Source organism: Hemitrygon akajei, chromosome 8 (genome assembly GCF_048418815.1).
Source record: "Hemitrygon akajei chromosome 8, sHemAka1.3, whole genome shotgun sequence".
In the NCBI taxonomy this organism is placed as follows: Eukaryota; Metazoa; Chordata; class Chondrichthyes; order Myliobatiformes; family Dasyatidae; genus Hemitrygon; species Hemitrygon akajei.
In genome coordinates, this window is record NC_133131.1 from 55,564,448 (window position 1) to 55,708,626 (window position 144,179).

Sequence of the window (144,179 nt, forward strand, 5' to 3'; positions counted from 1 at the left end):
GAAATATTACCCAGCATTTAGAGCTTATACTATATCAGTTTGTGCAGATTTAGTATGTAATCTAAATCTTTGATAATGTTCTTTAGATCTATAGTGGAAAATAGCCTGACTGGTCTGGTTTAGAAACACCAATGCCCTTGAATGCAATAGCAATTGAAAAGTTCTGAATGCAGCCAGTCCATCAACGGTAAAGCCGATCTCACCACTGAACACATCTACAAGGAGACATGTTACAGGAATGCAGCATCCATCACCAAGGACCCCATTATCCAGGTGATGCAGTCTTCTCCATGCTACCATCAAGAAGGAGTTACTGGAGCCTCAGGTCCCACATTACCAAGTTCAGGAATAGCTATTACCCCTCAACGATCAGGGTTTGGAAGCAGAGGGGATAGTGTCACTGAGCATAACAATGAACTCACATTCAGGAACTCCACAGCTCATGTTTCTGATAGTTGCTGATTTTTTTTGTTTATTACACAAAATTATTCTCTTTATTGTCTTTTCTACATTGGTATCTTGTGCAGATAGGTGGAGCAAGATAAGTCTTTTCTCTTTGACAGGAAGCAGGATGAGAGGGGACTTGATGGAAGTATACAAAATGGTAGGAGGCATCAGATGAGTGGACATCCAGAGAATGTTTCCCAAAGGGGAAGTCACTAAAACAAGGACGCATAATTCTAAGGTGATTGGAGAAAAGTGGAGGGGGAGTGGATGTCTGAGGATAACTTTTAAAAACAGAAAATGTGCGGAGTTTACTTCTTGGGATGGTGGTAAAGGCAGATGCATTAGGGCACTTAATAGACCTTGCACTGGGGCATGACCCTTGCAATTGATGAATTTCAGAAGGAGACCATTTTGATAACAGTCATCCTCAAAGATTGGCATAATCTTGGGAGAATGTACCAAACTAAGGCCAAGTTAATGATCACTTCCCACCTTGTACTTCATCCTCTCCTTCCACCACCTTCTTATCCTGACCTCTCATTTCTTTTTTCCAGTCTTGTTCAAGGGCCTCTGCCAGAAATGTTGACTGTTTACTCTTTTCCATAGATGCTGAGTTCCTGTTGAGTTCCTCCAGCATTTTGTGTGTGTTGCAAGCTTATTATAAATATGTTAGGTAGGAGCTGGGTAGAACAGAGACCGGGAGCAGCTGTAACTGACACCTGACCTGTGAGAGTTATTTAAAGCTGAGTGGTTCAAAATTCAAATGGTTTATATGAGGGGGAAAGACAAGAATCCAGATCTAAAAAATTTGCATGATCAGAGATGTTGTAAATGCAGTCAAAAAGGATAAGGAATGATAAGGAATGTTTACAAAGTGGAAATTAGACAATGCCCTTGATGGAAATGCAGCAATATGCAAATTCAAAAGATAATCTGCAGTGTTGCAAGATGGTAAGGGACAGGGAATGATTTTGTTGAGCAAGCCAGGAGAGAATACGTTGTACATACCTTAAAAACAAAAAGGGCACTGCAGAGAATGCAGGAATGTAGCTAGCTCAGTGGTGGAGCAGTGAAAGTATGTCTGGAGCTGGAATAAGTGACCAAATCACTAAATGAATATTTCACGTCAGTATTCCCCAAACAGAAAGTAAACGGGAGAAAAATAACATCAGGAAGGATACGTTGATATTCCACACACATTGCTAACACATTGCTGGAACATTGCTGGTGCCTAGATTACAAGGATTGGATAGAACTCATTCCAGGCAAGATTGCAGATGGCAGGGGTTTTCACAGAGATATTTGTGTCTAATTTGAATTACACACGTTGTTATAGAGGACTGCAGATGAACCAATAATGTTTGCCGTTTTACAAGGGCTATAGTGACCAACGAGCAAACTGCATAATTGAAACAAAGATTTGGTGCCGTTGTGGTTATTGAGGAAGGTTGCAGAACACAGACCGGCTGGAAATGTCGGCAGAGGAATGGCATATCAGGTGCTGTACCCTAGGACGTGAAATTTTAGAGTATTTTTTTTTTCTGAATCTCTCTCCCTGTCGGAGTAGCAAGAATGGCAGTTACACCAGTGACATGCTCTGCCTCAGGATGTGGGAGATCAGGGAGTTGGTCAGTGTCCCCTATAAATAAACACGAGGGACATGCACCACCTGCAACTCCTGACGGACCGTGCGAAGTAAATGGAGCTGCAGATCGACAGACCTGAGCTCACATAGAACAGTGAGACCAAAACCCTTAGTGAGGTGGTCACACCTGAGGTGAAGGATGGTGATAAGTTTAGTTTCCACCAGGAGAGACAAGAGAAGGAGTGGGACAGTGCAAGGTCCCCCAGTGGCTGATCCCCTCACAACACGTACACATTTTGAATACTGACGGGGGAATGCCCTCTCAGAGCACACCAGCAGCAGCCAGGCTGCTGGGACTGACAGTGTCTCAGATGCCCAGTAGCGGAGGATGGGATCAGGTGGGACAGTATTTGAATGAAGACTCAAGGTTCTGTGGCTGTAACAGAGATAGCAGGATTGTGTGTTGCCTCTTGAGTACAAGGGCCAGGAACGAATCAGAGCAGCTGTAGAAAATTCTCAAGTGCTCGTGTTGCATATAACTTGGGAAAAAGAGGGTTGAGCTTGTACACAGTGAATAGAGGGAATTAGGAAAGAACTTTAAAAGCACAACTTCAAAAATAGTAATCTCTGGATTACACCCTGTGACAAATATTTGTGAGGATATAAATAGAATGATGATTCAGATGAATATGTGATTGACAGGCTGATGCAGGGGGCAAGATTGACGTACTTGGATTACTGCAATTTCTTGTGTGGTCGGGAGACTTGCGCACAAGAGATGGATTGCTCCTGAACTGGAGGTTCCCAATATCCTGTAGATTTGCGAGTGATGCTCAGAATGGTGTTGATGGGAATGGCGGTCAGTGTGGCCCTGAGCAGGGGATAATACTTTTGCTAATGAGAGAAAATTTAGTCAACTGGATAGACAAGAGCACAGACAAAGGAGAGGAAAGACAATTGGTTTAAACTGCATTTCTTCAGTGTAAGGTGCTTGACAGGTCAGGTGGATGATCTCAGGTGTGCCTGACTCTGGGGACGGCAGAATCACTTCTTTTTACGTGTAGGTCAGTGATTTGGGTGACAGAATTAATGGCTCTGTGGTGAATTTGCAGACAGTTCGAAGACAGGTGGAGGACAGATAGTGTTGGGGAAGCAGGGAATCTGCTGAAGGGCAGACAGATTGGGAGAGTGGGCAAAGAAATGGAAGACAGAATATCGTGCAGGGTATGAACTGTATGGTAATGATTATAAACAGTAATAGTGTAGACTTTTCTAAGTAGGTTATAAAAATTTAAAAAAAAGATAGTTGGAAAGAGACTTGGGAGTCCTCTTGTAGGAAGTGTAACTTGCAGTATGACTCAGTGATCAGGAAGGCAAATCAAACGTCAGCATTCATTTCAAGAGTACAAGCATACCAAAGCAAAATGTGACATTAAGGTTTTCAAGGCATTGGTCAGACCGCACTTGGAGTACTAGAGCAGTTGTGTGCCCCTTATCTAGAAAATGATTTCCTCGCATTGGAGAGGGTCCAAATGAAATTTCTGAGTTTGACTGGGAAAATTATATGGTTAATGTTTGAGGAGTGATTAGTGGCTCTAGAACTGTCCTCGGTGGAGTTCATAAGAATTCGGTGGATCTCATGGAAACCTATTGAATATTGAAAGGCTTATACAGAGTCGATATGGAGAGTATGTTTCCTATAGTGGCGGTGTCGAGGACCAGAGTGCACAGTTACAGAATAGAGAGCTATCCATCTGGAACAGAAAAGAAAAGGAATTGCTGGCAAAGTGGGTAGTGAAACTGGAATTTCTTGCCTCAGAAAGGTGTGGAGGCCAAGTCATTCAGTATAACACTAAGGTTGATAGGTTTTGATTAGTCGGTGCATCAATCAGTTGAGGGGAAAAGGCAAGAGAATGGAGTAAAGATGAATAAAAGAATCAGCAAGCATGGAATGATGGAGCAGAGTGGATTTGGCTGAATGGCCGAATTCTGTCCCTATTTCTTATGGTCCTATCACAGCCACAACAGAAACATAGCTGATGGAAGGGAAGAATGGATATGTAAATGTTACAGGATATAAAGATGCAGGTAAGAAGGGAGAACGGGAAAGATTATGCCAAGTAGGAGTCCTTTAAAAGTGTGAGGTCAGGTGTTCAGAACCTGCATGACTCTTTTAGGGTAAAGGAAAAGGCTGGCTGGTTTCAGCAACCCTGGTTGAGAGATACTGATGCCGTGGTTGAGGAAGTGGAAACAGCCTGCTTACATTTCATTTTGAGCCAAAGGAGATAGCTTCACTCGCCTTCACTTGCCCTGTCATTGAAACCTTCTCACAACAAGTGAACTCACATTCAACGACACCTCATCTCATATTCTCAAAGTGTATTGCTTGTGTAATTATTGTTCCTTCTTTTTGCATTTGCACAGTTTGTAGTCTTCTTCACTCCGGTTGAACGCGCCAGTTGGCCGGTATTGCTTTGATTCTGTTATAGTTAGTATCTATCGAATAGATGACATTTATTATTCTACAGATTTGTTGAGTAGACTAGAAAATTAATCTCAGGGTTGTATATGGTGACATATATGTGTAACTCTCGCTTCGGCTCGTGGCTTAATATAGGGGGAGATCGCCCCCGACCCGGCCAAATTTAAGAAGTATTGTTCGGGTGGATGCTGCATGATGTGCCCCCTTTTACAAATCAGGACTGATGGTAGAATATAGTATTAATGGTAAGACTCTTGGCAGTGTGGGGATCAGAGAGGTCTTGAGTCCGAGTCCATAGGACACTCAAAACTGCTCTGCAGGTTGACTCTGTTTTAAGAAGGCATACAGTGCATTGGCCTTCATCAATCTTAGTATTGAATTTAAGAGCTGAGAGGTAATGTTGCAGCTATATATGATCCTGGTCAGACCCCACTTGGAATACTGTGCTCAATTCCCGTCCCCTCACTACAGGAAGGACGTGGAAACCAGAGAAAGGGTGCAGAGAAGATATAAAAGGATGTTGCCTGGATTGGGTTGAGTGAGCTCGGACTTTTCTCCTTGGAGCGACGGAGGATGAGAGGTGAATTGATAGAGATGTATAAGATAGTGAGAGGCATTGATCATGTGGATAGTCAGAGGTTTTTCCCCAGGGCTGAAATGGTTAGCACGAGAGGGCAGTTTTTAGGTGCTTAGAGGTTGGTGCAGAGGAGAAGTCAGGGGTAAGTTTTTTATGCAGAGAGTGAGAGCACATTGAATGGGTTGCTGGCAGCGGTGGTGGAGTTGGAAATGATAGAGTCTTTTGAGAGACTCCTGGATGGCTACATGGAGCTAAGAAAAAATAGAGGGCTACGGGTAAGACCTAGGTAGTTGTTAACTTATGTAGGGACATTTTCGGCACAGCTTTGTGGTCCGAAGGGCCTGAAATGTGCTGTATGTTTTCAATGTTTCTAGTACCCCGAAATAACAAACAGTACACAATATGCGATTAAATTTTTAAGCTTTATAATTCTTTCTTTGACTATATTGTTAGTAAAGAAAATGAGAAAAAGAAAAAAAAGGCCCAATCTTATGAAAGTCTGTTGCGCATTGCTAGAAATAAGCCGGTCTTCTACCATCGACCTCCTCCGATCGTCACAGCCGTTCAGACCCTTGCTCCAATACCACCCCGTCCGGTGGTCTACCAACTCTATCCATTCTCGTCTTCTCTCCACATCTCTCCCCGGCCAAAGACAGCGAAAATCTCTCTTTGCAACTCACAAGAAAGAACAACAACATTCCAAACCCCATTATCTTTAGTTTGCTTTCAACACTGTGTGTCAGACAGAGTGGTCAGCAGCACTGGGGCTCAACAGGGGACTGTCCTGTCTCCCTTTCTCTTCACCATCTACACCTCGGACGTCAATTACTGCACAGTGTCTTGCCATCTTCAGAAGTTTTCTGATGACTCTGCCATAGTTGCATGCATCAGCAAGGGAGATGAGGCTGAATACAGGGCTATGGTGGGAAACTTTGTCACATGGTGCGAGCAGAATCATCTGCAGCTTAATGTGAAAAAGACTAAGGAGTTGGTGGTGGACCTGAGGAGGGCTAAGGCACTGGTGACCCCTGTTTCCATCCAAGGGGTCAGTGTGGACATGGTGGAGGATTACAAATAGCTGGGGATACGAATGGGCAATAAACTGGACTGGTCAAAGAACACTGAGGGTGTCTACTGGAAGGGTCAGAGCCGTCTCTATTTCCTGAGGAGACTGAGGTCCTTTAACATCTGCCGGACGATGCTGAGGACGTTCTACAAGTCTGTGGTGGCCAGTGCTATCATGTTTGCAGGAAATATGTTCCAGATGCTGGGAGAGTCCAGTACCAGAGGGCATGGTTTAAGAACAAGGGGTAGGTCATTTAGGACAGAGTTAAGGAAAAACTTCTTCTCCCAGAGAGTTGTGGGGGTGTGGAATGCACTGCCTCAGAAGACAGTGGAGGCCAGTTCTCTGGATGCTTTCAAGAAGGAGCTAGATAGGTATCTTATGGATAGGGGAATCAAGGAATATGGGGACAAGGCAGGAACGGGTATTGATAGTAGATGATCAGCCATGATCTCAGAATGGCGGTGCAGGCTCGAAGGGCCGAATGGACTACTTCTGCACCTATTGTCTATTGTCTATTGTGTGCTGGGGCAGCAGGCTGAGGGTAGCAGACACCAACAGAATCAACAAACTCATTTGTAAGGCCAGTGATGTTGTTGGGGTGGAACTGGACTGTCTGACGTTGGTGTCTGAAAAGAGGATGCTGTCCAAGTTGCATGTCATCTTGAACAATGACTCCCATCCACTCCTTAATGTACTGGTTAGGCACAGGAGTACATTCAGCCAGAGACTCATTCCACCGAGATGTAACAGTGAACGTCATAGGAAGTCATTCCTACCTGTGGCCATCAAACTTTACAACACCTCCCTCGGAGTGTCAGACACCCTGAGCCAATACGCTGGTCCTGGACTTATTTCCACTTGGCATGATGAACTTATTATTATTTAATTATTTATGGATTTATTTTGCTATATATCTACACTATTCTTGGTTGGTGTGGCTGTAATGAAAGCCAATTTCCCTCGGGATCAATAAAGTATGCCTATCTGTCTGTATATCCCAAATGTTGCTGCTACAGAGAAACAATTACATTATCAATGAAATCTTACAGCATGTTACACAGCAGTGAAGCCTTTCAGCATGTTACATATAGACATTTAAGTCCTGTCTACAGCCTTCAACTCTTTCTTGATTTTGTAAAGATTATCGTTATTTATCACATTTACGTTGAAATGCACTGAAAGGCATCTTATCCATTTCTTTCTAAATCCTGTCTATTGCCTTGATCGCAGGACAATATATCACTGGAATCGTCAATTCTGTGAAAAGGTAATTGTAAAGCGCAAGTCAAGAGATGGATACAAAAATATTTTAAAGTCACTGAACATCGCTTGAAATTCAGTTAAATCAATCATCAAAAAATTTAAGGAACAAGGCACAGCTGTAAAACATAGAGATCGTGCAAGAAGCGGACGAGTGATGGAGGCCACCAAAAGACCTGTGATAACTCAGAAGGGGTTACAAGGTTCAGTGCCGAGATGGGAGAGACAGCACATACAACAACTTCAGCAATTGTCTTGCTTTTCAATAACCTTTTTTACGGAGTTGCTCTTTTGTCTTCATGGCATAGTATTTGTCAAGACACTGACTCAGCAGCAATTGGTCCTGGTGTATTTTTACTACAGTCAATTGAAAGATCCTGACTCTACACAGTGATCTCCATTTAACTAATCATATGAATTCTAAGACCAAGTGGCTGCACCGGTGATTATTTGGTGTGTCATATTAAAGGGGGTGAATAATCATACAAATGATTATTTTTTTTATTGATTTTTTTATGCATTTTCTACAACACTACAAAAAAACCCCAAAACAAAATAGGAAATTAGTACAGTGCAGGATAAACATATAATACAAAATATAATAATTGAAAAAGCACCCAAATTGAAATCGTTTAGTTAGTGTCCACTCCCACCCCCACAGAAAGAAAACTCCAGACCAACCAAAGCAAAATGTAGAAAATATAAATCAGAACAGTCAAACCCCCAGGACTGTAAATATAATTAAAAACAGAAGATAATAATGCCTACTACCAAAAAAAAGCTGAAAGCAAGGGACTGAAAAAGAAACTTAATTAAAAGGAAAGTTATGAAAATACTCAATAAAAGGTCCCCAGAACTTATGAAACTTTATATCCGAATTAAGAATTGAGTAATTATTTTTTTCAAGGTCGAAACAGGACATAATATCGTTAAGTCATTGAGCGTGCGTGGGTGGGGCAACTTCTCTCCATCTAAGAAGAATTAGATGTCTAGCCAGGAGAGAAGCAAAAGATAATAGTCGACATTTAGTCGAACTCAGGCGTATATCTGTTTTACTCAAGAAACCAAAAAGAGCAATTAAAGGGTTAGGTTCTAAGTGGTGATTCAGATTACAGGATAAAATTAAAAAAACATCTCTCCAAAATTTCTCTAGGCTAGGACAGGTCCAATACATATGAATGAGAGAAGCCTCGCCACTTTTGCATTTATCACAAAGAGGACTAATATTGGGATAAAATCGAGATCATTTAGATTTGGACATATGGGCCCTATGAACAATCTTAAACTGTAAAAGACAGTGGCGAGCACAAAGAGAAGTTGAGTTCACTGACTTGAAAATCGAGTCCCAAACCTCATCAGATGAAGGGATATGTAAGTCATGCTCCCAAGCCATTCTGATTTTATCCAAAGGGGCACGCAGTAAGGATACAAGTTTATCATGAATAAAAGATATTAAGCCTTTACTCAATGGATTAATAGAAAGAAACTAGTCCATAGCATTTTTTCTTGGGCATTTCAGGGAAGTTCGATAATAAAGGATTGATGAAATGTCTAATTTGGAGATATCTAAAGAAATGGGCATTAGGTCGATTAAACTTAGCAGAGAACTGTTAAAAAGATGCGAAGCGATTATCAATGAAAAGATCTTCAAAATATCTAATGCCCTTTCTATACCAATCATAAATTGTTGAATCATACTTAGTAGGTAGAAAAAGATGATTATGTAAAATAGGACTAGAAAGGGAAAAACCATAAAAACCATAAACTTTCCTAAACTGGGCTCATATTCACAAAGTATGTCTAACAAGAGGATTAACAATTAGTCTAGACAAACTACTAGGGAGTGCAGATCCAAGAAGTGCAGAGATAGATAAATCCTTAGTGGAATTCAGCTCCATTGCTACCCAATTAGGGCGGTCAGACTGGCTGTGAAAAAAAGACCAGAAGATAAGACAACGAATGTTAGCTGCCCAGTAGTATAGAGGAAAATTAGGTAAGGCCATGCCACCCTCTTTTTTTAGATTTTTGAAGGTAAGCTTTGTTAATTCTAGAACGCTTACTCTTCCACAGATAGGACAAAATAATAGAGTCTAGGGAATCACAAAAGGTTTTAGAAATGAAAATTGGAATAGATTGAAATAAGTGTAAACATTTAGGGAGAACATACATTTTAATAGATTAACACGACCTACCAAGGACATAGATAGAGGTGATCATTGTGACAAACTCTGTTTTGTAGAGTACAAAAGATTGGCAAAATTTTCACGAAAAAGATCCTTAAAATTCCTTGTAACTATAATACCAAGATAGGTAACTTGATTATCAACTACTTTAAAGGGGAGGTCGCGAAATACTAATAGTGTGCTTCTTTATTAATTAGAGAAAGTTTACTCTTATGTAAATTAAGTTTATAGCCAGAGAACAGGCTAAATTGATCAAGAAGTGAAAACATTGGAGGCAAGGATGTGGACGGATTTGAAAGAAAAAGTAATAGATTATCAGCATAAAGAGAAACTTTATGCTCAACACTCACCCTCCAGATCCCCGTCAATTCAGGACAGCTTCGAAATGCAATCGCCAGAGGCTCTACAGCCAAATCAAAAAAGAAAGGGACTTAAGGGGCATCGTTGACGGGTGCCACGTTTAAGGTTAATCAACTGGGATTGCAGAGAATTAGTCAAAACAGAGGCGGTGGGACATAAATATAGCAATTTGATCCAGGAGATAAAACTTTGACCGAGGTCAAATTTTTCTAAAACCACAAAGAGGTAGTTCCACTCTATACGATCAAATGCTTTCTCCACATCGAGAGAGATAACGCATGCAGGAGTCCCAGTTGAAGGTGAGTATAAAATATTGAATAAACGACTTATATTAAAAAAAGGAAGACGATTTTTAATACAACCAGTTTGATCATCAGAAATAATAGGGGGTATAACAGTTTCTAATCTATGAGCCAAAACTTTGGCCAAAATTTTAACATCAACATTAAGCAAAGAAATCGGCCTGTAAGAGGAACACTCTATTGGATCTTTGCCCTTTTATGAGGGTGGCAATTTACCATAGTTAAACGAGTCTGATAGTACTGAAAGTTACTGAAGTGAAAGAAGTGAAGAGAATGATTTATAAAATTCTATGGGGAACCCATCAGGTCCAGGAGATTTGCCTGAAGACAGTGCAGAGATTGCAAAAGATAGTTCTTCTAACGTTATAGGCTCATACGTTTTACATTAGAATCAGATGAAAGCAAAGGGATATTCAAACTACTTAAAAAAAGATCAACAGAAATATTCTCATTCAGAGATTCAGAGGAATAAAGCTGAGAATAAAAATTCTTAAATACGTCATTGAGTTCTGAGTGAACGTCTCAACTGATTAACTAGAAATCTACCGGATTTGTCACCATGAATATAAAAGCGACTCTTACTTTCAGGAAGTTGACGTTCAACTCGTTGAGTAGAGAGAAGGTCAAATTTAGTTTGAAGTTCTACACGCTTCTTATATAATTCGGGGTTTTTAGTCTGAGCATATAATTGATCTAATTCTTTAATCTGATTAATTAAGTCTAATCGCTCTATACGGGACTTTCTATTAAGATTCACTGTATCTGAAATTATTTGACCCTTCAAATATGCTTTCATAGCATCCCAGACAATCTGTGATGAAGTTTCAGATGACGTATTAGTGTTTAAAAAAAGTTATCTGATCCTTAATAAATTTTAGAAAATTATCATTAGATAACAAAGTCGGGTTAAAACGCCAATGTTTATTCCTCTGAGGGAGACCAGGAAAATTTAGAGGCAAAGTGACTGGGGCATGATCGGAGATCAATATACTCTGATAGTCATAAGAATGAACAAATGAAATAAGTTGATTATCAATTAAGAAATAGTCAATTCTAGTAAAGGTATGATTAACATGTGAAAAAAAGCAATAATCTCTCTCAGTAGGATGAAGGAAACGCCATATATCAGAGATACTATTGTTAGAAAGAAAAGAGTGAATAGCTAAAGCAGATTTAGTAGGTAATCTAGTAACAGGGGACGATCGATCCAAATTTGGGTCGAACCAGCAGTTAAAGTCGCCACCCAATATAAGAGAAAATAGATTCCGATCTGGTAATGAGGAAAAAAAGCGTTCAAAAAAGTTAACATCGTCAAATTTGGGAGCATGTTTGATTTCTTTTTTTTTTGAACAGAGATACATTCGTTATATTTCCTTACATTTCAAGATGTTGTTCTGCTTTCTTCTTCCCGTAAGACCTCATTTTCTTGCTGCGTCATTTTCAATTGTTTATGCGTGAAAACAATCAACAACACGAATCGCTGTTTGCTTTCTTTTATTATACTGTAGTACTCTGCTCTACGATTTAAACCTTTTTTAAAAATCGCAGTGGTTCTTTTTTTGCTAATTTTTGGATCATTTTTGTCGTATATTTCTCAGATTATGGGTAGCATTATCAACTTTTATTTCTTGGGCTGCTATCAGGAGAGATGGGTGTAGATTCAGCTTTAGTTTACCTCTTGGCCAATCTCTGGCTTTTTTCTGGGTCTTTTTGGGTTGGGGGAGTGGGTCACTTACTTTTTAGATTAGAATTTTTTAACTAGGCTAATTCGAAACTACTAAAGTTTCTGAATTGTTGTTACTTCCGGTTCCTCTTTCAACCTTTTTTTCCTTTTCCGAGTTCATGAGTATGCATTCTGGTTAACCCTTTACATACCATATTACTGGTGTTACTATGATGGATAAGATTATCAATTTTGTTTCGTGGAATACAAACAGTTTAAATCATCTGATTAAATAAGAAAAAAAAAGGTATTCCGCAGACTGAATGCTCATATAATTTTTATACAAGAAACGAATGTGAGGAAAGAGGATGATCAGCTTCTTTTTAGATTTTGGAAGGGTCAGAAGTACCATTTGAATTCCCAAGCTAAAGTGAGAGGAGTTTCTATTTTTATAGATTTATTTATTTCATTTGTTCATTATGATACAATTTCGGATCCGAATGGTAGATTTTTCTTAATTACTGGCCTACTCTGTAATAAAAAAGTGGTCAATGTTTATGCTCCGAATATTGACTACCCTGAATTTTTCAAACATCTGTTCACATACCTTCCCAATTTAAAAGATTATATGTTGATAATGAGAGGGGATTTTAATTGCTGTTTAAATCCTTCAATGGATAGATCTAAGTCTAATCAGACACTTCCAAATAAATTGGCTACCTTTATTAATTTTGTTATGTTTGTGGAATTATAGAAATTTAGAAATATAGAAATTTTTACATCCAAAGCAAAAAGAGTTTTCATTTTTTCCCATGTTTACCATAGTTATTCTAGAATTGACTTTTTTATTGACTCTTATTTAATTCCATCTGTTACTGACTGTAACTATGATTCCATTGTCATCTCTGACCATCCACCCCTGAAACATCCATCAGACTAATGGATACGCCTTCTCGTTTTGGACATTGACAATTCAGTTCTGTATTACTACAAGATTCAGACTTTGTGAATTTCATTAAGGAACAGATTGATTTTTTTTGAACAACCTCTACGGATGAAATTTCCAGCGGTGTTTTATGGGATACTTTTAAAGTATACATCCGTGGTCAGATTATCTCATATTCTGCTGGAATGATAAAACGAATTAATAAAGAGATTGGTATGTGGGTTGATAAGATTAAAGCAATTGACAAGATATACTCTATGGCTCCTAGTCAGTAGCTTTATAAAAAAAATGGTTGAACTTCAAATGGAGCATAGTTTACATTTAAGGTCATCGATTGAAAATCAATTAATTAAGACTAGGAGTCGATTTTAGAGAATGGTGATAAACCTGGTAAACTATTAGCTAGCCAATTGGAATCTGCTTCGGTTAAACGTCAGGTTATCAAAATTCGTAAACGAGATGGAACTATGACGGTTGATCATGAGATGAACAAATCTTTTCAAGAATTTTATACCTCCTTATACCAGTCAGAATCTGCTGATGACTCCACTATAATGCATGAATTTTTAAGGAAATTTAATGTTCCGAAACTATCACCTAATGAACGATTAGTACTTGATGCTCCTATTATGGAACAAGAAATACAAGATGTTATTTCCTCATTGAATTCAGATAAAGCACCTGGCTCACATGGTTTTATAGTAGAATTTTTCAAATCCTTTTCCACTCTACTTTCTCTCTGGTTATGTAAATTCTTTAGGGATGCCCTATTTATAGGTAAATTACCAAATTATTTCTATGGTATCTGTATTTCTTTAATTCTTAAAAAAGATAAAGATCCTACATGATATGCTTCATAAAGGCCTATATCCTTATTGAATACAGACTCTAAAAATTTTTTTTCGAAAATAGTGGCTACTAGATTGGAGAAGTTATTACCTTGAATTATCTCAGTCGATCAGACCGGATTTATTAAAAACCACTACTCATCCTTTAATATTAGGAGACTGATGTATATTGTTTATACTCCCTATCTAGAATTCCAGAATGTGTCATTCATTAGATGCCAAGAAAGCATTTGATAGATTTGAATGGTTATACTTATTTACCAGGCCTGAGAAATTTAATTTTAGTTTGAAATTTATATATTGGGTTAAATTGATATATTATGCCCCTATGGCTTCGGTACTTATCAATAATATAAGATCTCCTTTTTTTTAGTTATTTCGTGGTACTAGGCAAGGTTGTCCTCTTAGCCCACTGTTATTTGATATTGCCCTGGAACCTTTAGCTATTGCTATTCGTAACTCACCTTCTATATTTGGCATCTCGCGTGGGAATGTGATAGAAAAGTTATCATTATATGCAGATGATTCCTTACTATATATTTCGAATCCTGAGAAATCCATTCCGGCTATTTTATCCTTGCTCGCTCAGTTTAGTAACTTTTCTGGTTACAAACTGAATCTTAATAAGAGTGAACTTTTCCCCTTAAATATGCCAGTTCCAATCTGTAGACGTTTACCATTTAGTTTAGTTACGGATTCTTTTACTTATCTAGGAGTTAAGATTACTAAAAAAAACATAAGAATTTATTTAATGTTAATTTTTTACCCTTAATTGATCAGGTCAAACAATCACTTATTCTCTATGTCATTGATTAGCCGAATTAATCCTATAAAAATGATTAGTTCACCTTAATTTTTATATCTTTCCCAAGCGGTGCCAATCTTTATTCCTAAATCCTTTTTTGATACTATTGACTCTAAAATTTTGTCTTGTATATGGCAGAATAAAAGTCCTAAGGTAAGTAAATCCAAAAAGAATGGTGGATTGGCTTTGCCGAATTTAAGATTTAATTAATGGGCAATTAATATTCGATATTTAATATTTTGGACACATGAAGTGGATTTGAATGTCAGTCCACAATCTTGAACGCAATTCAGCACAAGCACTTTCATTGGCTTCCATCTTAGGAACTTCGCTACCCTTGCTTCCCTCTATATTGAATAAACAAATGGTTAATCCTATAATTAAACATACATTACGAATATGGTTTCAGTTTTGTAAATTCTTTGGCTTGAATAAATTTATTTTATCAAGCCCTATTATATCGATTTTTTTTTCTTTCAACCCTCTGTCATGGATCAAGACTTTATGGTTTGGAAAATGAAGGGTATGATATGTTTTCGTGATTTATTTCTGTATAACGGTTTCATGTCTTTTGAACAGTTTTCTAATAAATATGGTTTGCACAAATCCCATTTTTTTAGATATTTACAGATTAGAGATTTTTTAAATACAATGTTCCCGACCTTTCTGATTTCATATCCAACTGATAGCGTGGAAAAAATTCTAGACTTAAATCCTTATCAAAAGGGTTTAATAGCAATCATTTATGGTGTGATTATGAATATGCAACCAGATATATCTGATAAAATTAAAAACGAATGGGAGAAAGAACTTCAACTCTCTGTACCTATAGAGAAATGGGAGAAAATCTTACAATTAGTTAATTTTTCTTCGATTTGTGCTAAACATACATTGATTCAATTTAAAGTGGTACACAGGGAACATATGCCCAAATATAAGTTAGCTCGATTTTATTCTCATATAAATCCAATCTGTGATAGACGTCATTCTGAGGTAGCCTCACTGGCTTATATGTTTTGGTCTTGTCCCCTCTCGGAAAAAATTTGGAAATATATTTTTGATATATTCTCTATAATTTTACATACGGATTTACAATCTTATCCAATTACTGCAATTTTTGGCTTACCAATGATTGATTTGCCCAGTGCAGTTCGGCGGATGATTGCATTTGCTACCTTAATGGCTAGAAAATCCATTCTATTTAACTGGAAAGAGATCAATCGTCTAACCACATCTCAATGTTTTTCATTAATCATATGTTGTTTAAATTTAGAAAAAACATAGAAGTGGTACATTTTACCTCTTGGTTAAATTTGAAGAAACTTGGAGGCCTTTTATTCAACACTTTCATAGAACGTAATTTGACCTTTTCCGATTCCTTTATATCATTCATTGATTTGAGTAGAGGAGCGGAGTTGACGACATTAATGATTTTATTTGATGAAATTGAATAGCCCAGCTTTGTTCTGTTTAGTTTTTGTTTGGTTTAGTTTAGTTTTCATTTTGATTTCAATTAGGGTTTTTTTTTTCCATTTTTAATTTTTTTTCTCTATTTTGGCTATATTAAAGGTTTGGGAGGTCAATTATATTGGTGCTATTTAAAGTTTTTTTCATATGTTAACTGTCAACAATGTAATCACACTCCCTTTATACTACTATAAACATTGTGTATTTGCTTTTGAAAAACTTAATACAAAGATTGTAAAAGAATGAGAGATATAAAGGCTCCGGTCAAAAAAAAAGAACATACACTGGGTTTAGGAGGTCAGAATCGAGCAAATCACTTGATAAGAATAAAAATTATTAAGAATACTCTTAAGAGGGAAACCAAGAGGACAGACCAATGTTATGTAATTGATCAGGCAGGTCAGGAAAATGCCAAGAGTTTCTATAGCTATATTAAGAGTAAAAGTGTGGCGAGGGAGAGCGAGGCCAAATAGAGATTAACAGGGCCCCGTGTCGAGCCATAGGGAATGAGTGGGATCATGAGTTAATTAAAGAATATTTCTTCTTTGTATTTACTGAGTACAATATCATGGTTGCTCAACAGATAATGCAAACTAGTGGATTTGCTTTGGAGGACATTCATATTACCAGCGAGCAGTTATTTGCAGGCTTACAGTGCATTAAGGTGGATGAATCCTCAGGGCCTGACCAACTGCTTTGTGGAAGGAGAGAGAAAATTGTGGAGGGCCTTCTGAAAATATTTCCATCATCATTGACCACTGAGGGTTGCCTCAAAGACTGAAGGAGTTGGGCAGGCCCTGAAGATTCATCCACCTTAACCGACTGTAAGGCTGCTACTAACTGGAATGTAGAAAGCTGAGCGTTGAGCATATAGAGGTCTATAACTCCTGAGGGGCATGTTGATAACATGAATGGCTGCAGTCTTTTTCACAACAAAGGCCATCTAAAAATAGATGGAGTAGATTTGTGGTGAGACGAGAATGATTTAAAGGACAGGTAGGGAGAACTTTTTGCACAAATTTGGTCGGTCCATGGAATGAGCTGTCAGTGGGAAGTGTAGATGTGAGTATATGTAGAATGCATAAACTCTTCTCGGGCTTCCAGCTGTGTCCAGGTGTCAATTTCAACTAATGTTTCGACGACAAACTACACCATCTTCATCAGGTACTCGGCTAGAAGGTCAAGATGAGATTATGCATCATATGCACAGGAAAAGCATCAAGTTCTTTTATTTTTATAATGTTGACAATATATTTGAAAAGGTACTGAACAGGAAAGGCTGCGGGGGATATGAATCTAATTCAAGATGATGGGACCAGTTGAGATCAACTGCTTGGTCAGCGTGGATGCAGTGGTGATTGGAATGCTCATCCAGATGCTCTGCAACTACCTGGTCACATCATCCCCTCAGACAGAGTGTTCCAAATTGTAACCTTCTTCTGGGTGAAAGAGGAAAGTCTTCCTCAGCTCCCCTTAAACCACACGCTCCTCTCCTTTAACCTCATGTTATACATTCTTCTGCCTGAAGTCAGAGAAAAAATCCCTTCATTGCAACTGGTCCATGCTGACCTCAGCTAGTCTCGTTTGCCTTATTTTGGCCCATATCCCTCTGAACAAGTCCTATCCACGAACCTATTGGAATGTCTTTAATCGAGTATTTGAACCCACCTCTGTCTGTTTCTTTGGTAGCTTTTTCCACATAAACATCAACATGTGTTGTCCCTCAGGTCTCCTTAACACCTTCATTCTCTGCCTTACTCTCTCTATTCTGCTTAATTCCCTCCCCACTCTTCAGTGTTCTTTCCCTACCTCATGCTTCTTATTGTTTCAGTGAAACACTCACTGCCCCTTTACGTATATGAATCCCTGAATCTGCCTACCTTGCCCTTCTCCCTGATAGCAATATGGTAAACCGGAACTCTTAGTACTTCAGTCTGAAATGACTCCTATATCCAAAATGTAGATTCACCTGCCGGTAACATCTTCACATCCACACTTGCCAGATCCTGCCGGTGGTCATGAAATGTGCGTTAATTAACAGGCAATTCTTAACTTTCTGTCCCTTTCCAGCCTAATGACATTCTTACTGTAAATGTGTGACAGAACTGTGCACAACACTTTCTGGTCTCAACAAGGACTTATATATTTTCAACGTGAAGTCCATGTCCCAGACTGATTTGAAACATCTTAAATTCTGTGCTGACCCGTTTCAAACTCATTGTCCACTGATACTTCATCCAACTCCCTACCCTATATCAAGCAGGACTATCAATGTACTGGCATAAAAAAAGCTCACCTGGATGCAGTTCACAAATTCCACTTCATCGTTTTACTCAAAGTTGATTCCATTAATTTTGTTGAAATGCTCGATTGCTGTAACGCTGTTCCCGTGACATCTCTATGATTTATCAATTGATCTGTTCCTCAATCTCCCACCAACTAATGGGATATTTGCAGTATAATTCCAACAACATGATTGTTATTTTATTTGTTTCTAAACTCTACTCACATGGCCTCATATGAGTAATCTTCTGAGCTATATTACCTCAGAGATGGTGTCTTTGATCAATAATGCCAAATTCCTCTTCCCATCTTTTACATACCTCCCAGTCACATGTGAACGATCTACACCTGGAGTGAGAAGTCTCAAGTGCAGTCCATCTTTCACTCAGTTACAGAGTTGCATAAGACAAAAACGTGGCCACACTGACCAGTGTGTTTACCCTCTTGTCCTATTTACCTGTGTTTGGTGCATATCCCTCTACTTCTCCCCTAACCATGTACCTGTCCGAAAGTCTGCTAAACATTGCCATTGTATCTCTTCTGCAGATTCCTCTCTCAGCTTCTACCATATGCCCAACACCATCTGTGTGGAAGAAGGTGCCCGAGTGTCCCTTTTGATCTTTCCCCTTTCATATTACCAAAGCATTTTGCCCTTTCCTGGCTTAGTGATTTTCATCCTGTAAGTGAGACACCATAGCTGCACATAATTTATTGGGGTCTCACTAATGACCTGTACTGCCAGAAAATGAAGTCCCATGACCTGTACTCCAAACTCTAATTGATGAATGCCTTCTTCTCCACCCTATCTACACTTACAGAGAATTATCTATTTGTAATCCTTGGTCTGTCTATTCTCCAACACTCTTGAGGATCTGACTAGCTGCCACAAATACACCAGTCGGTGTCCTCATTTAGGTCGTTTTCAGTCTCTGTCAGCAGCCGAGTCCCATTTGCACTGAGGAGGGGGGAGGAGCCAGAGGACTGAAGTCCAAGCATAGCCTTCAAAGCGTCGTAGAAACGCTTAGTGTCGTGACTGTCTGCGTAGCCCTGGATCTCTTCGGCCTTATTGCTGAACCAGACATCCTGCATCTCATGGAGTTTCTTCTGCACTTTCCGTCTTGCACTAGCAAAGGCATCTATCTTTGCTTGTGATGTGGGATCGTTCTGGTGCCCTCTGAACAGTTGGTGTTTCTCTGACAGCAGTGCCTGTATCTCCCCGTCGTTCTCATCGAAACAGTCTTTTTGTCTACGGATTGCTGGTCCGAGGTGTTCGAGAGCTGTAGAGTAGACTGCATCTCTGAAAGCTGTCCACTGCTCTTCAATGCTGGTGTGGTCATTCTGGGGTGTGTCAAGCAGCCTGCTATCTAGGTCTTCACGAAATTGCCAAAGCCAATGCTGCCTTTTGGAGACTCCGTGAGAATGTATGGGAGCAGAGAGGACTCAGCCTTACCACCAAGCTGAAGGTCTACCGAGCAGTGGTTCTCACCACCCTCCTCTATGACAGCGAGACCTGGACTGTCTACAGCAGACACGATAAACAACTCAACCACTTCCACTTGAGCTGCCTCCGCAGACTTCTCCATGTACGATGGCAGGACAAAGTCCCAGATACGGAGGTCCTGGAGCGGGCTAGCACCCACAGCGTCTACACTCTCCTACGGAAAAGCCAAGACAGATGGGCTTGCCATGTCGTCAGGATGTCTGACAGTCGACTACCAAAACAGCTGCTGTATGGAGAGCTGAGCCAGGGCAGGCGCTCAGTTAGAGGGCAGAAGAAACGTTTCAAAGACTGCCTCAAAGTGTCCCTCAAAGACCTCAACATCAATCCCAGTAGCTGGGAATCGCTTGCTCTGGACCGCCCAACCTGGTGGAGCAGGACCACTAAAGGAGCGTATGCAACAGAAATCAGACGCACCACAGAGGCTCAGAGGAAACGCGCCACGCGCAAGGCTCGAGCTACCTCCACTTCCACTGCAGCACCTACCCTCATGTGTCCCACATGTGGGCGATCTTTCAGGGCCCGGATTGGCCTCACCAGTCACCTTCGGACCCACAGTCACAAACCCTCCACCTGACGGAAGTCATGGTCATCTTCGACTCCGAAGGACGAACCACAACAATTTTCTGTCACTGAAGCTCACTCAGTATATTGAACAGTACAGTATAGGAACAGATCCTTCTTCCCACGATGTCTGTGTGGGAAGAATGTCACATCAAACCAAATCTCTTCTCTCCCTTCAATGTCACTATCATATCTGATTCCATCACTCCCCATGGCAGCCTGTACCAGGCCCCACCACTCTGTAAATAAAACTGATCTACTACTTGCCCTGTTCACCATCTTTAAATTATCACCCTGTCACTGTAAAGGCAGCCAACTTGAATTTGACATTTCCACCTTGGGAAAATGACTCCGACTGTTTACCTTATTTACAACTCTCGTAGTTTTGTAAACTCCTGACACGTCTCTCCCGAGCCTCCTTCATTCAAGTGAAAACAGTCCCTGTGAGTCTGATCTTGTAACACAAGCCCCCATTCCAGGCAAAATTCCTGTGAATTTTTTCTTCACCTTTCCAGTTTAATCACTTCCTTCCTTGTTGTGATGACTAGAACTAGTGGGCGGGGGGTGTTGCATTATTGGTCAAGGATAGTATCACGGCTACAGAAAGGGAGGATGCTGCAGAGGGAGTGTCCACTGAGTCGTTCTGGGTGGAAGTCAGAAATAGGAAGGGATCAATCACTGTGCTGGGAGTAGTCTATAGGCCCCCAAATAGCCCTCGGGACACCAAGGAGCAGATAAGTAGGCAGATTTTAGAACGGTGCACAAAATACAGAGTAGTAGTTATGGGTGATTTCAACTTCCCTCATATTGACTGGCATCTCCGGAGTGCGAGGGGGATAGATGTGGTTGAATTTGCCAGGAGTGTTCAAGAAGGATTCCTGCACAGTATCTGGACCGGCCGACGAGAGCAGAGGCTAGACTGGATCTAGCTCTGGGTAATGAACCAGGCAAGGTGGCAGACCCCTTGGTGTGGGAGCATTTTGGTGAGAGTGAGCACAACTCCCTTAGGCTCAGCATAGCTATGCAAAAGGATCAAGGCAGACAAAATGGGAAAGTGTTTAACTGGGGAAGGGCTAACTATGAAGGGATGAGGCAGCAACTAACGAGAGTAAATTGGAAACAGATGTTCAAGGGTGAAAGCACAGAAGTAATGTGGAGGAAGTTCAAGGACCACTTGTGCTGGGTTCAGGATCGGTTTCTCCCGCTGAGGCAAGGAAGAATGGTAGGAAAGGGGAACCGTGACTGACGAAAGCATATGTTAGATATAAGAAGCAAGAAGCAGGAGGGGCTCATGAGAAATATAGGGTAGCCAGTGAGGAGCATAAGACATTTTCTTCGGCAGTTTAATGGCGGCACGACTGCGCAAGCGCGTGTAAGTCGGACCATGAAGCAGCGGGAGAATTTAAAGGGAGCAGTTCGACGGAGCGGGCGACGCTGCAGCGGGCGACAGAGTAGTGGGAGATAGAGTAGGAAGGCTTTGTCTCCAGAGACTTCGACGAGCGGAGGCTGAGGACGAGTGTCACTCCAAGTGAGGTAAGGCCGGGTAAGTTCCTTTAAAAGGAGAACGTTTCAAATGTTGAGGCAACGTATTGGGTAGGTCATGACAGCTGAGATCGGCCCCATGGTTTGTTCATCTTGTAGCATGTGGGAAATCAGGGATACTTCCTGTGTCCCTGACGACTATGTGTGCAGGAAGTGTGTCCAGCTGCAGCTTCTGGCAGACCGCATTAAACGGCTGGAGCTGCAATTGGATTCATACTGGAGCATCCGCGATGCCGAGAAAGTCGTGAATAGCACGTTCAGTGAGTTGGCCACACCGCAGGTAAAGGCTACGCAGGCAGAAAGGGTGGCCACTAGACAGCGTAGCAGTAGGCAGGTAGTGCAGGAGTCCCCTGAGGTCATCTGCTTCCTAAACAGATATACTGTTTTGGACACTGTTGGGGGAGATGTCCCATCAGGGGAAGGCAGCAGCAGCCGAGTTCATGGCACTATGGGTGGCTCTGTGGCACAGGAGGGAAGGAAAAAGAGTGGGAGAGCTTTAGTGATAGGGGATTCGATTGTAAGGGGAATAGATAGGCGTTTCTGTGGCCGCAAACGAGAGTCCAGGATGGTATGTTGCCTCCCTGGTGCAAGGGTCAAGGATGTCTCTGAGTGGCTGCAGGACATTCTGGAATGGGAGGATGAACAGCCAATGGTTGTGGTGCACATAGGTACCAACATAAAGGTGAAAAAAAAACGGGATGAGGTCCCACAAGGTGAATTTAGGGAGTTAGGAGATAAACTAAAAAGTAGGACCACAAAGGTAATAATCTCTGGATTACTATCAGTGCCACGTGGTAATGAGAGTAGAAATAGGAGGATATTTCAGATGGATACATGGCTTGAAAAATGGTGCAAGGGGGAGGGATTCAAATTTCTGGGGATTGGAACCAGTTCTGGAGAAGGTGGGACCGGTACAAACAGGATGGTCTGCACCTGGGCTTGACTGGAACCAATGTCCTAGGGGGAGCGTTTGCTACTGCTGTTCAGGAGGATTTAAACTAATGTGGTAGGGGGATGGGAACAAGTGCAGAGAGACAGAGGGGTGTAAAATAAGGGTAGAAGCAAAAAGTAGTAAGATCAAAAGTAGAAGTGGCAGGCAGGCAAATCCAGGGCAAAAATCAAAAAGGAACGCTTTTCAACATAATTGTATAAGGGCTAAGAGTGTTGTAAAAACAAGCCTGAAGGCTTTGTGTGTCAATACGAGGAGCATTCGTAACAAGGTGGATGAATTGAATGTGCAGATAGTTATTAATGAATATGATATAGTCGGGGTCACAGAGACATGGCTTCAGGGTGACCAAGGATGGGATCTCAACATCCAGGGATATTCAATATTCAGGAGGGATAGACAGGAAAGAAAAGGAGGTGGGGTAGCGTTGCTGGATAGAGAGGATATTAACGCAATAGAAAGGAAGGACATTAGCCTGGAGAATGTGGAATCGATATGAGTAGAGCTGCATAACACCAAGAGGCAGAAAACGCTGGTGGGAGTTGTGTACAGGCCACCTAACAGTAGTAGTGAGGTTGGGGATGGCATTAAACAGGAAATTAGAAATGCGTGCAATAAAGGAACAGCAGTTATAATGGGTGACTTCAATCTACATATAGATTGGGTGAACCAAATTGGTAAGGGTGCTGAGGAAGAGGATTTCTTGGAATGTATACGGAATGGTTTTCTGAACCAACATGTTGAGGAATCAACTAGAGAGCAGGCCATTCTAGACTGGGTATTGAGCAATGAGGAAGGGTTAGTTAGCAATCTTGTCATGCGAGGCCCCTTACGTAAGTGTGACCATAATATGGTGGAATTCTTCATTAAGATGGAGAGTGACATAGTTAATTCAGAAACAAAGTTTCTGAACTTGAAGAAGGGTAACTTTGAAGGTATGAGACGTGAATTAGCTGAGATAGACCGGCAAATTATTTGAATGGTTGACTGTGGATATGCAATGGCAAGCATTTAAAGATCACATGGATGAACTACAACAAGTGTTCATACCAGTTTGGCAAAAGAATAAACCAGGGAAGGTAGTGCACGCGTGGCTGACAAGGGAAATTAGGGATAGTATCAAATCCAAGGAAGAAGCTTACAAATTAGCCAGAAAAAGCGGCACACCTAAGGACTGAGAGAAACTCAGAGTCCAGCAGAAGAGGACAAAGGGCTTAATTAGGAAAGGGAAAAAAGATTATGAGAGAAAGCTTGCAGGGAACATAAAAACTGACTGTAAAAGCTTTTACAGATACGTGAAAAGAAAAAGATTGGTTAAGACAAATGTAGGTCCCTTACAGTCAGAAACAGGTGAATTGATCATGCGGAAAAAGGACATGGCAGACCAATTGAATAACTACTTTGGTTCAGTCTTCACTAAGGAGGACATAAATAATCTTTCGGAAATATTAGGGGACCGAGGGTCTAGTGAGATGGAGGAACTGAGGGAAATCCATGTTAGTAGGGAAGTGGTGTTAGGTCAATTGAAAGGAGTAAAGGCAGATAAATCCCCAGGGCCAGATGGTCTGCATCCCAGAGTGCTTAAGGAAGTAGCTCAAGAAATAGTGGATGCATTAGTGATAATTTTTCAAAACTCCTCAGATTCTGGATTAGTTCCTGAAGATTGGAGGGTGGCTAATGTAACCCCACTTTTTAAAAAAGTAGGGACAGAGAAACCGGGGAATTATAGACCGGTTAGCCTGACATTGGTGGTGGGAAAATTGATAGACTCAGTTATCAAAATGAGATAACAGCACATTTGGAACGAGGTGAAATCATCGGACAAAGTCAGCATGGATTTGTGAAAGGAAAAACATGTCTCACGAATCTTATAGAATTTTTTGAGGATATAACTAGTAGAGTGGACGGGGAGAACCAGTGGATGTGGTATATTTGGATATTCAAAAGGCTTTTGACAAGGTCCCACACAGGAGATTAGTGTGCAAACTTAAAGCACGCGGTATTGGTGGCATGGTAATGATGTGGATAGAGAATTTGTTGGCGGACAGGAAGCAAACAGTGGGAATAAACGGGACATTTTCAGATTGGCAGGTGATGACTAGTGGGGTACCGCAAGGCTCAGTGCCGGGACCTCAGTTGTTTACAATGTATATTAATGATTTAGACGAGGGTATTAAATGCAGCATTTCCAAGTTTGTGGATGACACGAAGCTGGGCGGCGGTGTTAGCTGTGAGGAGGATGCTAAGAGGATTCAGGCTGACGGATAGGTTAGGTGAGTGAGCAAATTCATGGCAGATGCAATTTAATGTGGATAAATGGGAGGTTATCCACTTTGGTTGCAAGAACAGGAAAACAGATTATTATCTGAATGGTGGCCAATTAGGAAAAGGGGAGGTGCAACGAGACCTGGGTGTCATTGTACATCAGTCATTGAAATTGGGCATGCAGGTACAGCAGGCGGTGAAAAAGGAAAATGGTATGTTGGCATTCATAGCAAGAGGATTCGAGTACAGGAGCAGGGAGGTTCTACTGCTGTTGTACAAGGCCTTGGTGAGTCCACACCCGGAGTGTTGTGTGCAATTTTAGTCCCCTAATCTGAGGAAAGACATTCTTGCCATAGAGGGAGTACAAAGAAGGTTCACCAGATTGATTCCTGGGATGGCAGGACTTTCATATGAAGGAAGACTGGATCGACTTGGCTTATACTCGCTGGAATTTAGAAGATTGAGGGGGGATCTTATTGAAACATATACAATTCTGAAGGGATTGGACAGGCTAGATGCAGGAAGATTGTTTCCGATGTTGGGGGTGTCCAGAACGAGGGGTCACAGTTTAAGGATATAGGGGAAGCCTTTTAGGACTGAGATGCGGAAAAGCTTCACACAGAGAGAGGTGAATCTGTGGAATTCTGTGCCACAGGAAACAGTTGAGGCCAGTTCATTGGCTATATTTAAGAAGGATTTAGATATGGCCCTTGTGGCTAAAGGGATCTAGGAGTATGGACAGAAAGCAGGTACAGTGTTCTGAAAACACAAAATGCTGGCAGAACTCAGCAGGCCAGGCAGCATCTATGGGAGGAGGTAGTTACGACGTTTTGGGTCGAAATCCTTCATCAGGAATCTGAGGTTCTGACTTGGATGATCAGCCATGATCATACTGAATGGTGGTGTAGGCTCGAAGGGCCGAATGGTCTACTCCTGCACCTATTTTCTATGTTTCTTTAGGACTTAGGAGAGCCCGAAGGGGCAAGAGCTGGCCTTGGCATGTAAGATTAGGGAGAACTCCAGGGCCTTCTATGCGTATGTGAAGAACAGAAGGATGACGAGAATGAAGTTGGGGCCGCTGAAGGTTAAAGAAGGTAACATTTGCCTGGAGGCGGAGGAGGCTGCGGAGGTCCTAAGTGAATACTTTGCTTCAGTATTCACAAGTGAAAAGGACCTTGATCAGGCTGAGTTTGAAATAGAACAGGCCTGTGTGCTGGACAATGTGGAGATTGAGAAAGAAGAAATGTTGGATATTCTTAAAAAAACATCAAGATTGATAAGTCCCCAGGGCCGGACATGATATACCCCAGGTTGCTGAAGGAAGTAAGAGAAGAGATCGCTGGAGTAGTAGCTATGAGCTTTGAATCCTCCGGGAAGTGCTGGAGGATTGGAGAATGGCAAATGTAGTTCCCTTGTTTAAAAAGGTAATAGGGAGAATCCTGGGAACTATAGACCGGTGAGTCTTACGTCGGTGGTCTGCAAATTATTGGAAAGGATTCTTAAGAATAAGATCTACGAGCACTTACAGAAGAACAGTCTACCTCAGATATAGTCAACATGACTTTGTTACGAGAAGGTCGTGCCTCACAAGTCTAATAGAGTTTTTTAACAAAATAAATTGATGAGGGCAGGGCGGTAGATGTGGTCTACATGGATTTTAGCAAGGCATTTGACAACGTTCCCCATGAGAGACTCATTCAGTAAGTCATGAGGCATGGGATCAGTGCAACCTTGGCTGTTTGGATAAAAAATTGACTTGAAGCAAGAAAGCAGAGGGTAGTTGTGGAAGGAAAGTTTTCTGCCTGGAGGTCGGTGATAGTGGAGTGCCGCAAGGATCTGTCCTGGGACCCCATCTCTTTGTGATTTTTATAAATGACCTGGATGAAGAGGCGGAAGGATTGGTGAGTAAGTTTGCGGATAATACGAAGGTAGGAGGAGTTGTGGATGGAGCTGTAGTTTGTCGATGAATACAAGAGCATGCTGAGTTGGGCAGAAAAGTGGCAGATGGAGTTCAATCCGGATAAGAGTGAGTTGATGCATTTTGGAAGGATAATCCAGAAGGCTGAGTACAGGGTTAAAGGTCGGTTACTTAAGAGTGTGGATGAACGGAGGGCCCTTGGGGTTCAAATCCATACATCCCTCAAGGTCGCTGCAAAGGCTGAAAGGATAGTTAGGAAGGATGCCAGGCTTTATTAATAGGGGGATTGAGTTCAAGAGTAGAGAGCCCATGTTACAACTCTACAGATCTCTGATGAGACCACACTTGTGGAAGCTATTGAGAGGGTGCAGATGAGATTTTCCAGGATGTTGCCTAGATTGGAAAACATGTCTTAAGAGACAAGGTTAGCAGAGCTGGGAATTTTCACTTTGGAGCATAGACGGAAAGAGTGGAATTCATAGAGATCTACAAGATTATGAGAGGCATTGATATGGTGGATAGCCAGTACCTGTCCCAGGGTACGAACAGCAAACAACAGATGGCATATGTACAAAGTTAAGGGAGGAAGTTTATGGGAGACATTGGGGTAAGTGTTTTACACAGATGATTGTGGGTGACTTGCCAGGGATGGTGGTGGAGGCTAAAACATTAGGGATATTTAAGAGCCTCTTGGACAGGCACATGCATGAAAGAATAATAGAGGTTACGGGGTCGTGTGGGTTTAGTACGATTTTTTAAGGAATATATAGGTCGGCACAACGTCGAGGGCCGCAAGGCTGTAGTATATTGTTTCTAGTCTCTAGGGTACTAGAAGACTAGTTTGTTTATTAATATTGATTTAATACTTAATGATTTATTTAATTAAGAAATAATTTAATTACCCCCACCACATTCTCTGTTATTGACAGACAGCCTTGGACCCCTCACACTCTGCCCCATTGCCCGGTGTTTAATATCGATTGTGAATAGCTGACGGCCCACAACTTACCCCTGCTCCCTTAGACAACCATTACCACCCCAAGATCCGCCCTCTCCTCCATGACTTTATTATTGATAGCATATCATTGACGGTGCAGAACTGATCGAAAGGAAATTCCAGTGGTTACATTCTCCCATCCTGAAACAAACCTGTTAATTGAGTTTCTGTCTTCTATGTGAAAACCAGCCTTTTATCATTGAGAACTCGTATTGTGATTTCTAGTGTCGTGAACGGTCTTTTATGTGGCACCTTGTTAAATGCCAGCTGAAAATATAAATCTGCGACATCTACAGGTTCCCTTCTAACATCTAGAAATACTTTTTTCATGTTAATCAAATATGAGTTGCCTTTCACTCAGTGAGATGACAGGGTCTGAAATAGGGTCAAATTTAGACATGTTGGTAATGAAACCTTATAGCTCACTGGCCTTCATCAGTCAATACCCTGAGCATAGAGGTTGGGGTGTTGTATAAGATGTGAGATCACATTGAAATATCGTGTTTAGTTTTGGTCACACTGTTACACGAAAGATGCCAGTAAGCTGGAAATAAGGCCGGGGAAGTTTAAAAGGTCACTGCTGGGCACAAAGCAGTTTTGGATGGCTTTCCTTGGAATGTGGGAGAATGAGGGGCATTATTATAGATGCGTATGAAACAAGGAAGGTTGCAGATAGTGTGAATTCACAGAGACTTTTTAACAGGAATGTGGGATCAGGATCTAGAGGGTACCAGATGGTGAGAGGGCAGAGATTGAATAGGAATCTGTTGTTCTATGTCTTTCAGTCAGACGGTAGTCCAGTGGTCAGTTTCGCACATAACGCCCACTGGGGCGCAGACCACTGACCCGAGTTCTTTGTGCTGTGCCAGTCTTTCAAGCTCTCCCCAGGTGCAGCCAGTCTTCGTGGTGGATGCATCCTTTCTCAAGGATGAGGCCTTTTGAGCTTCTGTAGCTCTGGGTTTCTCTGGGATAGGGTTGCAAGGGTTAGGATGTCCAACTCTACTCTATTTGTACCCAGGCTTCGGACAGTGCTGGAACATCAAATATGTTCGATTACTGAGGTCCCTATCCTGGTCAGCCTGCAATCATCTCCCTTCAATAACAGTAGGATCAAACACATTTCTCAGAATACAATGCATTCATTCACCCTATCTATAACCTTCATATGTATCTCTGTCAAATCTCTCCTCATTCTCATACGCTCCAGGGAATAAGGGTAAAATGCCTTGAGATTATTCTTGATCCTGCTCACCAAGTATGTTTATATCTCCTCTTTGCCTTTTCTAATTACCTTTTTGAGCATTTTTCTGGTATCTTTGTATTTAATAAGGCTGCAGTCCGATTTAGCTTCCTGAATCCCTTCAGTTGTGCTGTAGAAGGTTCCAGTAGCACAGATCTGCTTGTATATGCAGCTACTTCCTGTGACCATATTTAATTTCTCCTCACAATCTGGTTTTACACTGCTACCAACTGTACCGTCGGCCTCTAACTGCTGTGTCTGAGGAGGGCGTGCTGCACTGTTCTTGGTCCCGGGGAAGGACTCATATCACTTTCACCAACTCCTCGTGTTTGTTTGTAGAGTGGAAAATAATTCCTTATAATTCTGGAGCAGTGCTGTGAACAGTAAAAACAGGGAATTTTTCAGTATGGACCCGGTGTGTGAGATAGTTTGTTTGGAGTGCTGTCTTTCAGTTCTGTTGTGTGTATAACATTGGAAATTAGTGTAGGTGTTAAATGCAGGTAGAGCTTGAAGGATGAGCGGCCGCTCTCTGCAGTCCGTTACACTGACTCCGTCTCATCCTCTTCCCAGGTCTGTCTCTCTGCACCTTCCTCGGGCAGGTCGAGGTGCTGTGTATAAAAGGAGACAGCAGCAGTCAGTTTGTCACTGAGCAGCCATCTGAGTGAAGCAGGGTCATATTTCGTGGAGTTAAAAAAGGCATAGGAAAAGGTCGAGCAGGCACCTTTAATTGCTCTGTCCTTACATCCAGTGAAACATCAAACCAGCCATTTGCCCATTACTCCTACTGGCACATTTCAGGTTGCTGGAGTACATGCTGAGGGACACACTGCGGCTTGGTGCAGGCATGGCAAGGACTTACTGCTGAAGGACCACAGGGCTGTGTTGTTCTGCTATTGGAGAATGAGGGGCTGGCTTGGGTGAGGAATACCCTTAATTATTGCAGTGGCGGCAGTGCTAATGATTTCAGTGTAGTAATGTAATAGAACACAACTCAAAGCATTGTCTTTCAATGGAAAGAATGAAAAGGCTATGCATAGTCTATTCTTGTAGCTTTTATTGTGAATAAAGATTGTTTTGTTAATGATCTGCACCCGACTGTGTACCTGTAGAATGATGTGAGTATAGATGTGCGTAGTCCCGCTCTCTTCAGCCTCATCAGAAAGTGCATATCTGTATTGTAATCCATTTGCCACTCTGTGGCTTTCCTCCTCAAATGACCTGGGTCTCCCTGTAATCCCTGTTCTACATTTTAATTTTGTCCCTTTCTGCTCAAATTCCCTTAGCAGATACTCTTTCCTCATTCTACTGATTGCCCCGATACCCACATGCACCACCACAACAGGACCTTTCCACTCCCACTGCAAGTTCCTCCACAGGGCAGATAAGACGTCCCGAACCCAGGCACCAGGCAGGCAAAACAGTTAGTCTGTGACTGTGCTACAAGTTCTTCCATCATATCCAGAAGAATTCTGTAAGCAGCTGCTAAAGCATGCTCAGATGCAAGCTGTAGCCTAGTGGTGGGAAGGACCGCCTTACATCTACTTTATTTGGTCTGTCTGCACAAAAATCATTCCAGACATTGTTCAGTGGAGTAGTGGATAAAGAAACTAAATATGAAAAGTGGTGCAGCTTGTATTCAGTGATGCAGACAATGGAACACAGAGGGGAACATAAAAATATCGGGTCTACATCACTTACAGCATTACATAGATGCTTTTTTTTCTGATCTCGTATACTGCCAAGAGCATAATAAATGTAATTGTTAAAATATCCCACATGGAGGTAAAGATACGTAAAACGTAGTTACACACTCAAACATACTGTGAAGAATGCTGCAAATAAACGGTCAGGTTTATATTGTTCCAAGCGGGTTGTGCACAACAAAGAGAATTATTGCGCATCGCAAATCAGATTAACCACAGTTAGAAATTGATGTAGTTAACCCGTTGTAGTTCAGCACCTGCAGAAATATGGGATACGCCACATGTTGGTGCAAAATGAAAATAGGACACTTTATTGTTAAAGGATTTGCAACAAATGTAATCGTCGTTACAATATGAGTAAACATTTTCATGAAGATTTCTCGGCATATGCGGAAGGATGTGAAACACAAACTTGATGATTCTTCCCACCATCTCCACTAGTCACACTCAGACGCTTCTCTCTGACCTCCTGGAGAACTGTATGGGAACTGCAGAACAGTTGACACGAACAGACACATTCAGTGTAATGCTGGTACGTCAGAATGTTTATGGGCTCTTGTATTCAAAATGTAGAATGGTCTGCACTTTCAAAACACGTCACTGGACTTCCGGTAAGATGGCGATTGTTTAGCTGCTCCGAACTTTTGTTCCGTTACTGTCGCTACCTTTGCACTAAATGTCTCCATTTTTTAAACCTTAGTGAGGAATTATTTCGGTATCTCTTACTTGCCTGTGAATATATCTAACTTACAATGTCCAGCAAGAGTTCTAAATCCGGGAGAAAAGAAGCCATGACCGCGTCGGACGAGACGATGGTTGCGCTGGGAAAGCTGCGAGACGAAATCTTAAAGGAATTTAAAACCGCTTTCAAACAGTTAGAAGACAAACTGGATCGGATCAACGATAAAGTGGACAAACATGCTGAACACTTATCTCGCATCGATTCGACTTCTGAAGATTTAGAAAGTAGTTTTCGATACTTGGAGACTCTCTGTTCCAGCTTAGAGGAAAAGTCTAATAAACTTCTTCCCAAAATGGTGGATCTCGAAAATCGTAGCAGACGCTGCAACATCAGAATTCTGGGATTACCAGAGGCGACTGAAAAGGGACCAACCGTGAAGTTTTTCGCCGAGTTTCTCTGTGAGTTATTCGGGAGAGATTTGCTTCCGAAGCCGCCCGAGCTCGAACGGGCACACAGAGTTTACGTTCCCCCCGAAATTCTGGGCTCCCGTCCGCGACCAGTAGTCTTGTGTTTCCATCAATACCAGGTAAAACACAGTCTGATTGTGGAGGCACGTCGCAGAGGCTCTTTTTCTTTCCAGGATACAACCATTCGCTTTGTGGAAGATTTTGCACCCCAGACCTTAAAGATGCAATTTAAAGGCGCAATGAAAGTGCTTTTGGATCGTGGTTTCAAACCTTCACTTCGTAACCCTGCTGAGCTACGAATGAAGCTTAATACCGGGGAATTCAAGTGGTTCAAATCAGCAAAGGAAGCTGAAGCGTTTGTGGCAAGTCTTCCGACTATCCAGCCATCTTCGGAATCTGATCGGACCTCCTAAAATGGTGGATAAGTACTCCTCGTAGTAAAATTTCTTTCTCTGGACTCAGAACTCACTTGAATCACTCAGACATTATTCATTGAAACTTTAAGGGCTGTTGACAATCTCTCCCGGGATTTGGTGTGTGTGTGTAACCTATCTTTATTCTTGTATAACTTTACCTACAGAGTTCTACAACTAATTCTAACTTGTTTTGGAGTTCGAAGTCTTTAGTGAAGGCCTCCCTTTTTGTCGGTTCACAGCTCAACTGCTGATTTATTTTTCCTTTGCTTTAAATATTTATTTATTTTATCTTTTTCTTCTCTTCACCCCTTTTTTCTAATCTCTGAATTTTTCTCTCCCTTCTCTGTAAATGGTTGATAAATACTCGTCTTGAATTTATAATTTTCCCCTTCCCCTTCTTTTCTCTTTTTCCTTTTTACCTTTTTTTCCCTTTCTCTTACTTTATTCTTCTATAATTTTTCGCGGGTAGGTTAGTTTTGGTTTTCTTCCGATTTTCTCTGTATTAAGTTGTATATTTCTGCAGAAGGTGTTCTAATCTGTAGTTATGTTTTCTAGTGCATAAACTAGTTATTATTTGCTATAGTATTTATACGGAACTGTTGTTAATGACACAGATCTGGAAGTTGTATTTGGGTTATTTTTTTTGGTAGAGCTAGCTACTTGTTTTGGTAGCCGTCTAGTTTTGGGTTGTGCGGGTGGGGTGGATTTTCCAGTTCCAACATCTCTCTATTGCTTAGGACATGTTTATATTTTGACCTTACGAATCTACGTTTACATCTCTGCTCCCAGACTGCTATTGTACTGCTTGATTTTTTATATGCCTGCTGCCTTTTATGCATTAGTAATTGATAATGGCTAGTGCACTTAAATTCGTGAGCTGGAATGTAAAGGGACTGAACCACCCTGTTAAAAGGAGGAAGGTATTCGCACATATTAAACAACTCAAAGCTGACATTGCTTTCCTCCAAGAAACTCATATTCGTTGTTTTGATAACTCCCGGCTTCTGTCAAAGTGGGCGGGTCAGCATTTTCATTCATCCTTTGCCGCTAAAGCCAGGGGAGTTTCCATTCTTATTAACTCAAATATTCCTTTTGAACTCCATAATAAAATATCTGATACAAATGGCCGTTTTATTATTGTTTCTGGTAAACTATATAACACTAAAGTTGCACTAGCAAACCTGTATGCCCCCAACTTTGATGATGTTAACTTTTTTGAACGGCTTTTTCCTCACTACCAGACTTAAACTCATACTTTCTTATATTGGGTGGTGACTTCAACTGTTGGTTGGATCCTAAACTGGACCGATCGTCCTCTGTTACCAGATCACCTACTAAATCGGCCTTAGCTATTCAATCGTTTCTCTCTAATTTTGGTATCTCTGATATATGGCGTTTCCTCCATCCTACGGAGAGAGATTATTCTTTTTTCTCACATGTTCACCATACCTTCACTAGAATTGACTATTTCTTACTCGATAACCAACTTATCCCATTTGCCCACTCTTGTGACTATCAGAATATACTGATCTCTGACCATGCCCCAATTACCCTCTCTCTGAACTTTCCTGGTCTCCCTCAGAGGAACAAACACTGGCGGTTCGATTCAACTTTACTATCGGATGATGATTTCGTAAAATTTATTAAGGACCAGATAACCTTTTATTTTAACACTAATACATCACCTGAAGTGCCATCCCAGATTGTCTGGGATGCCATGAAAGCATATCTGAGGGGTCAAATAATCTCTTACACAGCAAATCTCAATAGAAGATCCCGTGCAGATCGAGCAGACCTCATTAACCAGATTAAAGATTTGGATCAAATAATTGCCAAACTAAGAACCCTGAATTATACAAGAAGTGCGTTGAACTCCAAACTAAATTTAACCTTCTGTCCACTCAACCTGTCGAACGCCAACTTCTCGAAAGCAAGAGCCGCTTTTACATTCATGGGGATAAGTCTGGTAAATTCCTAGCCAATCAGCTGAGGCGTTCCAAAGCCAAACAACATATTACAAAGATCCGGAAGGAGAACGGAGACTTTTCATCGGATCATTTAGAAATTAATGACGCATTTAAAAACTTTTATTCTCGGCTTTATTCCTCTGAATCCCTGAATGACAATATCTCTGTGGGTCAATTTTTACAGAATCTGAATATCCCCTCACTTTCATCTGATTTCTAAGCCAAACTCAATGCGCCTATATCACCAGAGGAAATATCTTTTGCAATTTCTGCACTGTCCTCAGGGAAATCTCCTGGACCTGATGGGTTCCCTGTGGAATTTTATAAATCATTCTCCTCACTTCTTTCTCCTCAGTTACTTTCAGTATTATCTGACTCATTTAATTACGGCAAATTGCCACCCTCTTTCAATGAGGCATCTATTATTCTTCTTTTAAAAAAGGGCAAAGACCCAACTGAGTGTTCCTAGTACAGGCCGATCTCTATGCTCAATGTTGAAGTAAAGATCTTAGCTAAAGTGTTGGCTCATAGATTAGAAACCGTTATTCCCTCCATTATCTCTGATGACCAAACAGGCTTTATTAAAAACCGTCTCCCTTTTTTTAACATTCGGCGTCTATTTAATATTTTATACACAGTTCCAACTGGGACTCCTGAATGTGTTATCTCCCTTGATGTGGAGAAAGCATTTGACCGTATAGAGTGGAACTACCTTTTTGCAGTCTTAGAAAAATTTGACCTCGGCCAAAGTTTCATCTCTTGGATCCAATTGCTGTACCTGTGTCCTACTGCTTCTGTTCTAACTAATTTTCAGAAATTCCAAGTGTTCAATCTCAAACGTGGCACCCGTCAGGGATGCCCCTTAAGTCCCTTTCTCTTTGATTTGGCTATAGAACCTCTGGCGATAGCATTTCGAAATTGTCCTGAATTGACCGGGATTTGGAGAGGGGGTGTTGAGCATAAAAGTTTCTCTCTATGCTGATGACTTATTACTCTTTCTCTCAAATCCGTCTACATCCTTACCTCTAATGTTTTCACTTCTTGACCAGTTTAGCCAGATCTCTGGCTATAAACTCAACTTACATAAGAGTGAACTTTTCCCAATTAATAAAGAAGCACAAGAACTAATATTTCGTGATCTCCCTTTTAAAGTAGTCCATAATCAATTTACTTATCTTGGAATTACAGTCACAAGGAAGTTTAAAGATCTCTTTCGTGAAAACTTTGTCAATCTTTCATATGCTATAAAAGAGAGTCTGGTACAATGGTCACCTCTATCTATGTCCTTGGTAGGTCGTATTAATGTTGTTAAAATGTATGTTCTTCCCAAACTTTTATACTTATTTCAATCTATCCCAATTTTTATTCCTAAATCTTTTTTTGATTCCTTAGACTCTATTATTTTGTCATATCTGTGGCAGAATAAGCGCTCTAGAATTAATAAAATCCACCTCCAAAAATCTAAAAAAGAGGGTGGCATGGCTTTACCTAACTTTCGCTTATATTACTGGGCAGCTAACATACGTTGTGCTGCCTTCTGGTCTTTCTTCCACGGTCAACCCGAGTGCCCTAACTGGGTGGCAATGGAGTTGAGCTCCACTAAAGAATTATCTATATCTGCACTTCTTGGCTCTGCACTCCCTAGCAGTCTGCCCAGATCAACAGCTAATCCTCTGGTCAGACACACTTTGCGTATATGGGCTCAGTTCAGGAAATGCTATGGTTTCCAGGGGTTTTCCGTTTCTAGCCGTGTCGCACATAATCACCTTTTTTTTACCTACTACGTACGATTCAGCATTCCATGTTTGGTACAGGAAGGGCATTAGACATTTTGAAGATCTCTTCATTAACAATCGCTTCGCTTCTTTTCAGCAGCTCTCCGTTAAGTTCAACCTGCCTAACGCTCACTTTTTCAGATACCTCCAAATCCGACACTTTACTGCTCCTTTAATTCCTAACTTTCCTGAAATGCCTACGAAAAATGCTATGGACCTATTTCTTTCCATTAATCCACTAGGTAAAGGTTTAATTTCAATTATCCAAGATAAACTAGCAGCCTTACGACGGGCCCCTGTGGATAAATTAAAATGGCCTGGGAGCAGGACTTAAATATCTCCTTATCCGAGGAGAGCTGGGACTCAGTTCTCAAATCGATCAACTCAACCTCCCTTTGTGCTCGCCATTGCCTCTTACAGTTTAAGATTGTTCATAGAGCCCATATGTCTAAATCTAAACTATCTCGATTCTACCCTGGCATTAGTCCGCTTTGTGATAAATGCAAGAGGGGCGTGGCCTCTCTCATCCACATGTACTGGATCTGTCCTAGCTTGGAGAAATTTTGGAAAGATGTCTTCATTACATTATCGGGTATTCTGAATCAGCACCTAGAACCTAACCCCTTAATTGCTCTGTTCGGTTTTTGGGGCGAGACAGATTTATGTCTGGGTCCGACCAAATGCCGAATACTATCCTTTGCCTCTCTCCTGGCGAGACGCTTGATCCTCCTCAGATGGAGAGATGTTGCCCCGCCCACTCATGCGCAATGGCTTAACGTCATTATGGCCTGCTTGGACCTCGAAAAAATTCATTATTCAGTTCTTAATTCGGATCTAAAGTTCCATAAGGTCTGGGGACCTTTTATCGAGTACTTTCATAACCTTCCTCTTGACTAGGGTGTTTTTTTTTCTTTTTTTTTCTTCTTTTCGGTCCCTTGCTTTCAGTTCCCTTTTTCTTTTTTTTCTGGTAGTAGGCATTATTATCCTCTGTTACTAAGTGTATTTACAGTCTGGGAGTTTGACTGTCCTGACTTATACTCTCTATATTGTGTGGTGGTTGGTCTGGAGTTGTTGTTGTTTTTTTCTTGTGTTGTGGGGATTGGGGAGGACACTAAGCTCACTTGTCTTTAATTTAGGTGCTTTTTTGTTAAATTCTCTTCGTTTGTAGCATATTGTTATTGTATGCTTAATATTGCACTGTATTAATGCTCCCCACTGGGATTTGGGGCTTTTAATTTTGTAAAATGTTTTCAAAAACTAATTTAAAAAAAACAAAAAAACACGTCACTGACCACTCTAATGTTGTCATTGCTTCTCTGGATCTCAGCTCACTGAACAGAGATGAAGATGGCATTGAAGGTCATGCTGCCAACGTCATTACTTTTTCACGCCCACCGTTGACCATGTACGATAATGTTGTTTGTGGAGACTTAACACTGACCACAGTGATAATATTACAGCATGTCCTGGACTTAAAAACATTAAGTTTGATAAATCCCTGGGGTCGGATATGATACTGCCCATGTTGTCGTGGGAATTGAGAGAAGAGATCGCAGGAACATTAGCTATCATCTTTGAATCCTCTTTGGCTGCAGGGGAAGTGCCGGAGGACTGGAGAATAGCAAATGTAGTTCCCTTGTTTAAAAAACGTAATAGGGAGAAACCTGGGAACTATTGACCAGTGAGTCTTACGTTGATGGTATGCAAACTACTGGAAAGGATTCTTAAGTATAGGATATACGAGCACTTGGAGAAGTACAGTCTACTCATGGATAATCAACATGGCTTTGTGAAGGGAAGATCGTGCCTTATGAGCCTGATTGAGGTTTTTGAAGAGGTAACAAGAAATTGATGAGAGTAGGGCAGTGGATGTGGTCTACATGGACTTTAGCAAAGCATTTGACAAGGTCCCTCATGAGAGACTCATCCAGAAATCATGAGGCATGGGATGTGGAACCTTGGCTGTTTGGATTTTAAAAAAAGGCTTAAAGGAAGAAAGCAGAGGGTAGCTGTGGAAGGGAAGTATTCTGCCTGGAGGTCGGTGACTAGTGGAGTGCTGCAGGGATCTGTCCTGGGACCCCTGCTATTTGTGATTTTTATAAATGACCTGGATGTAGAGGTGGAAGGATGGGTGAGTAAGTTTGCGGATGACACAAAGACTGGAAGAGTTGTGGATGGAGCTGTAGGTTGTTGAAGGTTACAAGAAGATATCGACAGGCTGCAGAGTTGGGCAGAAATATGGCAGGTGGAGTTCAATCCGGACAAGTGTGAGATGATGCATTTTGGAAGGACAAACCAGAAGACTGAGTACAGGATTAATGGTCAGTTACTTAAGAGTGTGGATGAACAAGAGGACCTTGGGGTTCAAATCCATACATCCCTCAAGGTCGCTGCACAGGTTGATAGGGTAGTTAAGAAGGGCTATGGGAGGCTAGGCTCAATAACAGGGGGACTGAGTTCAAGAGTAGAGAGGTCATGTTGCAAATCTACAAATCTCTGGTGAGACCGCACTTAGAGTATTGTGTTCAATTCTGGTCACCTCATTATAGGAAGGATGTGGAAGCTATGGAGAGGGTGCTGAGGACATTTACCAGGATGTTGCCCAGTTTGGAGAACAATCATATGAAGCAAGGTTAGCAGAGCTGGGACTTATCTCTTTGGAGCGTAGTAGAATGAGAGGGGACTTGATAGAGGTCTACAAGATTATGAGAAGCATAGATAGGGTGGGTAGTTAGTACCTGTTTCCCAGGGCACCAATAGCAAACATCAGAGGGCATATGTACAAAATTAAGGGATAGAAGTTTAAGGGAGACATCAGGGTTAAGTTTTTTTTACAGAAGGTTGGTGAGTGCCTGGAATGACTTGCCAGGGATGCTGGTGGAGGCTAATACATTAAGGGTATTTAAGAGCCTCTTGAACAGGCACATGGATGAAAGAGAAATGGAGGGATATATGGTGGTGTGGGTTTAACACTATTTTAAGGATTATTTGGGTCGGCACAACATGGAGGGCTGAAGGGCCTGCACTGTGCTGTAGTGTACTTTAGTTCTATGGTTCATTCCTCTTTTCTGTGCAGAATTTAATTTGACAATTATCAAGTTAGAGTTCCCTGCAATCAGCTGATAATGGTTACCTAGCTCAAAGGCACCTATAAATGGTGTACATTATTGCACCATCTGATTTCGTAATTAACAACCCAGGAGGAGAATTAGTCCAGATGCTATTGTCCTGCCACTTCATCGCTAACTTCAGATACAGGATCACCGCCTACCACGTACATCAGCTTTTATCTTAAATGTGCAACCAATGCGTCATTGTTCTAATGCTAATAGACTGCAATTTGTTAAAATGCATCTCTTCTGGATTCTATGTAGATATTTCACTGCACACCTGATTGCAAATTATATGAATCTTCCACAGGGTTCAGTGCTGGGTCTATTATATGTCATCTCTATCAATGATCTCAATGATAATGTGGTAAATTGGATCCGCAAATTTGCTGATGATACAAGGATTGGATGTATAGTGGACAGTGAGGAAGGTTTTCAAAGCTTGCAGAAGGATTTGGACTAGCTGGAAAAATGGGCTGGAAAATGGTAGATGGAGTTTAATACAGACAAGTGTGAGGTTTGCACTTTGGAAGGAAAAAGCGAGGTAGAACATACAAGGTAAATGGTAGGACACTGAGGAGTGCAGTAGAACAGAAGGATCTGGGAATATAGATACAAAATTCCCTAAAAATAACGTCACAGGTCGACAGGGTCGTAAAGAGAGTTTTTGGTACATTGGTCTTTATAAATCAAAGTATTGAGTATATGAGTTGGAATGTTATGGTGAGGTTATATAAGGCATTGGTGAGACCGAATTTGGAGTATTGTGTGCAGTCTTGGTCACCAAATTACAGAAAGAGTATTAATAATGTTGAAAGAGTGCACAGATGGTTTACAAGCATGTTGCTGGGACTTTAGAAGCTGAGTTACAAAGAAAGGTTGTATAGCTTAGGACTTTATTCCCTGGAGCGTAGAAGAATAAGGGGACATTTGATAGAGGTGTATAAAATTCTGATGGGTATAGATAGAGTGAATGTATGCAGGCTTTTTCTACTGATGCTATGGGAGAAAAATCAACAGAGGATATGGGTTAAGTTTGAAGGGGGAAAAGTTTAAAAGGAACTTTAGGGGTGTTTCGTCACACAGAGAGTGGCGGGAGTGTGGAATGAGCTGCCAGATGAAGTGTTAAGTGCGGGCTGACTTTTAACATTGACGAAAAACTTTGATAGGTACATGGACGAGAGGTGTATGGGGGGATATGGTCCAGGTGCAGGTCAGTGGGACTCAGCAGAAAAATGATTCGGCACAGCCAAGAAAGGTTCAAAAGGCCTGTTTCTGTGCTATAATGTTCTATGTTCCAATGGTTCTATAGTTATGTGGCGACCCACTTCCCAGCGCACTGGAACCGGCTCACAGAGTGGCGCGTGCCGGCATTGAGGCCGGGCTCAAAGAGGGCGCCAAGCCTGCTTCACCAGCAAGGGGAAAAGCCCGCGCGTGGGACGGGACTGTGAATACGCTCCCCCTACAGCATTCCCGCCCGGGGAGGGCGGTAACAGGAAGGCGTTAAAGCGAGGCGGCGAAGTTTGAATAAATCTCTTTTGCAATTGCAGCTCACCGACTCCGTGTCATTATTTCAGCGCTGCGTGTAGCACACCGCTACAGTTGGTGACCCCGACGGCCCAAACGATGGTTGGACCGGAGATGAACGACGCCGCATCTGTTCATGCAGTGTCTTTAAAACTGCCAAGCTTCTGGACGCTGCGACCTCACCTATGGTTCCAACAAGCAGAAGCCCAATTCCACATTCGGCAGATAACCTCGGAGGCCACACGTTACTACTACTTGGTGAGCTCCCTCGACCAGGAGACAGCCGCCCAGGTTGAGGAGTTCCTACAGTCGCCCCCGGAGGACGGCAAATACACAGAATTCAAAGCCTTGCTCATAAGGACTTCCGGACTCTCACGGCGCGAGCGAGCTGCCCGCTTACTGCACCTGGATGGTTTGGGAGACAGACCGCCATCGGCTTTGATGAACGAAATGCTGTCCCTGGCCTAAGGACACAAGTCCTGCCTCAGGTTTGAGCAGGCGTTCCTGGAGCAGCTACCTGAGGACATACGCTTGCTGCTGTCCGACGCGGATTTCAGCGACCCCCGGAAGGTGGCGACCCGGGCAGACGTCCTGTGGAAAGCCAAGGAGAGTGGGGCGTCCGTCGCACAGGCCACGCTCGCAGCAGCAAACCAGACCATGCCCGGCCGCAGAGCCCGCTAACCCCAGAGGCAGGGGTGAGGAGACCAACGAACAATGGTGCTTCTACCACTAGCGGTGGTGCGCAGAAGCCCGCCGCTGTAGCCCGCCCTGCAAGTTCCCGGAAAACGCCAGGGCCAGCCGCCGCTGATGGCTACGGTGGCTGGCCATCGGAATAGCCTCCTGTATATCTGGGACAAGCAGTCGGGAAGCCGCTTTTTGGTCGACACCGGAGCCGAGATCAGCGTCTTACCTCCGACGAGTTACGATACCCACAACAGAGAACCGGTTCCCACCCTGAGGGCCACGAACGGCAGCACAGTAAGGACCTACGGCACCCGTACGGTGTGGCTACAGTTCGGCTCCAGCCAGTTCACGTGGGACTTCACACTGGCCGCCGTAGCCCAACCGCTCATGGGTGCGGATTTTTTGCGAGCTCACAGCCTACTGGTCGACCTGTCAAGGAAGAGACTGGTCTACGCCGAGACCTTTCAAACATTCTTCCCGGGTGAAGCCCAGTTGCCGGCCCCACATCTAGACTCCATCACGCTGCCCGACAACGACTTCACCAGAGTCCTGGCGGATTTCCAATCGGTTCTGGCGCCGCAGTTCACGGCAGCGATGCCCAGACACGGCGTGCAGCACCACATCCCGACCCAGGGACCGCACCTCCACGCCCGTGCTCGAAGACTTTCCCCGGACAAGCTCCGACTGGCGAAGGAGGAGTTCAAGAGGATGGAGGAATTGGGGATCATACGGCGGTCCGACAGCCCATGGGCCTCCCACCTGCACATGGCGCCCAAAGCAACATGGGGCTGGAGATCATGCGGCGTCTACCGCAGGCTGAACGAGGATACAACACCGGACCGCTTCCCTGTGCCGCACATTCAGGACTTTGCAGCAAACCTGCACGGCGCACGGATCTTCTCCAAGGTACACCTCGTCCGGAGATACCATCAAATCCTGATGCATCCGGACGACGTCCCCAAAACGGCACTCATCACCCCGTTCGGCCTTTTCGAGTTCCTCCGCATGCCTTTTGGCCTAAAGAATGCCGCACAGACATTTCAGCGGTTAATGGACGCGGTGGGACGCAACCTGGACTTCGCTTTCATCTATTTGGACGACATCCTCATAGTCAGCAGTAGTCGTCAGGAGGATCTGTCCCACTTCCGTCAACTCTACGCCCGACTGAGTGTATACGGCCTAACAATCAACCCGGCCAAATGCCAGTTCGGGCTCGACACCATCGACTTCCTGGGCCACAGGATTACTAAGGACGGGGCAACCCCTCTGCCCGCCAAGGTAGACGCGGTCCTTCGCAAAGCCTTGGCAAACGCCGCGATGCTAGTGCACCCCAGAGCGGACGTCCCTACCGCCCTCACAGTGGACGCATCCAACACGGCAGTCGGTGGAGTGCTGGAACATCTCATCGAGGGTCGCTGGCAACCCCTGGCGTTTTTCAGCAAACACCTACGACCACCCGAGCTCAAATAAAGTGCTTTCGACCGGGAACTGTTGGCGCTATACCTGGCAATCCGGCATTTCAGGTACTTCTTAGAAGGTAGGCCCTTCACCGCGTTCACGGACCACAAACCGCTCACCTTTGCGTTCATGAATGCATCCGACCCCTGGTCGTCCCGCCAGCAGCGACATCTGTCCTACATCTCCGAATACACGACGGATGTCCGGCATGTCTCGGGTAAGGACAATATCGTGGCAGACGCCCTTTCCCGCCCTAACATCCAAGCCCTTTTCCAGGGGGTAGACAATGAAACGCTGGCGGAGGCGCAGCAGGCAGACGAGGAGATCCCTAGTTACAAGACTACGGTCTCCGGTTTGCAGCTCCAGGACCTCCCCGTAGGCCCAGATGAGAGGACCCTACTCTGTGAAGTCATCGCCTGCCAACCCCCGCCCCGTCGTCCCGGCAGCCTGGCGGCGGCGCGTTTTCGACTCCATTCACAACTTAGCGCACCCCTCCATCAAGGCAACCGTCCGGATGGTAGCCAACAGGTTCGCTTGGCACGGACTCCGGAAGCAGGTTAGTGAATGGGCCAGAACGTGCATGCACTGCCAAACAGCCAAGGTGCACCGGCAAATCAAAGCCCTGCCGCAGCAGTTCCACCCCACCCGCCGGCGTTTCGACCACATTCATGTGGAAATCGTGGGCCCCCTGCAGGTGTCGCGAGGAGCGCGGCACCTCCTGACTATCGTGGACCGGTTCACAAGATGGCCAGAGGCGGTCCCACTCACCGACACCACCTCCGAATCTTGCGCCCGAGCACTGAATGCAACCTGGGTATCTCGCTTTGTTGTACTGGTCCACATTACCTCCAACAGAGGCGCCCAGTTCACCTCCAGCCTGTGGTCAGCTATGGCCAGCCTTTTGGGGACACAGCTGCACCACACAACTGCCTACCACCCACAATCGAACGGACTAGTGGAGCGTTTCCACCGTCACCTGAAGTCGGCTCTCATGGCACGCCTCAAAGGGCCTAACTGGGTGGACGAGTTTCCCTGGGTCTGCTCGGAATCCGCATGGCGCCCAAAGAGGATCTGCACACCTCGTTGGCCGGGTTGGTGTACGGCGCACCCCTGGTCGTCCCAGGTGAGTTCATACCAGCCCCAAGGGGGCAAGAGGAAGAACCCGCAGCAGTCCTGGGCAGACTACGCGACAGGCTCGGTAACCTGGCCCACATACACACTTCACAGTATGGACAGAACCTGACCTGCGTACCCAAAGACCTGCGGCACTGTAAGTTTGTTTTTGTACGACGGGGCGGACATCGGGCACCGCTACAGCGGCCCTACGAGGAGCCGTTTACGGTGATCAGAAACAACGGGTCCACATTCGAGCTAGACATTGGGGGGGGGGGGGGAAGAGAAGGTTTTCACAGTGGGCCGACTCAAACCGGCCCATGTGGACTTGGCGCAGCCGGTCGAGATTCAGGCACCGCGGCGCAGAGGCAGACCTCTCAAACAGAGTCCGACCCAGACTGAGGACATTGGGGGGTGTATCGCCGGTTCTGGGGGGGGGGGGGGGGTGGGGTTATATGGCGAACCACTTCCCAGCGCACTCGAACCGGCTCACAAAGTGGTGCGCGCCGGCATTGAGGCCGGTCCCAAAGAGGGGGCCAAGGCTGCTTCACCAACAAGGGGAAAAGCCCGCGCGCGAGACGGGACTGTGAATACGCGCCCCCTACAGTATTCCCGCCCGGGGAGGGCGGGAACAGGAAGGCTTTAAAGCGAGGCCGCGAAGTTTGAATAAACCTCTGTAGCAGGTACACCGCTACAGTTCTATGAAATGAACATCAACAGAAATAAATTGATACTTTGTTTCTCAGACTGGAGGTTACGTTTTGTGATATGAGACAGGATTCAGTTCAGGGACACAAGTTGTTGGAAAGGATATGGCTCAGCTGTAAATCTGCCAAGAGCAGTCTGTCCTCAATAAGTGAGAGATCGTGCAAGAAGGGGACTAGTGATAGAGGTCACCAAGAGACGTCTGACAACTCGGGAGCAGTTACATGGTTCAGTGGCTGAGGTGGGACAGACTGCACAGACAATAACTGTTGCCCTTGAGCTTCACCAGTTTTCTTGTTTTTCAATAACTTTTTTCACGGAACTGCTTGGAGTGTTCTTTTGATTTCATGGTGTAGCTTTTGCGAGGGCACTAACACACCAGCAGTTGGACTTGCCAAATACATGGAAGCCAGGAACGGTAGAGCAGACTCATAGGACATAGAACATAGAAATGTACAGCCCTTGGACCCACAATGGTGTGCGAACCATGTAACCTACTCCAGAGGCTGCCTAGAATTTTCTTAGCGCATAGCCCTCCATTTTTCTTCGATGCATGCAACTATCTAAGAGCTCTTGAAAGACTCTATTTATATCCACTTCCATCACTGTCGCCAGCAGTGCATTTCACGCACCCACCACTCTCTGTGTGAAAAACTTACCCCTGACGTTCCCTCAATGCCTATTTCCAAGCACCTTAAAATTATGCCCCCTTGTGTTAGCCCTGGGACAAAGCCTCTGGCTATCTCCATGATCAATGCCCCTCATCATCTTATACACCTGTCGGATTGCCTCTCATCCTCCGTTGCTCCAAGGAGTAAAGGCCAAGTACACTCAACATACTCTCATAAGTATGCCCACCAATCAATGAAACATCCTTGTAAATCTCCTCTGCACTCTATAGTATCCACATCTTTCTTATACTGAAAGACTGTTTTACCTCCTCCCTGCGAATTCATATGTGGTCCAAAACATCACCACTCATTACCTGCATTTACTTTACTTCCTTCAGTTTATACGCAATAAAAAATAAAGAAAAAATAAGTAATGATTCATTAAAGATCTTTCTATTTCCTTTGTTCCACACACAGGTGGCCATAATGATTTTTAACTGCATCTAGTATTCCTCAACGTCCCTTTATCTGTTCATATAGCCATTGAATCTTCTGGACATTTGTTTCATCTTGCATTTCACGTCCTTCTCATATCTATCTTTTACCGTCTTAACTTTAATACCTTTGTACGGTTGTAGAGATTATCTGTTTCAAAATCATTTATACGCAGTGTAAGACTTCCAATTTATTAATCCAGGCCTCAGTATCTCTCAAACCTGACAGCCTTCTCTTTTACCCTAAAAGGATCATGCAGGTCCTGAACTCCTGACATCACACTGTTAAATGCCTCCTACATGGCAGATGCATCTTTCCTGTAAACACACTTGCCCAGTTAACCACTGTAAGATCCCACTTAATGGCTCCGAACTTTGCTCTGGTCCTGTTCAGGAACTTAACTTGTTAATGGATAGCATTATTCACCAAAACTATTTAAAGGCTATGTGAATTCTGGTTATTGCAGCCAAAGTGCTCACCCACAGAAAATTCTGTCACTTACCCTACATCATTTCTCAGAAGGATGCTCAATGTTGTATCCTCTCAAGCAGAGCCCTCTATACCTTGATGAAGTCAGCTTTCTTAGGCACGTTTCAATATTTTAATTTCATGCCTTTTACACTATGATTGGCCCAAGGAATATTACGGTGAAAATCTGTTACTAGTACTGCCTTATTATGTTTGCAATAACTGCAGTCCCTCTGCATATATTTGAATCCACTTCCTTCTGACTGTTGGGGTTTCTATAATACCATATTCTTATGTCTAAGTGGTATCGATATGGCCTCACCAGATGATTCAGGTAAGAATGATTCCCTCACTACAGATCATTATTATGTTCATTGTCCTTTGGAGGTTAACTCCTCCTCCCCTCTTGCCTGCATATTTGTATCCTGGAACACTGAACTGCCCATTCTGCCCTTCCCTCAGACATGTTTCTGTTATGATTATGTTCGGACCATCAGACAAAGGGGCAGAATTAGGCCATTCAGCCAAATCCAGTCTGCTCCACCATTCCGCAATGGATGATTTTTTTCTAATCTCTTTTAACATCATTCTCTAACCTGTTCCTCACAACCCTTCGATACACTAATTAATCAAAACACAAAAATCTTCCTTTTATTCTTAATGACGTGGCCTCTACAATTATCTGTGGCAATGAATTCCGGATTCACTACCCACTTCCTGAAGAAATTCTTCATTTCATATCTGGATGGATGTTGTTCTATTCTAAGACTGTTCACACAGGTCCCAGACGCCTGCACTACAGGAAACACCCTGCTGAACTTTCTGTTCCTCTCCCTTATTGGTTATTGGGAATCCTACCATATAATCCCATCACAATGATTGTACCTATCTTTGTCACAACCACAGATTCAGCATCGCAACAGCTATGGCAAATGCGCTCCTGAATATGCACGTGTCAGCTGATTATTATTTCATTGTGAGAGTATTTAACGCCATTCATACCGTCATAGTATTTATGAAGTCTTGGACACAGCAATGCTTCGCTGCCTGCTTACATTCCGCGTTGCCTAAGGAATTGGACTGTAGAATCAAATGACTCTGAAGACTAGCGGCATCCATTTTGTTCTTAGTTGCTCTTTTCAGCCGCAATATAGGCTTCGTTTTCCATTTTTGAATTTTAGTTAACCGCCCTGCTTCGCCTAGCGTTTATTGTCTTCTTTTCCTTTTAACACGTTTCACATTAATGTCTGTGATCTATCGACCTGCTTCAGTGTCTCTCACTCCGCTCATGGGCTATAACCGCACCGGGTGAAATTCGTATTCCTGAGTTCTGCCCACGTTCTTACTGGATGAGTCTCCGGGATGATCTCAACCTTGTGACATTCTGCCTGATCAGCAGTGGAGCTCCCCAGCCTCTTTTAGTTCCCTCTGTACTGTCTGAATCATCTGAATCCTGGAATGTTTAGATACCAGTCCTGCCCTTCTCTCAACCAGGTCTCTAATCACTGAATCACCGTGCCATGTACTAATCTGGGCTTAAAGTACATCTGCATGAACTGTTCTACACCCAGCTCTGACATAAACTCACTTCTACCCTTCGGTGCCACTGCGCTCACTAAGGTGGCCTAATCTTTATTCCTTTTGGGGCTATGTGACCGTATCTCTAACTTCCACTCAACGCTACTTGCTGACCTGTAGCTCTGAATCCCTACACCCCCTCTACATACCACATGATAGAAATCATCAGGGTGTCTCTGCAAGTTTCCCTGTGAGAATATTAGCTCCCTTTCAATGTAACCCATCCTCCTTACACCAGTCCGACTTATCCTGGAAAAGAGCCCAATAATCTGTGTTCCTGATGCCCTCTCCCCTGTCCCAGATTATTAGCTTGCCGTTAGTTCATCAAATCCCTCCAAGATTGTGTCCATTTTTGGGGATGACTTATCAAAACGAATTTCATCAGTTGCAAGGCTCATGACCCAGTGCAAAGTCTCTTGTGTGTCCCTATTGCATCTGCCTGAACTGCCATCCCTAGCAGCAAATTCCACACATTTTCTGTTTTTAAAAAATAATCTCAAACATCAGCCCCCAATAATTCTTTCCAATCACCTTAAAATTATGGCTCCTTGTTTTACCCACTTCCATCTTGCGAAAAATTCTTTGGACGTCCACTCCAGAACATTGAATGATATGTGCTTCAATTTCCAACGTTTATTGAAATGCCACCGACAGAAAGATAAACAAAAATATAGGCAGGTTATGGAAAGTTGTAAAATCAAAAGACTTAGTCAGGGACTGACTAAGATTTCTGAATGGACATTGAACCCATTATCACTACCGCACTGCTCTTTGTTTTCTCTTTTTGCTTTACTTATTTATTTTCACTTTTTAATGTATATGTATCTACCCTAATTTATACATTTTTATTACTATGTATTGTCATGTACTGCTGCCGTCTAACAATAAATTTCACAACATATGCCGGTGATATTAAAACTGATTCTGACTCTGGCACACTGGCCTTCGTGGGTCCGTGCACTGGGTACAGATGTTGGGATGTTGTGTTACTGTTGTACAATATGTTGCTGAAGCCACATTGAAATATTATGTTTAGTTTTGCTCACTGTGCTCCAAGAAAGATTCAATAAACCGGAAAGAATGCATGGGAGATCTATATGGATCTTGCAAGGACTTGAATGGCTGAGTTATGAAGAGAGGTTGAGCAGGTTAGGACTGTTTTTCTTGGAATTCAGGAGAATGAAGTGCAATATTATAGATGTGTGTGAAATAATGAGTGTCATAGATTGGGTGAATGCACAGATACTTTTTAACAGGGATGTGGAATGAAGAATTAGTGGGTACTAGATGGCGAGAGGACAGAGATCAAATAGAAACACGATGGGCTATTTCTTTCATCCAGGTGGTGTCAGGATATGGAGACAGCTGCCAGAGAAAGTTATTGAGGCAGGGACATCAACAAGATTGAAAAGCTATTGGACAGGGCCGTGGATAGAGAAGGTTCACACCGATATGGGTGCAACCTGGATGAGAGCTTTTCTTGTCCTGGACCAGATGGGTCTAAAATCCCATTTTCCAGGCAGTGTGATGCTACAAATCTGAACCACGTTCACCTGGTTTGCACCGTGCCCTTAAATTCAATGGCATAATTTTGACACCTCTCTCTGATTTCTCAGTATCTCTGTCTCCATCTCAGGAGACAGACTGTCTAGTGATATCATTCTCTAAACATACTGACTCTCACAGCTATCTTGACTATTACCCTTCCCACTCCGTCTACTGTACAAATGACGTCTGTTCCCAGGGTGAAGCATTCCTTGCCAGAATTTCAGCAGTGTTTTCCTTCTTTAAAGAACGGAGTTTCCCTTCCTCTCTCTTTGCTGCTGTTCTTGCCTTCATATACCCCCTCCATTTCTCAGACGTTGGACCTTGCCCAATCTTCTCACTGCCATAACACAGTCACTGTTCCCCTTGTCCTTACCTACTACCCCATGAATGTCCGTATTCAGCATAACATTCTATGTAAAGTCCACCATCTTCAAAGGGATTCTAGCACTAAACAGATACATCCCCCCTCCACACTCTCCATTTCAGCAGGGATCACTCTCTCTGTCATTCCCTTGTCCAATCATCCCTCCCCACTGATATCACTGCTGGCACATCCCTGTAATCGGAACATGAGCTAGACCTGCTCCTGCATCTCCATTCAGGACCCCAAATAAGCCTTCCAGGAAAAGCATAACTTCAACTGCAAGCCTTTTGAGATCATCACCTGTATGTAGACAGCACAAAGAAATGATAAAGTGACTCATCAGGCCAGTCAGCATCTATGGAAAAGAGTATAGTCGACATTTAGGGCCGAGACATTTCATCAGGACTGAAGAAAAAAGGATGAGCAGTCAGAGTAAGAAGGTGAGGGGACGGTGGGTGGGGGGGGGGGGGGGAGGAGGGCGACACAAGATGATAGTTGAAACTCTGATGGGGTTTTGGAGAAGTAAATTACTAGGAAGTTTATTGGTGAAAGAGGTACCGGGCTAGACAAGTGGGAATCTGGTAGGAGAGGACAGAAAGCCATGGAAGAATGAAGACGGGGACGAACACCAGAGGGAGGTGATGGGCAGGTAGGAAGATAATGTGAGATGGAAAAGGGAATGGAGAATGGTGGAGGAGACGTTGGGCATTACCAGAAGATAGAGTAATCGAAGTTCATGTCATCAGGTTGTAGGTTACACAGACAGAATATAAGGTGTTGCTCCTTCAACCTGAGTGTAGCCTCATCACAATGGTGGAGGAGGCCATGGATTAACATGTCAACTGACTCTATCCTTTGCGAACTGTGTGGCCTCGTCCACGCTTGACAATGAATTCCACAGATTCATAACCCTCTGGCTAAAGAAATTTCGTTTCATCTCTGTTCTGAAGAGACATCCTTCTATTCTGAGCGTATGCCATCTTGTGCTGGACTGACCCACTAAAGGAAAAATCCTCTCCACATTCACTCGAGTTTATAATGCAATTTTCTCCTCATTCTTCTGAACTCCAGTAAGGACAGGCCCAAAGCCTAAAAATGCTGCTCATATATTAACCTTTACATTCTCGGGATCATTCTTGGTTATCTGCTCTGGACTCTCTCCGATGCAATCACATCATTCCTTGGATAAAGGGCCCAGTTTTGCTCACAGTATGGCTTGTGGACTGACAAATATCTTACAAAGTCTTTTGTTGGTTTTTAAATTTGAGGTACATAAATTCATGAATTCATCAAGGTTATTGATATGATCTATTTTTTTAGGTGAGAGGGGAAAGATTTAAAACATGAAAGACACACATTTTCACTCACAGGGTGGTAGGGATATGGAACAAGCTGACAGTGGAATTGGTTGAAGCTTGTACAATAACAGAATGTAAAATGACACATGGACACAGATGTGGATAATGAAGGGTGAGAGTGATGTGAGACAAATGCAGCCAGATGGCACCAGCTTAGAGGATCTTGGTGTGCATGGACAAGTGGGTCCCTTGTTTTCACATTTATGAAATAAATGTAACTAACTTTCATTCTTATATTTTGCTTATTTTAATGTGATCTTCTCCCTCAGTTGTAACTTCTATTTTCTGTCCATGTTTAAGGACTTTGCATTCAACATCAACATCTTCTCCACAATCACCATAAGCACTGCCACACTACAAGTCTGTGTGCTTGGCCCCTACTCTACTCACCTTATACCTGTGATTGTATGGCTAAGTACAACTCCAATGCCATATTAAAGTTTGCAGATGACACCACTGTTGTTGGAGGAATTGTTGTTGGTGACAAATTTTCTATCAGGAGGGAGATGGAGGATCTGGTTGAATGGTGCCACAATAACAACCTCTCACTCGACAGCAACAAAACCAAAGAGGTGATTATTGACCACAGGAGAAGAAAACAGCAGGTTCATGAGTCAGTCCTCATCGGGGAATTGGAGGTGCAGAGTTTGTAAAATTAAATTCCTTGTTGTTATCATTTTAGAGGATCTGTGCTGGGACTAGCAGAGAGTGTCATTATAAAGAGAGTCTTTAATTTCCTTGTCTTTTTCATTTCAGAGGGTCTGCCCTGGGACGAGCAGTAAGTCCATTATAAAGAAGGCACGGCAGCGACTCTACTTAGAAGTTTCTGTATAATCTACATGACATCTAAAACATTGACATACTTATTTGAATGCCCAATCGGCAGTGTACTGACTGGCTGCATCACGACTTGATATGGAAATACCAAAGCACAGTAACGGAAATGACTACATAAAATAGTGGACACAGCCCAGTTCATCACAGGCAGAGCCCTTCCCATCATTGAGTACGTTTACAAAGAGCCCTTCCACAGGAAAGCAACATTCATTATTAAGGACATCGTTCAAATACGCCATGCTCTCTTCTCGCTGCTGCCATTGGGAAGGACGTACAGGAGCCTTAAGTCCCACACCACCATGTTCAAAAGTTATTAGTCCTGCCCTTGAAACAGCGAGAACAACTTTACTGAACTGATCCCATAACCTACAGACTCACTTTCAAGTACTCCACAACTCATCTTCTCAGTAATTTTTATTATTTGCACAATTTGTTTTCTTTTTCACATTTGTTGTCTGTCAGTCTTTGCTGTTTTTAGTTTTCATAAACTCCATTGTATTTATTTTACGTACATCCCTGAAAGAAAATGAACCTGAAGGTAGCACATGGTGACATATATGTACATTGATAACCAACTTACTTTGACAATCTTTTCTGTGACCCTCGACTTTCTTGAGCGGTTTGTGATCTATTTCGTTTGTACAATGTTTTACCCCAAAACCACAAAAGATTATTCACACTAAAATATACGAAATACAGACATCAAGTATTTACAAGACCGTGAAGAGTGAAATTAAAATATGAATATTACAGTCTATAACACAGTCAATTCCCATGGGTGGGGTGGGGGTGTTATGTACACACAATGGTTTGAAAGAACCTGCAGCAATGGGATACACCAAGACTCTGGGTTTGATGTTAAAAACCACTGTTTATTAGTAGCAACTTAAAAAAGTAACTTAAGACTTAAAAATCAAAATTTGGCAGCGTTATATATGTGTGTGTATGTATATATATATATAAATAAAATTCCCAAACTCGTTCAAGCTCGGGTGGCAAGGTTTAAAGACTTACAATGGTACTGGAAGAAACTCCGTTCAATGCACGGAGTTGATGCGGGGGGGGGGGGGGGGGGAGGAGAGATGTTTGTAATCCAAGGTGAAATCCACAACAGGAGAAGAACAAATAACCAGCTGTCGTTGGTCTTCCGTCATCAGACACCAAATCCACTTTCGAGTTAGCTAATTGTAGCTTAACACAAAGGGTAGCGTCTTCGATTTAAAACTACCACCCAGGCAAGGGTAAACAGACCGGTAGCCTCCACAGGGTCAGCCTTTCTACACACCGTGATAGCCACTGATCGATTTTCCTGATCAATCCGCAACCCACCCTTGTGGGCATTGAAAAGTTCTATCCAATGACTCTTCTGTCACTGGTGTGCTTCCATGGTCAATGCCGGCTGCGACTCTGACTGTGTGCGAAAGTGTCCTTGTCCAAACACGCTGTAAGCATCTGTAAACATCAAACTGTCCATCATATATTCCACCTCTCTCTTACCATAGCAACCTAGAAGAAGGCAGCAATATTGCAGTCAGTTTCTCTCTCTCTCTCCCTTTAAGGACACAGTCCATGTCTGTCACAGGGAGTCACCGTTCCCGGAAATCCAGCAGTGTACTGTTACATACCCCGAGTGTATCTTGTGACTGTCTTATAACCATGATGTAACTTGAGTATCTGGTGAGCATGATTTAATGGTCTTGTGTGGTGGGGTGATGTAATTTCCCGCCAGTGTGAAGTCACGTGATGACATGTTTTAACAGGTATAAAATGAGGAAAGCCTGCTGTGACCCAGGAGTTTTGTGCTGAGTCGTCGTTCAATTCCTCATTTACTCCGTTATGCTGCGTATTTGTCTCATGACGCAGTTACGTTTTAAAATGGAGTTTTACTTTCTACTGTCAGGTACAGAATCGTTGTGTCGGCAGTTTTGCTAATCGCTGCCTATTGTTTGATGTATCTTTGACTTAATTTTAAAGTCTAAGTATTGGAGAGTGAAGACTTTATCAAAGTACGGGGACCCGAAGGATCGAGTAAGGTTGGTATTGTCGGCGGTTTACTACAGAATCGACCTTATTAGATCTTAGTTCAAGAAATAATGACTTGCATCTGAGATAACCCCTACCTCTAAGAATAGAAAGGGTTGCGCAGTGTTCATTCGCCAAGAAAAAGGTCAGTTCCTTTAAGCCGTTTTTATTTCCTTCATCGTGAATCCTTCGGGCAAGGCATATATTGGCTGGGATCAGCAGTAACGTCACGCCATCGAGGAATTCATTATTTCAGGAAAGTCGCTCCTATTTGACTGTATAAATCACTTGGACATTCGTATTTACCATTTTAAGGTTGTGTTCGCATTTACCACTTTAAGAATTGTTCCAGAATTGCCGTCTAGCAGTTAACTTCCGGTTAAGTTACTCGTTTGCTTACTTTTCATTTTTTTTTTAGCGGAGTTTAATAAATGCTTATTTGTTTATAAAAAATCTGTCTCAATTCTATATTCAGTGTTGCCGGAGACATACTGTTACAATTGGGGGCTCTTGTCCAGGATACGTTCCGTTTTTGAGCTTAAGTATCAGTCTAATTTGGAAAAAGGAAATACCCGATTCTTTTGTTTGATTGGTTTGTGGGTGGCATTCGGCAACAATGAATATTGACGATGTTCTGGCATTGCCAGACCCGGATTTATTAGCGAATGCGAAAAAGAGTGATACATCTGAGATTGCGAGCAGGTTGGATCTTAAAGATATTTCGAAGGGTACAACAATCTCGTCACGCTATGTAGAGTCGGGTGATTTTGGTGAAGAAGTGTTAGATGTGTTTCCAATAAGTGATCTAGAGGTGCAGTTACAAATCGAACAAATGAAGTTAAAGCAATGCAAAGCGGACTTGGAACGATGTCCGTTAGGAGATGAAAATAAAAGAGAGAATTTGAAGCTAAGAAAAGCAGAGAGAAAGAGGGAGTTTGAGCTAGCGATGGAGAAATTAAAGTCCGAGAATCAGTCCTCTAGTTCTAGGAAACAGTTTGTTGCTAGTCGAGAAGTTATATTAGCTCCTCCATTTAATGAAACAGCAGCGGATAAATATTTCCAACATTTTGAAACTGCTGCTCTGATTTGAGTGGCCGAAATAGAAATGGCCATTGATACTACAGAGTTTAATTACAGACAAGGCAAAACAAGTTTATACGGCATTAACTGCTGAGCAAACACTTGATTATGATATTGTGAAGCTGCATTTACTGAAAGCGCATGAACTGGTTCCAGAAGCTTACAGAGAAAGATTCAGAAATTTTAAGAAATCACTGGGAAAAAACACGTGGAATTTTCCTGCGATAAATGTATATGTTTTGAGCGATGAGTTTCCTCTAAAAATGTGAGTGGGGAGTATAATAAATTGAAAGAGTTGATTTTAATGGAGGAATTTAGAAGGAGCATCCCTGATGAAATAAGGACATTCTTAAATGTAAGGAACAAACGGAACAAGTGATACATTTGCCCTTGCACTTCCTCGCTTACCACCATTCAGGGCCCCAGACAGTCCTTCCGGGTGAGGCTTCACTTCACCTGTGAGTCGGCCGGTGTGGTATACTGCGTCCGGTGCTCCCGGTGTGGCCTTTTATATATTGGTGAGACCCGACGCAGACTGGGAGACCGTTTCGCTGAACACCTACGCTCAGTCTGCCAGAAAAATCAGGATCTCCCAGTGGCCACACATTGTAATTCCACGTCCCATTCCCATTCTGATATGTCTATCCATGGCCTCCTCTGTTGTCAAAATGAATCCAAACTCAGGTTGGAGGAACAATACCTTATATACCGGCTGGGTAGCCTCCAACCTGATGGCATGAACATTGACTTCTCTAACTTCCGTTAATGCCCCTCCTCCCCTTCTTACCCCATCCCTGACATATTTAGTTGTTTGCCTGTTCTCCATCTCCCTCTGGTGCTCCCACCCCTCCTTTCTTTCTCCTGAGGCTTCTCGTCCCATGATCCTTTCCCTTCTCCAGCTCTGTATCACTTTCGCCAATCGTCTTTCCAGCTCTTAGCTTCATCCCACCCGCTCCGCTCTTCTCCTATTATTTCGCATTTCCCCCTCCCCCCACTACTTTCAAATCTCTTACTATCTTTCCTTTCGGTTAGTCCTGACGAAGGGTCTCAGCCCGAAACGTCAACAGCGCTTTTCACTATAGATGCTGCCTGGCCTGCTGTGTTGCACCAGCATTTTCTGTATAAAATTCTTTACTTACTTTGGGATGCCTAAGGAAATACAATCTGATCAAGGCAGTAATTTTATGTATGGATTGTTTCAACAGATAGTTTATAAACTGGGAGCTAAACAGATTACCTCCTCTGCATACTGTTCAGAATCGCAAGGAGCCTTGGAGTGGTTTCATTCTACCCTCAAGAGTATGATTAGTACGTATTCTATAGAAACTTAAATGATTCGGATGAGGGCATATACTTAATTATCTTTGCAGTATGGGAGTCACTGCAGGCATCATTAGGTTTTAGTACATTTGAACTTGTATTTGGGCATAGTGTTAGAGGACCTTTGGCCTTTTTAAAAGCACAATGGCTTAATGAAGCTGTACACATTAATTTGATTGGATTATGTTTTAAAATTTAAGGATTGATTACATAAAGCTTGTAGTTTAACTAGGGAACATTTAAAAATGGCTCAGGAGAAAATGAAAACCTGGTACGATAAGGAAGCTGGAATGACGTAATGTAAGCCTGGAGATAAAGTGTTGCTTCTTTTCCTGGTGCAAACGAACTCTTTAGAAGCTAAAATTCACGGTCCTTATGAAATTATGTCCAAAGTTAATATGTGGATTATGTGATAAAAATACCGGATCGAAGAAGGCCAACACGGTTTTCTCATATAAATATGATAAAACCATATTATGAGAAACAGTCTGCTACTATGACTGTTTAATAATAATGGTCATATTATTATTATTATTATTAATAATAATATGACTGGTCAATAATAATGAGTCTGATCCCAATAAGAACTTAATGGATCATTCATGTGAAACTCATTTTAAACCCAATATTATTTCTGCCAGATTACCAAACTCAACAATTCTGGAAAATACTGATGGGAAATGAGCTCATTTACAGCCAGAGCAGAAGCAGCAATTGTAGCAATTATTTTTTTAAATAAAGGGATTTATTTCCAGACGTTCCTAAAATAACCGAAGTAGCTTCACGTGATGTAAATGTTGGAGATGCCAAACCCATAAAGAACATCCATATCGGATGAACATGGAAAAATTTGAGCTTGCTGTTAAAGAAATTAAGTATATGTTAGGGAATAATAATTCCTTCTAATTGGAATTGGAGTTCACCTCGTGTTATGGTGCCTAAGTCAGACCGTGGTATTCAGTTTTGTACTGACTCCAGGAAGGTGAATGCTGTAACGAAACCAGATGCGCATCTAATCCCTGCAGTGGATGATTGTTTGGATAAAGTCGGAAAAGGAAAGTTCCTTACAAAGATTGATTTGTTAAAAGGGTATTATAGAGATAGAGGTAGAGAGATATCTGCATTTGTAACGCCATTTGGGTTGTATGAATATAATGTTCTTCCATTTGGAATGAAGAATGCCCCAGGTACTTTCCAGCGGATGATTAGCTCTGTGATTCGTGCGTTAAAGGATACAAATGCCTATTTTGATGATTTAGCTTCAGGAAATGATACTTGGGAAGCACATATTACTGCAGTAGAGAAACTATTTGAAATGATTTCAAAAACTAGCTTAACTATAAACTTAGCTAAAAGTGAATTTGGTCACGCCACTGTGACTTACCTTCGTTATGTTGTAGGTCAAAGTAAGGTAGCTCCTGTTCAGGCGAAAGTTCGGGCAATTTTAGAGGTCCCCACTCCAACTGGTAAAATAAAACTCTCCGAAGATTCTTGGGAATTGTAGGGTATAACCGAAAATTCTGTAAAATAATTTCTAATATTGCCCACCCATTAACTAACTTCTTGAAGAAAAATGAAAAGTTTCTGTGGACAGTACTTTGACAGACAGACAGACAGACATATTTTATTGATCCCGAGGGAAATTGGGTTTCGCTACAGTCGTACCAACCAAGAATAGTGTAGAAATATAGCAATATAAAACCATAAATAATTAAATAATAATAATTAGTTAATCATGCCAAGTGGAAGTAAGTCCAGGACCAGCCTATTGGCTCAGGGTGTCTCACACTCCGAGGGAGGAGTTGTAAAGTTTGATGGCCACAGGCAGGAATGACTTCCTATGACGCTCAGTGTTGCATCTCGGTGGAATGAGTCTCTGGCTGAATGTGCTCCTGTGCCTAACCAGTACATGATGGAGTGGATGGGAGACATTGTCCAAGATGGCATGCAACTTGGACAGCATCCTCTTTTCAGACACCACCGTCAGAGAGTCCAGTTTCACCCCCACAACATCACTGGCCTTACGAATGAGTTTGTTGATTCTGCTGGTATCTGCTACACTCAGCCTGCTGCCCCAGCACACAACAGCAAACATGATAGCACTGCTCACCATAGACTAGTCGGAGCGGCTGTAACAGGCTGCATGCGCACACCAGTTGTCAGGAGGCATATGAGAAATTGAAAACTATGCTATGTCACCAACCTGTGCTCAGGGCAACTGACATTGGAAAATCACTTTCTTTAGCTGTAGGTGCCAGCGATGAGGCTGCAGGAGCAGTATTACTGCAAAGGAATGAAGATGACGAGGTTGATCATCCAGTAGCTTACTTTTCTAAGAAATTTGATGAGCATCAAATGAACTATTCAACTATAGAAAAGGAATTATTATCCCTTGTTTTGGCTTTACAACATTTTGATGTGTATGTTGGTACAACACAAAAACCACTGATAGTTTACACTGATCATAATCCGTTAGTGTTTTTGAGTAAGATGAAAAACAAAAAAAGGTTACTATATTAGTGTTTTATGTTACAGGAGTATAATATTTAGATAACTCATATTAAAGGCAAAAATAATGTGATTGCTGACTGCCTATTTAGATGTGGAATGTACAATGTAATTTTTTTATGGAGTAGTATGTCAGCATTTGTAAAACTCCTACTGTATAGTAACTTGCAAGCTGCTTTATGATAATACTATGTGTATTGTGTATGTTGTAGATTTTATACATTTGTTTTTTTGTAATTACTTAATTGTTAAAATTTTGCTTATGACAGACCAGTTTTTTCTTTTGGAGGGAGGTGTTACATACCCCATTGGTATCTTGTGACTGTATTATGACCATGATGTAATTGAGTATCTGGTGAGCATGATGTAATTGTCTTATGTGGTGGGGTGATGTAGTTTCCCGCCAGTGTGAGGTCACGCGATGGCATGTTTTAACAGGTATAAAACGGGGAAAACATGCTGTGACGCAGGAGTTTTGTGTTGAGTCGTCGTTCAATTCGTCATTTACTCCGTTATGCTGTGTATTTGCCTCATGACGCAGTTACGTTTTAAAATGGAGTTTTACTTTCTACTGTAAGGTACAGAATCGTTGTGTCGGCAGTTTTGCTAATTGCTGCCTGTTGTTAGATGTATCTTTAATTTAATTTTAAAGTCTAAGTATTGGAGAGTGAAGACTTTATCGAATTACGGGGACCCGAAGTATCGAGTAAGGTTGGTATTGTCGGCGATTTACTACAATTGGATCTTCGTTTAAGAAATAGTGATCTAGATCTGAGATAACGCCTACCTGTAAGAGTAGAAAGAGATGTGCAGTGTTCATTCGCCAAGAAAAAGGTCAGTTATTTTAAGCTTTTTTTATTTCCTTCATCGTGAATCCTTCGGACAAGCCATATTTCTGCTAGGTTCAGCAGTAACGTCACGTCGTCGAGGAATTCGTTATTTCAGGAAAGTCTCTTCTAATTGACTGTATAAATCTCTTGGACGTTCGTATTTACCATTTTAAGGCTGTGTTCGCATTTATCACTTTAAGAATTGTTCCAGAATTGCCGTATAGCAGTTCACTTCCTGTTAAGTTATAACCATATAAACATATAACAATTACAGCACGGAATTAGGCCATCTCGTCCCTTCTAGTCCGTGCCGAAAGCTTACTCTCACCTGGTCTCACCGACCTACACTCAGTCCATAACCCTCCATTCCTTTCCTGCCATATACCTATCCAATTTTACTTTAAATAACAATATCATTTTATGATATTATGAAATTCCATTTTATGAAATGACAATATTATAATATTGTCAAATTGATATTGATAAATATTGACAATATTGTTAAATGACAAATTATGGTATTTTATGAAATTACAATATCACAAAATGTCAATACGTTAGTCGTGTGTTTACTTTTCAATTTTGTTTAGCAGAGTTTAATAAATGTTTATTTGTTTATATAAAAAAACTGACTCAATTCTATATTCATTGCTGACGGAGATGTATCATAGCAGTACACATTCCATTTGAAATGTTCGCAACTTTCCCAGAGGCTGCACTGATTGACAGCTCCGTCTTCCCCTGCTCCTTCGCGCTTGAATCACCGTCACCTGACATACGTGATGCCGACTCTCGGAGCGGTGACGTCAGAGAGTGCCTTCCTTCATCGACGTCGTTTCCTGGGGAATGGTCCGGGACTGCGGCGAAGTGGAATCTGTCTCTACTTGTTCGGGTTTCAACTCCTCTGTGGAAATCGGCCTCTGCTGTTCCGGCCCACGGAACAGTGAGTGTCTGTCAATCACTCACTACACCGGCTCTCTGACTCAGTTACATTACTTAAAACATATTTGCACAGTTACATGATAGGAAAGGTTGAAAACGATACGGGCCTATTGCAGGCAGATGGGACGAGTTCAGGTCGACAATTTGGTCGGCGTGGATGAGTTGTACAGAGGGTACTGTTTCAGTTCTGGTTAAATCACTGACTCTGTTTTGGGAAGTTAAACCAGGGCAGGACGTACACAGCGAACGGCAGGTTCCTGGTGAGTTTTGATCAACAGAGACTTTGTCCTGAAGTTCTGTGTTCCAGGTTCCCACTGCACTTTCACTGTCAGTGGCTTCTGCATGTCCATACCGACAATCCAGAATCTGTTTCCAATAACTCAGCACTTGCTCTGTCTCAGTCTTGGTGATTCAAATGCTGCTCCAGATGCTCCTTAAATACCTGCTTGCGCCACCCTATCAGGCAGTATGATCCATACTGTAACCTCCTGGGGGAGAGAGGAAGGTTTTCCTCAAATCCAATTTAATCACACTCTCCTTAAACTTCATGTTGTACACAGCTAATACTTGTGTGCATTAAATTCTGGGCTGGGAAGTGGCAGATGGAGTTCAACCCAGATTCATTTTGTAAAGTGGTTCATTTTGGTAGGTCAAATATGATGGTAGAAAATAATATTAATGGTAAGACTCTAGGCAGCGTGGAAAATCAGAGGGATCTTAGGGTCTGAGTCTATAGGACGCTCAAAGCAGCTGCGCAGGTTGACTCTGTGGTTAAGAATGCTATGGTGCATTATCGTTCTTCAATCGTGGAATTGAATTTAGGAGCAGAGAGGTAATGTTGCAGCTATTTAGGACCCTGGTCAGACCCCACTTGGAGTACTGTGCTCAGTTCTGTTCGCCTCACTACAGGAAGGATGTGAAAACAATAGAAAGAGTGAAGAGGAGATTTACAAGGATGTTGCCAGGATTGGGGAGCATGTCTTATGAGAAGAGGTTGTGTGAACTCGGCCTTTTCTCCTTGGAGCGACGGTCGATGACAGGTGACCTAATAGAGGTATATAAGATGATGAGAGGCTTTGATCATGTGGATAGTCAGAGGCCTTTTCCCAGGGCTGAAATGGTTGCCACAAGAGGACACAGGTTTAACGTTCTGGGGATTAGGTACAGAGGAGAAGTCAGGGGTAGCTTTTTCACTCAGAGAGGTGAATGTGTGGATTGGGTTGCCGGCAACGGTGGTGGTGGCGGATACGATTGGGTCTTTTAATAGACTTTTGGATATGTACATGAAGCTTAGAAAAATAGAAGGCTCTGGGTAAGCTAATGATTTCTAAGTTGGGGACATGTTCAGCACAACGAAGTGGGCCGAAAGGTCTGTAAATGCTGTAGGCTTCCTGTATTCTATGTTCTAAATTCCATCTGCCACTTTTCAGCCCATTTTTCCAACTGGTCCGCATCCCACATCAAGATTTGCTAGCTTTCCTCTCTGCCCACTACATCCCTAATCTTGGTGTCATCTGCCAACATGCTGATCCTGTTTACCACATTCTCATCCAGAACAATAATACAGATGGAAAACAGCAATGGACCCAGCACCGTGAAATTAAACCAGGGCAGGATGAACACAGCTTCCTGGAAAGTGTTCATGAACAGAGACTTTCTTTGTTTCTGCCTCCACCAACTCCTCTGGCAGCTCATTTCAGATACCAGCTATTCTCTGCGTCAAATAAATATTTACCCTTTAGTTTCTCTTGAAATCTCCCTCCTTTCATCTTAAAACTAATCCCTTTAGTTTTGGACACCCACACCAAGGGAAACACTCTGTGTCTCTTTAACCTCTGTATGCTTCAGATAACTTTATCTGCTTCCAGCGCCTCTCCCTTCGGATCCACGATACAACGTCTCTCTGTCACATTAAAACTATTCCTTTGTGTTTTAGGAAGGAGAAAGCGGTTCCTTCTATAGAAGATCTTGGGGGTGCGATTTTCTCCCTACCTATCCCTGGAAGATGTCCCTTTGATTTATGAAACTGACACTCCGTCTCCTGCACCAGCTCCTCAGTGACACATTCATCAGTGGTATCGTTCTATATCACCCTGCACTAACAAGTGTCACTAGGATTTATACAGAGCTTACTTCCCTGGAGGATCTGCTTTTTATTTTCTGTCTTATTTCTGTAAATTCACCTGACAGGACTACACCCCCCTCCCTTTGTTGTTAGTACCAACATGCACCATCTCCCACAATGTCTGGCTGCTCAACCTTCCCACTGAAATGTCCTGCAGCTGCTCAGAGACCATTGGACCATAAGGCGCAGGAGCAGAATTAGGCTGTTTGGCCTATTCAGTCTGCCGGGAGTAAGTGATCATGACAGATCTCTTACCCTCTCAACACCATCCTTCTCCCTTTTGTCCATATCTCCAGAATCAAGAACCTCTGCCTTCAATATATCCAATGGCTTGTCCACATTTGTCTGCGGCAATGAATTGCACAGACTGACTACCCATTACTAAAGAAGTTTCTCCTTATATCTGTCCTAACGTAATGTACTAGTATTTGGAGGCTGAGTCCTGTTGTCCTAAACTCCCCCACTATAAAACACATCCTCCCCACTCTGTCTACGCATTTCAATATTCGAGTGGTTTCAATGAGATGATCCCTTGTTTTTCTGAACTCCATTGAATACAGGCTCAGAGCTGTTAAACAATCCTCGTACAGTAACCTTTTCCTTGCTGGGATCATTCTTGTGAAGCACCTCTGGACCTTTTCCTGTGCTGGCACATACTTCTATTTTGATAAGGAACCCAAAACTGCTCACAATACTCCAAGTGTGATTTGACCAATGCCTTATCAACCCTCAGTTTTTCATCCTTGCGTCTTTGTAGTTGCCTTATCAAAATGAATGCAAACATTGCATTTGGCTTCCTTACCACCAGCTCAGCAGACATGTTTATTGTTAGGATACCCTGCACATCTGAGACGTCTCTAACCGTGATAGCCAGGAGGCGACACATTATCCTGGCATCTCTCGTGCTGCCATAGAATCTCCTGCACATCCCCTGAACTGTAACTCTGCTGTCATTACTGCTGTGATTGACGTTTCCTCCTGCAGATCATCGGACCGGGGTGTCAATGCCACCGACTTAACGGGCTGCTGTCTCTGGTTTGTCATCCTCCCAGTGGTATACTTGTTGCTGAGGGTCACGGCCAGAAGGAGACATTGCACTGTCTGTCTTTTTCCCGTTCCAGTCGTGGTCACCTAACAATCTGCAGGCTGCACCTCTGGAGTGACCAATTCACTGAAGCTCTCGTCTCAGCATCCTGGTTGATCCTGGGTCCATCCATCTCCAGCTCCATTTTCTTCACGTGGTCAGTCACATCTTGAATATATTCAACCAAATTTCCATGAGTCCATGTGTCTTCATGCTCTACTCATGTAACAGTTTCATAAACTTCGACAAGTTCTTCCTTGTAACTCAAACCCCCAGTTCAGACAACATTCCTATGAAACTTTTATGCATCTTTCCAGCTTATTAACATGCTTCCTACAGTATGGTGACCAAATCCGCACAGGGTCCTGCTGCTGTGTCCTAAGTAATGAATGTGATGTCCCAACTCCTTTCAGTGCCCTGGACATCTAGGTAAGCATGCCATTAATTTCTTCAACATTGTCTACCTGTGTTGGCACTTTCAGGAACTATACACCTGTCTCCCAAAGTTCCCATGTTCATTCACACTCCTCAGGATCCTGCCAGTCACTGTGTATGTCCAGACCTGCTTTAACCTCTCTCTGAATCCATCACTGTGCATAATATCGTAAAGAGAATTACAGGGAATGAGAAAGGAGCTGGCCAAAATTGATTTGAAAAGAACACCGGCAAGGATGACGGCAGAGCAGCAATGGCTGGAATTTTTGAAAGCAATTCGGAAGGTGCAGGATATATACATCCCAAATAGGAATAATTATTTTAAAGTCAAGATGACAGAAACATGGCAAACAAGAGAAGTCAAAGCCAACATAAAAGTCAAACAGAGGGATTTTCCACTATACACTAGTGGAAAAATCAGTAGGACCTTCGGAATTGGGAAGCTTTTCAAAACCAACAGAAGGCAACTTGTCATTAAGAAAGAAAATATGGAGTACAAAGGTAAAGAGAGGCGATTCTAGATACTGGAAATTGAAAACCATGCTGGAGAGGTATTAATGGGGTCAAGCAAATCAAGGAAATGACAGACAACCGGAGTATATATTCTGCTACACTCTTCGTTGTGGAAGATAATAGCAGTGTGCTGGAAGTTTGAGAGTGTCAGGGGAGGAAATGTGTGAAGATGACAATACAAGGGATAATGTTGGGAAATTGAAAGCTCGAAGGCAAATACGTCACCTGGATCAGATGGTCTAGGCCATAATATAGTAAGAGAGGTGGTTGACTAGATTATGGTGGCCTTAGTAATGATCTTTCAAGAATCAATTGATTCTGGCATGGTTCCATATATACGATTTCTATATATGATTCCCATAATAGCCTTTTTCCTCTTTCAGTCTCTTAATTGTACCCATAAAGGTTCAACATTCTCTGACTGGAAATGCTATTCTATCTCTTACCAATGGAGCCACACACTGCCTATGGCTTCTGGCCTGTTCTCTCGATTCAAAGTACATCCATTGAATTTGTGCTCCCAACTATGGCCTTCTTTAAGCCATGACTCAGTGATGCCCACAACGTGGTACTGACCAATCCCAAAATGCGCCACAAGTACATCCACCTTATTCCAAATGCTATGCATTTTTAAATATAGCACATTCAGTCCTGCATTCTTTACCCTTTAGAATTTTGCCTCTGTGGTACAATTTAACTCCTTATTCTGTTTGCATTTGTACACAATCATTAGCTTGCCCTTCCTTGCATTCATGTTACACCTATCATCTACTTGTAAACTCGCTGCCTCATACTCAGCTCTATCAGCTGAGAAAGCACTAGAGTCTTTTCAATATCTGCTATCCACCACTCATCCGGTACCTCACCTGTCAACCAAGGATGATTTAAAAATCTGGGCTGGAGCCCCTGCAATTTCAGCACTTGCCTTTCACAAGGTTTGAAGGAACACCTTATCAGGCCCTGGGACTTAACCAACCGAATTTGCTTCAAGGCAGCAAACATCACCTCGTCTGTAAGCTGGGTAAGGTCCATGACCTCGCTGCTGCTTTGCCTCACTTCAGTGGACTGAGTCTCTCGAGTAAATACAGATGCAAAAAATCCATTTAAGATCTCCCCCATGTATTGTTGCTCTATGCATATCTTACCACTCTGATCTTTGAGAGGACCAATTATGTCCCTTGCAATCTTTTTGCTCTCAACATTTCGACAGAATCCCTCATGATTCTCCTTCACCTTGTCTTCTAGGGCACCTTTAGGTTTTCCGTTAGCCCTGATTTCTTTTTTGAGTGTTCTATTTCATTTCTTACCCCATAAGTAGCTCATTTGTTCCTACTTGATTCCTACATTGTTTTAACTACTTGGGATAAAAGAAGCATGACTGCACAGGCGCGTGACCTCTGAGCGCAGAAGGCTTAAAAAGAACACCGCCATATCCAGCGGGCAGCGGAGTGAGAGGGTGCAGAGTGATAGTGCTTTGGCTCAAAGGGTTTAGGCGGAAACGGGAAGAGGCTTACTGCAACCGTTGAGTCATAGTAAAGGGGTAGGTTGCAGGTTTATTTATTTAGTGTTAACAGTAGATTAGATGTATGCATCTAGGATTAGTGTTGTGCTTGGAGTGCCAGATGTGGTGGACCCTGGGAGACTCCCAGCCTCTCCAAGGATTACATCTGCACCAGGTGCATTGAGATGAGGCTCCTTAAGGACAATGTTAGGGATCTGGAGCTGCAACTTGAAGACCTTCAGCTAATTAGGGAAAGTGAGGAGGTGATTGATAATACCTATAGAGAGATAGTGGAAAGCACCTCTGTGACAGTCCCCCTCAGAAGTCGATATATTGTTTTAGATACTGTTGGAGAGGTTGACCAGACAGAGAAAGACCACAGCGAATGGGACTCTGGCACTCTGCCCAATGCCATCATCAAGAGAGCCAGGAGAGATGCAGTAGTTATAGGGATTCCATAGTGGGGGGAACAGACAAGAGATTCTGCGAGCTGGACAAGGATATCCGGATGGTGTGTTGCCTCCCTGGTGCTAGGGTACGGAATGTCTCAGATCGGGTCCAGAGTATTTTGAGGAGCGAGGGCGAGCAGACAGAAGTCTTGGTACATGTTGGTACCAATGACATAGACAGAAAAAGAGAGGAGGTCCTGAAGGAAGATTACTGGGAGCTAGGAACAAAATTGAAAAGCCGGACCTCCAGAGTAATAATCTCAGGAATCGCGTGCCAATGATGGTAAGAATAGCAGAATTAAGCAGATGAATGTATGGATGAGTAACTGCTGCAGGGGGCAGGGCTTCAAAGTCTTGGATCATTGGGATCTCTTTAGGGGGATGTATAACTTATACAAAAACAGATGGGTTACACCTGAACTCAAAGGGTACTCATATCCTGGCGGGATTGTTTAATATAGCTGTTAGGGAGGGTTTAAACTAAGTTGGCAAGGGGAAGGATACCAGAGTGTTAGTGTCGAGGAAGAGGAAAATAGAAATAAATCAAAGATACTGTGCAGCAAAGATGGCAAGAAGGACAGGCAGGTGAAAGGACATGGTAATTTGCTGTGCGATAGAAATATAGCAACATCGGTAACAGATACTGAACTAAATGTGCTGTACTTAAGTGCACACAGCATTAAAATAAAGTGGATAACCTTGATGTACAGCTACAGGTTAAAAGATATGACATAGTGGCCATCACCGAGTCATGGCTAAATGATGGATGTGATTGGGAGCTGAATGTTCAAGGATACACTGTGTGTAGGAAAGATAGGAAGGGCGTAGCGTGGCCTTAATGGTAAGCAGCGGTATCAAAACAATAGAAATAAGGGACATAAGATCAGAAAAGATAGATTTCTTATGGGTCGTGTTAAGAAATGGCAAGGGTAAAAAGACACAAATAGCAGTTATATACAGTTCTCCAAACAGCAGCTGGGATGTGGACTACAGGTTACAGCAAGAAATAGAAGAAATGTGTCAGAAGGATAATGTCAAGATAATTATGGAGGATTTTAATATGGAAGTGGATTGGGAAAGTCGGGACGGTACTGTATCTCAGGACAGGGAGTTTGTGGAATGCCTACGGAATGGATTTTTGGAGCAGCTTGTCCATAGGCCCACTAGGGGACTGGCTGTTTTGGATTGGGAGCAGTGCAATTTACCTGAGGCGATTCGGGAGCTAGAGGTAATGGAACCCCTTGGAAGCAGTGATCATAATATGATTGAGTTCAGTTTCAAATTTGAAAAGGGAAAGCTAGTATCAGGTGTATCGATATTTCAGTGGAACTAAGGAAATTACAGTGGCATGAGAGGGGAACTGGCCCAAGTTGATTAAAAAAGTAAGCTCGATGGAGGGACTGTAGAGGAGAATAAGATTGAATTCCTACAAGAAATAAAGCGCAGGAAAAATATATTCCAAGAAAAAAGAAAATCATGAATGGAAAAATGGCACAAATGTGGCTAACGAGAGAGGTTAAGGCTAAAATAAAAGCAGAAGAGATGGCGTACAAGGAAGCAAAAATTAGTGGGAAAACTGAGGACTGGACAACTTCTAAAAACATACAGAAGGAAACTAAGAAAGTCATTAGGAAAGAAAAGATGAATTATGAAAGGAAGTTGGCAATTAACATAAAAAAGGATGAAAAGAGTTTTTTTTAAATATATGAAAAATAAAAGAGTGACACGTGTAGATACAGGACTGACTAAAAATGATACCGGAGTAATTACAATGAGAAACAAAGAGATGACAGCGGAAGTAAATGAGTATTTTTCAGCAGTCTTCACAGTGGATGACTTTAGCAACATATCTGATAGCCAGAGGGCTCAGGGAATAGAATTAGGTACAGTCAAGTTTACTAGAGAGAAAGTGCTTGGGAAGCAAAAGGAACTAAGGATAGATAAGTCTCCCGGACCGGATGAGGTGCACCGACGGGTTTTGAAGGAGGTGGCTTTGGAGATTGTGGAGGCATTAGAAATGATTTTCCAGGAATCTATAGTCTCTGGCATGGTTCCAGAGGACTGGAAGGTTGCAAATGTAGTTCCACTGTTTAAGAAAGGAGGGATGTAGCAAAAATAAAATCACAGACCTATTAGTCTGACATCGGTAGTTGGAAAGTTATTGGAGTCGTTCCTCAAGGATGAGGTTATGAAATACCTCGAGGAGCATGACAAGATAAGCCCAAGCCAGCATGGTTTCATGAAGGGAACATCCTGTCTCACCAACCTATTGGAATTTTTTGAGGTAATCTCAAATAAGTTTGTCAAGGGAGACGCTGTGGAAGTTGTGTATTTGGATTTTCAAAAGGCCTTCGATAAGGTGCCACATAAGAGGCTGCTTAATAATGTGAGAGCACGTGGAATTACAGGGAAGATATTGGAATGGGGGGAACATTGGCTCATAGACAGAAAGCAAAGGGTGGGAATAAGGGGATCCTATTCTGTTTGGTATATTGATGATTTAGATTATGGATTAAATCTTTTTGTGGCTAAGTTTGCGGATGACACCAAGATAGGTGAAGTAGCAGGAAATGTTGAAGAAACAAAAAGGTTATAGAGACTTGATCAGTTTAGGAGAGTGGTGAAAAATGGCAGATGAGATACAATGTTGAGAAATGCACAGTTGTACATTTTAGAAGAAGAAATAATATCGCAGGTTATTATTTAGATGGGGAGAAAATTCAACAATCGGAAGTGCAAAGCGACTTGAGGGTCCTCGTGCAGGATACCCTAAAGGTTAACCACCCGGTTGGATCGGCAGTAAGGAAAGTGAATGCTAAGTTGGCATTCATTTCAAGAGGAATAGTGTATAAGAGTAAGGAGGTGTTGATGAGGTTCTATGGGGCAATGGTGAGACCGCATTTGGAATACTGTGTGCAGTTTTGGCCCCCCTATCTGAGAAGGGATGTATTGATGTTGGAGAAAGTTCAGAGAAGATTTATGAGAATGACTCCAGGAATGCAGCGGCTAACATATGAGGAGCGTTTGGCGGCTCTTGGATTGTATTCATTAGGGTATAGAAAAATGAGAGTGAATTTAATAGAAACATTTCGAAAGTTGAAAGGGTTGGACAGAGTAGATGTGGAAAAGCTGTTTCCCTTGGTGGGTGAGTCCAGGACAAGGGGCCACAGTTTTAGAATTAGAGGGTACCCATTTAAAACAGAGATGGGATTTTTTTTTTCAGCCGGAGGGTCGTGGATTTATGGAATTCGTTGCCACATGCAGCTGTGGAGACCCGATCATTGAGGGTGTTTAAGGAGGAGATTGATAGGTATCTAATTAGTCAGGGTATCAAGGGATATGGGGAAAACCGGAAATTGGAACAAGATGGGAGAATAGTTTAGCTCATGGTGGAGTGGCGGAGCACTCGATGGGCCGAAAGGCCTACTTCTGCTCCTTTGTCTTGTGTCTTTGTATCTGTTAAATCACTCTGTAAAGAATTGCTTCCTGATGTTTGTCTCAAATCTCCCTTTAACCAGTCTCCACGTTTCCTTGTTGATGGATTAATTTTGAAGTAGCAGTTGGCATCCTATTGATCTGTACCTTTAGTGAATCTGAACACTTCTGTCATATCTCCTCTCAAATAGATTTAATTCTCTCTATTTTCTGCATAGCTCATACACTGCAGTCCAGCAATGAGAGTAGTCTCCTTTCTCTGATCGCTTTCCAGTGCTTTCACATCCCTGACTAAATATGGAGATCGGAATTGTACACAGACCTCAAGGCGTGGTTCCACAGGTGCCTGAAACAGCTTAAGTAGACATCTCTAAACTCCTCTGAGCGCATTATATAGCCCAACATTATATTAGCCTTCCTATTTGCTTCAGTGCATTGCCTTCATCAGGGGGTCAAACTACTGGCCTGCGGGGTGCAACCAGCCCGCGAAGGGGTCCAATCCGCCCGCGGGATGTTTTGGGGAAAAATAATGTATATTCAGGACCATTTATTGTGTATCTGTACGGCAGCCGTTCTCTCTCCCTCGCCGCTCTCTCTCACGCCGCTGTCTGTGCCGCCTGCTGCGCCGGCAGCTTGTTGTGTGTACAGTACTTAGAAAACAATAGCCGGCAGTTAACCACCCGCTATGCATAAGCACCTACCACCCTGCACTGAAGACCACTAGGGCCCCACTTATGTCGTCAGACACAGTATAAACAGACAGAGTACTCAGGTAAGTAACACCTCTTAGCAAGGCTGAGAGTGTTTGCTGTTGTGGTTCAAAATGCTTTCCAATAAAAGGAAAGTTGACATCGAAGGTCGGATATTCAACGATAATTGGAAAGGTCGTTCTTTCTTTTGTGGGGTCAACGGCAAACCTGTGTGTCTGATATGCTCGCAACAAGTGGCTGCAGCAAAAGTATACAATATCAAAAGACACACGGAAAAAATATGACAAGTACGCCTGTCGACTCAGAACGCAAAAGGTAAACGAGCTTGAAGCAGCTCTGGAAAAAAAAAACAGCAGTCAGTGTTCACCAAAATTCGACAGACTCATGATGGAGCTGTCAAGGCCAGCGATATTATTGCCAACAAAATAGCTGCACCATTTGAGATAGTAAAGGGTTAATTTGTCCTGCTGACATGTAAAAAAATAGACTGAAAGCTGATCTCTGCTGGCTTGTGCACCTGCAGAACGGGATGTGGTAAATCTGTCCACATGTAACTTATTAAGGCAGCCAAAGGGCCTTTGTCTTAAAATACCACTGTTGCTGGACATGTGACTGTGGGGGTAGCTAAAAAATTGTTTCCTGCTACGTGACAGAAAGGGTATAAAAACGACTCTGTATCTGCGTGCAGGGAGAGAGACCACTGGTAGGACCCGTGTGTGCCCGAGAAATGCTCTCTCTTCAGTAGCGAGCTACTAATAAAAAGGCTGTACCTTTACTTTCCCTAACACTGTGTGTTCTTGCATCGGGTAAAGGGTAATAATTAGAAGTAATGTTTAAAACGTCGAAGCCATATTCAGACGGCGAATTCATCAAAGCATGAATGCTGACGGCAGATAAGCTGGTGTGCCCTGAGAAGTGACAGGATTTTGGTAGTAACAGCTTGTCAATAAATACTGTGGCAGAGAGGATCCGGGACCTTGCAGGAGATTTCAACAGTCAACTAAAAGACAGAGTGAAGTCATTTTTTGCCATCTCTATTGCAATTGCTGAGAGCACCGACATGACTGACGTAGATCAATTGGGAATATTTATTTGTGGTGTTGATGCATCTTTGACCGTCACCGAGGAGTTTGTGGAGATGGTGCCCATGACAAACACCACAACGGCGAACGACGTTTTTTCCAGCCCCGTCGAAGCCTTGGACAGACTGGGGTTAACTGGAGTCACGCTGTCAGCGTGGCAACAGATGGCGCACCGTCCATGGTCGGGAAAAAGGCAGGCGTTGTTGCAAAACTCAGAGAAAACGTTCAGGCAGAAAATCCAGAGCAGGAAGTCTGGAATTTTGATTGTATTATACACCAAGGGGCATTATGTAGCAGGAGCCTGCAAATGGACAATGTCATGGATGTAGTAATCAAAACGGTTAATTTTATTAGAGCCAAGGGACTCAACCATTGGCTATGTGACACTCCTTTGTGCTCAAACTTTTTTTTCAATTACGTGCGGGAATTGGACTATCACGAACGAGCAAGGGAAGCCAGTGGCAGAGTTGGATGACCCAGACTGGCTTCATGATCTTGCATTTTTGGTGGATTTAACAGAACATTTAAATGTGCTTAATGTTAACATGCAAGGCCGTAACAAGCTTGTTACGGAATACTACGACAGCATTCGTGCCTTTCAAATTAAATTAGGCCTGTGGGAGATGCAACTATCCCGAAGCAACACAGCTCATTTCCCCGCTTTGCAATCTGTGCATGTCACTCATGGGAATAACGAAAACATGGAAAGGTACAAGGACAAAATATCACGGCTGAAAAATGTGTTTCAAAATCGTTTCCAAGTCTTCATTCAGCTCGAGAAGGAATTCTTACTAATTTTCTTTTGCCTCTTGCCATCAACGCAGCATCTGATGTGCCGGAGGAACTCCAAATGGAACTAACTTAAGTTCAGTGTAACTCAGCTTTGAAATATAAATTTGAAACTATGGGTCTAGACTCATCCTCTGAATGACTGGGACCGATGTACCCCAAGATGACAGAATTTGCCTCAAATATCCTTTGCATATTTGGGACAACATATCTCTGTGAAAAGTCGTTCTGCATAATGAACATAATGACACACAGACATCTAAATGACATTATGAAAATCACAACTGCCCAGAAACTGGTCCCTGATGTTGACAGGCTGGTTAAAGCCAAGAGATGTCAGGTGTCTGGAAGCAGCAAGTGATAAATGAGTGACACTGTTCGATGCACTGCGACATGTAAGCAAAATGCATTTGGAAATATTAAGTGTCATAATACTGTGATTCATTCATTTTTTGACTATTCTATTATTGTAAGTGTGATCACTTCAATAAAAAAAAAGAGGCTGACTGTGTTCATTGTCTGAGGTTGATTGCTGGAAGCAGGCTAATAAAAATTAGGTGTCGTTGAGTAGCATACATTTACAATTAGTTTCGTTAGGTCTACATTTGTGTCTGCTAATGTTCGATTTCAAATGGTTTATTAATGGAAAGGGTGTGGTTCCCAAAACAATCTTAGCCAAAATAGCATCATTTTTTTCTCTCTCTCTCTCTGTAGTGTTCTCATTCAGGTGTAAAAACTCTGAACTAAACACCGAGTTAAACCGTAGTCAATGAAGCAGGATCCCAGTAAGATTAACCGTTTACTGTTCACTCTTCCACATTAACGCATGGTGAAAACTGTTGATAAAACAATGCAAAATATATACAATATTTGTTTCCTTCTTGGCATCGCATTTACATCATAAATACTTGCAAAAGTAAAACTACAACAAACTATGTTACATTAAAGTAAAACATACAGTCAGAATCTACCTACACCATCAACTGGCTTTAAATACACTTCAACACAAAATATCAGCAACTCCTTCAATAACAAAGAACATAAACTTTATCAGCCGTCATTATTTTAACAAAATCAGCGTTAACATTTCTACTTCAACATATCGAATATCTTATGAAACGGCGTTGCTTTTATGCTGTTTCTTAGTGTGTAGAATGAAAACTTTTCTTGTGCTGATCCTGCACACACAAACCCCTTCCTTCCCGTTTCTCCAAACCGGTATTTTCCCACAAGACGCGGCGAAACCGGGTGTGACGTCATCGCATGCCGCGATACACCACAGACAACGAATTTACTTTCAACAACCTTAACTTTAACTAGAAAATGATTTCAAACGAATTACTAAAGTGAAAATGTAATAAAGCTAAACAAATGCTTTACAGCAACACACTCCTCGCCTGACCTTTGTAAGGTCACTATGAACATAATACAAAACTTCAGTCTCTAAATCAGTCCTTAGGAAGAAGTAGAACGACTTCTGCAACTGGCCTTTGGTATGTTTTCACATCACCTTGGTCAGAAGTTTTCAACTCAACCTTCCTGACATGTCCATCCCTACCAGGGAATGTGGCAGTGATTCTGACCATTGGCCAGCAGTTGCGGGCAATCTGCTAGTCCCTGAGCAGGTCTAAATCTCCAACTTGAAGATACCTGCGAGGTTTTGTCTGTGTTGCAACACAGGTAGATATTCATGTCTCCAACGAGACAAGAACTGATTTGCGAGAGCCTGAACCTATCTCCATTGCTTTGTGTACGGAGAAGTCCACAGGTGGTGGGAGAACTCCTGCCTTCTGCTTAAGGACCATTGATGGTGAGAGTATGAAGGGGCTTTCCGGGTCAGAAGAGACAGGTAGGAGTGGTCGTGCATTTATAATGGCTGTGACCTCTGCCATTAGTGTGCACAGTACTTCGTGGGTCATTCGGATGCGTTGTTTCAGAAACTTTGAATCAAAGAGTCTTCTCGCGATACCAATCATCCGCTCCCATGAGCCTCCCATGTGAGAGGCCTGTGGTGTGTTGAACTCCCAGTTGCATCCCTGCTCACTGAGGTACCTTTTCACCATTTTGTCCATCCCGAGCTGCTTGGACGCTCCAACAACGTTCGTGCCGCAATCTGACCTTAACTGTTTTGCAGGGCCTCTTAGTGCAAAGAAGCGCCTGAGAGCGTTAATGCAGCTGGATGCATCCAAAGTTTCGATTACCTAAATGTGCATCGCTCTTGAACTCATGCAGCTGAACATGATGGCCCAACGTTTGCTCTCTGCTTGTCCTCCTCTAGTGCCTCTAGTGGTGATAGTCCAGGGACCAAATAAATCGAGCCCCACATATGTAAAAGGAGGGCAGGCATTGAGGCGTTCTGGTGGGAGGTCCGCCATACGTTGAGCTTCCCTCGCAGTTTCCTGCAGGTTACACATCTGTGAAGTACTGAATTGATCAGTGTTTTGCCTCTCAAGATCCACAGTCCCGCTGCCCTGACTGCTCCCTATGTCAGGTGACAGCCCTGATGCCTTACCTGTTCATGGTGATGGCGAGTAAGCAGTAAGGACACATGGCTGTCTTTGGGCAGGATTACTGAGCTCTTTTCTGCAGCTGAAAGTTGAGAGTGTATTAACCGGCCTCCAATGCAAATGAGATCGTTCTTCAGGATCGGGCTGAGTTTCCTCAAAGGGCTGTCCTTTAGTATTGGTTTATTAGCTTGAGGGCCGAAACTTCCCTTGCAAAAGCTGCTCTTTGAGTTGCTTTAAGGATGACGTCCTTTGCCTGGGCCAATTCGTCCGCAGTGCGGGGTAAGTTACATTTGTGCCGTCCCTTGCATTTACCATTTCGGGATGAGTGTATGTGGGATCTGGCCGTGTGACAGCAAGTCCTCTCACTAAGGAATTCAAAGTGGAGAACTGCTGAAAGCGTTTGGTGATACGTATTGATTCTTCCAGGTAGGTGACTCCTGTTTGTATTTGCAGCCGAATTTCCGAGTCACTTTCGGGTTCGATCAGCTCAAATGTCTCACTCGTTTGAGTTTTTTCCGTTGGTGGCTGATACAGGAAGGGGGGTCCGGTGAACTAGGAAGTCTGCGCCAGAAGGGATGCAGATAAGGATCTCGATGCATGGTCTGCAGGGTTATCCTCTGTATGTACATATTGCCACTGTTCAGGCTTTGAAGACAGGCAGATACTTTGAACTCTATTATGAACGTACACGTAGAAACGTTTTGATTCATTATAAATATAACCAAGAGCTACATTGCTATCCGTGTAGAACCTGGTGTCACCCAGCTCTAGGTCTAGCTCGTCCTGGATAAGATCCGCCATTTCCACAGCCAGGACAGCTGCGCACAGTTCAAGCCTTGGAACTGTAGGCTCGGACTGAGGAGCTAGCTTCGCCTTACCAGTTACAAATCCTACTTCAACTTGACCATCCTTCCCAACTACTTTCAAGTAAGCCACAGCACCGATGGCCTTGGTGGCCATCCGAAAACACCGATGGCCATCCGAAAACACGCACAATTATCTGTGCGTAGCCTCGGCGACTGAGGTCGCAGTGTACCTATGTCGGATATGAAGCTGTTTTAGGTCTTGATGTGAAACTCTCCAAGCCTCCCATCTGCTTAGCTTGCCTTCTGGTAGAGGAGTGTCCCAGTCGGAGAGCTCAGAGGTAAGTTCCTTAAGAAGGGCTCTTCCCCGGATCATAACTGGCGCCAGTAGACCCACGGGATCGAAAACACTGATGACAGTGGAAAGAACTCCAAGCGGGTGAATGGCTTGATCACGGTCAGCATGGAGAACATGAACGTGTCAGTTGTAATCTCCCAAAGGAGGCCCAAACTCCTTTGTGTAGGTATGGGTTCTCCATCTAGATCTAGGTCCTTGATTGCCGGAGCACAGTCATCCTGTGGAAAGGCATCCATGACTGCCTGGCAGTTCGATGCGAACTTGTTCAAGCGGAGGTTTGACTCGGTGAGTGAATTTGAGTTCGTCGGAGCAGATCGATTGCTTCGTCTTCTTTCTGTAGCGATATCAAGCCGTCATCGACGTAGGAGTGCCTTTCCAAAAACTTAATGGTGTCTTCGCCGTGCTCCTGTGCACCCTCTGATGGCTCTTCTCAGCCCATATATGCCCACGGCAGGTGATGGACTATTGTCGAAAACATGGACTTTCATCCAGTACACAATGACTTCCTTGTCGATGACATTGTCCTTGTACCATAAGAAACGGAGGAAGTTGCGATGGTCTTCCTGTAGTAAGAAGCAATGGAACATCTGCTGGATGTCCGCTCGGATTGTGGTCTTCTCTTTCCGGAAGCGCAGCAGGACCCCGAGAAGGGTATTATTAAGGTCGGGACCTGTGTGGAGCACGTCATTGAGGGAGATATCAGCGCACTGAGCACTGGAGTCAAAGACCACCCTGATCTGATTGTGCTTTTGTGGGTGGTAAACCCCAAACTTTGGGAGGTACCATCACTCTTCACCTTCTCTCAGTGGCGGAGCTACTTCAGCATGTCCATTAGCGAAGATCTTCTCCATGAATGCTATGTATTGTTACTGCATCTCAGGTTTCCTTTTCAGGGTTCGTTGAAAAGACGTGAACCGCTTCACTGCCTGCTCTTTGTTGTTTGGCAAGCGCTGGCGTGGTTCTCTGAAAGGTAGTGGGGCGACCCAGTTATTTGCTTCGTCTCTGAAGATCTTGGTGTCCGTTATTTTTAAGAAGATGGCGTCTTGTGCTGATGGAGCAAGTTTATTATCATGCTCAGTTTGAACGAAGACTGACTGTCTCAGTGTCTTCTCAGTTACTTTACTACACTTGTTGAAACCTTGTCGTGCTTCCTTGATACAAATGAAGCTTGTGCAGGGTTGAAAAATTGAATAGCAGCCACTCTCTAGCACGTTGGTCTTAAGTATGTTAACTGTCGGTTTGTGTACATTGCCAAGGCACACCTCTCCTATCACCATCCAGCCCAGATCTAGGCGTTGGGCAAAGGGGGCGTCGTGTGGTCCATTGACCTGCTGCCTGACCTTGTGCACCTGGAGAACGTCTCTTCCAAGTAGCAGGAGTATTTCTGCTTTTGGATTCAGTTCAGAGATGTGCTTGGCAATGTGCTGGAGATGCGGCTGGTGTCGCACAGCGCTTGGCGTCGGAATCTCGGTGCGGTTATTCAAAATTTCATTGCACTCTAAGAGTGGAGAGAGACAGATGACAAATTTTCCATCCAGCGACTCGAGCTGGAAGCCTTCTGCCTTCCTGCGATATGTTTCTACGCTGCCTGAGCAAGTTCTAAGTTAGTATGGGAACTGATTACTCTCTACTTTGAACAAGTGGAAGATCTCCAGTCTGACTAGTGAGCGATTGCTCTGGTCGTCCAGAATTACATAGGCTTAAATGGCCTTGTCTTTGGCTCCCCTAAGGTATACCTTAGTGAGGCAGTTCTTTGAGCAAGAACGACTTGACTGACCTTGACCGCACACTTCTGTGCAGCTCGAGCTGAAAACAGTTGTCTTGGAGTAATCCTCTCCGTCCTCGCCGTGCTCTTGTGAGGTTGAAGGAGCTTTCTCGGTTTGTGGTAACGGGCCGGGGTTCATAGCCCCATCGTGATTAGTGCTATTACATTCCGAACACCTCACGGGGATCTTACACTCTCTAGCGAGGTGAGAGGTAGAGGAACAGCATTTAAAACATTTTTTTTTACTCCTTGAGAGGGGCCATTGTCTCGTCAAAGGGTTTTTTCCTAAACGTTCTGCATTTTTTCAGGGGGTGGGGTTTGTTGTGCAATTTATAATTCTTGCTAGCGTCATTAGCAGTTGTAGAGACTTCAGTTTTACGCACTGAGACAGGTTTATTGATGTTAAAATTATTCAAAGTCGATTTGCCTTGCTTGGTGTGAATTGTACTGCTACCTTGACTCATGAAGCTAAGGTCGTTTTGCTTCTTCGCCTCCTTGCACACAAACCTAGTGAAATGCTTAAAGCGAGGAAATAGACCACCATTCTCTTCCTTGAACTCTGAACCAACAGACACCCACCTTTCCTGCAGCCCAAATGGAAGTTTCTCCACGATTGGTCTAATTCCGTATGAAGTATCTAGATATGACAGGCCAATTAAATAGCCATCTTCTGTAGCGCCTTCAATCTCCATGAGTAGATCTCTGAGCTCTCTTAGCTTCGAGTGGTCCTTGGCTGACACCTTAGGAAAATTTTCCAGCCGTCGAAATAGTACCGTTTCAATAATTTCAGGGGCCGCATTACACTCCCGAACTCTCTCCCATGCTTTGCGTAAGGTTAGCTTGGGGTTGATGATGTACACTGAACGTATGCGTCTCACCTGTTCGCATGATTCTTTTCCCAGCCATTTTGTCATAAGATCCAACTCTTGTGTTGCTTCGAGCTGGACTCGACCGATAGCTCTGACGAATGAGGAGTACCATGTACGATAATTTTCAGGCTTATCATCAAACTGGTATAGTCCTGAAGTGACGAGATCTCGTCGTGCTAAATACTGTGTCATGGGTTCGACTGCAAGAGGCACACTGGCTGGGGAAATATGTCGGCGGGCATATGACTGAGGGTATACGTTTGTTATGTATTTGCTGTTCTGAATTCAGCCTTTGGCTCTTCTCTTGCCAAATCTGGTAAGTTTGGTGTCAAGAAGTATATGTCGTTAGCCCTTTCATTCTTCAGTTTGTCGCAAAGTTGCAAGGGTAAATTGTCTTCCTCCGATGGATGTGATGCAATTGGACTTCTCTTTGACTTCTCATGAAATGGGACATTAACAGATAAGTATGGAAATGAAGAACTACTCTTCAAGTCCATTTGAGATCGGACGTAGTCGCTAATGCATTCCACGCTGGTCCTTTCTGAAGTAGATTTTACTTAATCTAGAACGTGCATTTCTTCAGCGCTTTCTAATACTTCTGCTTCCACCTTGACAGCTTCGGCTTCTCGGCGTAGCGTCAGCACTTCTAACTCTGCTTCTATCCTTACCATTTCCATTTTCAGTTTTCCTTCCTGTTTAGCGTATGACGCTCGCACCTTGGTGGTTTCTGCTTTAGATCTTGCATGGGCAGTCTTATTTGTTGTTGCCCTATTGCTCCTGGCGCTGGATGGCAATGACTTGACGCTGGATCGCGATGACATCGTACCACTTGTTGAAACACCTGGTAATGCCGCCTTTTCACTGTAATGTTCTCATTCAGGTGTAAAAACTCTGAACCAAACACCGAGGTAAACCGTAGTCAATGATGCAGGATCACAGCAAGATTAACCGTTCACTGTTCACTCTTCCATATTAACGTATGGTGATAACTGTTCATAAAACAATACAAAATATATACAGTATTTGTTTCCTTCTTGGCATCGCATTTACATCATAAATACTTGCAAAAGTAAAACTACAACAAACTATATTACATTGAAGTACAACATACAGTCAGATTCTACCTACGCCATCAACTGGCTTTAAATACACTTCAACACAAAATATCAGCAACTCTTTCAATAACAAAGAACATAAACTTTATCAACCGTCATTACTTTTAATAGAATCTGCGTTAACTTTCTACTTCAACATATCGATTGTCTTATGAACTTAGGGCGTTGCTTCTATGATGTTTCTTAGTGCGTAGAATGAAACTTTTCTCGCGCTGATCCTGCACACACAAGCCCCCTCCTTCCCGTTTCTCCAAACCGGTATTTTCCAACAAGACGCGGCGAAACCGGGTGACGTCATTGCAAGCCGCGATACTCCACAGACAACGAATTTACTTTCAACAACCTTAACTTTAACTAGAAAATAATTACAAACTAATTACTAAAGCGAAAATGTAATAAAGCTAAACAAATGCCTTAAGGTAACACACTCTCATCACAACTTTCTTGTAGACTACGACTGTAAGTTAATACCAATCATAAAAATAATGCTTTCTAGGCAATCTTCTTCATAAGAAACGAAATTCGGAAAGTGAAATACTTTGTGGTTATAGCAGAGACTGTGACACATGAGAGCAGGTTGAAAATAACGAACGCAACGAAAGCTACGGGAGCATGCACGCGTGCACAACTGATCCGGCCGGCCTGAAGTCGCATTTTGCCCAATCCGGCCCGTGACCTGAAATGAGTTTGACTCCCCTGAATTCTAAATCAGTTATATACAGCAAAAAGTAGTGGTCCCAACACCAATCCCTGCGGATCACCACTAGTCACTGGCAGTAATCCGGACAAGGATCCTTTTATTCCCACTTACTGCATCCCTGTTCTTATCAGGTGCTTTTCCAACTCGGTGTTTATTAATGATACTCTTATCTAACCCACGATACACGTTAAGCTTACTGGTAAGTAGTTAAAAGTGTCAGTGCTGTGACCCCTCTTGTATATCAGGAACTTTTTAGCCAATTTCAAGTACTTAAGTACTTCACCAATCTTCACACAGTTTTGAAACAATCTTGTTGTGTGTTTGTATTTCTAATCATAGACTCTTTTATGTACCCATGGATATATGTAGCCTTTTCAGCTGAAGCAGGACCTTAGTCTGTAAGATATCTGAATCAGCTGAAGTAACTTTATTTTTAACATCTTTGCAGGTGAACACTTCAGCAAAACAAGAGATAAGACTATCTGCTATGTCCTCCTCTGCATAATTTAACACACCACTATTATTCCTAATAGACTTAACCTTTGCACTTAACATCTATTTTATGACTGAAGTATTGACAAAATCTCTTGGTCAATCTTAATATTATTACCAACCATGCAACTTGCCACTACTTTTGCTGTCTTATAAGCCCCTCCCTTGGCATTATGCCGCCATTAACTTCCTTTGTCATCCATGATTGGGTACGCCTGTCAATTTGAGCATTTCTTCCTCTGTGGGACATCTCTATCTTGGGCCTTGTGAATTATTCCCTGAAATTTCAGTAATCTCTGCTCTGCTGTAATCCCTGCCAGTAACCTCCTCCAATCCACCTGGACAAGGTTCTCTCTCATGTCTCTGTAATTATGTTTACTCAATTGGGATACTGATACAGATGAGTTATCTTTCTCTCTCTGTAAATGCAGTATGAATTAAGTCATATTATGATCACTCCTTCCTAAGTGATGTTTTATGTTAGGCTCCCTTATGAGATTGGGGATATTAAACAACACCCGATGTAAAATAGACTTACCTCATGTAGGCTCAAGCTCAAGTTGTTCTAAAGTGCCATTTCATAGACAGTCAACAAACTTCCTCTCTTGCGATCCGGCACCAACCTGATTATCCCAATCCTTGTACAAACTGAAGTCTCCTATTACAATTGTGTCCTTACTCTTTCTATATGCCTTTGCAATTTCAATCCCACATCTTGGCTACTATTCGGAAGTCCGGATATTATTACTATAATATTTTCCCTTTTTCATTTTCTAACTCCACCAACAAAGATTCAACATCCTATCACCCTATCTCACCTCTTTTTGAGGAGGTGATTCTACCTCATACCAACAGATCCACACCACCGCTTATGCCATCCTGCCTGTCCGTTTCATACAAAGTATATCCTTTGATGTTAAATTCCCAACAATGGCCTTCTTTGATTCATGACTTAGTGATGCCCACAACATCATACTGACACATCTCTAACTGTGCCATGAGTTCCTCCATATTCTTCCGAATGCTACATGTAATTAAATACAGCGCCTTAAGTCCTGCATTCTTTGTCCTTTTAAAAGTTTTATCTGTGGTACAAATTAACTCTTTGCTCTGTTTGCCTTTGGCTTGTTCTTCCATACAGTCACATTCACCCATCATCTACTTGTTAACCTGCTGGGTCATCTACAACTCTGTCAAACTGGTTCCCAGTACATAGAACAAAACACACAACAGTGTAGGACAGGAACAAATAGTTCGGCCCATAATGTCGTGCCAAACCATTTTGAAAGAGAATGAATAAACCCCCAGAAACTAATCCCCCTGCCCTACACAAAGTCCATCCCCCTCCCTCCTCCTCATATTCATGTACCAATCTAAACATCCCTTAAAAGCCACTAATGTATTTACCTCCACCACTATAACCCGCATCCAGCACTACCCAGTAAAAAAAAGCCTACCTGTCACATCTCCTTTGAAAGTAACCCGTCTCACCAATTTTTACCCTGCGATAAAGGTACTCCATGTCTACTGAGTCTGTGCTTCACATAACTCATAAACCTCGATCTGATCTCTCAGCCTCTGCTGCTCCAAGGAAAGCACCCAAAGTTTCTCCAGCCCCTCGTGATAGCACATGCCCTCTAAGCCACTCCACATCCTGGTAAACGTCTTCTACTCCTTCTACAATACCTCAATATACTTCCTATAGTGGGGTGACAAGAACTATATACAGTACTCCAGATGTGGCCCAGCTAGTCATTTTAAAGTTACGACATCGCTTTTTGAACTCTGAACTCAGTGCCTTGACTAATAAGACGAAGCATTTAATAAACATTCTTAACCACATCATCGAACTGTGTATCCACTTTGAAGGAGCTATACATTTGGACCTCAGAATGTCTCTGCTCAGCAAAACTGTCTTTCCCTTTATCTTTTACTGTTTTCTTGCTTCTGTTGCAACACCTCACATTAATCAGTTACAGCCCATCTGCCATTTATCAGCACATTTGTGAATGATCTACATCGCGCTGTATTCTCTGCCAGTCTTCTTCACTATCCACAACTGCACCATTCTATGCATCATTCACAAACTTACTAAAATTCCCATCTACATTTTCTTCCCGGTCATTTTAAAATTTCACAAACAGCAGAGGTCCCGGAACAATTCCCTTCAGAACACCTCTAATTACAGACATCCATTTCGAATAAGCCATTAGTGTTTGTTTTTTATGCGCAAGCAAGTTCCGAATCTAAACAGCCAGTTCTCTGGGGACCCCATGTATCCTAATTTTCCGGGTTAGCCTCCTGAGAAGGACTTTGTTGAATAGTTTAGTAAAATCATTGCAGACAACATCCTCTGCTCTACCGTTATCAAGCTCTTTTGTCACTTTCTCAGAAGGCACAATCAAGTCGTTAACACAGGACCTGCTGACACAAATCCATGTTGCCTTTCCCTACAGTTTCGGTTGATTTTTAATTTTTCCCTTCTTAACATTCAGTACTCACCAGTCCTCTGGGGACTCGTCTGTGCCTGGAAAAGATACGAATATATTGGTCAGGGCCCCAACAATTTCATAGCTTGCTTCGCTCAAAAAACTACGGTAATTCCATTAGTTCCCAGAATGTTATCAAGCCATACTTATTAGGAGCCCCAGTACTTTCTTCTCCTTCGCCTACAAACTGCCTAACATACTTATGTGTGCAGCACTGTCCGTTAGTTATCAAATTCCTTTCCTTGGTAAATACTGAATTAATGTACTTGTTAAGTTTTTCACTCACATTCCCCACATCAAAGAAAATGATCCCCTTTTTATCCTTGAGTGTTCCTACCTTCTCCCTCGTTATTCTCTATGTATAGAGTACCTTGGGTTTCACCTTAACTCTACTTGCCAAGGACTATTCATGGCCCCACTTGACTTTCGTAAATCTTTTTTTTTAGTTATTTGCTGACTTCTGTCCTGCATGAGATACTAACTTCCAAAGCTTGACATTCCTTTCCCATTTCTTCTTGGCTAAATTCAAAGCCTCTCACGACATCAAAGTTTACTTATTTTTCCATCCCAGTCCTTCCTTCTAAACAGAAACTTAACTTTGCTGTACTGTGCAATTGGTACTATAGCCATGTCTGATGTGGTTTTGCTTTAAAAAAGTTATTACCAATGAACCCTTCTTAGTTCCTGCATAATGTCCTTATACATTGCCCTTCTCCAAATCTCCTATTCTTATCTATAGCTGTCTTGAAAGTGAGGGAGTTGTTGTCTCAATCACCTAACTGCTCACCCATTGAGAGGGCGGTCACCTGAACAGACTCTTACTCAGGTAGTAGTAAAATTCCATCTGTTTGATTACACCCTTCTTGTTCCTGAGTTTTACCAAAATAGATTTGTTGAGTGACCCCCAAAATACGTCCGTCCTGAGTGCAGCTATTGTCCCCGATTAGTAGTGCAAACACCTCCCCTTTGATCTCCTCCTCTATCTTTTCTAAAACTTTGAAAGTCTGGCACATTAATCACATATCCCTGGCCATCTATCAACCAACTCTCTGTAATAGCCACAACATTATAGTTGCATGCATTGATCCATGTTCTATATTCGTCATCTTTACCCATTCAAATATACGCTTTTCAAACTAACAATATCCTCAGACCTGTCCACACTTTGCTTGACATCTGATACTTCCTGTCCGATACTTGAAGTTAATAATGTTGCTGTATCTGAAACAGTTCAGAGAATATTTACTGGACAGATACTGGCAATAGGCTAGCTGTCTGATGAGAAGAGTTTGGACAGTCTGGACTTGTATCTGGAATTTAAAAGACTGATTTGAGTCTTGTATTCTGTTACATTTTCTGCATTCTGTTGGTATTTTCCTTTTGCTTTACCTCCTCGTACTTGTGTGTGGAATAGTCTGCCTGAGTGTAACGTCAACAAGCACTTTTCCTCCACCTTGGGATGTAAGTCAGCAATAAATCTATAACCAAGTAAAACATGCATATTCCTGAATGGTCTTTACAGAGCATGTGGCAGAGGAAGTTTTCATCTGTGGAACAACGATAATCGGGTACCAAAGTTTAATGTTTTGCATGAAAGCTAAAATCCAACCAAATCCAATCCAATCATTTACTCATCATTTAAACCATACGTGGATACAGTCGAAGGAGACAGCGTTCCTCTGAAGCCAAGGTGCATAATATACATTTAAAACATCGAAAGATAGAAATAAAAGCAGATTGTTATGTTAAAAAAGTATCACATGTATAGTCCAAGTCCCTGAGCAACATGCAAATTGCTGATATAGTTCCTGGCAAGCCAGCCTGTCATTCCAACAATTGAACACTGGAGGGCAGCACTGATAGGAGAAGCCAACCAAGCACGGGCTCCACACGACACCACCTGTAGTGTCGTCTCTCCTGCACTGCAGCTGCAGGTAAGCCCGCAGCTTGAGGCCTAGTCCTCACTGCAACCGAGGCCACGTTGTTGCCTCATTGTCCGTCTAACCAGCAAACAAGGGAAACAAACCTGAAATCTCACATTATTAATCTTCAATGGGGGTTTTCAAACTTAAGTGAAACATCCAAGACAGTCAGTCACGCTGCTTTCGCGCAACAACTCTGATGCCTTCGAGTACCAGGCAGCAGCACAGTCTGCACCCAGGTCAGCTCCACCGAATACTCTCCAGCTCGTGCACCGGCGTCTCCTTCCAGCTGAACGCTGATATCTCCTTTCCTAATTCATCCACAGGTTCCTTTGACAGCCCCGTAAGTGGCACAGAACAACAACAGATCCCTGATGGGGGAGGCCTGCTATTCCCGTTATTTTTGGAGTCCAGTTTGAGCATACAATCATTTTCTGAATCTTAGTTTGTCCACAGACATTATAATTCAGTTTACTCACAGGGTGTAAGGAGCAGTCTTTGAATCTGTTTAAGAGCGCATGTTAGGGATAATTTTGATCTGGGGATGAAATGTTCCTACAGGCAGTCGGAAACGAGGAGTGTAATGCTGAAGTGGGCCCAGCCTTGACATTAAATAACAGAGCAGTAGGGAGGGGCTGACTGGGGATTCCTGTTTATAATTCAGATGTGGGTGTGTCTGTATTTCCCTGTGGTGTGGTGAACCGGTTTACATTTGGCAACTCACTTTCGTTTACACAGTTCCAGCAGAGTTCTCTATGCTCTGGCACTCGGTGCCTTCAGACAACAAATGCAAGTCTGCCATCTGCCTTCTTCACCCACCGACCGTCTTACCGACTGCCTCAGTGACCTGCCCTCATGATCTCCAGGTGCCTTCTGGCCTTGCACATTTCTCCTTATTCTCCCATGTACTGTGTGTCCCGGTCTTGTTTGACCTCCCCATCTACATCTCCACACTTCTCCAGATTAAATTCCATGTGCCTCCTGCCTGCCCAACTGCTCAATCCATGGACCCTTTCCTGCAGTCTTCAGCTTCCCTCCTCACGGTCACCCACATGGAGAAGTATTGTCACATCTGCAGACTCCTTCATCAGGTGCCCACAATGACAGCACAGTTTCCCTTCCCATCCGAACCAAGGCCTCGGCAAAGAGGCACTAAAATACTTGTCAACAGTCCCCCTCAGTTCTTCTCACTGCGACAGAGTGGTATCTAACTTGTCACTTTGCTTTAGATCCTGTGGGATCACTGCCCTCTGGGATTTGTCCAACACCTTGCTCACATCCACGTGGACTACGTTAAGCAAATTGTACAGACATCCAACGGTTAAGCATAGGAACAGGGCATTCAGTCTACAATGATGTCAAATTAAACTGATCCCTACTGCCTGCACAGGATCCATATCCCCCAATTCCTGCAAATTGATCTTGGATTAAAAAGTTGACAATTTTGCTACCACTCCCATCCCAGGCAGAGTGTACCATGCACCCCCCACTCTGTAAAACGTCAACTTTAAATTTTACTCCTCTCCCCTTAAAGCTATGTCCTCAAGTATGTAATGTGTCAGCTCTCAGTAAAAGATACACACTGTTGACTCTCTCAATGCCTTTCAGAGTTTTATGAAATTCTGTGAGGTCTCTCCTCAGGTCCAATGCTCCAGAGGAAACAATCCAATTTTGTCCAACTTGTCCTCACAGCACATCCTCCCTAGTCCAGGCTGTGTCCTGTTAAACATTTTCTGAACTCTCTACAAGGCCTCCACATTCTTCTTGCAACCAGAGCTGCACAGAACACTCCAAAGGTAGCCTGCAGAAACTCTACAACTGAGTCACGACTTCCTGACCCTAGTATACTGTGCTTCTAATGATGAAGTCTAACATACCGTACATATCCTCTACCACTCCGTCTATCTGTGTTGCAACTTAGACCCCCTGAGCAATCTGTAGATTAATACGAGTAAGGGTCCTGCCATTTAATGCGTATGTTACTTTCACATTTATCTTCACACTTCCCAGGATTAAACTTCACTCTCTTCACCATCTCTCCTGACAAATTATCAAACAACATCCAATCTGCCGATGGAGACTGTCTTTGAGAATAAATCTTCTTTTCTCAGCAATGATTCCTGGTGTCACGCAAAATTATCTCTGGTAATCCCCTGAGCATTGCCTGGAAGTTGACTGGCTAGTAATTATTGATCCCATCCCTATTTGCCTTTGTAAACATTGACACAATGTCAGCAGCCTTCAATCCTCTAACACCAAACCTGCAGTCAGAGAGGCTGGGAAATGATTTGCAGAACCTCTGCTGTTTCCATCCATCCTCCTCTGAACAGGCCTGGATGTGTTTATCAGGGTCAGGTGAATTATATGTTTGTAAAGATGCTGAACAATATTTCTTCCCCCTAATATGTCTCTGTCCTCTACTGTTTCTGGTCCTGACCCTTCTCATATTCAAACCTTGATGCCTTCTCCATGGTTCACTAAGGTCATGGTTGGTCTTTTACCTCAGCACCAACTTCTACACTAACCAGAGATACAGTTCAGGTGGATTTAAGCTAATTTTGTAGTAGGATAGGAAATGGAGTGAGAGTGCAGAAGATGAGGTAGCTGATTTACAAACATAAGCAAGGTATAGTGAGACTCCTGGTAAGGGAGGTTGATGGTAGGGCAAGATTGCAGACAACAGACAGACAGACATACTTTATTGATCCCGAGGGAAATTGGGTTTCATTACAGTCGCACCAATCAAGAATAGTGTAGAAATATAGCAATATAAAACCATAAATAATTAAATAATAATAGGTAAATGATGCCAAGTGGAGATAAGTCCAGGGCCAGCCTGTTGGCTCAGGATATCTGACATTCCAAGGGAGGTGTTGTAAGGTTTGATGGCAGGATTGGTTGCAACATAAAAGATGGTCAATACTGAAACAGGACACTACAGGACTAAAGGTGGGTTGGTATATCTGAATGCATGCAGTGTGCATAATAAGGTCGATGACCTTGTATCACAGTTACAGAATGGTAAACATTATGTTGTAGGCATACTGCAAGGGTCATAACACCATATTCAGCTTGGTTTTTTCAAGGGTATATCTTGCCTGACAAACCTGTTAGAATTCATTGAAGAAAGAAAAAAAACCGAGATACATAAATGGAGAATCAGTTGATGTTGTGTACCTGGATTTTCCGAAGGCCTTTGACAAGGTGCCAGGCCACACATGAGTCTGCTTAACAAGCTATGAGCCCATAGTCACACAAGAAAGATGCCAACATGGCTAAAACAGTGGCTGATTGGCATTGGACAAAGAATAGGAATAAAGGAAGCCTTTTCTGGTTGGCTGCCAGTCACTAGTGGTGTTCTACAGGGGTCTGCGTTAGGATCGATTCTTTTTACGTTACATGTCATTGAGTCGTATGATGGAATTGATGGCTTGTTGCAAATTTTGCAGATGATACAAAAATAGGTGGAAGGACAGGTAATTTTGAGGAAATAGGAAGGCTACTGGAGGATTTAGACAGATAAAGAGATTGGGCAAAGAGGTGGAAGATGGGTTAGGATTAGGGTTTGGGAAGTGTTGGTCATGCACTTTGGTAGAAGAAATGAAAAAGTTGACTATTTTCTAAATGGAAAGAAAATAAATTAATATAAGGTGCAAAGGGATTTGGGAGACCTTGTGCAAGATTCCTTAAAGGTTAATTTGCAGATTGAATCTGTAGTGAGGAAAGCAAATGAGATTTTAGGAATCATTTCAAGTGGATGAGAATATATTACGAAGGATGTAATGTTGAGACTTTGTTAAGTACTGGCAAAGCCTCACTTGGAGTATTGTCAGCAGTTTTGAGCCCCTTATCTAAAAAGGACATGCTGAAACTGGAGGGTATTCAAAGTCGGTTCACAAAAATGAGTCCAGGAATAAAGGGTTTGTCCAGTGAAGAGTGATTAATAGCTCTGGGCCTGTATTCACTGGAGTGTAGAAGAATGAGGGGTGACCGAATTGAAGCCTATTGAATGGTGAAAGGCCTTGATAACGTGGATGCGGAGAGGATATGTCTTGTGCTGGGAGTGTCTCAGAAGACAGAGCTTCAAAATAGAGGGGCATCATTTTAGAATGGAGATGAGGAGTAATTTCCTGAACCATAGAGTGGCGAATCTGTGGAATTTTTGCCACTGGCATCTGTGGAGGCCAAGTCCTTATATATATATTTAAGGCAGAGGTTCATAGATTTCTTGATAGGTCAGGGCCTGAAGGGATACAGTGATAAGGCAGGAGATTGGAGCTGAGAGGAATCATTGATCAGCCATGATAAAATGCCAGAGCAGGTTCGATGGGTCAGGTGGTCGAATTCTGCTCCTATGTCTTATGAACTTATTTAGTGACTAAAACTCTTTCAGAGACTGTTGATCTCAGCTTTCACTCAACCCAGCAGCTGAGGCTCCAGATTACTTATATAAGGAATACAGAACTTCTTTGTTCTCTGGTAAAAAAAAAATCATCTCATTTCCATACTGAATACCTGTCACCTGATTCAGAGCAACACACACAAAATGCTGGAGGAAGTCAGCAGGCCGGGCAGCATCTATAGAAAAGAGTAATGAGTCCATGCTTCAGTTTGAGAACCTTCATCAAGGCAGGATCTGATGAAGGATCTCGGCCCAAAGTGTCGACTGTTTACTCTTTTCCATAAAGGCTGCCTGTCCCGCTGAGTTCTTGCAGCAGTTTGTGTGTGTTGCTTTCGATTTCCAGCATTAGCAGATCCTCTCGTGTTTGTGATTTGCGCCTCATTCTGAGGGTATTTTCCTCAGTTATGATGCTCTCATTCAGGAGAAAGATCCTCTTTGCCTACTGTCTGTCACATCCTGAAAGAAGCTAACAGATTTCCGTGTTTTCTCATTAACTGCAGGAAATACAAACCCAGTCCACTCACACTCCACACAAATAACCAAACTTCCATCCCTGGAACTGCCCAGTCAGCGTGGAGAACAGTCACTGCACTCCCTCTAAGGCAGGGATATCCTTCCTGAGGAAGTGTGACCAAACTTTAACACGATACTCAAGGTGTGATCTCAACAACGCCCTATATAAGTGGTGAAACATCTGCACCACTCTTCTTCACTCCCCCTGGATCACCGGAAAAAATTACTGTATGCATCTCTCCTTACTTGCTCTATCTGCTTGTAAACTCAAGTGATTTGTTTACAAGAACGCCCAGGTCCCTCTGAACATCCACATGTGTGACTGACTCTTATAGTTTGTTCCTGGGAATGGGTGACCCCGATATCTCTCTGTTTTACACTCCAACGGACTGACCAATCTCCACGGCATTTCTGCCCTGGTTCGTCAATGACAATGGAACATCTCACATTTATGTGTCATTTCTCAAATCACTGACCTCATTGATCACTGTCCTGTTGTAATATTAGTTACATTTTTTCACACTCCATGATATTACAAACTTTATTGATATCTTCAAATGTGCTGAGCCGGGCATTGACATTATCAGCCGAACCTTTAATAAATGAACAGTAGCAGCAGACGTGACTCAGCTCCCAGGCATTTCCTTCCAGCAATACACGCGCAGTGCTGGAGAAACTCAGCCAGCCAGGCAACATCTATGAGGAACAGTAAACACCCAATGTTTCAAACCGAGACCATTCATCAGCATCAGAACAATGTCTTGTGTTTGGTTTTCCTTCGAGCCTTTTCTAAGTTACTGCATAACATAACTCATTCTCCAATCCTCTGCCACTACTCCTACTCGAGAAACGCGCAGAGAGACTGAGGCGGGGACGGGAAGAGATAGAGTCAGAGTGACAGACAGAGCCGAGACCGGCCTCTCATCTTCCAGGTCCGTCTTCATTTTACTATTCCCGCCAATTTCCAACGGTTTATCAGAAACACAGTGTTCCAGAGAGAGAGAGAGAGAGAGAGAGAGAGAGAGAGAGAGAGGAGAGAGAGAGAGAGAGAGAGAGAGAGAGAGAGAGAGGAGAGAGAGAGAGAGAGAGAGAGAGAGAGAGAGAGAGAGAGACAGAGAGAGAGGGAGGGAGAGAAATCTCTCTCACACACCATGTACAGACGGAAGGATTTCTAGGAATTTACTGGCGGTCGGACTTCATCCAATCAGAATAGAGTGTGACTGGCGCAGGATTAATTAATTAATCGCCCGCCAATTTCAGAGCACCCAGCAACGTTGCTTGATTACATTTAAAAAAAATATTTATCATTAATTGTATCATGGATTGTACAATTTCAGTTTAATTTAATAAATTTAATATCTAATTCCCTCAGTTAAGATTTAAGTGCATGATTACGGAATCGTTTCTCTAAACGAGTGAGCTGATTTCTGTCCGAGACGGACAAGAGGATTAAAATAGATCTTAATGCATTCAGAGGTTCTGCCGTAATCACCGACTGGAAGGCAGAATCGCTGGTATATTTCAAGCGGAACGGATTAATCTGTTTCAAATGTGATTCAACCAAATATATCGATAAAAATAATTAAAATGTTGTGGGTACGGCTCCGTCTGTGAGACGATGGGTAGCTCTTAGAAGAGCCTTTGTTTTGTGCTCGGGAGGACGTGGGAGTTTTTCAGCCGCCGAAACATAGAGAGTGCGGCCCTGGCTTTTCAGAGCGTACACCACATCCATAGCAGTGACCGTGTTGCGCTTGGCGTGTTCAGTGTAGGTGACCGCATCCCGGATCACATTCTCCAGGAAAACCTTCAGCACGCCGCGGGTCTCCTCGTAGATCAGGCCCGAGATCCGCTTGACGCCGCCACGGCGAGCCAGACGGCGGATGACCGGTTTGGTGATACCCTGGATATTATCACGGAACACTTTACAATGCCGCTTGGCTCCGCCTTTGCCCAGTCCTTTGCCTCCTTTCCTCTTCCAGACATGACGCTGTTTCACTCAGATCGCTGTTCAGTGACAAACTATTTCCTTTTATACACAGCGCCCGACCTGCCAGAGAACCGCGCAGAGAAACAGAGGCGGGGAGGGGAGGAGACAGTGTCGGATTGACGGACAGAGCTGAGAGCGGCCTCTCATCGTCCAGCTCCGCCTTCACTTACTACACTCGCCAATTTCCAACGACTTTATCGAAGTCACAAAGCGCTTTATCGAAAAAAAGGGTCCCTCACACGCCACGTACTTACTGAAGGATTTCTGGGAATTTGCTGATTATCCTGCTTTAAATTATAAAAAGTACTTTTCCATTCTGCAAATACCCGAGGTCCTCGGTCTGTCCCTATTCGGCCTCATGACCAGTGAGAGCGCCCTCCTCACATAGCAGATGGTGGGCGTGGGTGCAATCACTTCCAGTGATGAGAGTATTAATTCATTAGAACAATTGTCCCTCTGGTTCGCGAGGGAAATGAAAGTTCAGTCACATAAAGGAGAAGGATATGTAGACCGCTCTTCTCGCGCCATCAAAATCCCAGGTAAAGGGGTAGCTGAGGAGCTGGTATGTGGTGTGTGGGGCTTCAGGTAAAAGGATCATTGGGCTCTCGAAGGCAAGGTTGGACCGGTACAAGGACGAGGGAAGCCAATATGTTAATGGGGAGCTTTCCTCGTGCTACACGGAAGTGTTCAAACGACCAGGTATGATGTGCTACACAGTGATTTTCGGGAACTAGGTTTGAAAAAAAAGGACTTCCAGGATTGTAGTTACAGAATTATGGCCCAAAACATGTGCCAGTGAGGTGATAAATCGTATTTCGTGCAGTTTAATATGTTGCTGAGGAACTGATGCATGAGGAAGGTCTTCAGATTTATGGGACAAACAAGGCCATCTTCATCTGAACCGGATGGGGAACCAATATCTTCGCCAGGATGTTTGATCGTGCCTCTTGGAAGAGTTTGAACTGGAGTAGCAGGTGGAAGAATGTATGTATGACAAGATTGTCTGAAAAGAAAGAGAGCCAGTGTCAGGTTAATAAACATTGTGGGAGTGGTGGGCTGAAATGTGTTTATTTCAATATTAAGAGTATTATGTTGTCGGACAGGCAGGGCTGGAAGCTCAATATTCCTGGGTTTCACTTTTTACATGTGGGTGGGTTGGGAGGGTGGTTAAAAGATGCAGAGTTTACTACACTGGGAATGTCACAGCAAACTGGAGGACTTATTTGCAGAGACAATCTTTAGTTACACTGATGAGACAAATGTATTGGCCCCCAATAACCACGGGGTGGTGGAGTAACGGAGAGGTTTATGTTTATGGACAGATGCAGAACAGGGTTGTCATAGTGGGGGACTTTATTTTCCCTAGAATTAATTAGATGTTTCTTAATACTAAGTTGCGCAAGATTTCTTTAGTGAATCCGAGAAGTGTTTGAAATATTATTTACAGACCCCAAGCAGAGGAGAGAACATGCGGGAATTGGTTTTGAAAAACGATCCAGCCCAGGTGACAGCTAAGTGTCAGTGAACATTTTGGGAACAGTGATCGCAACTTATTTTTTTTCTAGTTATGAGTAAGAATAAAATTAGATCTTGCATGGAGTTACGAAATTGAAGGAGGGCAAGTTAGAGCTGAGTAAGACAGAAGCCAAGGGGCATTGATTGGGAACAGCCACTGGCAGACAAGTCCACGTCTGACATGTTGGAGTTGTTTACAGACCAGCAGATCAGAGTTCAGTATCAGCATGTTCCAGAAAGGAGTAAGGACAAGGATGGTAAGGTAAAGGAACTTTGGATGATTGGAGAGATCCTACATTTAGTCAGAAGGATATGTAAGCTTTATGAAGCTAAAATCAGACTCGGAACATTTGTAATATAAAGATAGCTGGGAAATGCTAAAGCAGGTGATAGGAAAGCCCAAATGGGGGTACAAACTGTCCTCGTAATGTAGACACGCATATAATCCTAAGGCCTTTTGATTTGTATTAATAAGATGAGGATAACCAGATAATGGAAAGGTCAACTCAAGATTAAAGGAGGAATGTGGTTGAAGTCAGACCAAGTGGCTGTGGTACTAAATGAGTATATTGTGTCAATATTTACCAAGGAGAAGGAACTGAATGGCAATGAAAATAGAGTAGGGCATGCTAATGTGCAGAGAAGTATTGAGATTAAGGAGGAGATTGTATTGGGCCGTCTGAAAAGCAATACGATGAATAAGACTCCAGGGGATGAAGGCATATGTCCTACAATAGAGAAAGAAGGAAGTGAGCGGATTGCCGGCGATTTGACAAGGATCTATGTGTCCTCGATCACAACATGTGAGGTCCCACAGGACTGGAATGTTGCAAATGTTGCAGCTTTGATCAAGAAGAGAAATAACAAAAATCCGGGAATCTATAGGCAAGGCAGCCTCATGTCAGTGGTAGAGAAGCTACTGGGGAGGATATTGAGGGACAGGATTTTTGCACATTTGGAAAGGCATGGGCTCCTTAGGGACAATCAGCATGGCTTTGTGTGGGCAGATCACGCTTGACAAAATTGATTGACGTTTCTGAGGTGGTGATAAAGGCTAGAAGATACAAGAGCAGGATTAGGCCATTTGGCCCATCGAGTATGTTCTATCATTTCATCATGGCTGATCCATTTTCCCTCCCAGCGCCAATCTCCCGCCTTTCCCTGCTATCCCTTTATGCTCTGACCAATCAAGAATCTACCAAGTTCTGCCTCAAATATACATAAAATTATAGTTCCACAGCTGCCTGAGGCAACAAATTCCACAGATTCATCACTCTATGGTCAAAGAACTTCCTCAACTTCACATTCTACAAGGATGATGCTCTATTCTGAGGCTGTGTCCTCTGTCTTAGACACTCACATCCTCTCCCCATCCACTTTATCAAGGCTTTTCTCCATTCGATAGGCTTCAATTAGGTCACCCCTCATTGTTCTAAATTCCAGTGAATACAGGCCCAGAGCCATTAAACTCTCTTCATATGCCAAGCTGTTTAAACCTGGAATCAATCTCAAGAGCCTCCTTTAAAACACATCAACACTTTTTAAGATAAATGTCCCAAAATTGCTCAGAATACTCCATTTGATACCTCCCCAGCACTTTATAAAGTCTCAACATTATTATGATTGGCGTAGATACTGTGGGCCGAAGGGCAGGTTGCCATCTGTTCCATGTTGTCTACTGACGAATATGTTTGATCTAATAACTATTGCAGGGACATGGTTACAGAGACTGCGACTGGGAATTCAACTTTCCAGTAAGTTCAATGTTCCACACAGAATCTGTGAAATGGAAAGGAGCAGGGTGGATTTGTTCATTATGTGCTGGTGAAGGGGGGTTACAGTGCCTATAAAAAGTATTCCGTCTCCTTAGAAGTTTTCATGTTTATTGTTTTGAACGTTGAATCACAGTGGATTTAATTTAGCTTTTTCGACACTGATCAACATAAAAGACTCTGTTGTGCCAAAGTGAAAACGTATCTCTACAGAGTGATCCAAATTAATTGAAAATATACAACTCAAAATAATTCAGTACATTAGTATTCACCTCCTTCAAGTCAGTAATTAGTTGATGCACCTTTGGCAGTAATTACTGTTGACTCTGTGTAGATAGGTCTCTATCTGGTTTGCCAGTTTTCCCCATTCTTCTTTACAAAACTGCTGCAGCTCTGTTAGATTGCACGCGGTTCATGAATGAACAGATCTTTTCAAGTCCAGCCACAAATTTTCAATTGGACTGAGGTCTGGACTCTGACTCGGCCACTCCTGGACATTAACTTTCTTTTAAGGCATTCCTGTGTAGCTTTGGTTTTATGCCTGTGGTGATTGTCTTGCTGGATAACAAATCTCCTCCTAACTCGCAGCTCACTTGCAGACTGTATTAAGTTTTCCTTCAAGATGTCCCTGTATTTTTCTGCATTCATTTTACCCTCTACTTTTATGAGCCTTCCAGGGCCTGCTGCAGTGTGCATTCCTACAGCATGTTGAAGCCCCCAATGTACTTCACGGTAGGGATGATGTGATTTTGATGATGTGCGGTGATTGGCCTACACCAAATTTAGTGTTTAGTCTGATGGCCAGAAAGTTCTATTTTGGTATCATCAGGCATTAGAAACTGTTTCCAGCTGGCTTCAGAGTCCTCCCAAGGCTTCTGACAAACTCCAGGTGAGATTTCATGAGAATGTTTTTTTTCCAACAGTGCCTTTCTCTTCGTCACTATCACATAAAGTTCTGACAGGTGAAACACCCGGGCAACAGTTGCTGTATGCTCAGTCTCTCCCATCTCAGCCACTGCAGCTTGTAACTCCTTTAGAGTTGTCCCAGGTCTCCTGGTGGACTCCCTTCTTGCGCAGTCACTCAGTTTTTGAGGACGTCCTGCTCTTGGCAGATTTACAGCTGTGCCATATTCTTTCCATTTCTGGATGAGTGACTTATCTGTACTCCAAGGGTATTCAGTGACTTAATTTTTTTTTTAACCCATCTCCTGTCTTGTGTTTTTCAATTACCTTTTTGCAGAGTTGCTCGGAGTGTTAATTTGTCTTCAGGGTGTAGTTTTTGCCAGGATACTGACTCACCAGCAGTTGGACCTTCCAGATCCAGGTGCATTTTTATGATAATCAACTGAACACATTGACTGCATGCAGTAATCACCATTTAACTGATCATGTAACTGCTAAAACCAGTTGGCTGCACCAGTGATGATTTGTTGAGTTATATTAAAGGGGGTGAACAAGTAGGCAGGCAATTATTTTGTTTTTTATACCTGTAATTAATTTAGAGCACTTTGACAAAAAGCAGCCTTTTCCCATTGATTAGTATCATAAAAAAACGCAAATTCAGTCCACTGTGCTTCAATACTGCAAAATAATAAAACACGAAAACTTCCAAGGGTCGTGAATACTTTTCATAGTCACTTTACATGTTGGGACAGTGATGGTGAAATGGGGAGGGAATCCAGACATGAGGAGGAGTGGTCGAAGATCCCAGGTGTTCTTCCCGTGGGATTAAGCACAAAAGGGTAAATATCAAAGAGTGATGAGAAGAGAACTGTGATTGTCATGACAGACTTAATCAGAAGCAGATTGGGGTACCACTGCATCGAGTACCTTTGCTCTGTGAGCTGCAACAACCATGATCTGGCAGTGGCAACCCATTCCAGTTCTGTTTCCCATTCACATACCGACATATCACAGCTGTCTAAACCGGTGGCAGGGTGGTAATGGGGAAAAGCTATCACTTTCTATTAAATGCTGCCTCAAATTGCCTCGGTCAGCCAATTCCAGTTCCTGGCTTTTATATATGGTTTAGCTAATAATCCCGACGGAACTGTTTCTAGTGACATGAGAAGGTGCAAATGGGTTTACTGGAATCATATAACCAACCGCTACGGCCAGATGGGGCTCATCAGCCATGCTTGGCAGCTCATCTAGTGGAGGGAAAATTCTGATCTGAAACCTCCACTGGCTTGTGGCTATACCCATTCATGGGGAAGGATTCGGGAGCAAACCCTGAGGAAAAATCCAGAGCTGGATTCCCTGTCAGTCCTATGTTCAACGCAGACTGCTAATCCCGTAACACCGCCGGAGCCTAAATCTATCGGTCTCCGCCATTGCTCTGGATTCATCAGCGGCATGGAGAACAGCAGCCCCTGCATAGACAACAGTTTGCTTTGCGGTTCGTACTACCCTGGTTTGCATATTGACTTCGACAGCTAGGGGGCAATATCCATGGTCGACCCTGACCAGCGGAGAGTCATCACCAACATGATTATACGTGGCCTCCTCTCCTGTTACGATGAGGCCAAATATAGGTTGGATGAACAACGCCTCATATTCTGAAGGTGCAGCCTCCAATCTCGACGGCATGGACATTGATTTCTCTAAATTCAAGAAATCACTGTCCTCTGTTTCTTCCCCCACTCAACCTCAACGTTTCTTCTGATATTTTCCCCCTATTCTGGTGGCCATTTAATCCCTTCACTTCTCCTCACGCACCATCATGACCTGCCCATCAACACTCTCTGGTTCTCCACCTCCTTTGTGTCATCCTGTGGTCCAGCGTCTCTCCTATTGGATGCCTTTCTCTTTATCTCTTTGTCTTTTCCACGTGTCATCAAGCTCCTCACATCACCATCCCTCCACAAACCACAACCCTACCCCACCCAGTCCTCCTCCTCCTCCCCCACAATCTTATTCTGGCTTTTGTCCTTTTCTTTCTAATCCTGATGAAGGTTCTCAGCCAGAAATGTCGACTGTTCGTTCAGTTCCTTCAGCACAGTGAGAGTGTTGGCTTTAGCCTGTGTATTGATTAAACTAATCAAACTGATACAGTTTAAGATGAATTGTGGATTGGTCAGAGACTTTATCTTACCCAGGAACAGGCCATTTCAGATGTAATATGTGTAATGAAGTGGGATTGAAGAGAAATCTTGTGGTGAAGGATCCCTGAAGAAGTGATCAAAATGAGGGAGAGCTCCAGACCACAGATTGAGGGTGAACACCAGGGTCCAGAACCACTGTTCGCAACCTAAATAAAGGCAAATATAGAAACGTGAAAGCGGAGTTGTCTGGGGCAGATGGGCTAAATATGCTCAGCGACAGATCAGTAATGAGCGGTGGCAGATGTTTAAGTTGGTGGCAGATGTCCATAACACTCAGCAGACATTGATCCCAATTAGACAGAGGGATCACAGAGAGGAAAGAACCTTCTGTGGTCAAAGGAGTTCAAGGGAAATATTAAATCAAATAACATACAAAGAGGCAAGGGCTGGTGGTAAGGCAAAACAATCAAGATTTTTCCAGGAATTAGTGATGGTACAAATGCTAAAACTAACAAGAAAAATAGCAGATAAGTTAACTCAATAATTTGTATTAGTGTTCACAGTGGGGACAAAGCAAACATCCCACAGATATCTAACGGTGACATTTCAACATTGTACCATAACGTGTAACAATCACCATCACAAGGGAGAAACTAATGGGTTTAAAAGCAAACATTACCAGGTCCCAACGACCTGCACTGAAGGGTTTCACAGGAAGTCTGCAGAGAAAGTAGAGACATTGAAATCTGTCAAAACTCACTGTGTTACAGAAAGGTCCCAGTGGAGTTGAAAACTATTGTTGAAGAAGGGTGGAAGATAAAAAGCAGGTGACTGTAGTCCAGTTAACTTCACTTCAGGTACTGGAGTCTATAATGTATGAAGAAATAACAAGTCATTTAGAAAAGTTTAATGTCATTGAACAAAGTCAACAGGGTTTACAGTCAGATTCACAGAGCACAGAAATGAGCTTTTCAGCTTAAATGGTCCACGCTGACCAAAGTTCTCATCTGAGCTTATGGTCTGTGACCCCCTCACCACCATATTATGAACAAGGCTCTCCTCCTACTTGTTTAATTTCCCTCCATTTGACCATGTCCTGCAAAAACTTTCCTTCCCATCTACTTGTCCACGTACCTGTTTAATGTACCTGACACAACCACTGCCCCTGCTCAGTCCATACGCTGACGAGCCTTTTTGTGGAAAGGTTGCCCTTCAGGTTCCATTAAAGCTCATCTTAATCCAATGCCCTCCAGTTCTTGATTCCCCAAGACGAGCAAAAAGACTGTTTTTTTTTACCGAACCCAGGTCCCCCGTGAATTTATACACCTCTGCTCTTCCAGCACTCATTCTCCAACATTCCAGGGAAAATTGTCCAAAACGCTTTCCACAAATCAGTCCTTCGAGATCCAGTAATATCCCAGTAAACTTCCGCTGCACTCTTTCTAGTTTAATGTGTCTGTCATACAGCAGGGCGACCAAAACACTGCTTGCAAAATGCGGCCAAACCAACGTGTTGTACAACTGCAACATTTCATCCCAGCTTCTATATTCCGTGCCCTGACTGAAGGCCAGTGTTCCACAGCCTCTTCACCACCCCGTCCATCTGGAACCTGGGTTATTGAGTGTTATGTCCTTTTTGAAAAACATACCACAGATTTGAGACTTTACAGGGAAATTTGGGGAAGCGTGGTTTTGGATTTTCAAGGGGCATTTGCCATATGTAAGGCTAATGCACAGGCTAGAGCTCAGTACTGTGAAGGAAGTGTGTTAATATTGACTGAAGACTAGTTATCATACTGAGACAGAATAACATGTCTGTTTCAGACTGGAATGATATAATTAGTGAAGTTTCCCAGTGATCAGTTCTGGATCATCAATGATTTATTATTGATATTAATGACCCGAAGGAGGGGCAGAGTGTGCGGAATCTACGGTGTCAATGATGGCGAATATGATGAGGGGACATGTTGTGATTGGACATTTGGTCTTTACAGCAGGATATGAGGAAGGTGGTGAGTAGAATACTTGGTAAATGAAGCTTAATGTGGTAAAGTGTGATGGCATATAAAGTGCCGGAGGAATCAAAAGTCAGACTATTATTTATGTGGAGATAAACTGTAAATGAGAGAAATAGAGAGGGGTCGATGTTTTGTCCTACACAACAAAATAGAAATGGGTGTATTGAATGGTTCATAAAACCATATATGACCAAGGTTCAGAGGTGAATGTTTCATTGACATTCATTGCTGGATCATTGGTTCAGAGAAACAGAGAAGTGTTGCTACAGTATCAGAGAAGTGCACAACGATGGATTTTGGGAAGTTAAAGTATTTCAGTGCACACACAGTAGGGTAGGGTCCTGAGGAGTGTTGATGAAAACAAGGACTTGGGGTACAGGTACATAATTCCTTGTAAGTGCCAAAACAGGTGAAGAAGATGCACGGCATTATTGCCTTCATCGGAAAGGGCTCTGAGAGGAGCTGGGACATCACACTGCAGTTGTAGAAATCAATAGTTAAACCGTACTGGCAATGCTCTGTGCAGTTCTGGTCACCACACCAGAGAAAGGATGAGATTAAGCAGGAAAGTTGCAGAAACAATTCACGGGAATGTTACCTGGACTGAGAAAGACTAGCCCGACTGCGACTGATTTCCCTGCAGTGAATGAGACTGACAGGGGAAATGGCCGAAGTTTATAAAATTATGGGAGGTGCAGACAATCAGAATCACTTTCCCAGGGTAGAAATATCAAATATGAGAATGCGCAGCTGTAACATGAAAGTGTGAGAATTTAAAGCTAAGGGCAGGTAAGATTTCTGTTTCCATACTGAGAGCAGTGAGGGCAGTGTATGGGCTGCAATGGAGACTGGTGGAAGCAGATATGATAGTGACAATTAATAGTGTTTTAGCCACGTTCATGAATATTCAGAAAATTGAAGCACATGAATTATACGCAGGCTGAAGAGATTTAGTTTCATTTGGCATCGTCCAGCACAGTCATCACGGGAAGAAGGGCCTGTTCAAGTGTTGTACTGTTCTGTGTTCTCGGTGAGCCTCAGTGAAAGGGTATTCTTTAGTGGGGGTCACAGACCGGTGCATCTGTAGCAAGGAGGGAGACTGCAGTGTGGTGCACACCCTTCCTTGTACTAGGGCCAAGGATGTAATTGAACAGGTACAGCCCATTCTGAAAGGGCAGGGTGAGCAGCCAGAGGTCGTGATCCATATTGACACTAACAAAAGAGACAAAGTCCGGCAAAGAGAACTTAGGGAGTTGGTGAAAAAGTTAAGTAGAAACTCTGTGATGGGTGGGCGGTGTTAATCCCAGTCCCACATGCTAGCGAGGGAAGAAATAAAAAGGTGGTACAGTTTTAGGTGTGGTTCACAAGCTGGTGCTGGACGGAGGGTTCTAATTGGATAGATCATTGGGCTCTCTTTCAGGACAAGTGATAGGAAGAGTAAGAGGTCAGTAAGTGGCATTGACGGATGTGGATTAACACAGAAAGGAAGTCCATATGGATAAATTACAGTGTCTCAGTAGCATTACAAGTGCATAGATATACACATATTAGAAGAGAAGTAAGAGAAATAATAAAAAGTAAGTTGCCTCAAACAGTCTAACTTGGGGGGTAGGGGGGTAAGGAGGTTGTCCTAACACCCTCGGCTATAGGTTGACTCGTTAGACAGCCTAATGGTCCAGTGTAAGAATGACTTGATACAGCGGTGTTTGGAGCAGCACGGTTGTCTTCGTATATTACTTAAGGTGCTCCTCTGTTCAGCCAAGCTGGCATGCAGAGGGTGAGAAACATTGCCCAGAATTGCCAGGATTTTCCAGAAGGTCCTTTGTTCTACCACGGCATCCAGTGTGTCCAGTTTGACTCCTATAACAGAGTCAGCCTTTCTAATCAGTTTATTGAGTCAGATGGCATCACCCGAGTTGATGCCATTGACCCAGTACACAATTGCATAGTTAGGCGAAGTTAATGACCAGGGGCCTGAGTTGAGTTTATTTCAGTGAATGGTGTAGAGCAGTTAAGGTAGATGTACTTAACAGCCTGGATTAGTACATTTCACAGTGATTCATCCATACAGAGATTTGGCTGATAGAAGGGCAGGACTGGTAGCTAAACATTCCAGGATTCAGATGATTCAGACAGTACAGAGGGAGGTGAATGAGTTTATGGAGCTGCACTGCAGAACAGGCAGAATGTCACAAGCTCAAGGTCACCCCAGACGCTCATCCAGTAAGACAATGTGGGTAGAGTTTAGGAATAAGAAAGGTGCAATCACTGTGATGGGATTATACTGTAGGCCTCCGAAAAGGAAAAAAATATTTCAGCAGTTTATGGACTGATGCAGAAACAATAGAATAGCTGCAGTGAATAATCTCCCCAGAGGAAATGGGACTCTCGTACTGCCTGAGATTTGGATGTGCCATTATTCATTAAGTTTCCTGAAACAGTATGAAGATGGTCCACCAGGGAGGTGGTCATTCTTGGCTTCGCCTTAGGAAATATGAGACTCACCAGATTGTGGCAGGAAAAAATAGTGTTCAACGAGGAATTTGACAGGTCCTTTGGGGAAATAACCTGCAGAGCTGTGGGGACCGAATGGGGAATGGGACGGTGGAAATGTAACAGCAAAAGTTGGTTTAAACTTGATGGGTGAAATAGTCTAGGCCATCCCAGAATGATTTTGTGACCAATAGCAGTCTGAAAAAAATCATTCTAGTCTCCAATGAATCTTCAGAGCTTCAGGGTAGACAAGATCAATTGTGCAATAAGGATGAACTTCTGTAAAAAGAGTGAGGCTGTATTCCAAGCATACTGAGCTGCAAGAGCACGGCACCGGCCAGTGAGGATACAGAGCAGTACAACACCCAGCTCTCTACTACAAAGTTCAAAGCTGAAAGTAAATGTATTATCAAAATACATTTCTGTCACCATATGCAATCCTGAGCTTTGTTTTCTTCTGCAGGTTTGTTACAGCACTTGGGGATGGTTTAAACTGATTTGGCAGCGGCATGAGAACCAGCGTGAAAGGACTCAGGATAGGACAGATGGTTTAAAAAAAAAACAAAGTTAGCATGCAGGCACACTGTCAGGAAGGACAGGCAGATAATAGGACATAACTGCAGCCAGCAGGATCAGTATCAGTGTATGAGAGATGCAGAATCAACAAGGGTCGGAAATACAGACTTGAAAATGTTATATCTCAATGCACGCAGTATAAGTAATAAGGTGGACAATCTTATTGCTCTAATACAGATTATCACGTCAAAATGTTGTGACCAACTCTGAATCATGGCTGCAGAATATTTGTAGTTGGGAGATAAGTGTCCAAGTTGGACACATCGGAGGGATAGGAAGGTAGGCAATGAGGATGGCATGGCTCTGCAGGTAAAGAATGGCATCACATCAGTAGAAAGATGTGACTTAGGAAAGGACGGTGTTGAATCGTTGTGAGTTGAGTTTAAACACTGCACGTGTAAAAGGACGTTTATGACAGTTCCATACAGGCCTCCCAACAGCTGCTAGGATGTAGAACACAGATTACAACAGGACCTAGAAAAGGCGTGTCAAAAGGGAAATATCAATGGGGCTTTCATGGCATTCATGGGAGATTGCAACCTACATGTCGATTGGGATAATCAGGTTGGAAATAGATCTCAAGTGAGTGAGTTTGCTAAATGCCTACGAGATGTCTTTTTAGAGCAGTATGCCGTTGACCCGATGAGGTGATCAGTCTACTGGATTGTGTGTTACTGAATGAAGTGGAGGTGATTAGGGAGCATAAGGTAAAAGAGCCCTTAGGAGTAATTGATCTCAGTATCATAGAGTTCAACTTCAAATTGGATATCGAGAAAGTAAAGTCCAACCTAACAGTGTTTCAATGGAGTAAAGGGAATTATGAGAGATGAGTTCGCTGAAGAAAATTGGAAGGAGATGCTGTCAGGGATGGCAGCAGAATAGCAGCAGTGTGAGCTTCTGTGGAAAATGAGGAAGCTGCAGGGTAAATGTATTCCTGAAACAAATAAATACTCAAATGGCAAAATAGTACAACCATGGCTGACAAGGAAGTCAAAGATAATGTAAAACTAATAGGGTGGGTGTACAACAAAGTAAAAAATAGTCAGAATACAAAGGATTGGCAAGCTTCTAACATCTTACAGTGAGCAAGATAAAGAGGGAAAAGATGAAATATGCAAGCAAGCTGGCAAACATTATTAATGTAGATAGTTAAAGCTTTTTCAAGTATGTAGAAACAAAAGAGAGATGAGACTGGATATAGGACTGATAGAAAATGAGGCCATAACAATATTAATGGTGGGGGGGGGGGGGGGAGGAGGCAAGGAGATAGCAGATGAACTAAATGCGTATTTTGCATCAGTGGTAGATACTAGCATTGTGCCAGATGCTGAAGGGTGTGAGAGAAGAGAAGGGAGTGCAGTTACTTTTACAAGGGAAAAGGTGCTCAAAAAGCTGAAAGATCTGAGGGTACATAAGTCACCCAGACCAGTTAAACTAGGGTTCAGACAGGTTTGAAGTAGAGATTGTAGTGTCGTTAGTAATGATCTCTGAAAAGTCATTGGACTCTGGCATGGTGCTAGGGGACTGGAAAATTGCAAATGTGACTCCACTCTTTAAGGAAGGAGGAAGGCTGCAGGAAGGAAATTATAGACCAGTTAGCCTGACCTCAGTGATTGGGAGAATGTTGGATTCAATTGATAAGGATGAGTTTACGGAGTATTGGAAACACAGGACAAGAATGGACACAGTCATCATGGTTTCCTTAAGGGACAATCTTGTCTGATGAATTTGTTGGAATATTTTAAGGAGATTACACGCAGGATAGATAAAAGGGATGCACTGGATCTCATATATTTGGACATTCAAAGAGCTTTTGACAAGGCGCCACACATGAGGCTGCTTACCAATTTAATAGCCCATGGTATTACAAGAACGTCACTGGCATAGTTAGAGCATTGGCTGATTGTGAAGTACAATCGTAAAATTCTTGAAATTGAGTCTGCAGATTATGGAATCAGTTCAGTGAATTTACCTACGCCGTTTCAAAAGCATGACTGGTGCTGGGTAGTAACTTTTCCTAAAGCTGGTGGTGTGGGACCTAAGGCTTCTGTACGTCCTTCCGAATGGAAGCAGTGAGAAGGGAACATGAAGTAGATGAAGGATGTTGTTGATGAACATGAGGTAGATGAAGGACGTTGTTGATGAACATGAGGTAGATGAAGGACGTTGTTGATGATGGATGCAGATGTTTTGTAGAAATGCTTCTTGTAAATGTTCTAAATGATGGGGAGGACTTTGCCACGATGAACTTGGACGTATCCATTACTTCTTGTAGACCTTTTAATTCCTGATCATCATGTTTTTATATCAGACCGTGATGCAACCAGTCAAGATACTCTCCACTGTGCATCTATATAACTATGTCAATGTTTCAGTCAAGATGTCTGAAACTAGGCCCAAAATAACAATACAGCTATAAAGAAGACATGACATGAGAAGTTTGAAGAAATTTGGTTTCTCAACTGAAACAGTCAAAAACCTGCACAGGACCTAATGAACCTACTGCAAGTCGTAACATTTGTCAGAAACAAGACATCTTAAAGAAGCAGTGCCTCAGAAAGATGACGTCCGAAATAAAGGACCCCCTTTACACGGAACATGTCCTTTTCTCATTGTTATAATCAGGAAGGAAGTGCAGAAGCCTGAAGGCACACACACAGTGATTAAGGAACAGCTTTTCCCCTCTGCCATACGTTTCCTAAATGGGCATTGAACCCATGAACACTACCTCACTGTATTCGGACTATTTTTCATCAATTCAATACCCATATATACTTACTTTATTCATTTACTTGTTTTTTTCTTCCTATATTATTTTGCATTGAATTGAACTGTTGCAGCCAATTAACAAATTTCACAACACATGCCAGTTATAACAAATCTGATTTTGATTTTGATTCTGATACAAGGGAATCTTGATCAGTGTGGGGAGTAGGCTGCGGAATGGTAAATGGTGTTCAGTCCAGATGAGTGAGGTTTGGCAATTTGTGAACCTATGTCAGAGGAGGACCTTTTGAATACAGCGCAGTCAGTCACAACTAATTGCCTCCTCTCCACTGACTCCGTCTGCATTTCCTTCCGCCCTAGAAAAGCTGTTAACACAATTAAAGACCCTTCCCAGCCCTTCTGTTTCACTGTTACACTGTGTAGAAAGTAGTCATCCGTCCTTGGAAGATATCATGTTGTATTGTTTTATAACGATGGATCACAATGGATTTAGTTTGGTATTTTTGACACTGAATAGCAGAAAAGAAGACCCCTTTGTTTCAAATTGAAAACAGATATCTACAGAGTGATAAAAAAAACAAAATAATTGATTGCATAAGTATTCACCTGCCTTTAAAATGACAAATCAAATAATCACTGGTGCAGTCAATTTATTTTAGAAGACACATGTCATGACCTCAGCCTGCTCCTTTGTGAGAATCGCAAGAGAGAGAGCCTTACGGTTTGGAATGTGGGCTGGTCGCTCAGCAAAACAAAAGCCTTGGACATAGCCATTGTCTTGGGAGACACCTTTGTGGAATAAGGAACTGGCCTACGTGCAAACACTCAGGGCAATGTGAGATGGGTGATGGGGGAAAGATTGCCTCGCCCCCACCCTGATTGACATCTACAACCCTGCCAGTCCAGATAAAAGGTGGGCTGCCGAGGCGGGGCCTCAGACGCACCAAGGAGACACACGAAGAAGACACGATAGTGCTTCCCGTCGGAGCGGGAAGCCATTCTGAAGGAAGCCACGTGCGTTAGATTCCGGATCGGGAGTCTGTGGCTGGACCCAAAAGGAAAAACCGCTTTAACTAACAGCAGGGATTTGCTTCGCAAGAAACGACGGGCAAGTGTTCCTTTTCTCTCTCTCCAACACGTGAAATGCCAGCGGTTCCCGAAACGGGGAAGCCTGCAGACTTTGAGTGACTCTTATATTCAATTGGACTCAGTATCCCCTAGACAACGATAGAGCTCATTTTTGATTGATTATTACTACACCTGTGCTTTAGATTGAGTTTTGACGATGTATATGATCTGAATGTTTTGTATTAACCATACGTTTGTGCCCCTTTATAAATAAAACGTTTGAAAATAGTAGCACCAGGCTTCAGCGGACCTCTCTATCTTTGCTGGTAAGTCACCCGGTTACTGGGGAACGTAAGACACATAATTAGAAAAATAGAGATCACTGTGTGCAGTTAGGATGTTTCAGTTGACCGCATAAAAATACACCGGTGTCTGGCAGGTACAATTGCTGGTGAGTCAGTGCCCTGGTAAAAACTACACCAGGAGGACTAAAGACTCCAAGCAGTTGTGTGAAATGGTTATTGAAAAGCAAGAAAATTGATGAAGCATGCAGTAAAAGATGTTGTCTGAGCATTCTCTCCCATCTCAGCCACTGAAGCCAGTAACTCTTCCCGAGTTGTCATAGGAGTCTTGGAGGATTCCTTCACTAATCTTCTTCTGGAGCGATCACTCCGTTTTTTGAGGACAACCTGCTCTTTGCAGATTGGCAGTTGTGTCATATTCTTTACGTTTTTTGATGATTTACTGAACTATACTCCAAGGGATATACAATGACCTGGAAACTCTCTTGTATCTATCTCCTGGCATGTGCTTCACAATAACCTTTTTCTGGATTTGTGGATTCCGGAGGTTTACTATCCAGTGATCAAGGCAAATAGACAGGATAGAATAGTAATAGAATAGTAATGAAAAAGAATAATTTTACTACGTGTATTGATGTAAATCTGACAAATAATGATAATCTTTGAAATAGGAGGAAAAATTGAATAAAATTATATTGACTCTATTTCTTACTTCCTTCACATGCATGGGAAGTAAAAATCTTTACGTTACATCTCCCACTAAATGTGCAATGTGCAATCATTGTAATTTATAATAATTTATAATAAATAGAACAGTCAATGTAAATTAGAGTACACTCATCACAGCGTGAGTTCATCAGTCTGATGGCCTTTTGGAAGAAGCTGTCCCGAAGCCTATTGGTCCTGGCTCTTACGCTGTGGTACCGCTTCCCTGATGGTAGCAGCTTGAATAGATTGTGGCTGGGATGCCCAGTGATCCTACGGGCCCTTTTTACACACCTAGTCTTATAAATGTCCTGAATCATGAGAGGTTCACAACTACAGATGCACAGGGCTGTCCGCAACATTCTCTGCAGTGTCATGCGATTAAGGGAGGTACAATTCCCATACCAGGCAAGGATGCAGCCAGTAAGTGTGCTCTCACTTGTGCTCTTGTAGAAATTTCTTAGGCTTTTGGGGCCGACACCAGAATACCTCAACGGTCTGAGGTGCTGTTGTGCATTTTTCACTTGTTATGATACGGCACCAATGAATATAGAATTGAGATAGGTTGTTTTTATAAACAAATAAAATATTTATTAAACACTGCTCAATAAAAAAAAACAAAAGTAAACAAACGACTAACTTAATCGGAAGTTAAATGTAATACGGCAATTTGAACTGTTCTTAAAGCGATAAATGCGAACACAGTTCTTAAAAGTGGTAAGTGCAAAAGTCCAAATGATTTACACAGTCAAATAGGAGAGACTTTCCTGAAGTAACAAATTCCTCGACGACGTGACGTTTACTGCTGATTCCAGGCAAAGTATGCCTTGCCCGAAGGATTTACGACGGAGGAAGTAAAAACGGCTTAAAGACACTGACATTTCCTTGGCGAATAACCCTGCTCCAGCCCTTTCTGTTCTTACAGCAGAGACTATCTTGGATGCAGTTTACTATCTCTTCTGAATGAAGATTCAATAATGTCGATCCTGTATTACCACTGAAGACACCAACTTTAATCAATACTTCGGGTTTTCCGTACTTCGATAAGTTCTTTACTCTCCGACTGGACTAAACTGGCAGCGTCGTGCGTGACTGCCGGCAATAACCTTTGAGACTTAAGATAGAAAGTAAAATTACCCTAAAATCAAAACTGCATTATGAGACGAATATGCAGCAAAACGGGGTCACGGACTAATTAAACCACGAACTGATCTGCGTCACAGCAAGGATTTCCCCTTATATACCTGTTGAAACAGAGCATCACATGACCTCTCACTGACGGGAAAATTACATTACTCCACCATCAGAAGACCATTACGTCATTCCCAACAGAGACTCAACTACATAATGGTCATGTGGCAGTCACAAGATACCCACTGGATATCTAAAAATTGGTCTGTCATTAACAAAAGTTTAACAATTAACTATTTACAAAAAATACAAACGTACAACATTTACAGCATACACAGTATACATACTCTTGTCATACAGACCCTTACAAATTACTATACAGCAGGAGTTTTACAAATGTTAATATATCACTCCATAAAAAGTACATTGTACATTCAACAGATAGATAGGCAATCAGCAATCACATTATCTTTGCCTTTAATATGAGTTATCAAATATTGTACTCCTGTAACATCAGAGTTTTGTTGCCAAATTGGAGTCTGATGTATTTCGTTAACCACTTTCTTTAACCAAGCCCGGACCTACAACATAACCATGGTAAATCGCATTGGCATGATAAAATTCACTTTCAACTAAGTTAATAGTTAAGTTAGCTTTTCAAAGCCTTTCAAGTAGTTTCTCCACGGCAGTAATATGTGCTTTCCAAGTATCATTTCCTGTAACAAAATCGTCAATATAAGCATCGGTATCTTTTAACCCCTGAATCACAGAATTAATCATCCGCTGGAAATTACCTGGGGCATTTTTCATCCCAGATGGAACAACATTATATTCATATAACACAGATGGGGTTACAAATGCAGAAATCTCTCTACCTCTATCCGTCAATGGAATACACCAATACCCTTTCAATAAATCAATCATTGTAAGGAACTTTGCTTTTCCAACTTCATGTACACAACACTCCAATCTAGGAATTGGATACGTATATCTTTTCGTTACAGCATTCACCTTTGTGTAGTCAGTACAAAACCGAATATAACTCCAATTCGAATTAGAAGATCTAATAATATTATTCTCTAACATATACTTAATTTCTTTCTCAGCAGTTCACATTTTTTCATGTTCATCCTATATGGATGTTCCTTTATGGGGTTGGCAACTCCAACATCTACATCATGTGAAGCTACTGTGGTTCTTCTCGGACCGTCTAAAAATAAATCCCTATATTTAAAAATTATTTGCTTCATCTGCTGCTTCTGCTCTGGCTGTAAATGAGCTAATTTCTCATCAATATTTTCCAGAATGTTTGAGTTTGGTAATCTGAAAGAAACAGTGTTGGGTTTAGAAAGAGTTTCAGACGAATCATTCATTAAATTCCTAGTGAGATCAGACTCATTATTGTTGGCCACAACAGTTATAGTAGCATACCGTTTCTCATAATATGGTTTTATCATATTTATATGGCACGTTGTGTTGGCCTCCTTCAATCTGGAGTTTTTATCACACAATCCACATATTTAATTTTAGACATAATTTCATAAGGATCATGCAATTTAGCTTGTAAAGGATTCGTTTGCACCCAGAAAAGAACCAGCACCTTATCTCCAGACTTAAACGTTCTCATCCTAGCTTCCTTATCATACCAGGTTTTAATATTCTCCTGAGCCGATTTTAAATTTTCTCTAGCTCAACTACAAACATTATGTAATCTGTCTTTAAATTTTAAAAGATATTCCAGCAAATTAGTGTGTACCTCTTTATTAATCAATTGTTCTTTTAATAAGGCGAAAGGTCCTTTCTCTCTACGCCCAAATACAAGTTTAAATGGGCTACAACATAATGAATCCTGTACGGACTCACTTACTGCAAATAGATGCAAGTGTATGCCCTCATCTCAATCATCTTGATTTTCCACACAATACGTCCTAATCATAGTCTTGAGGGTAGAATGAAACCTTTCCAAGGCTCCTTGCGATTCTGAATGGTATGCAGACGAGGTAATCTGCTTAACTCACAATTTATAAACTATCTGTTGAACCAATCCAGACATAAAATGACTACCTTGATCAGATTGTATTTCCTTAGGCAACCCAAAATATGTAACAAATTTTATAACAGACTTTGTTAGTTTTAGTCGTTACATTCTTATGTGGTCCTGCCTCTGTAAACCTAGACGCAGTGCACCTCATAGTCAGCAAATATTGATGGTCAGTTTTTGTTTTTCGTAATAGGCCTACAAAATCTATAATAATTTTGGGAAACTGTTCACCGAATGCGGGAATAGATTGCAGTGGGGCCACTGGAGTAACTTGATTAGGTTTACCAACAATTTGGCAAGTATGACACGTTCTGCAAAACTTCGCCACATCTTTTCTCAAACCAGGCCAGTAAAAATGTTTAAAAACGTTATCTACAGTTTCCCTCAGCCCTTGATATCCACCCAATGGCACACTATGAGCTAAAGTTAAAATCTCATTTCTATAAACTTTAGGAACTACTACCTGGTGAATAACCTTCCATTCATTACATGCAGAAATTGTAGGCGATCTCCACTTTCTCATTAATACTCCTTTCTCAAAACAATATCCTACTAGCACCTTATAGATTTAACTACCCGGAAGAGCTTGTTCCTTTAGTTTGATAATCCCAGTGTCTACTCTGTTCTGCTATCATCGCTTTCCGAGATGGAGACCAATCTTCAGGGTCAGACTTAGTCCAACTATCTTGCTCAAACAATGAAGGTAAGAAAGTTTCTGACACATCCTCAAAGTTCGAATCCTGAGTTGAACAGTCATGGGTAACAACCTCATCCTGTACTTCAAGTTTCTTAGCCATGGCTTGATTTAAAACCCAGGAGGAATCTGTGTTAGAATATATAGGTGGTTCCTCCGATTTTATTGTCAAATGCACTTCAGGAAAATCTTGCCCATCTGCCAAGTCATTGCCTAACAGTAAAGAATTATCATTCACGGGTCAGCTAGGTTGTAGCCCTACTTTAACAAGTCCTGTTGCTAACCCTGACCTTAAATTTACTCTATGCAAATTGGCACCAGGTTGGATCCCTCTTTCAAGGATACAAATCATTCAGTTATAAATTTATCATACCCCCTTTTAACTTGGTCAGACAAAGTTTCATTTGTATTCATCGAACCCTGTAGATTTACAGTGTTTCATTATGTTGCACAAAAGTAACTGGAACTGCTTCTTTCTCCTTCTTTTTCAATCAGAAACAGTCAGCTATTAGGCGACCAAGTTTCTTACAATGATTACAAATGGGACCAAACTGTCTTTCCTTCACAGGTTTTTATTGCTCCTTACATTTCTCATTGACTTCTGATTTAATTTCTGTTTTACCTTGACTGTCTGTGCTATTTTTCCTTTTAAATGTTCTGCCCTGAGGAAATTTATTCTTCTGGATTAAAGCATACTCATCAGCTAATTTAGCAGAGTCCTGCAATGCAGCAGTGTCTCCCTCATTTAAGTATGCTGTTACTTCAACAGGGATGCTTATTTTAAATTCCTCCATTAAAATCAGCTCTTTCAATTTATTATAGACCCAATTTACATTTTTAGAGGAAACCCATCTCTCAAAGCACACAGCTTTATCGTAAGCAAATTCCACATACGTTTTTTTCCACAGATTTCTTCAAATTTCTGAATTTTTCTCTATATGCTTCCGGGACTAACTCATACGCCTTTAATATGTGCAGATTCACAGTATCAAGCACATTCAAGGACTTGCTCAGTAGTTAAAGCTGTATAAACCTGTTGTGTTTTGCCTCTAATTAACTCTGTAACAACACTGTCCATTTCTCTTTAGGCCACTCTGAAATCAGAGCAACGGTTTCAAAATGTTGAAAATATCTCTCTAATTCTGTTTCACTAAATGTAGGAACCAATTTAATTTTCTGGCTAACAACAAACGTTTTTCTAGAACCAGAGGTCTTATTCCCGGACCTTAATTCCACCATCGTAAGCTCAAATTCCCTCTTTATATTTTCAGCTTCTAATCAACTTAGTTCCAAGTTAGCTTTCAATTGTTTCTGTTTTAATTCAGCTTCTATTCTGAGCTTTTCTAACGCTACTTGTTCCAGGTATAACTGAATCGCTGCTTTACTCACAGGGAACTTATCTAAAATCGTTTCATCAAACTCACCCGAATCTATATAGTGTTCCGTGATTTTCCTCTGAATTACAGGCTTTGTTGTAAACTTCGAAATACCTTTAAGTTACAACCTGCTAGCCATCTCAAGTACATCACTTTTTTTTCGCCTTCGATAATATCTGGCGATGGCGATGCCAGAAAGTCGTCAATATTCATTGTTGCCGAATAGCACTCACAAACCAATCAAGCAAAAGAATCAGGTATTCCTCTTTTCCAAAATACCGATCGTTAATTAAACAAGCATTTAAACTCAAAAATGGATCAAAATCTCACGAGTCCCGAATTCCTACGATATGGCAACAATGAATATAGAATTGAGACAGGATTTTTATAACAAATAAAACATTTATTAAATACTGCTTAAAAAACCCCATAAGTAAACAAATGACTAACTTAACTGGAAACCGACTGTTATACAACAACTCCAACAGTTCATAAAACGAAAAATGCTAACTCAGTTCTTTAAAGTAGTAGATGCCAAAGTCCAAAAGATTTACACAGTCAGTTAGGAGAGACTTTCCTTGAAGTAATAAATTCTCTTACGTGACGTTACTGCTGATCCCAGCCGAAGTATCCCTTGACCGAAGGATTTACGATGAAGAAAATAAAATGGCTTACAGGCACTGACCTTTTCCTTGGCGAAACCTTGCTCCCGTCCTTTCTTTCTTTCTTTAGCAGGGCCTATCTTGGATTGCAGGTTACTAATTCCTTACGAATGAAGATCAAATAAGGTCGAATTTGTTTTACCGCCGACAACACCAACTTTTCTCAATCCTTCGAGTTTTCCGTACTTTAACAATTTCTTCACTCTCCACCTGGACTTTAACTGGCAACGATCCTCAGAACCGCTATGAGCTAATGTTAAAATCTCATTCCAATATTTATGGATTAAAGCATGCTCATCAGTTAATTTAGCAGACTCCTGCAATTTAGCAGTGTCCCTCCCATTTAAGTATGTCCTTACTTCAACAGGGATGCTCCTTTTAAATTCCTCCATTAAAAATCAGCTCTTTCAATTTATTATAATCCCGATTAGCATTTTTAATGAAACCCATCTCACAAAACACACAGCTTTATGGTACGTAAATTCCACATAAGTATTTTCCACGGATTTCTTCAAATGACTGAATCTTTTTCTGCATGCTTCTAGAACCAGCTCATACGCCTTTAATATATATTGCTTCACAACATCATAATCAAGTGTTTGCTCAGCAGTTAATGCTGTATAAACTTGTTGTGCCTTGCCTTTAATTACACTTCATAGCAACACTCACCATTTCTCTTTCGGCCACTCTGAAATCAGAGCAACAGTTTCGAAATGTTGAAAATATTTCCCTATTTGTGTTTCACTAAATGGAGGAACCACTTTAATTTCCTGACTTATAACAAACGTTTTTCTAGAACCAGATGACTGATTGCCGGACCTTAATTCAACCATCGCGTTCAAATTCCCTCTTTTTATTTTCAGCTTCTAACTGACTTTGTTCCAAGTTAGCTTCCAATTGTTTCTGTTTCAACTCAGCCTCTATTCTAAGCTTTTCTAAGGCTACCTGTTCTAGGTGGAACTGAATCACTGCTTTCCTAACAGGGAAAGTATCTAAAACGCTTCATCAAAAACACTCGGATCTATTTCGTGTCCGCGATTTTCTTCTGAAGTACAGACTTTGTTGTACCTTCGAAATATCTTTCGAAGTTCCAACCTGCTAGCAATCTCAGATGCATCACTCTTTTTCACCTTCGCTAATAACTCCGGGTCTGGCGATGCCAGAAATTCGTCAATATTCGTTGTTGCTGAATACCACACCGAAACCAATCAAACAAAAGAATCGGGACTTCCCCTTTACCAAAGCAGACTGATAATTAAACAAGGAATTAAGCACAAAAATGGGTTCAGATCCCACGAGCCCCCAATTGTTATGATACGGAAACAATGAATATAGAATTGAGATGGGTTTATTTATAAACAAATAAAACATTTATTAAACACTGCTCAGTAAAAAAATCCAAAAGTAACCGGAATTTAACTGCTATATGGCAACTCGAACAGTTCTTAAAGTGATAAATGCGAACACACTTCTTAAAAGTGGTAAATGCATAGTCCAAATGATTTACAGAGTCAATTAGGACAGACTTTCCTGAAGTAACGAATTCCTCGACGACGTGACGTTACTGCTGATCCCAAGTGAAATATGGCTTGCCCGAAAGATTTGCGACGAAGGAATTAAAAACGGCTTAAAGGGACTGGCATTTCCTTGGTGACGATTACTCAATCCTTCGGGTTTTCCGTACTTCGATAAATTCTTCACTGTCCGACTGGACTAAACTGGCATCGTCGTGTGTGACAGCCGGCAATAACCTTTGAGACTTAAGATAGAAGAGAAGCTTCCCTTTACAGCAAAGCTGCGTCATGAGACGAATACGCAGCAAAACGGAGTCACTGATGAACTAAACCAGGAAGTGACTTGCGTCACAGCAAGGCTTTCCCATTTTATACCAGTTGAAACATGCCATCACATGACCTCTCATTGGCGGGAAAATTACATCACTCCACCATCACAAGACCATTACATCATGCCCAGCAGAGACTCAATTAAATCATGGGTATGTGACAGTCACAATAATCCCACGGGGTACCTACACACTCCATATCTAGTGTGAATGGTCCACGTACGGTCCTCGATGATGTTGATGCCGAGGATCATGAAACTGTTTACCCTCTCAACCCCAGATGATTTGATGTAAATTGAGATTAGACCGTCTCCATTCTTCTTGTAATGCACGACCAGCTCCTCTGTTTTTGCGGCATTGAGGGAGAGGTTGTTTACTTGATATCGCTGTGGCAGAAAGATGACTTCTTCCCTGTAGGCCACCTCGTTATTGCTTGAGATAAGGCTAATCAATGTACTGCCGTCTGTAGATTTAATTAGCAGATTGGTACTGTGGGTGGCCATGTAGCCATGTAGCCATCAGTATTGAGGGAGTATTGAGGGACTCAGTATGCGGCCCTGAGTGCCTCCTGTATGGAGAGTCAGAGGGTTGGAGTTGATGGTGTGCACTTTTACAACCTGCTGGAGATGAGATAGGAAATCGAATATTCACCTGCCCAAGGCAGCGTCAATACCGAGGGCTCTGAGCTTCTTGTTGTGCAGAAGGCAGTCGCCAGGAGTTCAAATTACAGAATAAATTTTATTATGAAGTTACGTATATGTCACCATATGCAAACCTCATATTACTTCTCTTGTCTACTTAACACATTTATAGAATAATAACTATAACAGAATCAATCAACGACTGGCAGAATGCAGAGCACAGCAAGCTGTGCAAATGCAAAAAGAAGAAACAATAATGAAATAGCAATAAATATTCAGAATATAATGTGAAGTGTCTTTGAAAGTAAGATAATCGTTTGTGGGAAGATTACAATGATAGTGGAAGTGAAGGTGAGTGAAGCTAATTACTTTGGCTCAAGTGGAAATGTAAGCAGGCTGTTTCCACCTTCTCAACCACGGCCTCAGTATCTCTCATCAACAAGGTTTCCTGAAATCTGCCTAACTTTTCCTGTACCGTAAAAGGAACATGCATGCATTTCCTCAACATCTGACAACACATATTTAAAGTCTTCCTACTTAGCAGATGCATTTTTCCGGTAAACAATCTTGCCAATTTAACCACTGCAAGATCTTGCTTAATGACTCCCATCTTTGCTCTGGTCCTGTTCCAGAACGTAACATGTTAATGCATTGCATTGTTCACCATAACTACTTAAAAGCTATGAGAATTATTTTTATTGGAGCCAAAGTGCTTACCAACAGACAATTTTGCAACTTGTCCAACATCTTAGAAGGAGGCCCATTGTTGTCCCCTCACAAGCAGTATCCTTTGTATTTTGATGAAGGGAGCTTTCTTGGACGCATTTCACAAAGTCAGCTCGATGTCTTTTACACAATGATTGTCCAAGTCACTACTACAAAGTTCAAATCTCTTACTAACACGACCTTATTATGTTTTCAACAACTGCCGTCGCTCTGCATATCTGTGATTCCAATTCCTGCCGACTGTTGCGGTTTCTATAATACCATATCCTTATGTCTATGTGGTATTCATAATATCTCACTGGATGATTCAGCTAAAAAAATGATGTGCTCCCTACAGATCATTATTCTGTCCATTGCATTCAAGACGGTAACTCTCCCTCCCGACTTCCCTGCATTTTTATATACTGGAAAACTGAGCTGCCCATTCTGCGCTTCCCTCAGCCATGATTTTAGTGGCTGTGCTCCGACCGTAAGAAGTAGGCACAGAATTAGACCATTCAGCCAAATCCAGTCCGCTCCACCATTTCGTGACGGCTGATTTTTTATCTCTCTTAACAACATTTCCTTGCCTTTTCCCCCGCAACCCGTTGATGTACTGACTAATTAAAAACCTTTCGAACTTTATTTTATACTGAATGGCTTGGCTTCGCCTTCTGTCTGTGCCAATGAATTCCAATTTCACTACCCACTTTCTGAAGCAATTCCTCTTCATTTCTGAACTAGATGGACGTCCCTGTATTCTGCGTCTGCACTTTCTGGTCCTAGACGCATCCATTATAACAAACGTCCTCTGTACATCCACTCTATATTGGCCTTTTAATATTCAATATGTTTCTATTCAATAATATCCCACTAATTCTTACGAACTCTAGCGAGTACAGGCCTAAAGGCAACAATCTGTCCTCAAATATTAAGCCTTTAATTTCCTCAAGCATTCTCATGAATCTCCTTTGGACCCTCTCCAAAGACAGGACATTTTATTTTCAGATAAGGGGCTCACAACTGACAGTCATACTTCAAGTGTGGTCTGACCTATGCCTTGTTAAACTTGAGCATTACGTTTTGCTTTTGTTTAATTGACCTCTTGAAATGCATGCCGACGTTTGATTTGTTTTCGTTACCAGCAACTCGAACTCGGACTCCCAAAACTTCTTGTGACTCTGTTTTATTTTGAATTTTCATCCTGATCAGAAAATAGCCCACGCCATTACTGCTTATATGCATGAGAACACAGTTCCCTGCATGATATTTCAACTTTCATTTCTTCGTTCATTCTGCTAATCTGTCTGTCCTTCTGCTGATTCCCTGCTTCCTCAACACTACCTGCCCCTCGATATATCTTCGAATTTTCTACAAACCTAGAGAAAACGCCATTAATTCTGTCACCCAAATCATTGACGACCACATGAATAGATGGGTTCCAACAGTCCCCAGAGTCAGTCACACCTGAGTTCATCTACCTGACCTGTCAAGTGGCTTGAATCAAAGTAAATGCAGTTTAAACCAATTGTCTTTCCTCTCCTTTGTCTGTGCTCCTGTATATCCTGTTTACCGAATTTGCTCTCAGTGGCAACAGTATTATGTCCTGCTCAGAGTCACAGTGACTGTCAGTCCCATTTACTCTATTCTTAGCATCACTCGCCAATCTACAGGATATTGGTTCCCCTCCAGCTCAGGATTAATCCATCTCTAGTGTACAAGTCTCCCTACCACAGAAGAAATTGCTGTGAAACAAGAACTTCAATCTTGCCACCCCCGCCCCTTCCACACCGGCATCAGCCTTTCGGTCACATATTCATCTGAGTCATCATTCTATTTCTATCAATAGACAATAGACAATAGGTGCAGGAGTAGGGCATTCAGCCCTTCGAGCCAGCACCGCCATTCAATGTGACCATGGCTGATCATCCACAATCAGTACCCCGTTCCTGCCTTCTCCTCATATCCCTTGTCTCCGCTAGCTTTAAGAGCTCTATTTAACTCTTTCTTGAAAGCATCCAGAGAAATGGCCTCCACTGCCTTCTGAGGTAGAGCATTCCATAGATCCACAACCCTCTTGGTGAAAAAGGTTTTCCTCAACTCCGTTCTAACTCCTTATTCTTAAACTGTGGCCTTTGGTTCTGGACTCCCCCAACATCGGGAACATTTTCCCTGCCTCTAGTGTGTCCAATCCCTTAATAATCTTATATGTTTCAATCAGATCCCCTCTCATCCTTCTAAATTCCAGTGTATACAAGCCCAGTCGCAAAAATCTTTCAATATATGACAGTCCCGCCATCCCAGAAATTAAGCTCGTGAACCTACGCTGCACTCCTCAATAGCAAGAATGGCCTTCCTCTAATTTGGAGGCCAAAACTGAACACAATACTCCAGGTGTGGTCTCATCAAGGCCCTGTACAACTGCTCCTATACTCAACTCGCCTTGTTACGAAGGCCAACATGCCATTAGCTTTCTTCAGTGCCTGCTGTACCCATATGCTTACTTTTAGTGACTAATGAACAAGGACACCTAGATCTTGTTGTACTTCCCCTTTTCCTAACTTGACCCCATTCAGGTAGTAATCTGCCTTTCTGTTCTTGCTACCAAAGTGGGTAATCTCACATTTATCCACATTAACCTGCATCTGCCCACTCACCCAAGCTGTCCGTCACCCTGCATTCTCCTAACATCCTCCTCATATTTCACACTACTACCCAAATCTGTGTCATCTGCAAATTTGCTAATGTTACTTTTAATTCCTTCATCTAAATCATTAATGTATATTGTAAATAGCTGCGGTCCCCGCACCGAGCCTTGCGTTACCCCACTAGTCGCTGCCTGCCAATCTGAAAAGGACCCGTTAATCGCTACTCTTTGTTTCCGGTCTGCCAACCAATTTTCTCATGTGAGTACCCTACCCCAATACAATGTGCTTTAATTTTGCCCACTAATCTCCTATGTGGGACCTTATCAAAGGCTTTCTGAAAGTCCAGGTACACTACATCTACTGGCTCTCCCTTGTCTATTTTCATAGTTACATCCTAAAAAAATTCCAGAAGATTAGTCAAGCATGATTTCCCCTTCGTAAGTCCATGCTGACTCGAACCGATCCTGTTACTGTTATTCAAATGTGCCGTTATTTCATCTTTTATAATTGACTCCAGCATCTTCCCCACCACTGATGTAAGGGTAACTGGTCTGTAATTCCCTGTTTTCTCGCTCCCTCCTTTCTTAAAAAGTGGGATAACATTAACTATCCTTCAATCCTCAGGAACTGATTCTGAATCTATAGGACATTGGAAAATGATTACCAATGCTTCCACAATTTCTAGAGCCACCTCCTGAAGTACCCTGGGATGCAGACCATCAGGCCCTGGGGATTTATCGGCCTTCAGTCCCATCAGTCTACACAACACCATTTTCTGCCTAATGTGAATTTCCTTCATTTCCTCCGTTACCCTAGGTCATCTGGCCACTATTACATCTGGCAGATTGTCTGTGTCGGCCCTGGTGATAACAGATCCAAAGTACCTGTTCAAACCGTCTGCAGTTTCCTTGTTCCCCATAATAAATTCACCCGTTTCAGCCTTCAGGGGCCCAACTTTGGACTTAACTGTTTTTTTTTCTCTTCACATACCTAAAGAAGCTTTTACTATCCTCCTTTATATTCTTGGCAAGCTCACATTCGTACCTAATCATTTATCCCCCTGTTACCTTTTTAGTAATCTTCTGTTTATTTTTAAAAGTTTCCCAATACTCTGGCTTCCCGCTCATCTTTGCTGTGTTATACTTCTTCTCTTTTTAATTTTTTTACTGTTCTTGCCTTCCCTTGTCAGCCACGGTCGCCCCCTACTCCCCTTAGAATCTGTCTTCCTCTTCGGAATGAACTGATCCTAAACCTTCTGAATTATTCCGAGAAATACTTGCCATTGTTGTCCTTCCAGTCAGCTTTGGCTAGCTCCTCCCACATGGCTCCACAGTCCCCTCTGTTCAACTGCAATACTGACACTTCCGATTTTCCCTTCTCCCTCTCAAATTGTAGATTAAAACTTATCATATTATTGTCATTACCTCCTAATGGCTTTTACCTTGACTTCCCTTATCAAATCTGGTTCATTACACAATACTAGATCGAGAATTGCCCTCTCCCTGGTAGGCTCCAGTGGAAGCTGCTCTAAGAATCCATCTCGGAGGCACTCCACAAACTCCCTTTCTTGGGGTCCAGTACCAACCTGATTTTCCCAGTCTACCTGAATGCTGAAATCCCCCATTACAACCGCAGTATTACCTTTGCGACATGCTAATTTTAGCTCTTGATTCAACTTGTATCCTATATCCGGGACACTATTTGAGGGCCCGTAGATTACTCCCATTAGGGTCTTTTTGCCCTTACAATTTCTCAGTTCTATCTATACTGAGTCTACATCTCCTGATTCTATGTCACCCCTCGCAAGGGACTCAATTTCATTCGTCACTAGCAGAGCCACCCCAATCCCTCTGCCCACCTGTCTGTCCTTTCGATAGGATGTATGTCCTTGAATATTCATTTCCCAGCCCTGGTCCTCTTGCAGCCATGTCTCCGTTATTCCTACAACATCATACTTACCAACTTCCAAGTGACCTTCAAGCTCATCCACTTTATTTCTTATACTTCGTGCATTCATATATAATACTTTTAATCCATTACCGCCTTCGCTTCTCACATCGGTCCCTATTGCACTTGGCCATACTCTCCGATTCCTTCCTGAGCTTTCTGCCCCGTCAATTCTGCTGTCTTTCTTAACTTTTCTTATTCTTTCCTTCCCTTTAACTCCATCCTTATAGTTCTAGTTCGTCTCCTCCTCCCCCACACCAACTTATTAGTTTAAACACATCCGTGTAGCAGTGGCAAACCTGCCTGCCAGAATGCTGGTCCCCCGCCTGTTAAGGTGCAACCCGTCTCCTTTGTACAATTCATCCTTACCCCAAAACAGATCCCAGTGGTCTAAGAATCTAAAACCCTGCTTCCCGCACTAGCTTCTCAGCGACACATTGAGATCCCATATCTCCCTTTTCCTGCCCTCACAAGCACGAGCAACTGGAAGCAAACCGGAGATTACCACCCTGGAGGTCCTGCTTTTCAGCCTTTTTCGGAGTTTTCTGAGGTCGCGCTGCAGAATTTCTTTCCTCTTCTTCCCGATGTCATTTGTGCCGACATGCACTACCACTTTCGGCTGTTCACCTTCACCCTTGAGGATGCGCTGCAATCGGTCTGTGATGTCCTGGATCCTGGCTCCAGGGAGGCAACAAACCATCCTTAAATCCCGCCTGTTGCTGCAGAAACCCCTTTCTATACCTCTCACTACGGAGTACCCTGCTACCACGGTTCTGCCTGTCGTCTGTCGCTTCGGCTTTGCTTCAGAGCCAATTTTTGACATGCAGACTGTCCGCCTCTCAGACAGGCAGTGTCTTCTGTCCCGACAGATTCCAAGAGGGTGAACGTGTTTTGAAGTGGAACATCCCCCGGGGTCTCCTGTACTTCAAGCATCCATCCTTTCCTCATCGTCGCCCCCCCCCTCTCTTCCGGTATCTTCGGTGTAACGATCTCACTGTAGGTCCTGTCTAGAAAACCCTCGTTTTCCCGGATAAACCTGAGGTCATCCAGTTGCCTTTCTAGTACCTCAACACAGTCCTTCAGGAGCTGAACCTGAACACACTTTTCAGAGTTGTAGCAGCCGGAGGCACCATCAGTGTCCCTGACATCCCACATCAGGCAAGCATCACATTGAATCAGTTTACCTGTCATCTGTTCACCATCTCTCACCCTCTCCAACTGTGGCGTAGTCTCCTCCCTCAGCCTCCTCACAGAAGGCTCTTGAGGCAAAAACTCGTACTTTCCTCAAGGAACTTCCCTCGACAAGGCCACTCCCCGAGTAAAAGCCACAAAGCTCCACTCCTTTACTGGCCTCACCAATCCTCACCAATACGTGGCACAAGATGTAATGTAGAGATGACTGTTTCTGAAGTTGTGCTTTTTAAGTTCTATCCTAATTCCCTCCGTTCACTGTGTACAAGTTAATCCTATTTTTACCATGTTATATGCACCACGAACACTTGAAAATTTTCTGCAGTCGCTCCGACACATTCCTGCTCCTGGTACTCTGACGCAACACGTTATCCTGGTATCTCTTTTGCAGCCACAGTATCTTGAGTCTTCTCTCAAATACTGATCCACCTGATCTCTTCTCTCAGTGCTGGGCATCAGAGACACGGTCAGTACCAGCAGCCTACCTGCTGCAGTTGTGCCCTGATAGGTCATTCCCCCGTCAGTATTCAAAACATGTACCTATGTGAGGTAAGCAACCACTGGGTGGACCTTCCCTGTGGAAGTGATGTTTCATTGATGTTTCCCGTTGCTCTCTTGGTGTTCAAACTTCTCAGCAACCTGCAACATAGGTGTGGCTTTCTCACTAATGATCTTGTCTCAGTGTCCTAGACGATTCTTGGTCGGTCGTTCCCCATCTCCATTTCCTTCACACAGTCATTCGGGAGTTGTGAAGTTATCGAGGACACTGACCGACTGCCTGATCTCCCGTATCCTGAGGCATAGCATGTCACTGGCATAACTGTCATTCCAGCTACCCAACAGGGAGAGGAATTCTGAAGAAAACTTCTGAAATTTGACTTCTCAGAGTACAACACCTCATCTGCCATCTCTTTGCCCACATTTCTAGCTGAATCCTTTGGCAACCTTCCTCACTATCCAGAACTGCACCACATTTGTGTCAATATGTAGTTTACTGGTTTGTCTCTATGACCCTTGTTAAACGGCGGGACAATATTGGCTCATCTGCAGTCCTCTGCAGCAACATTTGTAATTCAAAAGAAATTACACATATTTCCGTGCAGGCCCTAGCAATCTGCAAATTTCCCTCTCTCTCTCTATAACTTTGAATGAATCCTATCCAGTTCTGGTGATTCATCCACCTTCATGTTCTTGGAGATTCCCGAAGCTCCCATTAGCTTGTTATCATTGGTGATTTAACCACTTATTCTGGCTCCTGGTGTACTTTTTGTCGACCACCACTGAGTTGTCTACATTCCTACCTCCTCCGTGGTGCCCCTTTTGTTTTTATTGTATGTACGAGGTGTTTTGGTATTCTCTTCAGTCTTGCTGAGCTAAATCATTCCACCTCCCCCACCAGCTTGCCGCATTGTTGATTCTCTTTTTAGTTTGCATAGTGCTGCACATTCATCAAGGAATATCTTGTCTAATTTTCACTTCTTAAATTTTCCTTAGTTCCATTTTCCTTTTGATTGCAGTTGCAACATCTTTAATCATTCAGTGTTCTTAGATCTGGATTCTTGTCTTTCCCCCTCACAGAAACCTTTAGAATTCTGAACCACTCATCTTTAAATATCTCTCACAGGTCAGGTGTGACATACAGATGCTCCTGGCTATTGCTTTCCCGAGGTCCTGCCTAACATAGTTCCCATCAGCTTGCAACACACACAAAATACTGAATGAACTCAACAGGCCACTCAGCATTTATGGAAAAGGGTAAGCTACCAATATTTTGGTCTGAGGCTCTTCAACAGGAAAAATAGATACGATGTCAGGATACACAGATGGAGGAAGGAGAGGATGAAATTCAAGGTGGTAGGTGATCATTACTTTGCCTTTAGTTTAGCATATTCCCCCAAGGCTGTGCCCTTCTTTGGGGATGATTGTTATCAAAATCATCTACCTAAATTCATCATTTGCAAGGATCATGCCCCAATGCAAGCTCTCTTATGTCCCTAATGCATTTGCCTTTACCACATTTCACACATTTCGAATCCCACACATTTTCTGTGCTTAAAAGTGAACTACAGACAACACAACCCCCATACAATTCTCCAATCACATTAAAGCTATGCCTCTATTTTTTAACCACTTCTACCTTGAGAAAAATTCTCCAGATATCGACTCAATTGATGTCTTCAATCATTTTGTATACTGTACCTCGTTGGAGTCCCTCTCATCTTGCTTCCTTCTAAAGAGAAAAGCCCAATTTTACTTCACCGATCCTCACAATACATTTTCTGTGAACTTCAATGTTGAAAGTAAATTTATTGTCAAAGCACAAATGTTACCATATACATGTTGTTGCCGGCAGGCACAGTAAATACAAAGAAAGAGAAAAAGAAAAGCTGCACACATAAAAGATGGACAAAACTTCAATGTAAAAAAAAAGACAAAACAGTCAATAAATTGTGTGAATAAACAGAAAACAAACAAAAAAATAATAAATACGACGTGACTATCAAGAGCATGAGTTCTGGAGTCCCTGAATGTGAGTTCACTGTTGTCGTGAGTGAAATTATCCCATCTGCTTCAAAAGCCTGATCGTTGAGGGGTAATAGCTATTCCTGAAACTGGACCTGAGGCTCCTGTCACTCTTCTTGATGGCAGCATGGAGAAGTAAGTATCGCTTGGATGATGGGTTCCTTGATTATGGATGCTGCTTTCCTGTAACAGGTCAGTGGTGGTGAGGGCATTACATGTGACCCATTCTCAACTTTTCAGTTGCTATTCCACTCAAGGGCATTGGTGTTCCAAAGCCATACCAGGCAGGCGATTCTCCACTATAGATCTAGAGAACATTATTAAAGAGTCAGATGACATGCTAAATCGGCACAAACTTAGATTGTTAAAGCAGTAAATGCTGCTAAATCTTTCCATGTTGCCAACAAATTCCGCTCCTCTGAGTCTCCACACTAAGATAATCTCCGTCAATGTTGGGAAAATTTAGTAACACACTACTCTTTTGTTTTTACATCTTTCCAGAACTTGCCTGCATTTCTGTTCCTCTTTCTGCCGGTGCCATTTCAAAAGCCTTTGGAAATAGAAGCGCACATCATTCAAGGCTCTCCGTTATTACAATCTGAAGTATGGCCAGTGGAAGGAGGAGACAGCAGGTATACATGAATTTCCGTCCCTTATCAGGGTTGTACAGGTCTCTGTCCTTGAAGTGCTGTGGTTGGACTGGTGTTTAACGTGGGGTACAGCGCCTGGTGTGTACAGCTCCCTATGCTCATTGCGCAGTGTTCTGAGTCTTATTGGTCTGTGTCCTGGGAATGAAGGTCTAGATGTTGTAAAGTTCATTGTCCCTGTACTCAGTTGTTGACTTTTCTTGAGCAGTCACATAGGTAAAGCATGTTTATTCCAGAGACAGACCCTCCCCTTCTCTTCCGGGCCTGATCTATGTCTTTCCAGTATGGTGCCAGCAGTTTATACATCATATTTAATTGCATGTGGTCTGTGTTCCCTAATGGACTAAATCCCTAATGGACCAAGCTAGCAAATAATATCAAAGAGGATACAAAAAGCTTTTTCAAGTATATAAAGAGTAAAAGACAGGTGAGAGGAGAAATAGGACTGATAGAAAATGATGCTGGAGAAATTGTAATGGGAGATAAGCAGATGGCGGAGGAACTGAATGAGTATTTTGCATCAGTCTTCACTGAGGAAGACATCAGCAATATACCGGACACGCAAGGGTGTCAGGGAAGAGAAATGTGCCTAGTCACAATTACGATAGAGAAAGTACTCAGGAAGCTGAATAGTCTAAGGGTAGATAAATCTCTCGGACCAGACATAATGCATCCTCGTGTTCTGAACGAAGTAGCTGTCGAGATCGCGGAGGGATTAGCAATGATCTATCAAAAATCAATAGATTTTGGCCTGGTTCCGGGGGACTGGAACATTGCAAATGTCACTCCGCTATTTATAAAGGGGGCAAGGAAGCAAATCAGAAATTATAGACCTGGTAGATTGACATCGGTGGTTGGGAAGTTGTTGGAGTCGATTGTCAAGGATGAGGTTACGGAGTACCTGGAGGCATATATAGGCAGAACTCAGCTTGGTTTCCTGAAAGGAAAATCCTGCCTGACAAATCCATTGCAAATTTTTGAGGAAATTACAAGTAGGCTAGACAAAGAAGATGCAGTGGATGCCGTGTATTTGGATTTCCAGAAGGCCTTTGACAAGGTGCCGCACATAAGGCTGGTAGATAGATAGATAGATAGATAGATAGATAGATAGATAGATAGATAGATAGATAGATAGATAGATAGATAGATAGATAGATAGATAGATAGATAGATACTTTATTCATCCCCATGGGGAAATTCAACATTTTTTCCAATGTCCCATACACTTATTGTAGCAAAACTAATTACATACAATACTTAACTCAGTGTAAATATGACATGCATCTAAAATCACCCTCTCAAAAAGCATTAATAAATAGTTTTTAAAAAGTTCTTAAATTGTTTACTAAAATACATTGAATGGTAACTTAAGCTCAGTCCTAACCCCGGCACTTTAACATATCTTACCACTGGCGGTTGAATTGTAAAGCCGAATGGCATTGGGGAGTAATGATCTCTTCATCCTGTCTGAGGAGCATTGCATCGATAGCAACCTGCCGCTGAAGCTGCTTCTCTGTCTCTGGATGGTGCTATGCAGAGTATGTTCAGGGTTTTCCATGATTGACCGTAGCCTACTCAGCGCCCTTCGCTCTGCTACCGATGTCATACTCTCCAGTTCTGTGCCCACGACAGAGCCCGCCTTCCTTACCAGCTTATTAAGACGTGAGGCGTCCCTCTTCTTAATGCTGCCTCCCCAACACGCCACCACAAAGAAGAGGGCGCTCTCCACAACTGACCTATAGAACATCTTCAGCATCTCACTACAAACATTGAATGACGCCAACCTTCTAAGGAAGTACAGTCGACTCTGTGCCTTCCTGCACAAGGCATCTGTGTTGGCAGTCTAGTCTAGCTTCTCGTCTAACTGCACTCCCAGATACTTGTAGGTCTTATCCTGCTCCACACCTATCTCGTTCTGGTAAACAAGATAGGAACCCATGGAATTAGGGAGAAGTTACATACGTGGATAGAGCGTTGTCTGATTGGCAGGAACCAGAAAGTGGGAACAAAGGGATCCTAATCTGGTTGCCTGCCAGTTACCAGTGGTGTTCCACAGGGGTCCGTGTTGGGGCCGCTTCTTTTTACGATTTGGATCATGGAATCGATGGCTTTGTGGCTAGGTTTGCTGATGATACAAAGATATGTAGAGGGGCCGGTCGTGCTGGAGAGTCTGCAGAGAGACTTGGATAGATTGGGAGAATGGGCAAAGAAGTGGCAAATGAAATACAATGTTGGAAAGTGTATGGGCAGACTATTATTTAAATGGGGAGAGAATTCAAAGTTCGACGATACAACTGGACTTGGGAGTCCTCGTTCAGGATACCCTTAAGGTTAACCTCCAAGTTGAATCGATGATGTAGAAAGCGAATGCAATGCTAGCATTCATTTCTAGAGGAATAGAATATAAGAACAGGGATGTGATGTTGAGGCTGTATAAGGCACTGGTAAGACATCACTTGCATTACTGTGTGCGGTTTGGGGTCCTTATTTAAGAAAGGAGGTGCTGACGTTGGAGAGGGCTCAGAGAAGATTCACTAGAATGATTCCGAGAATGAGAGGGTTAACATATGAGGAATGTGTGACCAGTCTTGAACTGTACTCCTTGGAGTTTAGAAGAACGAGTGGGGAACTCATCGAAACATTTCGAATGTTAAAAGGCATTGCCAGAGTGGATGTGGAAAAGTTGTTTCCCATGGTGAGGGAGTCTAGTTCGAGAGGGCATGACTTGAGGATTGAAGGGCGCCCATTCAGAACAGAGATACGAAGAACTTCTTTTAGCCAGAGGTCAAGTCAAGTCAAGTCACTTTTTAATTGTCATTTCGGCCATAGCTGCTGGTACAGTACACAGTAAAAACGAGACAACATTTTTCAGGACCATGGTGCTACATGAACAATAGAAAAACGACACTGAACCACGTAAACCAACACAAAAACTGCACTAGACTGCAGACCTACTCAGGACTGCATAAAGTAACACAGGACAGTGCAGGAATTACAATAAATAATAAACATGACAATAGGCACAGCAGAGGTCAGTAGGTTGGTAGTCCGATGGTTTGGGGGGAAATCTGTCACATAAATAAACAGCTGAATGTCGGCGTCCGGGATTCCGTCCGTTTCTATACTCCCGCCGACTATTTCGTTGCCACAGATATAGTCCAATTTAATGTCCATTTGAGAGCAGAACGGACGGGAGAGCCGGCTGGTTAGGGTTTCCTTTTTTCTTGGATATGACTCCTGCCCAATTGCCTCGCTTCCGCTTACTCGCACACCACATACGACATCCTGACCTCCGGCCACCGGCATCAGGCGACTCCGAGGGCTGCAGACCCGTTTCCCTCAGCAAGCTGAGGTCGCATAATCTAATCAGCAGATTTTCATGAAGCAAAACACACAAAATGCTGGTGGAACACTGCAGGCCAGGCAGCATCTATCAGGGGAAGCACTGTCGACGTTTCGGGCCGAGACCCTTCGTCAGGACTAACTGAAAGGAAAGATAGTAAGAGATTTGAAAGTAGTGGGGGAGGGGGAAATGCGAAATGATAGGAGAAGACCGACTTCTGCTCCTTTGTCTTGTGGTCTTATAGTCGAATCCCCCAAAGGATTTACCCATCTATGTTGTCTGACAGACCCAACAGCACCTCCTTTTTTGTATCAACACACCAGAAAATATCACCATATCGCCTTCCTGTTGTTGGTTTCCTCCCTGTCCTTCTCCTTAGTGAACGCCAGTGATGAAAAATATTAATTTTCTATCTCGCATGCTAACTCTGGCTCCAGGCATCAACTGCCATGTTTGTCCTTGAGTGGTCCTGTCCTCTCCCCACTATACTGTTGTTTTCTGTGTCTGCATAAGACCACCTGGTCCTCACTGATCCTCCTGACTGAAGATATTTCCTGGTCACGGTGCACTCTCCTGTTTCACAGTGTGATTTGTTCCTTGCTTCCTGTATGTTCCTCCAAGACCCTGTCCAATTTCATCTTCCTCGTCCTTACATATGACCCCTCTTACATTTTTAAACAAATACAATGTTTCGCATCACATTTAATTCCTGCACGACCCTTATCCTTCTCTACCTTCCTGACAGGGGCAGGGAACTCCTGTATTCTGACCAGTTGGACTTTATGTCACTCTGACATTAATGGAATTAACTTAGAAGTAGGTAATGGAGGAAGCAGATTGGATAGTTGAGTGCTCCGTTTGCAGTATGTGGGATGTCAGGGCGAGCACAATTGTCCCTAATGACTACATCTGTAAAACGTGCACCCAGCTGCAGCTCCTGAAAAACCGTGTTAGGGATCTGGAGCTGGAGCTGGATGAACTTCGGATAATTCGCGAGGCAGAGGCAGAAATAGACGGGAGTTTCAGCAAGATAGTCACCCCTAAATGTCAGGAGACAGGTAGCTGGGTGACTGTCAGGAGAGGGAAGGGGAATAGACTAAATGAGCAGAGCAACCCTGTGGCCTGTGCCATCAATAATAAGTACACCGTTTTGGATACTGTTGGTGGGGGCCTACCAAGGACAAATTGCAGTGGTCGCCTGTCTGTCACCAATATTCGACCGTCAGCTCAGAAGGGAAGGAGGGAATAGCGGGCAACAGTAATGATAGGAGATTCGATAGTTAGGGGAACAGATAAGAGTTTCCTTGGGAGAGATCGAGAATCACGGATGAACTGTTGCCTTCCTGGTGCCAGTGTGCATGACATCTTGGATCGAGTTCTCAGTATTCTCAAGAGGGAGGGTGAGCAGCCAGAAGTCGTGGTCCATGTAGGGGCCAATGACATGGAAAATAAGAAGGAGGAGGTCCTGCAAAGAGGGTTTAGGGAGTTAGGTGCAAAGTTGAAGGACAGGACCTCCAGGGTTGCAATCTCTGTATTGCTTCCCATACCACGTGCTAGAGCGGCCAGAAATAAGAAGATAATGTAGCTAATTACGTGGCTAAGGAGTTGGTGCAGGAGGGTGGACTTCATGTTTCATGTGACCAGGCATATAGATGAGGGTAGTGCAGTGTATGTGATCCACATGGATTTTTGCAAGACATTTGACGAGATTCCAGAGGGTAGGCCTATTCAGAAAGTCAGAAGGCATGGGATCCAGGGAAGTTTGGCCAGGTGGCTTCAGAATTGGCTTGCCTGCAGAAGGCAGAGGGTCGTGGTGGAGAGAGTACATTCAGATTGGAGGGTTGTGACTAGTGGTGTCCCACCAGGATCTGTTCTGGGACCTCTACTTTTCGTGATTTTTATTAACGACCTGGATGTGGGGGTAGAAGGGTGGGTTAGCAAGTTTGCAGACGACACACAGGTCGGTGGCGTTGTAGATAGTGTAGAGGATTGTCGAAGATTGCAGAGAGACATTGATAGGATGGAAAAGTGGGCTGAGAAGTGGCAGATGCAGTTCAACCCGGAGAAGTGTGAGGTGGTACACTTTGAAAATAAAACATAGAATAGTACAGCACATTACAGCTCCTTCGGCCCACAATGTTGTGCCGACCCTCAAACCCTGCCTCCCAAATAATCCCCCACCTTAGATTCCTCCATATACCTGTCTAGTAGTCTCCTAAAATTTACTAGTGTATCTGCCTCCTCCACTGACTCAGGCACTGCATTCCACGCACCAACTACTCTCTGAGTGAAAAAAGCTTCCTCTAATACCCCCCTTTAACTTCCCTCCCGTTACCTTAACGCTCTGTCCTCTTGTACTGAGCAGTGGTGCACTGGAGAAGCGGCGCTGGCTGTCCACTCTGTCTATTCTTCTTAATATCTTGTACACCTCTATCATGTCTGCTGTCATCCTCCTTCAAAGTGTAAAGCCCAGCTCCCTTAATCTCTGATCATAATCCATACTCTCTAAAGCAAAGTGTAAAGCCCTAGCTCCCTTAATCTCTGATCATAATCCATACTCTCTAAAGCAGGCAGCATCCTGGTAAATCTCCTCTGTACCCTTTCCAATGCGTCCACATCCTTCCTATACTGAGGCGACCAGAACTGGACACAATACTCCAAGTGTGGCCTAACTAGAGTTTTAGGGAGCTGCATCATTACATCGCGTCTCTTAAATTCTATCCCTCAACTTATGAAAGCTAACACCCCATAGGCTTTCTTAACTACCCTATCTATCTGTGAGGTAACTTTCAGGGATCAGCGGAGATGTACCCCCAGATCCCTCTGCTCCTCCACACTACCACGTATCCTGCCATTTACTTTGTAATCGGCCTAGGGGTTTGTCCTTCCAAAGTGTACCACCTCACACTTTTCCCGGTTGAACTCCATCTACCACTTCTCAGCCCACTTTTGCATTCTATCAATGTCTCTCTGCAATCTTCGACAATCCTCTACACTATCTACAACAGCACCAACTTTTGTGTCGTCAGCAAACTTGCCAACCCACCCTTCTACCCCCACATCCAGGACGTTAATAAAAATCACAAAAAGTAGAGGTCCCAGAACTTATCCTTGTGGGACACCACTAGTCACAACCCACCAATCTGAATGTGCTCCCTCCACCACGACCCTCTGCCTTCTGCAGGCAAGCCAATTCTGAATCCACCTGTCAAACCTTCCTGGATCCCATGCCTTCTGACTTTCTGAATAAGCCTACCGTGTGGAAACTTGTCAAATGCCTTACTAAAATTCATGTAGATCACATCCACTGCACTACCCTGATCTATATGCTTGGTCACCTCTTCAAAGGACTCTATCAGGCTTGTTAGGAACGATCTGCCCTTCACAAAGCCATGCTGACTGTCCCTGATCAGATCATAATTCTCTAAATGCCCATAGATCCTATCTCTAAGAATCTTTTCCAACAGCTTTCCCAACACAGACGTAAGGCTCTCTGGTCTATAATTACCTGCACTATCCCTACTACCTTTTTAGAACAGGGGCACAACATTTGCCTCCCTCCAATCCTCTGGTACCATTCCCGTGGACAATGAGGAAATAAAGATCCTAGCCCGAGGTTCAGCAATCTCTTCCCTTGCCTCATGGAGCAGCCTGGGGAATATTCCGTCAGGCCCCGGGGACTTACCCGTCCTAATGTATTTTAACAGCACCAACACTTCCTCTCCCTTAATATCAACATGCTTCAGAACATCAACCTCACTCATATTGTCCTCACCGTCATCATGTTCCCTCTCAGTGGTGAATACCGAAGAGAAGTATTCATTGAGGACCTCGCTTACTTCCACAGCCTCCAGGTACATCTTCCCACTTTTATCTCTAATCGGTCCTACCTTCACTCCTGTCATCCTTTTGTTCTTCACATTATTGAAGAATGCCTTTACCCTACTCGCCAAGGCCTTCTAATGCCCCTTTCTTGCTCTTCTCAGCCCCTTCTTAAGCTCCTTTCTTGCTACCCTATATTACTCAATAGACCCACCTGATCCTTGCTTCCTAAACCTCATGTATGCGGCCTTCTTCCATCTGACTAGATTTTCCACTTCACTTGTCACCCATCGTTCCTTCACCCTACCATTCTTTATCTTCCTCACCGGGTCAAATTTATCCTTAACATCCCGCAAGAGATCCTTAAGCATCGACAACATGTCCATAGTACATTTCCCTGCAAAAACATCATCCCAATTCACACCCGAAAGTTCTAGCCTTATAGCCTCATAATTTGCTCTTTCCCAATTAAAAGTTTCCTGTCCTCTCTGATTCTATCCTTTTCCATGATAATGCTAGAGGTCGGGGAGCGGTGACCACTGTCCCCCAGATGCTCACCCACTGATAGATCTGTGACCTGACCCGGTTCGTTACCTAATACTAGATCTAGTATGGCATTCCCCCTAGTCGGCCTGTCAACATACTGTGACAGGAATCCGTCCTGGACACACTTAACAAACTCTGCCCCATCTAAACCCTTGGAACTAATCAAGTGCCAATCAATATTAGGGAAGTTAAAGTCACCCATGATAACAACCCTGTTATTTTTTCACCTTTCCAAAATCTGCCTCCCAATCTGCTCCTCGGTATCTCTGCTGCTACCAGGGGGTCTTTAGAATACCCCCAATAGAGTAACTTCTCCCTTCCTGTTCCTGACTTCCACTCATACTGACTCAAAAGAGGATCCTGCTACATTACCCACCCTTTCTGCCGCTGTAATAGTATCCCTGACCAGTAATGCCACCACTCCTCCCCCTTTTCCCCTCTCTCTATCCCTTTTAAAGCACAGAAATCCAGGAATATTGAGAATCCATTCCTACCCTGGTGCCAGCCAAGTCTCCGTAATGGCCAGTACATCATAATTCCATGTATGTATCCAAGCTCTCAGTTCATCGCCTTTGCTCCCGATGCTTCTTGCATTGAAGTACACACACTTTGGCCCTTCTACCTTATTACCTTTACACCCTTTATTCTGCTGCTCTTTCTTCAAAGCCTCTCTATATTTTAGAACTGGCTTTAATCCATGCACTTCTTTCACTGCTCTATCGCTCCAGGTCCCATCCCCCTTTCAAATTAGTTTAAACCCTCCCGAACCATGCTAGCAAACCTACCAGCAAGGATATTGCTCCCCCTCGAGTTCAGGTGTAACCCATCCAATCTGTATAGGTCCCACCTTCCCCAGAAGGAATCCCAATTGTCCAAAAATCTAAAACCCTGCCCACTGCAGCAACTCCTCAGGCACGCATTCAACTGCCATCTCCTCCAATTCTTACCATCACTATCACGTAGTACTGGCAGCAATCCTGAGAACGCTATCCTTGAGGTCCTGTTCTTCAGCCTTCTGCCTAGTTATCGAAGCTCACACTTCAGGACCTCATCCGTCTTCTTGCCTATGCCGTTGGTCCCAACATGTATCACGACTTCTGGTTGCTTTCCCTCTCGTACCAGGATGTCATGCACCCGGTCAGAGACATCCCGGACCCTGGCACCCGGGAGGCAACAAACCATGAGGGTTTCCTTCTCACGTCCACAAAATCTCCTGTCTGTTCCCCTGACTATAGAGTCTCCAATGACGACAGCTCTCCTCTTCTCCGTCCCATCCTTCTGCATCACAGGGTCAGACTCAGTGTCAGAGGCCCTCCACCGTGGCTCACATCTGGTCGGTCGTCTTCAGCACGGGATCCTGGGAAGCTTGCCCTGGTGGCTTCAGAATTGGCTTGACTGCAGAAAACAGAGAGTTGTTTTATAATCTTTGGATTATAACCTTCTCAATCCACATATTTACAGCACAGATGAATGGTGTTTTCAGTTCCCATTAGGAATGGAGCACTGAATGCATTACGCATTCCAGTTCAGCTACATGGTAAATAATTGCATTACATAGAACTGTTTCTTAGCAGTAACATAGTCTATTTATGGTATTTAGGCTATTTATGGAATGGTAGAGTGAAGGAACCATGGGTGACAAGTGAAGTGGAAAATCTAGTCAGGTGGAAGAAGGCAGCATACATGAGGTTTAGGAAGCAAGGACCAGATGGATCTGTTGAGGAATATAGGGTAGCAAGAAAGGAGCTTAAGAAGGGGCAAAAGAGTGTAAGAAGAGGGCATAAGAAGGACTTGGCGATTCGGGTAAAGGAAAACCACAAGTCATTCTTCAATTTTTTATGGTTCGGTCCGGAGCCCTCATTCCGGGTCTTGATCCGGTCCGTGAACTCTGGAATCCGGGTCTTGTAGCCGTCACTCCTTTCGCCCATGATACCAATTAGTCACACCTATGGATCACCGTGGCTTGTTGGGGCTCAAGGAGGCGCACCTGATGCCCATTGGCTGGCGGTGTATATAGGGGCTCCGGGACTGAGTGGAGTTGTGGGGTCGTTCTGCTTATCCCGTTCCTCCGGTTGCCCTGGCTTGGAGTTCCCGTCGTTAAAGACGAGTTCTTCGAGTAAGTCTGGCAGTCACCCTGGACCTAGTAACCTTTCTACCCCTTGCCTCCGTCGGGCAAGCCTAGCCGGACTGCCCTTGCCCGGCGGGGGACTCTGCCCCTTTCCATCCTCCGCTGCCGATGGGATGTGCCCCACAACCTACACTGGTGCCCTCATGTTCGTGCCTGGAAGTCCGGGCTCTGCCCAGGAGTTATACAGCCCGCACAGCGGTCTCTGCCCCTACCTATCCCTCGCTGCCGACGGGTTGTGCCCCGCTACCGACGCAGGTGTCCCGTGACCTGCCTAGGCCCCCGTGTTCCTGCCTGGGAGGTTCGGGCCCTGCCCAGGAGTTATGCGGCCCACTCATTGAACTCCTAGTCCCTACCTGAACTCCGTGATCCTGTCTTGCCGGAACTCCGTGATCCTGCCTCGCCAGCACTCTGGGATCCTCACTTTCCTGAACTCTAAGACTCTCCTGGAACCCCAGAATCACCTTAAACGTCACGTCCTTCACGCACACCACGGTCACCACATCTTGTCTATCGTTTTGTTGTTCCCGTCCTGCCCCTAGTACTTCAGTGCTTGCGTCTGGCACTTGTGTCCAGTCTCCACGTCCCCTTGTGACAGAACGACCCCACTAGCATGGACCCAGTAATGCAGGCACTGTAGTCACTGTCACCCTGGAGTCCCCTATTGTCTGAACATCCCCCCCACCCACCCGTATGTTCTGCACCTCTGGAGACCTTCCTCAGTTGCCTGGAGCCTCCCTTTGACGGGGGTGGGGGGGGTGGGGGGCGGGGTGTACTGTTATGGTCCAGTCCGCAACCCTGCCCAGGAATTATGCTGCCTGCCCAGTGAACTCCTAGACCCTGCCTGAATTCCATGATCCTACCTTGCCTGAACTCCGGGACCCTGCTTTGCCGGAACTCCAAGCTCCTGCCGTATCGGAACTAAGATTCTCCCGGAACACCAGATTCACCTTGAACATCACGTCCTTCACGCACACCACGGTTACCACATCTTGTCTATCGTTTAGTTGTCCCCGTCATGCCCTTTGTACTTCAGTGCCGGCGTCCTGCACTTGGGTCCAGCTCCTGTCCCCCTATGACACAATTATCTAAAAAACAAAAGGATGACAGGAATAAAGGTAGGACCGATTAGAGATAAAAGTGGGAAGATGTGCCTGGAGGCTGTGGAAGTGAGGGAGGTCCTCAATGTATACTTCTCTTCGGTATTCACCAATGAATGGGAACTTAATTACGGTGACGACTGTGTGAGTGAGGTTGATATTCTGCAGCATGTTGATATTAAGGGAGAGGAGCTGTTGGCTCTGTTTAACTACACTAGGACGGGTAAGTCCCCGGAGCCTGACGGAATCTTCCCCAGGCCGCTCCACGTGGAGAGGGAAGAGACTGCTGAGCCTCTGGCTAGGATCTTTATTTCCTCGTTGTCCACGGGAAGGGTACCGGAGGAATGGAGGGAGGCGAATGTTCAAGAAAGGTAGTAGGGTTTGTCTGGGTAATTATAGACCAGTGAGCCTTACGATTGTGGTCCGAAAGCTGTTGACAAAGATTCTTAAAGATAGGATTCATGGACATTTAGAGAATCATGATCTCATTAGGGACATTCATCATCGCTTCGTGTCTAACAAGCCTGATAGAGTTCTTTGAGGAGGTGACCAGGCATATAGATGAGTGTAGTGCAGGGGATGTGATCTACATCCATGGGATCCAGGGAAGTTCGGACAGGGGGATTCAGAATTGGCTTACATGCAGAAGGCAGAGGATCGTGGTGTAGGGAGTACAATCGGATTGGAGGGTTATGACTAGAGGTGTCTCACAAGGATCGGTTCTGTGACCACTACTTTTCGTGATTTTTATTAACGACCTGAATCCCGGTGGGTTGGCAAGTTTGCAGACGACACAAAGCTTGGTGGGGCTTTGGATAGTGTAAAGGATTATCGAAGATTGCAGAGAGACATTGATAGGATGCAGAAGTGGGCTGAGAATTGGCAGATGGAGTTCAACCCGGAGTTCAACTTCTGAATCACAGCAAGCAGGTAGAGGTGTATGTCGCCGGTTTTTCGGGAAAAAGCTCAGATTTTTTTTTCAAAATTCTTCGGATAAAAGGGACACGCCTGCGCAGGCAAGGAACCTCAGAGCGCGGAAAATTTAAAAAGAACACCACCATATCTAGCGGGCAGCGGAGTGAGAGGGTGCAGAGTGATAGTGCTTTGGCTCAACGGGCTTAGGCGGAAACGGGAAGAGGCTTCATGAGTCTTACAGTTAAGTGGTAGGTTATAGGTTTATTTACTTAGAGCTAACAGTAGCATTAGAGGTATGCATTTAGGATTAGTGTTGTGCCTGGAGTGCCAGATGTGCGGACCTTGGGAGACTTCCAGCCTCCCCCAGGAATACATCTGCTCCAGATGCAATGAGATGAAGCTCCTCAAGGATCCTGTGAGGGATCTGGAGCAACAAGTTGATGACCTTCAGCTAATTAGAGAAAGTGAGGAGGTGATCGATAGTACCTATAGAGAAATAGTTGACAGCACCTCTGTGACAGTCCCCCTCAGGAATCGATATATAGTTTTAGATACTGTTGGAGAGGTTGACCAGACAGAGGAAGACCACAACGAACGGGACTCTGGCACTCTGTCCAGTGCCGTGATCAAGACAGCAAGGAGAAATGCCGTCGTTATAGGGGATTCCATCGGAGGGTAACAGACAAGAGATTCTGCGAGCTGGACAAGGATACCCGAATGGTGTGTTGTCTCCCTGGTGCGAGGGTACGAAATATCACGGATCGGGTCCAGAGTATTCTCAGGAGAGAGGGCAAGCAACCATAAGTGTTGGTACATGTTGGTACCAATGACACTGACAGAAAAAGAGAGGATGTCCTGAAGGAAGATTACTGGGAGCTAGGAAGAAAATTAAAAAGCTGGACCTCCAGTGTAATAATCTCAGGATTACTGCCTAAGGCACGCGCTAATGAATGTAAGAATAGCAGAATTAAACAGATGAATGTGTGGCTAAGTAGCTGGTGCAGGGGTCGGGGCTTCAAATTCTTAGATCACTGGGATCTATTTTGGGGAAAGTATGATTTATACAGAAACGATGGGTTACACCTGAAACCAAAGGTTACTAGCATCCTGGCGGGATTGTTTAATATAGCTGTTAGGGAGGGTTTAAACCGAGTTGACAAGGGGCAGGAAACCAGGGTGTTCGGGTCGAGGAAGAGGAAAATATAAATAAGTCAAGGAAGTTCTGCTGTTCAAGAGGATTTGAAATAATGTGGCAGGGGGATGGTAACAAGTGCAGAGAGACAGAGGGGTGTAAAATGAGGGTAGAAGCAAAAAGTAGTAAGGTGAAAAGTAAAAGTGGCAGACAGGCAAATCCAGGGCAAAAATCAAAAAAGGCCACTTTTCAGCATAATTGTATACGGGCTAAGAGTGTTGTAAAAACAAACCTGAAGGCTTTGTGTGTCAATGCGAGGAGCATTCGCAACAAGGTGGATGAATTGAATGTGCAGATAGTTATTAATGAATATGATATAGTTGGGATCACAGAGACATGGCTCCTGGGTGATCAAGGATGGAAGCTCAACATCCAGGGATATTCAATATTCAGGAGGGATAGACAGGAAAGAAAAGGTGGTGGGGTAGCCATGCTGACTAGAGAGTAGATTAGCGCAATAGAAAGGAAGGGCATTAGCCTGGAGGATGTGGAATCGATATGGGTAGAGCTGCATAACACTAACGAGCAGAAAACGCTGGTGGGAGTTGTGTACAGGCCACCTAACAGTAGTAGTGCGGTTGGTGGTGGCATTAAACAGGAAATTAGAAATGCGTGCAATAAAGGAACAGCAGTTATAATGGTTGACATCAATCTACATATAGATTGGGTGAACCAAATTAATAAGGGTGCTGAGGAAGAGGATTTCTTGGAATGTATGCGGGATGGTTTTCCGAACCAACATGTCGAGGAACCAAATAGACAGCAGGTCATTCTAGCCTGGGTATTGAGCAATGAGGAAGGGTTAGTTAACAATGTTGTCGTGCGAGGCCCCTTGGGTAAGAAAGACCATAATATGGTGGAATTCTTCATTAAGATGCAGAGTGACATATTTAATTCAGAAACAAAGGTTCTGAACTTAAAGAAGGGCAACTTTAAAGGTATGAGACATGAGTTAGCTAAGATAGATTGGCAAATGATACTTAAAGGGTTGACGGTGGATATGCTATTGTAAGCATTTAAAGATCGCATGGATGAACTATAACAATTGTTCAACCCAGTTTGGCAAAAGAATAAACCAGGGAAGGTACTGCACCCTTGGCTGACAAGAGAAATTAGGGATAGTGCCAAGTCCAAAGAAGAAACATATAAATTAGCCAGAAAAAGCGGCACACCTGAGGACTGGCAGAAATTCAAAGACCAGCAGAGAAGGACAAAGGGCTTAATTAGGAAACGGAAAAAAAGATTATGAGAGAAATCTGACAGGGAACATAAAAAACTGACTGTAAAAGCTTTTATAGATATGTGAAAAGAAAAATATTCTTTAAGACAAATGCAGGTCCCTTACAGTCAGAAACAGGTGAATTGATCATGGGGAATAAGGACATGGCAGACCAATTGAATAACTACGTTGGGTCTGTCTTCACTAAGGAGGACATATATAATATTCCGCAAATAGTAGGGGACCGAGAGTCTACTGAAATGGAGGATCTGAGGGAAATACATGTTAGTAGGGATGTAGTGTTAGGTAAATTAAAGGGATTAAAGGCAGATAAATCCCTAGGGCCAGATGGTCTGCATCCCAGATTGCTTATGGAAATAGCTCAAAAATAGTGGATACATTAGTGATAATTTTTCAAAACTCTTTTGATTCTGGATTAGTTCCTGAGGATTGGAGGGTGACGAATGAACCCCCACTTTTTAAAAAAGGAGGGAGAGAGAAACCGGGGAATTATAGACCGGTTAGCCTGACATCGGTGGTGGGGAAAATGCTAGAGTAAGTTATCAAAGATGTGATAACGGCACATTTGGAAAGCGGTGAAATAATCGGACAAAGTCAGCATGGATTTATATGGGAGGCAGAGTTTAAGGGTCGGCACTGCTTGTGGGCCGAAGAGCCTGTACTGTGATGTAGTACTCTATGTTCTATGTTCTATGTAAGAGTATTACCATTAACCAGTAACATCGGCTCCCAGACTACTCTCTATAATTCCTGCCCAATTCTACTGCAATTCGCCTTCCACTAATTACAGCTCAGCATTTATTATCATCATTCCCAGAATCCTGATTGAGAAGTTGCAAAACCTACGCCTCTCCACCTCCCTCTGCAATTGGAGCCTCGACTTCCTAATTGGATGGCCGCAATCTGTGCGAATTGGTGATAACATCTCCTCGTCATTGAGGATCAACACTGGTGCACCTCAGGGATGTGTGCTTAGCCCGCTGCTCTACTCTTTCTATACCCATGACCTTGTGGCTAAGCATAACTGAAATACCATCTATAAATTTGTTGATGGTACAACCATTGATAATAGAATCGCAGGTGATGACGAGAGGGCGTACGAGAGTGAGATATGCCAACTAGTGGAGTGGCATTTCAGCAACAACCTGGCACTCAACTTCAGTAAGACAAAAGAGCTGATTGTGGACTTCAAGAAGGTTAAGACGAAGGAACACATACCAATTCTCATACAAAGATTAGAATTGGAATGAGTGAGCAGTTTCAAGTTTCTGGGTTTAAGTTCTCTGATTATCTAACCTCGTTCCAACATATCGATAAATTGATAAAGAAGGCAAGACAGCGTCTGTACTTCATTAGAGTTTGAAGAGATTTGGTATGTCCACAGACGCACTCAAAACCTTCTATGGATGTACCGTGGAGAGCATTCTGATAGGCTGCATCACTGTCTGGTATGGGGGTGGGGGGCTACTGCACAGGACTGAAAGAAGCTGCCAGAGATTGTAAATTTAGTCAGCTCCATCCTAATGAAATTCCAAGCATCTCGCTAGACTCGTTTCCCAATACTATGTCAAGTATGTCCCCTCCCTGGTGGACCATCTACATGCTGTTTCTGGAAAGCTTCATGAATAAAGCTAACACATAATGCCCCATACAAGCCTCTGATGATAAGGAAGTGCCTGTGATTCTGGAGAGATGATTCACCAACTGTTTTACATCAGTCAATAACCCGCTGACATATGTGTTCCTCTCTCTTACTGGCTACTGTGAGGCCTACAGTTTTGCACCTTTCTTATTCCTGAGTTCCACCCACATTGCCTTACTGAATGAGCATCCGGGATGACCTCAAACTTGTGGCATTCTGCCTGATCAGCACTGCAGCTCCCCAACCTCTTTTAGACAGACAGACATACTTTTTTGATCCCGAGGAAAATTGAGTTTCGTTACAGTTGCACCAACGAAGAATAAAGTAGAAATATAGCAAAATAAAACCAGAAATAATTAAATGATAATAAGTAAATTATGCCAAGTGGAAATAAGTCCAGGACCAGCCTATTGGCTTAGGGTGTCTGACGCTCCGAGGGAGGAGTTGTAAAGTTTGATGACCACAGGTAGGAATGACTTCCTATGATACTCAGTGATGCATCTCGGTGGAAATAGTCTCTGGCTGAACGTACTTCTGTGTCTAACCAATACATTCTGGAGTGGATGGGAGACATTATCCAAGATGGCATGCAACTTGGTCAGCATCCTCTTTTCAGACACCACCGTCAGAGAGTCCAGTTCCACCCTCAAAACATCACTGGCCTTGAGAATGAGTTTGTTGATTCTTTTGGTGTCTGCTACACTCAGCCTGCTGCCCCAGCACACAACAAACAACATGATAGCACTGGCCACCACAGACTCCTAGAACATCCTCAGCATCGTCCGGCAGATGTCAAAGGAACTCAGTCTCCTCAGGGAATAGAATCGGCTCTGCCCCTTCTTGCAGACAGCCTCAGTGTTGTTTGACCAGTCCAGTTTATTGTCAGTTCGTATCCCAAGGTACTTGTGCCCCCAGGTACCTTGCTGATGCATCCAACTATGGTAGAGTCATCAGAAAACTTTTGAAGAAGGAAAGACTCTGTGGAGTAGTTTAAGTCCGAGGTGTAGATGGTGAAGAGAAAGGGAGACAGGACAATCCCCTGTGAACCCCCAGCGCTGCTGACCACTCTGTCTGACACGCAGTGTTGCAAGCGCACGTACTGTTGTCTGCCAGTCAGGTGATCAA